Source organism: Bos taurus, chromosome 4 (genome assembly GCF_002263795.3).
Source record: "Bos taurus isolate L1 Dominette 01449 registration number 42190680 breed Hereford chromosome 4, ARS-UCD2.0, whole genome shotgun sequence".
Taxonomy (NCBI): Eukaryota; Metazoa; Chordata; class Mammalia; order Artiodactyla; family Bovidae; genus Bos; species Bos taurus.
This window is the reverse complement of record NC_037331.1, coordinates 7,668,099-7,812,277: the sequence shown is the minus strand read 5'-3', so window position 1 is coordinate 7,812,277 and position 144,179 is coordinate 7,668,099. Positions and strand designations below refer to the sequence as shown.

Genomic DNA, 144,179 nt, shown 5'->3' with positions numbered 1-144,179 from the left:
AAACTTTGTCCTAACTCTACTTCTTTTATTAGGTATCACCTCATTTCTCAGGAGGAGCCTATACTTAGTGACTTCAATTTTCATCCATTATTGTCTCATGTTGTTGTTATTGTTCAGTCACCAACTCATGTTTGTGACCCCACGGACTGCAGCACGTCAGGCCTCCCTGTCCCTCACCATCTCCTGGAGTTTGCCCAAGTTCATGTCCATTGAATCGGTGATGCCATTCAACCATCTCATCCTCTGTCACCCTCTTATCCTTCCACCTTCAATCTTCCCCAGCATCAGGGTCTTTTCCCAGAAAAGTCCAAATTGTCTCTTAAACTCTCTCTAATCATACTCCCCAACCCAACTCCACCAAAAATCTTCTTGTCAAGGACACTAATGATCTCCATGTACTAAATCCAATGATCAGATCTCAACCTTCCTTTTCCTTGACTGATGGCCAACAACTGGCATTGTTGCTCGCACCATCTTCCTTGATACCCGCTCTCACTTCGTTTCTAGGTCACCAAGCTCTCTTGAATGTTATACCCCTCAGGTTATTCCTGCTTAGTTTTTTTTTTTTTTTTTTGATGCTACTTTTCTCCAAGACCTGTTCATATTTGCGTAGTCTAGAGCGAATCCTTGGTTTTCTTTTCTAAATACATTTATTCATCTAGTGATACGGTTTTAAATATCATGGCCAATATCATCCAATGTGCTGCTGACTCCTAAATTTCTATTTTCAACTTGGACCTCTCTCCTAAACTCCAGACAAATATATCAAAATGCCTACTCAACAGCTTCAAACAACATCTTATCTCTAGACAGTCAAACTTTATGATCTTCCATCCATGTTCCTATCCTTCTAATTTTTCAGTCCCCAAACCTTAAAGTCATCCTTGTTGTTTTATTTTCTGACACTCTGCACCCAAATTCATTGGCAGATCACCTTTTGTCTTCAGATGAATAAACCTCTCCCTCCTCTTCTGTTATTCTTTGCTCACAACCTTGTCCTGCCCTACTCTCCCAGCCTGTCAGTAACACAGCAGCTTTGGAAGGACTGATGCTAAAGCTGAAACTCCAGTACTTTGGCCACCTCATGTGAAGAGTTGACTCATTGGAAAAGACTCTGATGCTGGGAGGGATTGGGGGCAGGAGGAGAAGGGGACGACAGAGGATGAGATGGCTGGATGGCATCACTGACTCGATGGACGTGAGTCTGGGTGAACTCCGGGAGTTGGTGATGGACTGGGAGGCCTGACGTGCTGCGATTCATGGGGTCACAAAGAGTCGGACATGACTGAGCGACTGAACTGAACTGAACTGAACTGAGTAACTCTGTTAAGAGTCAGACCAGGTAACATCTCTACCTGGAAACTTCCATCTGAGAGTAGTACTCGAGCTCCTTACAGAAAGCTGATGACTGTGTGGTCTGACACTTCCCTGCCTGGCCCCTCTGGCATCAGCTACTCTCTTTCTCTCCTCGTGTGATTAGGCTCCTGCCATGCTGGCATCTCTGCTGTTTCTCACATATACTCACTATGCTGTCAGCACAGGGTTTTACAATGGGTGTTCCCTCTGCCTGGAGCGCACTTCCTTTAGATAGCCCCTTGGTTAACTCCCTCAGTTCCTTCAAGTCTCTGATTAAATGGCATCTGCTCAGCGAGGCTTCACCTGAACCCCCTTGGAGAATATTGCAAGCCACACCCCCTTATAGCAGTCCTCCCAATCCCCTTAGCATGCTCTATTGTCTTTAGGCTTTGTATTAACTTCTAAAATACTATAAAATTTGCTTCTTATGTTACTGCTTTTTCCTTTCTCCTGTCCACTGGAAATATAAACTCCACAGAGTGAGGATTTCCGTCTCTTTTGTTTACCCATACAACGCAAACATTAGAAGAATGCCTAGCACATAGTACATGCTCAATTTTTCAAATTGAATCTATATCCCCAAGCATTCATCACCTTGGCTCTGGTCTTATACTCCAAGAAATCTCTACTTGAACATCCTTCAGATGTCTCAAACCCAGTATGCCCAAGGTCAGTCTCATTTTTTCCCATCAAATTTGTTCTTCCTGCTGTCTTCCCAGTTTGATTTACAGCACCAATATCCATCCAGTCACTTAAGAGGGAAGCCTCAGAGTCATTCTTCAGTTTTAATTTTGGAACAAATGCCTAACCCTTTCCAAAGGCTAACAGTCATTTGATATTAATCACAGTCCTTTAGCCACATACACAAACAGTTTTTAATTGTTTTAGTCACTTGTCCTGGTCTCTTGTGGATTATTTTCCATTGGTTAGTGGGTAAGTCTGCTTGGGCTGCCATAACAATATACCAGACTGGTGGCTTAAACAGTTAATTTCTCCCAGTTCCAGAGGCTGGAAGTCCAAGTTCAAGGTGCCAGAAGCATTTGTTTCTCCCGAGGCCTTCATCCCGTGTTCTCATGTGGCCTTTCCTCTGGGTGTGCGTAGGCTTCCCCGGTGGCTCAGTGGTAGAGAATCCACCTGCCAATGCATGTTCAACCCCTGGGTCGGGAAGATCCCCAGAAGAGGGCATGGCAACCTGCTCCAGTATTCTTGCTTGAGAAACCCCATAGACATAAATTTGAGGGGCATATTCTGCCCCTAAGAGTCAGACATAGCACTTTCCCCTTATCCTGAGATTCACTCTTTGTCCTTCAGAATTATTCCTGTCAAAAAAATTCATTCCTTGTGCACATGCAAACTTTGTTTTCCCTCGTTTGCATTTTTTCCAGCTCATCTGTATTCTTGCCTTTATCAAAAGCAAATGTGCACCTACGAAAATGGTTTTCAGTACTTTCCCTGCTTTCGTGTTTATCGGGTAGAGAGAATTGTTTGTAAAATATGGGGAAAAAAACACAACTCTTTTAGGTTTGGGGCACCAATTTCAACATGTTGGGGGATATTCCCCCCACAGTGCTCTGGACAACAGCTGGGTGCCCTACAATTCAACTAAATTCCAATGCTGTCTACCCAGAGGTGGCATCAGATTCTTCAGGGAAGGGTTCAGTAACACAAGACTGCACCCCTACCCCAACACACTTTAGACACAAGTCAGAGCAAGTCTATGTTATCGCCTGTGCTTTCGAGGTTGCCACAACATCCTGCTCTGGTTCAGTTAATTTATTAGAGTGGCTCACAGAGCACCGAGAAACGCTGTGCTTAAAAATCATCAGTTTATTATAAAGGGACATGATTCTGGGGCAGCCAGATGGAAGAGATACGTAAGACAAGGTATGGGGAAAGGCTGAATGGCTTCCACATGCTCTCCAGCCCCACCACTCTCCCATTTCCCCATGTCACCAACTGGGAAGCTCTTCACTCCCACTCCTCTGTGGTTTTTATGGAGGCTTCATTACAGAGGTGTGTTTGATTAAGTCACTGACCATAGGCAACTGATTCAACCTCTAGCCTCTCTTGAGTGGAGGGGAGTGGCAGGGGTGGAAAAGGAGGGAAGAGGGGATGATTGGCAATCAGCTCCCATACTTAGGTGAGGCTCCAAAAGTCACCTCATTTACATTAAAAAGGCACCTTTATCAGGGTCCTGGGTCTTCCCTGGTGGCTCAGCAGTAAGGAACCATCTCCAGTATTCTTGCCTGGAGAATCTCCTGGACAGAGCAGCCTGGCAGGGTACATTCCACAGGGTTGCAAAGGGCGGACACAACTGAAGTCACTGAGCATTCACGCACGCAGCCATCGTGGTCCTTACTTAGAAATTCCAAGGGACTGTTTGGTTGAAGTATAGTCGATTTATAATAGTATACTAGTTTCAGGAGTACAGCATAGTGAGTCAATATTTTTACAGATTGTACTCCATTGACACTTATCACAAATAATGGCTGAAGGAAATTCCAAGAGTTTTAGGAGCTCTATGCCAGAAATAGGATGAAGACCAAATATGTATATATGTATCTTATATATCACAAGCTGGAATCAAGATTGCCAGGAGAAATATCAATAACCTCAGATATACAGAATGACACCACCCTTATGGCAGAAAGTGAAGACGAACTAAAGAGCCTCTTGATGAAAGCGAAAGAGGAGAGTGAAAAAGTTCCCTTAAAGCTCAACATTCAGAAAACTAAGATCATGGCATCTGTTCCTATCACTTCATGGCAAATAGATGGGGAAACAGTGGGAACAGTGGGAGACTTTATTTTTGAAGGCTCCAAAATCACTGCAGATGGTGACTGCAGATGAAATTAAAAGACGCTTACTCCTTGGAAGGAAAGTTGTGACTAACCTAGACAGCATATTAAAAAGCAGAGACATTACTTGGCCAACAAAAGTCCATCTAGTCAAGGCTGTGGTTTCTCCAGTAGTCATGTATGGATGTGAGAGTTAGACTATAAAGAAAGCTGAGCACCAAAGAATTGATGCTTTTGAACTGTGGTGTTGGAGAAGAATCTCGAGAGTCCCTTGGACTGCAGGAGATCCAACCAGTCCATCCTAAAGGAGATCAGTCCTGGGTGTTCATTGGAAGGACTGATGTTGAAGCTGAAACTCCAATACTTTGGCCACCTGATGCGAAGAACTGACTCATTTGAAAAGACCCTCATGCTGGGGAAGCTTGAAGGCAGGAGGAGAAGGGGACAACAGAGGATGAGATGGTTGGATGGCATCATCAACTCAATGGACGTGAGTTTGAGCAAACTCCAGGAGATGGCGAAGGACAGGAAAGCCTGGCATGCTGCAGTCCATGGGGTCACAAAGAGTAGGACATGACTGAGCGACTGAACAACAATAAACCTCCCAAAGCCAAAGAGGCAAAGAAACTCAGGTAATAATGCAATCCAATCGATAGATGTCAGGGCAGTGCAGAGGAGGGTGGAGAATGGGTTTGAAAGTTTAGCTGGTGAATAATCTATACCTTTACTTCACAAAACAAATAGCCCTCTCCTGTGATATATACTTATACACAAATATGTATTTGTATATAAAATCATGTTGTATTATGAATTTTCATTTTATGTGTTTGGCTCCCTTTACTAAATCAAGACTCAGTTCTTACATGCCTCATTCATGGTGTTAAGTATGCCATTACCCATTATAGGAGGAATTAATAAATAAATAATTTTTGAATAGCTAAATGAATGAATACTTATTGTCTGTCTCCATGGCTTAAAATTTTGCTGGGGGAATAAGGGAAAATGTACACTAATTTTGTGTTACATTTTAATGACCAATGAATTCCATCTGGCTCCTAAGTATAATAAAGATGTCAATAACAAAAACAGGATAATTGTTCCTGATTGCTGGCTATATGCAGACATGAGAAACACACAGCAGAATCTAAGAATTTATAGCACAATTTGCCTTTTAAAAATTAATTTTCCATTATTTAAATAATACTAGCTCATTTATCTTTGGTTTGGGGTTTGAAAGTCCACATTTTTGTTTCTTATTTTGAATTTAATTTTTTAATTTTTTCTGGAGAAAAGTTGATTTATAATGCTGTGTTAGTTTCAGATGTACAGCAAAGTGATTCAGTTATACATATATTTTCTTTTTCAGATTTTTTTCCAATATAGGTTATTAATGGAAGTGAAAAATTGAGTTTATCACCAAAAGAAGCACTAAAGTGAAAATTTAAAGCACTCAAATGTTGTCTAACAGCCGAACCTTGATAACTAAACTGCTTATCGAAGGCAAGCAGATGAAAAGTCTCCAGGATACTACTGGAATAACTAGTGAATACTGTTAAAGTTGGTATCGATGCCCCTTTCCCCCCAAAGTATAGAGAAATTGTGTTTTGGTGACTGACATTCCTTTTTCACCTGTGGGTCACTGAGCTTTGAAAGTTGCCTGAGATGACGCTTAAGGCAAACGTGCAACTGGGCCCATCACTTACTGTCTAGTACTGCTGCTGGCTCAGTGACAGGGCTGCACCAGTTTTTAAGCAGTACCTCGGTAATACAGTAGACACTTCTCTAGACTTCACATTCTTTTTACATTCCCAACCAGTGGAAAGAAAGCATAGTGGGGATTGTTTTCTTGGTATTTTGTTGTTACAGAAAAAAGGAATGTTTATGATTAGTTGGACATTTCTGAGGGCACGTATAACATGAAAAGGACATTTCAGTAGAGAATGTACATTCTGGCTGGACACTGTTGTTAAGTGCATTGTTCATCAAATGTTCTGTGATACTGAGTTTCAGGCATCAGTTGGATTATATTATGGTGAAATTTGTGATTAAGGTAAGCTAACTCAAAATGACAAGCCAAGGGCTTTTAAAACCCACATTTCAATGAAACCTGGCAGCACAAAAACAGCTGCTCTAAGTCTGCTCCTCTAATATTTCAAAGGAAGACTAGCAATGGATTTCTGATACCATATGTGCCAACTGCAGAAATTCTAGAACAGTCTGAGAGACCTTGGGTGAAAGGTCACACTCTGCCTTATACAGATGGCATGTTTAATTATTAAAGAGCAATTTGAATCATCTAATCATTTTAAGCCCTGAAATGAAAGGTTTTCTCAGATACCTTGAAGCTTGTTGCAACCTAAACTCTACTGTCAAACTTCTATGGAGTGTGGAATAGCATATGTGATTTCATATCCTAACTTGATTTACATTCTCATGTGAGCTGAATTTGTTTTGCAGGCTCTGAAAGACATTGTTTTGGGGGGGTGGGAAACTGAAGGTCATGTCTTTGGCAGAGAATTTACCTATTCCTAACAGGAAAATTAAATCTAAATCCTTGCTTCAGTCTTAAATGAGGCTCAAATTTCTCAGGAGGATGGCTGAATTGCCCCTTCTTTCAGCAGAGTGTTTGCAGTTCTGAGAGAAATGTTTGCATCTAGCTTTGAAAATCTTTTTCAGAAAAATCTTAGCTTTTGTTTGTTACCCCCCAAAAATAAATAAATAAATAAATAAACCTAGCAAAGTATCTGACGTGCAACATTCAGTAAATATTAGACCCTCCTCATTCTCTCATTCAATGTGTGCACAAACTTTTACACGCTCATAGATTGGAATTCAAAGTTATGTGATCTGGCAAGCACCATGGAATAAAATCAAGGATAACTGCACGAATCTATAAAGGCAAAGTTAGTTCCTATTGTTTTCATCCAAAGAATTCTAATTGACACATAGAGTTTATTTGATAATGTCATGCTTTTATCTTCTTTCGAAACTTTATGTATTTTACTTCTGGCTCCTCTTTGTCGGTGCACATGGGCTTTCTCTAGCTTTGTGCCTGGCTTCTCTTGTTGTGATGCACAGGCTTAGTTGACCCTCTGCATGTAGCATCTTCCCGGATCAGGGGTCGAACCCATGTCCTCTGCATTGGCAGGCAGATGCCTAACCACTGGGCCACCAGGGAGGTCCAATAATGTTTTCTACTGAGCAGAATCTGGGGGAAACGGCCCTTAACAATGTCAGTTGAAAATAATAAGAAAGGACATGCAGTAAATCTGTGGCTTCAAGTTCACATGGAAACCAGACTATGCTCTCCCAGGAGACTCTTGCTTTATTAAGACTACTGATCATTTTGCCTAGCACTGACAGGTGGTCAGAATAAATGGCCACAAAGATAATGGGTCTTTGACCTTGACTTTCATTATATGACATTATGTTACTTCTCAAAGGGAACAGATGATGCTGACTTCACATCTCTCCTCCAACTTGTTTTTTACCAATCAACAAAGAGAGAACTGCTTTGTATCATTCTGTTTACAGAGAACTGTGATTAGGAGCTACATAAATCTAAAGACTATTTCTCCCCGAAGATTTCTGTTCTTTAAAAAATCACAGGTATTGGATTTCCCTGGTGGTCCAGTGGCCAAGACTCCACAGTCCCAATGCAGGGGGTCCAAGTTCCATCCCTGGTCAGGGAACAAGATCCCATATGTCTCAGTTAAAAGGTTTCACATGCCACAACAAAGATCAAAGATCTTGAGTATCATAGCTAAGACCTAGCGCAGTCAAATAAATAGTTTTTTTTTTTTTTTTTTAAATCACAGATATTAAGTGGGATACTATGCTCTTCTAAGTATCACCCATTTGCTTCCAATTCTTTGGTTTTGTGCTGGTCCATTTGAAGTCACACCAAGGAACAGAGGCTTTGAGCAACAGAGCAAGAAAAGAACATGATTATAACTATTCATATGTGTGTGCTGTGCATGGTCACTCAGTTGTGTCCGACTCATTGTGACCCCATGGACGGTAATCCCCAGGATATTCTGTCCATGGGGATTCTCCAGGCAAGAATACTGGAGTGGGTTGCCATGCCCTCCTCCAGGGGATCTTCCCAACCCAGGGATTGCACCCAGGTCTCCTGCATTGCAGGTGGCTTATTTCCCATCAGAGCCACCAGGGAAGCCCTTAATATACTTCTAGAAACATTTGGGATATCCTGAATATCGCTGGAACATATGCTTGTAGATACTGGATACTGATTTTATTTCAGAAATCGGATAACCTTCAGTTCAGTTCAGTTCAGTTCAGTCGCTCAGTCGTGTCCGACTCTTTGCGACCCCATGAATTGCAGCACGCCAGGCCTCCCTGTCCATCACCAACTCCCGGAGTTCACTCAAACTCATGTTCATCGAGTTGGTGATGCCATCCAGCCATCTCATCCTCTGTCGTCCCCTTCTCCTCCTGCCCCCAATCCCTTCCAGCATCAGGGTCTTTTCCAATGAGTCAACTCTTCGCATGAGGTGGCCAAAGTATTGGAGTTTCAGCTTTAGCTTGCTATTCTGTAAAACAGCAGGTCACACTGAGAAATATGATCCTTCTAAAAGTGCTTGCCTCTTCTTGTTTTCAGATGATTGCTCACATGGAAAATCCAAGAGAATCTATAAGTTATAAGAATTAATGAGTTCAAAAAGTTTTCTTGATTTCAAATCAATGTTCTCATATGCTAGTCAAAACCAACTGGAAAATGTAATTGAAACAAAGTTCCCATCTACAATATCATAAAAGCTAAAGATATAAATATATTAGCTTTAAATATCAACATAATTTCAGAAACAACATTGAATGTAGAAAACGAAGTACAGCATGGTAGATACAGGATAGATATTCATATAAATTTGATAAATTTATCTTTTTATATAAGTACAAAACTGGTATTAAAAATTTACATGCTAAAGTACTATATAAACATTTATGGGTTAATATAAAAATTTTAGGTTGCTGGTTACTTCTGGGAGGTGCAGGTAAAGAATGGAATTGGAGAAACATTCACTGGTACTTTATTACTTAAAAAAAAATCTGAAGCAAACATATGGTAAAATGATCATGTGTATTGTAGCTGTGTGGTGAGTATCATTGTTTTCTTCAAGGGATCATCATTATTTTCTATAACTACTTATATTTCATAAAAATGTGCTTAAATGCCATTGTAATTGTAAGGAATGGCACAAAAAGATTTTTTTTTTATTGTTCTCTTATACCAAGTGGAGGATCTGAGAGTGAAATAAGAATCAGTCTGAATGAGTGAACAGTTCTATTTTTCTTAGGCACTTCGCCAACAAGTTAGCCAGAGATGAAACATGCAATAAGTTGGAACCTACATGACCAGAGTTGATGCTTTAGAAAAACAACCTCCTACAGTTCCCCTAATGGAGAAAATTACCCCTCCAGCTTTTATGAAACAGATGTGGTTTTAGTGGCCCTGGACTAGGGAGGAAAATGTCCTGAGTCAGGAGGTCAGCTGTGCCACTACTTGGTGACTTCGGAGAAGCTCCTTTCTCCTGACCTCAGTCTCTTTCATTTGTAACACGTGGGTATTCCCTGCTTCCCCTTCGCACAGCTTGCTGTGCAGAGTAAATGGAGTGATGCAAATTTGACAGAGGATCCTATGTACATGATTTTCACTGATTTTTCAGGCTGAACATTATAAAAAGCCAAGTGTAGTTAAGATAGCAGGGGAGTGCAAAGACAATCACTTTGGGGGGAAAAAGAATAAACTCTGCCTGATATCAAAGGCGCAATATCAGGGGAATGATCATGCATGAACAGAATTTAACCCCGAGGATTATCTTTAGAATAACATGTACAGAGATGTTAATTTTCGTGCTTTTTTCCCCCTACATTACTAGAGGACATTATTTGAAGAATTTCCTTCTTCTCTTATCAGGCTGAGTTGTTTGGTACAAATTAAGATGCCTAAGAAAATGCACTGGTCATAACAAACACCCTCTTCCAACAACACAAGAGAAGACTCTATACACGGACATCACCAGATGGTCAACACCAAAATCAGATTGATTATATTCTTTGCAGCCAAAATGGAGAAGCTATATACAGTCAGCAAAAACAAGACCAGGAGCTGACTGTGGCTCAGACCATGAACTCCTTATTGCCAAATTCAGACTTAAATTGAAGAAAGTAGGGAAAACCACTAGACCATTCAGGTATGACCTAAATCAAATCCCTTATGATTATACAGTGGAAGTGAGAAATAGATTTAAGGGCCTAGATCTGATAGATACAGTGCCTGATGAACTATGGAATGAGGTTCATGACATTGTACAGGAGACAGGGATCAAGACCATTTCCATAGAAAAGAAATGCAAAAAAGCAAAATGGCTGTCTGGGGAGGCCTTACAAATAGCTGTGAAAAGAAGAGAAGCAAAAAGCAAAGGAGAAAGGAAAGATATAAACATCTGAACGCAGAGTTCCAAAGAATAGCAAGAAAAGATAAGAAAGCCTTCTTTAGCGATCAATGCAAAGAAATAGAGGAAAACAACGGAATGGGAAAAACTAGGGATCTCTTCAAGAAAATCAGAGATACCAAAGGAACATTTCATGCAAAGATAAGCTCGATAAAGGACAGAAATGGTATGGACCTAACAGAAGCAGAAGATATTAAGAAGAGATGGCAAGAATATACAGAAGAACTGTACAAAAAAGATTTTCACAACCCAGATAATCACGATGGTGTGATCACTGACCTAGAGCCAGACATCCTGGAATGTGAAGTCAAGTGGGCCTTAGAAAGCATCACTACAAACAAAGCTAGTGGAGGTGATGGAATTCCAGTTGAGCTATTTCAAATCCTGAAAGATGATGCTGTGAAAGTGCTGCACTCAATATGCCAGCAAATTTGGAAAACTCAGCAGTGGCCACAGGACTGGAAAAGGTCCGTTTTCATTCCAATCCCAAAGAAAGGAAATGCCAAAGAATGCTCAAACTACTGCACAATTGCACTCATCTCACACGCTAGTAAAGTCATGCTCAAAATTCTCCAAGCCAGGCTTCAGCAATATGTGAACCGTGAACTTCCTGATGTTCCATCTGGTTTTAGAAAAGGCAGAGGAACCAGAGATCAAATTGCCAACATCCGCTGGATCATGGAAAAAGCAAGAGAGTTCCAGAAAAACATCTATTTCTGCTTTATTGACTATGCCAAAGCCTTTGACTGTGTGGATCACAATAAACTGTGGAAAATTCTGAAAGAGATGGGAATACCAGACCACCTGATTTGCCCTTGAGAAATTTGTATGCAGGTCAGGAAGCAACAGTTAGAACTGGACATGGAACAACAGACTGGTTCCAAATAGGAAAAGGAGTTCATCAAGGCTGTATATTGTTGCCCTGTTTATTTAACTTATATGCAGAGTACATCATGAGAAACGCTGGACTAGAAGAAGCACAAGCTGGAATCAAGACTGCTGGGAGAAATATCAATAACCTCAGATATGCAGATGATACCACCCTTATGGCAGAAAGGGAAGAGGAACTCAAAAGCCTCTTGATGAAAGTGAAAGTGGAGAGTGAAAAAGTTGGCTTAAAGCTCAACATTCAGAAAACGAAGATCATGGCATCCGGTCCCACGACTTCATGGGAAATAGATGGGGAAACAGTGGAAACAGTGTCAGACTTTATTTTGGGGGGCTCCAAAATCACTACAGATGGTGACTGCAGCCATGAAATTAAAAGACGCTTACTCCTTGGAAGGAAAGTTATGACCAACCTAGACAGCATATTCAAAAGCAGAGACATTACTTTGCTAACAAAGGTTCGTCTAGTCAAGGCTATGGTTTTTCCTGTGGTCATGTATGGATGTGACAGTTGGACTGTGAAGAAGGCTGAGCGCTGAAGAATTGATGCTTTTGAACTGTGGTGTTGGAGAAGACTCTTGAGAGTCCCTTGGACTGCAAGGAGATCCAACCAGTCCATTCTGAAGGAGATCAGCCCTGGGATTTCTTTGGAAGGACTGATGCTAAAGCTGAAACTCCAGTACTTTGGCCACCTCATGCGAAGAGTTGATTCATTGGAAAAAACCCTGATGCTGGGAGGGATTGGGGGCAGGAGGAGAAGGGGACGACAGAGGATGAGATGGCTGGATGGCATCACTGACTCGATGGACATGAGTCTGAGTGAACTCTGGGAGTTGGTGATGGACAGGGAGGCCTGGCGTGCTGCGATTCATGGGGTTGCAAAGAGTTGGACACGACTGAGCAACTGATCTGATCTGAGGTTATTTTTGTGGGGTAAGGGCTATCCTCCAGGATTTACTTTAACTGAAAAGAGACTGTCAACTATTTTATTTTTATCCACAGATGTAGAAAGTCAGTGGTTAAAAGCACAGACTCATTAGCTCCACTGACCTAGTTTGACTCCATACTCTGCCACTTATAATTGATGCCAACTTATTAACCTCTTTGTCTCTGTCCCTTCCTAAGAAAAATGAGGATGATGTTGGTACCTAACTTTAGGCTATTGGGTTTTAGAGAAGGCAACCATAGCTCTCCCCAGGGTGGCCCTAGGTTTTATGGGGTCTGAAGCTTGTATTTTTTAGGGATCTCTTTAAGAGAAAGAATATAAACCAATACAATAATGTAAAGTAATGAGCCTCCAATTAAAATAAATCAATTTAAATTAAAAAAAGAAACGTCATGTATGAAACGAGATGCCAGTCCAGGTTCAATGCACGATGCTGGATGCTTGGGGCTGGTGCACTGGGACGACCCAGAGGGATGGTGTGGGGAGGGAGGAGGGAGGAGGGTTCAGGATGGGGAACCATGTATACTTTAAAAAATTAAAAAAAAAAAAAGAAAAAATACAGTTAACAAAAAATATATTTCTTTTTTGCATATGCTACTGTTAAGTCTTGTCAAATCTATCATGAATGGATGGTGTTGTTTTTCTACCTAATACAAGGTCTGCCATTTGTCTCTATTAAATTATACCTAATGTAAAAAAAAAAATGCATCCTTTATTGTATACTATGTTATTAAATACAGTCTATTTCTAGAAAAAAAAAATTAAAAAAAGAGAAAGAATATAAAATTATAAATACAAAGTTATAAGGCCAGTGAAGGGTTCAGTCATATCTGACTCTTCGCGATCCTATGGGCCATAGCCTGCCAGTTTCCTCTACCTATGGGATCTCCAGGCAAGAATACAGGAGTGGTTTGCCATGCCCTCCTCCAGGGGATCTTCCCAACCCAAGGATTGAACCTACATCTCTTATGTCTCCTACATTGGCAGGTGGGTTCTTTATCATTAATGGTACCTGGGAAAAGGAAAGATATTCCCATCTGAATGCAGAGTTCCAAAGAATAGCAGGGAGAGATAAGAAAGCCTTCCTCAGTGATCAATGCAAAGAAATAGAGGAAAACAACAGAATGGGAAAGACTAGAGATCTCTTTAAGATTATTAGAGATACCAAGGGAACATTTCATGCAAAGACAGGCTCGATAAAGAACAGAAATGGTACGGACCTAACAGAAGCAGAAGATATTTAGAAGAGGTGGCAAGAATACACAGAACTGTACTAAAAAGATCTTCACGACCAAGATAATCATGATCATGTGATAACTTACCTAGAGCCAGACGTCCTGGAATGTGAAGTCAAGTGGGCCTTAGGAAGCATCACTACAAACAAAGCTAGTGGAGGTGATGGAATTCCAGTTGAGCTATTTCAAATCCTGAAAGATGATGCTGTGAAAATGCTGCACTCAATATGCCAGCAAATTTGGAAAACTCAGCAGTGGCCACAGGACTGGAAAAGACCAGTTTTCATTCCAATCCCAAGAAAGGCAATGCCAAAGAATGCTCAAACTACCACACAATTGCACTCATCTCACACTCCAGTACTCTTGCCTGGAAAATCCCATGGACGGAGGAGCCTGGTGGGCTACAGTCCATGGGGTCGTGAAGAGTCGGACACGACTGAGCGACTTCACTTTCACTTTTCACTTTCATGCATTGGAGAAAGAAATGGCAACCCACTCCAGTGTTCTTGCCTGGAGAATCCCAGGGATGGGGGAGCCTGGTGGGCTGCTGTCTATGGGGTCACACAGAGTCGGACATGACTGAAGTGACTTAGCAGCAGCAGCACATGCTAGTAAAGTAATGTTCAAAATTCTCCAAGCCAGGCTTCAGCAATACGTGAACCGTGAACTTCCAGATGTTCAAGCTAGTTTTAGAAAAGGCAAAGGAACCAGAGATCAAGTGGCCAACATCTGCTGGATCATGGAAAAAGCAAGAGAGTTCCAGAAAAACATCTATTTCTGCTTTACTGACTATGTCAAAGCCTTTGACTGTGTGGATCACAATAAACTGGAAAATTCTGAAAGAAATGGGAATACCAGACCACCTGACCCGCCTCTTGAGAGACCTGTATGCAGGTCAGGAAGCAAGAGTTAGAATTGGACATGAACAACAGACTGGTTCCAAATAGGAAAAGGCTGTATATTGTCCCCCTGCTTATTTAACTTATATGCAGAGTACATCATGAGAAACACTGGGCTGGAAGAAGCACAAGCTGGAATCAAGATTGCCGGGAGAAATATCAGTAACTTCAGATATGCAGATGACACCACCGCCGTGGCAGAAAGTGAAGAGGAACTCAAAAGCCTCTTGATGAAAGTGAAAGAGGAGAGTGAAAAAGTTGGCTTAAGGCTCAACATTCAGAAAACAAAGATCATGGCATCTGGTCCCATCACTTCATGGGAAATAGATGGGGAAACAGTGGAAACAGTGTCAGACTTTATTTTGGGGGGCTCCAAAATCACTACAGATGGTGATTGCAGCCATGAAATTAAAAGACACTTACTCCTTGGAAGGAAAGTTATGACCAACCTAGACAGCATATGCAAAAGCAGAGACGTTACTTTGCCAGCAAAGGTCCGTCTAGTCAAGGCTATGGTTTTTCCAGTAGTCATGTATGGATGTGAAAATTGGACTATGAAGAAAGCTGAGTGCTGAAGAATTGATGCTTTTGAAGTGTGGTGTTGGAGAAGACTCTTGAGAGTCCCTTGGACTGAAAGGAGATCCAACCAGTCCATTCTAAAGGAGATCAGTCCTGGCTGTTCTTTGGAAGGAATGATGCTAAAGCTGAAACTCTAGTACTTTGGCCACCTCATCCAAAGAGTTGAGCTAGTGGAAAAGACTCTGATGCTGGGAGGGATTGGGGGCAGGAGGAGAAGGGGACGACAGAGAATGAGATGGCTGGATGGCATCACCGACTCAATGGACATGAGTTTGAGTGAAGTCCGGGAGTTGGTGATGGACAGGGAGGCCTGGCGTGCTGTGATTCATGGGGTCGCAAAGAGTCAGACACGACTGAACGACTAAACTGAATGGTACCTGGGAAGCCCTTATCTACCTCTACATTTCTGTATTTTCCAAACCAGGAACCAACTGAGAAAGTAGACACAGTTGGAGATCAAAATACAGCCAAACAATCCTTTATCTACAATTCGAAATCCAAAAAGTTTTAAAACCCAAAAGAGTTTTTGTAATTCATTTGGCAGCAGAATCCAACATCTTTGAACTCATTTGACAATAAAATCTGGTCTGACTTAATGAGACATAGTCTTAATTTATCCAACATTGCATGAACATTCATACCTTTTATTGCATAAATAACAAAGTGATAATGGGGAGTTGTCGCAGAACCTGTAAGTAAGACATAGAACCTTTCTGAAGTCTTAAAATTTCTCAAATTTGAAACCCACCAGGTCCCAGGAACTTCAGATAAGGAATTGTGTAATGTCAGGTACATTACAAAGAAAGCTGAATTGGGGAACACATCAGAACCCCAGAAGTACAGGGGCAGGGTTCTGAGCGTGTACAGAGGGACTGAGAATCCCCTAGGCTGGGGCACAGCCTCCCCAGGGAATAAGCTGCAGCTGCTTTCCCTTCTCTTAAACCACCAACTCTCCCAAGTTCATCCTGAGGAGGAAGGAGTTACACAGGAGAAGATTACGTAGCCCAACAAGTCACTCCCAAAGTGACCCGGGGAATGGAGAAGAAACACAGTAAAGAGGAAAAAAAAGTCCCCCACTAAGAATGGTTTTATTGTAAAGATGAAGCAGAACCATGACTTGCAGAATGGAGCTGGAGGAATCAACCTTCCTGACTTCAGACAATACTACAAAGCTACAGTCATCAAAACAGTATGGTACTGGCATAAAAACAGAAATACAGGCCAATGGAACAAGATAGAAAGCCCAGAGATAAACCCACACACCTACGGTCATCTTACCTTCGACAAAAGAGGCAAGACTATACAATGGAGAAAAAGATAGTCTGTTCAATAAGTGGTGCTGGGAAAATGGGACAGCTACGTGTAAAAGAATCAAACGAGAACACTTCCTAACGCCATATACAAAGATAAAACTTGAAATGGATTAAAGATCTAAACGTAAGACCACAAACTATAGAAGTCTTAGAAAAAAACAAACAAACAAACATAGGCAGAACACTTTTGTCATAAATCACAGCAAGATCCTCTATGACCCACTGATTAATGGAAATAAAAACGAAAATAAACAAGTGGGCCCTAATTAAACTTAAAAGCTTTTGCACAGCTAAGGAAACCATAAACAAGATGAAAAGACAACCTTCAGAATGGGAGAAAATAACTGCAAATGAAGCAACTGACAAAAGATTAATCTCCAAAATATACAAGCAGCTCAACATTAGAAAAACAAACCACCCAATCAAACCATGGGCAGAAGACCGAAACAGACATTGCTCCAAAGAAGACACACAGATAGCTAACAAGCACATGAAAAAATTCTCAACGTCACTTACTATTAGAGAAATGTAAGCCAAAACTACAGTGAGGTATCACCTCACAACAGTGAGAACGACCATCATCAAAAAATCTACAAAAAATAAATGCTGGAAAGGGTGTGGAGAAAAAGGAACCCTCTTGTACTGTTAGTGGGAATGTAAATTGATAGAGCCACTATGGAGAACAGTACAGACATTTCTTTAAAAACTGGAAATAAAACTGCCCACGACCCAGCAATCCCACTACTGGGCATATACCCCTAAGGGACAGACTGAGAAAGTAGCATCAAAATATACACATAACCATGTGTACAAGAGAAAGCTAATGGGAAGTGCTGTATAGCACAGAGGCTCACCCTGGTGCTCTGTGATAACCTAGAGGGGTGGGATGGGGTGGGAGATGGGAAGGAGGTTCAAGAGGGAGGGGACACGTGTTTACCTGTGGCTGATTTGTGTTGATGTATGGCACAAACCAACACATCAATTAAAAAAAAAAGTTACAGAGCTTAGCCTGGTTTCTGACCCACAGGGAGCCTGAGTAGAAGCTGTGGCCACTGTTACTGTCCTATATCAACCTCCTGCACTGACTCATTTCCCTTTGGCCTCAATCTCAGAACAGTCTGAGCCTCCCCAACTCTGATCTCTTTCTTTTAGGGTGAGGGAGCTATTTAGAAGAGTCAAATCACCCTCAAAAAAAAATGGCTCTTAAGGGATAGATTTCATCTTGTGATTTCATTTTCTCTTTCTTTCTGTCCTGTTTTATCTTGATTTCTCCACCCGCTTATTTCACATTTTCCTTTCTCTGGTTACACTTCACTTATTTTTAAAACTTGTGTATTTTTTTAGTAAGGACTTTAAATCCTTTCTGGAACGAGACTGAGTAAAATTATATAAATAATTTTAAAAGAATTCGAAGAATGTCAAAAGTATTTGCTACTTACTCCACATAAAATATAGATGAAATCAGTCAAGTGTGGAGGAGAAACCCTAGGATTAAGCAGTCTTGCATGACTGAAATTTCGTGGAAGAAATAACCTTCATGTCAGATATTTTTGTATTCAATTATCTTCTGGCTCCATGAACCAGAAACTTATCCCTTTAAAAGTATCAAAGGGCATATCATCTTATTTTATAAGAAATGTCTAATCAAACATCAAATCAAACTTCTTAACGATAAAATAGGTTACTGGAAGTGGGGAAGAAGGAGCGGACAGTGCTAGGGCTTTAGGTGAGTAAATCATGTGCTGTGTGCTCAGTCACTCGGTTGCGTCAGACGTTTCATGACCCCGTGGACTGTAGCCCGCCAGGCTCCTCTGTCCATGGGATTCTCCAGGCAAGAATACTGCAGTGGGTTGCCATTTCCTTCTCCAGGGAATCTTCCGGACTCAGGTATCAAACCTACATCTCTTGCATTGGCAGGTGGGCTCTTTACCACTATTGCCACTTGGGAAGTCCAAGTAAACCAGAAGCTATGTGAAACTACAGTTCATGTATCTCACAAGAATTAATCAATTCTAGTATATACATACGTGTGTGTGTATATAAATATATATTTACTTTTTATAATCACAGTGAAATGTGTGTCCACTGTAAAGTATTTGGGAAATAGAAGTTAGTACAAAAGAAAGCAATACACATGACCCGAATCTGTGATCAACTCTGAGATCATGGTTAACATTTTGGTGCATATCCATGCAGTCTTTTCTCTTGACATGGACAGTCTTCTGTTTTCTAAAATGGGATCATATTTTACTTATTGTTTATAACTTGCTTTTTCAGTTAACTATAGATCCTAAATATCTTCCCACATTATTAACTATTACTTTAAAATAATTTTTGTAACATACATAATACATGTTCCTGGTAATATATTCAAATAGTAGAGCGCCATATGGAGACAAAAGTCAAATCCCACTTATCCCACCAGCGTCTCACAGGCACTCCCTAGAAGTGCCCACTGCAATAGTTCAATGTGTGTATGCGTAAAGGAGGTTGGTAAATGGAACTATAGCTCTTAAGGAGATTGAGGTAGGTCTCTATACTGATGAGAAAAGATGTCAAAAATATGTAAAGGGTAGAGTAATATTGATAATATGATTCCTTTTATGTAGAAAAACAATTTCCCTGCAAAGGCCCAGAAAATATCTGAAAGGATGTATACACACATACACACGCATGCACACATTGAACTACTGCAGCGGGCACTTCTAGGGAGTGCCCGTGAGATGCTGGTGGGATAAGTGGGATTTGACTTGTGTCTCCATACGGCGCTCTACTATTTGAATATATTACCAAGAACATGTATTATGTATGTTACAAAAATTATTTTATTTATTTAGTAAAAATACCAAAACACTATAAATGTAACATATATATATAACATATATATTTACTAAATAAATAACACTATAAATTTAAATTATAAATTATGTAACATTTATAGTGTTAAATAAAATAATTTAAATTTATAGTGTTAAGTAAAATAATTTTTGTAACATACATAATACATGTTCTTGGTAATATATGTTATATATATAGTGTTATTTATAGTAATATATTTATGTAACATAATCATGTAAATTTAAACACTATAAATGTTACATAAATAAAGATATATAACTTTTAATTTTTATCCCCTGGGAGACAGCCTTTTGAAATATGACATAAAATTAAAATTATAAAGGAAAAATCTGATATCCCTGACTACATAAATCTCAAACATTTGCAAAGTGAAACAAACAAACAAAAATCACTAGGTATAAATAATAAATGAAAAACTGAGAAAGATATTTTCAGTGCAAGTTATAGATAAATTATAGACTAATTTCCTCAGTGTGTGTTGGCATTTCAGGGATAAAGAAAAACAAGTAGCCGAACAAAATAAAAACAAAAGAAAGAAAAAGGAAAAACAGCCATAGAAAGGTGAAATGCCCATTCATAAAGAAATGAAAATCAAATGAAGATGAATGCATTTGGTAACTGTCATCATTGGTTAGATGTGAAGAACTCTGTACTTGCAGTTGCAGAAGTATAAACTGGTGCAATCTTCTTTGGAGGGTGAATTGACAATACCAACATTCTAAATACATCTTTTAACTCAGAAATTCCACTCCTCAGTTTTGTTGTTGTAATTTGTCTCTAAGTGATGTCAAACTCTTTGTGATCCCATGGACTGTAGCATACCAGGCTTCCCTGTCCTTCACTATCTCCCCGAGTTTGCTCAAACCCATGTCCATTGAGTCGGTGATATCATCCAACCCTCTCATCCTCTGTCACCCACTTCTCCGCTTGCCCTCAATCTTTCCCAGCATCAGGGTCTTTTCCAATCAGTCAACCCTTCCCATCAGGTGGCCAAAGTATTGGAGCTTCAGTTTCAGTACCAGACCTTCCAGTGAGTATTTAGGGTTGATTTCCTTTAGAATTGACTGGTTTGATGGTCTTGCAGTTCAAGGGACTCTAAGCGTCTTCTGCAACACCACAGTTCGAAAGCATCTACTCTTTGGTACTCAGCCTTCTTTATGGTCCAACTCTCACATCCATATGTGATTACTGGAAAAACCATAACTTTGACTATATGGACCTTTGTCGGCAAAGTGATATCTCTGGTTTTAAATGTATTGTCTAGCTGTTATAGCTTTTCTTCCAAGGAGCAAGCATCTTTCACTTTCATGGCTGCAGTCAGCATCGTTGGTGATTTTGGAGCCCAAGAAAATAAAATCTGCCACTGCTTCTGCTTTTTCTCCTATTTGCCATGAAGTGATCGAACCAGATGCCATGACCTTAGTTTTATGAATGTTGAGTTTTAAGCCAGCTTTTTTTGTCTCCTCTTTCACCCTCATCTGGAGGCTCTTTACTTTCTGACCTTAGAGTGGTATCATCTGCATATCTGAGGTTATTGATATTTCTCCTGGCAATCTTGATTACAGTTTGTGAGTCATGCAGCCTGGCATTTTGCATGATGTACTCTGTATATAAGTTAAAGAAGCAGAATGACAATATACAGCCTTGACATACTCCTTTCCCTATTTGGAATTAGCCTGTTGTTCCACATACGGTTCCAACTGTGGCTTCTTGATCTACGCACAGGTTTCTCAGGAGACAAGTAAGGTGGTCTGGTATTCTCATCTCTTTAATAATTTTCCACAGTTTGTTGTCATCCACACAGTCAAAGGTTTTAGCACAGTCAATGAAGCACAAGTAGATGTTTTCCTGGAACTCCTTTGCTTTCTCCATGATCTAATGAATGTTGGCGACTTGATCTCTGGTTCCTCTGCTTTTCCTTAACCCAGCCTGTACATCTGAAGTTCTCGGTTCGTGTACTGTCAAAGCCTAGCTTGAAGGATTTTGAGCATAACTTAGTTAGCATGTGAGGTGATCACAACTGTATGGCAGTTTGAACCTTCTTTGGTATTGCCCTTCTTTAGGATTGTAATGAAAACTGACCTTTTCCAGTCCTGTGGCCACTTCTGAGTTTTCCCAAATTTGCTGGCATATTGAGTGCAGCACTTTAACAGCTCCATCTTTTAGGATTTTAAATAACTCAACTGGAATTTCATCACCTCCACTAGGCTTCCCTCATAGCTCAGTTGGTAAAGAATCTGCCTGCAATGCAGGAGACCCATGTTTGATTCCTGGTCTGGAGATCCTCTGGAGAAGGAAATGGCAACCCCCTCCAGTATTCTTGCTTGGAGCATGCCATGGACAGAGGAGCCTGGCAGGCTACAGTCCGTGGGATCATAAGAGTCAGACACGACTTAGAGACTAAACCACCACCACCACTAGCTTGTTCCTTGGTCTTTATCCCATATAATTAAGTATGTAAAAGGGTGTCTATAAGGATATTTGTTATAGTGTTATTTAAATAGCAAGTTCTCATATTTGAATGCATTTAATGAAAACACATGAAATCATTCCTTAGAAGTACTTAGAATAACCACTAGATGTCACAATTGTTGCACAAAAATAAAGCTATAGCCAAAGTCAATCAAATTTGAAGGTAATAAAGAACTTTGTATATATAGTCCTTTATGTGTGCATGCTCAGTCATGTCAGATTCTGCAACACCATGGACTGTAGCCTGTCAGGCTCCTCTGTCCATGTTATTTTCCAGGCGAGAATACTGGAGTAGGTTGCCGTTTCCTCCTCCAGGGGAATTTTCCCAACCCAGGGATGGCACCAGCGTCTCCTGTGCTTCCTGCATTATCAGGTGGATTCTTTACCACTGAGCCACCTGGGAAACCCCCATATAGGCTTTCACTTCAAGATAATTGGTGCTTATCCAGGCCACCCAACTCTTCAACAAGGACAATGTACCTCACAAAGTACTTTGTAAAACAGTATTTCACAAAGTGATCTTCAAATTCTCTTTTTAAAAAATGTTTTTCTCATATCAAGGAACTCAAACCAGGGCTCTGCGGCAATCTAGAGGGGTGGGATGGGGAGGGAGGTGAGAGGGATGCTCTAGAGGGAGGGGACATATGTATACATAACTACGACTGATCCATGATGATGTGTGGCAGAAACCAACACTACATTGTAATTATCCTTCAATTAAAAATAAGAAAAAAAAATTTATCACAAAGAAGTCTCAGTGGGTTTTTATATGCTTTTATAAAACTTTATTCTAAAATGCACTAAAATGGAGTAGGCTTTTGTGGTGTGATTTGGGAGCTTCCAGGAGGAACTCAGGCTTCAAGGAATCTCACCACAAACATGTATAATTCCTAAAATTTCACTATGAGAGATTAATGTTGAGGAGTTTAAGAGTTTCCAATCTTTAGAAGTGTTAACTGTAAAATATCTCTGAATGAGGTGACCCTTTGAGCACTGTTACTGAATAGTTGTGAAGATTTATTGAGCTTTAAACAAGAACAAAGCCCACTGCAAAAGAAAGGTAAGATGAGCGCCCAGGAAACGAGGTGGGGCGGGGTGACAGCGTGCTGGGAAGCACGGCTCAGGCTGGGCTGTGCACGTCTACCTGATCCTCCTTTAAGCTAGACATGACACAATCCAGTGAGATCTACTTCTGAGAAATGTGAATACTTCGGGGACCCTAAGACCCTGGATCACATGTGGCTTATCAAAACCTGCATCTCACAACGCTTTCCTAACGCCACCCTTATTTCCCTTATATCAAGTGCATATTTGATGCTGATCTAAAGTAAATACACACAAATATATTAGGAAATACATATCACTTATTTGTTTCTGTACTCAGAAACTAATAGTCAAAGCAAATGTTGAAACCAAGCCCATATTTAGCGTTTGATTAAGAAGTTCCAAATAAAAGCAACTGCACACAGAGGGCTAAATAAACGTTTGGCTTTAAAACCAGGATTTCTTCATCAAATACAGAAGCAGGAGGTGCCAACTGAACAGGAAAGCAGATCAACAGTGTTAGGTGATAACTTTGACAAATAGTTGCTCACTAGTTTTATGTCAGATATAAAATACAATCGGTAATGAAAGGGCTGAGAAGGTCTCACTTTGGCAAAGCAAAACAGAATATCAAACCTGAAGATTCAGGTGCTTTTTGAAAGATTTTCATTTGTAATGAATTACAACATTTGTTATAATATTAACAAAGTGATATATGTAAGTATATTTAGTGTTAGATATTAGTCATCTCCATATTAATACCTTTAGTCCATGGTACTGTCTACAATTTTCAAAGCAGATTTTCATACTTTCTTTTTCTCCTATAGAATGACTTTTTTGGATTGATATAAAAAGTACTATCAGCCTGTAATTAATTTTCCCCATGCAACCTATAGGTCCAACTGAATTAAATATCTTTAACCTTAGGCATTTCAGAAAGAGGAGAATAAGTCTGCCTATTGCTTGGGCCATCTCATGTGAAGAGCTGACTTGTTGGAAAAGACTCTGATGCCGGGAGGGATCGGGGGCAGGAGGAGAAGGGGACGACAGAGGATGAGATGGCTGGATGGCATCACTGACTCGATGGACGTGAGTCTGGGTGAACTCCGGGAGTTGGTGATGGACAGGGAGGCCTGGCGTGCTGCGATTCACGGGGTCGCAAAGAGTCGGACATGACTGAGCGACTGAACTGAACTGAACTGATTGCTTGTGGACAAAATTTTTTAAAGCTAGAGATGACATCAGGACCCAGTCCCCTAGCCACCTCCCCTGGCCTCACAGCTCTAGCTCATTCATGTCTTTTTCAAATGGACATGGTTTATGATGTCAGTTGTTCAGTCGTGTCCAACTCTACGACCCATGGACTGTAGCCTGCCAGACTCCTCTGTCCATGGAATTCTCCAGGCAAGAATACTGGAGGGGGTTTCCATTCCCTTCTCCATGGTTTGTAACTGAATAAATAGTAATACCTTTTCCTGCACCATGCCATCATCCATTTTTTCTTATGCTTGAACTAAATGGTAAGGGTTACATCTTTATCCTAACATGATGGAAGAGCAGTGTGGTAGCTCTAAACTGGTTAAGGGCTGGGTCTTTTCCCCCACCCAGTTTATCTTAGGTCATATTATTGGAGAACTGTGCAAACACACAGTTTTGTAGACCAGGGGTCTTCTAAGCATGGATGCAACCATGATGATCCATCAGGGCAGTGATCTGCAAAATCCAACCCAGCCACACCCAGCCCACCACTTGTTTATCTTTTCTTAAAAATGTTTTTATTGAGATAAAATACACATAACATAAAATTTACTCTCTAAATCACGTTTAAGTGTGCAGTGGTATTAAATACATTCCGAATGTTGTGTAACCAGCACCAATGACTGTTTCCTTTATAGTGTCTCCTCCACCCACTCAACACCCACTCAAACTCCTGTCCGTAATAGCAGCATCAACTTTCCACTGGGCCCTTCCCCGAGCTAATTACTTACTCATTCCTGTATTCCCCCCTAAAAATCATAGTAAAAGGGGAGAGGTAGGTCTCATAACTCTTGGCTCAATTACTTTGTCTTATTTAAGAAGGCTAGTTTAAGGAGAAAATACTTAAGCGTGATACTGTGTTTCTTTAAACTTGTAATGCATTTTGGGTTTTTTAAATTTTGTTTTGAGGTTATTTTAAAAATTCTGTTTATTTATTTACGGCTGCGCTGGGACTTCGTTGCTGCACGTGGGCAATCCCTAGTTGTGGTGAGCGGGGCTATTCTCTGCTTGTGGTGCCCAGGCTTCACTGTGGTGGCTTCTCTTCTTGCAGAGCACAGGCTCTAGGCACAGGGGCTCAGTAGTTGTGGCACAAGGGCTTCATTGCCCAGTGGCAAGAGGAATCTTCCCAGACCAGGGATCAAACCCATGTTCCCTGCAAGGTAGATTCTTAACCATTGGACCAGTGGGGAAGTCCTTGTAATGCATTTTGAATAGGGTCATACTCATCTGGGCTTCCCTCATGGCTCATGGTAAAGGCTCACCTACAATGCAGAAGACACGGGTTCAATCTCTGGGTCAGGAAGAGCCCCTGGAGTAGGAAATAGTTACCCACTCCAGCATTCTTGCTGGGAAACTCCCATGGACAGAGGGGCCTGGGGGGCTGTGGGGTCATAAAGAGTTGGACATGACTGAAGTGACTGAACATGCACGAAACTCATCATCCAAATTCAAATATCATCATGGAGCGCGCTACCGTTCTTTCTGGACAAGCATCTATAAAGGAAGATTCTGATATGCAACATGCTACCTTGCATCACCTTTTTCATTCTCAGCTCCAATATTAGGTGTGGTCACTCACCTAGAGCCAGACATCCTAGAGTGTGGAGTCAAGTGAGCTTTAGGAAGCGTTGCTACAAACAAAGCTAGTGGAGGTGATGGAATTCCAGCTGAGCTATTTAAAATTCTAAAAGATGATGCCACTAAAAGTTCTGCACTTAATATGTCAGCAAACCTGGAAAACTCAGTGCTGGCCACAGGACTGGGAATGGTCAATTTTCATTCCAATCCCAAAGAAGGACAATGCCAAAGAATGTTCAAACTACTGTACAACTGCACTCATTTTAGATGCTAGCAAAGTTATGATCAAAGTCCTTCTAGTTAGGCCTCAACAGTACATGAACTGAGAACTTCTAAATGTACTACCTGGGTTTAGAAAAGGTAGAAGAACCAGAGATCAAATTGACAACATTCGTTGGAGCATAGAAAAAGCAAGGGAATTCCAGAAAAACATCTGCTTCACCGACTACACTAACATCTTTGATTGTGTGCATCACAACAAACTGTGGACAATTCTTAAAGAGATGGGAATACCAGACCACATTACCTTTCTGAGAAACCTGTATATGGATCAGGAAGCAACAGTTAGAATCAGATATGGAACAACAGACTGGTTCAAAATTGGGAAAGGAGTAAGTCAAGGCTGTATATTGTTATCCTGTTTATTTAACTTCTATGCAGAGTACACCATGCGAAATGCTGGGCTGGATGAATCTGGAAACAAGCTGGAAACAAGATTACCAAGACAAGTATCAACAACCTCAGATAAGCAGATGATACCACTCACTGGCAGAAAGTGAAGAGGAACTAAAGAGCCTCTTAATGAGGGTAAAAGAGGAGAGTGAAAAGAGCTGGCTTAAAACTCAATATTTAAAAAACTAGGATTGTGGTATCTGGTCCCATCACTTCATGGCAAATAGAAGGGGGAAAAGTGGAAGTAGTGACAGATTTTCTTGGGCTCCAAAATAACTGAAGACACTGACTACAGCTATGAAATTAAAAGATGCTTGCTCCTTGGAAGGAAAGCTATGGCAAACCTAGACAGCACATTAAAAAAACAGAGACATCACTTTGTCGACAAAGATCCATATAGTCAAGGCTATGGTTTTTCCAGTAGTCATGTACAGACAGATGTGAGAGTTGGACCATAAAGAAGGCTGAGTGCCAAGGAATGGATGCTTTCGAATTGTGGTGCTGGAGAAGACTCTTGAGAGTCCCTTGGACAACATGGAGATCAAACCAGTCAATCCTAAAGGAAATCAACCCGAATATTCATTGGAAGGACTGATGCTGAAGCTGAAGCTCCAATACTTTGGCCCCCTTATGCAAAGAGCCGACTCATCGGAAAAGACCCTGAAGCTGGGAAAGATTGAGGGCAAAAGCAGAGGAGGCCAGCAGAGGAAGGGATGGTTGGATTAGTTGGATGTGACTTAGTGACCGAACACACACACACAAACAGAACTTAAGAAAAGTCCGTTGCAGCCTCATAACCATCTTTGAAAAGAAGTGTGGTGGCTTCTTTGGTGGCTAGGACAATAAAGAATCTGCCTGCAATGCAGGGGACCGGGGTTTGAGCCCTGGGTCAGGAAGATTCCCTGGAGAAGGGAATGGCTACTGACTCCAGTATTCTTCTGGAGAATTCCATGAACAGAGGAGCCTGGTGGGCTATCGTCCATGGGGTTGCAAAGAGTAGTACACGATTGAATGACTAAGACTACTACTAAAGTGGTTAATACTGTGTCAAGGTACAGATGTAGAAACTGAGAAACAGGAGCTGGGATTCTCAGACACCTGCCCATAGCCTACTTAGTGAGAGGAGACCCGGAACTACAGGGATCTCAGTGCTCTTGACTCCACACGCAGGGCTCCTCTGCTGCCTCCCACTGAAACAAATTACGAATTTCAAGGCAGGGTTTCCCCGGTGGTCCAGTGGTTAAGAATCTGCCTTGGCAACGCAGAGGATACGGGTTCCATCCCTGGTCTGGAAAAATTCCACATGCTGCGGGGCAACTCCGCCCATGTGCCCCAGCAGCTGAGCCCCTGAGCTGCAGCCACTGAAGCCTGCACATCCTAGAGCCAGTGCTCGGCCACAAGAGAAGCCACGGCCATGAGAAGCATGAACACGGTGGCTGGGGAGTGTCCCCTGCTTCCCACAACAAGAGGGAAGCCCGCGCAGCAATGAAGAGCCAGCACAGCTAGAAAAGAATATAAAAAGAAAGAATTTCCAGACGGCGTCCAGACTATTAAACCAATGGCAGAGCCCTTCTGAACCCAGGACCTCATGTGCCTGCACAGGTCCCACAAAGCCCTGCTCCCATGACACAGTACCTTCCCAGAGCACAGATCCAGCTGGGTCTCGGGGAACCAGGGAGTGCTTCTTATGTGTCCATGGTACAGCTTGTGCGTGTGCCACAGTAAAAGAGTTGCTAATGTATCTTGGCAGGGAGAATGACTTTACTTCTAACAAAAAATTCAGAGGCATCTGTAGAAACAAAAACAAATACATAAACACAGGAAAAAAGGCTGCCAGTCCCTTGAGGGGCGACTGTCGATAGCAGGGCTCCCAAGTAAAACATCAGGGTAAGATGATTTTCTTTTTTTTTTGCCATTTTTTCTCATTGGAGCATCCTAAATTTTGATTCCTTTACTTCCTTAACAATCATACTTTTGTCCTTTGAATAAACTGAATTTCTAGTCATCATCCTTTCATGGTACCACTTCTAAAAGCAAGAATTTCACTGGAGTTGAACTTTAGAACTTTAGATAATTTCCACTTTCCAGTGTTAGGTCTTCCTTAATTTTTGCTCTGTTCCCGGTCATGGTGGTTCTGCTTTAGGGGAAATGTATCAGTCTCTCCCTAACTCCAGGCTTCCCAGTAGTAAAGAATCTGCCTGCCAGTGCAGAAGATGCAAGAGACAGGGTTCCATTCCTGGGTCCGGAAGATCCCCTGAAGTAGGCGATGGCAAACTCACTCCAGTATTCTTGCCTGGAGAATTCCATGGACAGAGGAGCCTGGCGGGCTCCAGTCCATGGGGTTGAGTCAGACACAACTGAACAACTGAACACACACACACACACACACACACACAGCCTAACTCCATGTTATTAGCATTAATGGCTTTTTCTCCCTCTGTGCCTGCCAAAGTTGTACCGGCTGGTGGAGAGAGAAGCAGTCTAAGAAGGGTAGGGACAGTTGGCTTTTGATGTTTTCCGTTCCGTGGCTGAGCCATTCTCCCCACCCCCACCCCACACCACCCCCACCTCCCAGGTCACTTTTTCTTTCAGTCTCTTTTATTCCCCAACTGAGGAATTCAGTGTCGTTAGGCTCCCCGCTCTGGGAGTCCTAAGCTACCTAGCTTGTGCCCTTTTCAGGCCAAGTATTAGGAAAGCAATCAGATTAACTTCACTGTACTGAAATACCAATACAATTCAGCTTCCTGCTCCTAATGCTGATCTCACAATTGCTGTCATCAAGTTTTTAATTTTTCTTTTGGCTGCACGGCATATGGATCTTAGTTCCCCAGCCAGGGATCAAACCCCCACTCCCTGCACTGGAAGTGCGGAGTCTTAACCACTGGACTGTCAGGGAAGTCTCTGCCACAGGATTTTATCTTGCCGTTTGTTCTACCAAAGGAAGGTTTTGCTTGTCACTCCACTGCCTGGTGAATCTTAGAATCAGTTATTTCCTCCTCTACCTAGGAAACTATCAGCTTTATTTTTCTTCCTGAAAGGCTGACCCCAGAAATAATTGACCATTAGATAAAAACAAACGATATATTTTTTAAGGGATGGTTTATTCGTTCCTGATAACCACAGACCAACATAACACTGTGTATGTGTGCTGTGCTAAGTCGCTTCAGTCACGTCCATGTCTTTGCAACACTATGCACTGTAGCCCACCAGGCTCCTCTGTCCATGGATTCTCCAGGGAAGAATACTGGAGTGGGTTGCCATATCCTCCTCCAGGGGATCTTCCTGAAGGACAGAACCGGAGTCTCTTACTTCTCCAGTATCGGCAGGTGGTTCTTTACTACTACTGTGACCTGGGAAGCCCCAACCACTATATATATGTGGACTTAAATTCACAGCCTAAAAGCTGAGAGTTACATTTTATTCAGTGGCGATTTTTAGGACTTCAAACCCAGGAGACAGTATCTCAAGTGACCCTAAGAGAACTGTTCACAAGAGGCGAGGGGAGGAGCCAGATTATATAGAAGTTTTGCAGAAAAAGTTCAGGTAAGCTGAACAGCAAGAGATTATTGTTAATTAGAGAAAACCAGATAACCCAAGTTAAGGAATTTAGGGCTTTTCTATTTATGGGAGGGCTTCCCTGGTAGCTCAGTCAGTAAAGAATCCTCCTGCAATGCAGGAGAACAGGATTCTATCCCTGGGGCAGGAAGACCCCTGGAGAAGGAAATAGCAACCCACTCCAGTATTCTTGTCTGGGAAATGCCATGGGCAGAGGGGCCTGGTGATCTACAGTCCACTGGGTTGCACAGAGTCAGACACAGCTTAGCAACTAAACCACCCCCACCACTGACTGCTGGGCGGAGAATCAATGATACAGGAAAAGGGTGGAATCCTGGAGACCACTGACAAGCTATTGCACCACCAGTGAGCCATGGTGGTGGTTTGCACTGGATGGCTGTATGGGTAGATGCAGGAGTCCGGGCTCACTGAAATCATTCCTTTGGTATGCACCTCAGAGTCTGGGGCCTGTATCCTGTGTTTCCACATCCTGAGTTTCCTCAGGGCTCACCGCAGGAGGTGACTGTAGTCTGATGGCTGCTGTGATTGAGGGCAGGTATTCCTTCCTTCCTGAGTTCCCTCAGGGCTCACCAGCTCTCCACTGTGATGGCTGCGATTGCTGACAACTGTGACCTCCCTTGTTTACTGATATGGCAGGAAATATTCCACTTCTTATATATCATAGTGCTGCTGCTGCTAAGTCGCTTCAGTCCTGTCTGACTCTGTGCGACCCTATAGACGGCAGCCCACCAGGCTCCCCCGTCCCTGGGATTCTCCAGGCAAGAACACTGGAGTGGGTTGCCATTGCCTTCTCCTATATATCATAGTAGTTTGACTGTAAATGCATGATTTAACATCTATTCCAAACCCCATGAGTGTTTATTCTTCAGTTTATTTCCCTGGTAACAGAGGCAGTCACTTATAACCTAACCAGAATTAGAAAGGACTCTGCTCCCAACCTAAACCCAGGTATTTCTCACCTCCCACCCAGATTAGGCTGTTTTACCACATTTTGGTAATAAATATTTAGCATTTTCTAAGGGAATCTGGGATAATGAGAGAGATTTTTTTCTGACACGGAGCCAGGAAAGCTCACAATACCTCTTCATAGCGTAAAGACAAATATTCCTCAAGGTTACCCCCGAGTTTGCTTTATGCTCTTTGTAGGTCATCTACTGCCATATAACAAACTGCCCCTGAGAAACGGAGTATTTCCTGCCATATCAGTGAACAAGGACGTCACAGTCATCAGTGATTCTGGCTCTCCAAACGTGAACTCCTGAGCCCTAGAGGCAGTCAGGAGGCAGAACGACGCCTGTATCACTGGCAGCCACCAGGTCGCAGCCACTCCCTACAGTGATCAATGAGAACTAAGCATGTGAAAAAAGCAGGATACTGGCCCCAGATAGCTGAGGTGCATGTCAAAGGAATGATGCCAGTGAGCTCAGACTCTCGAATCTTCCCATATACAGAAAAGCACTAAATTCCCTAACCTGACATGCCTGGTTTTCTTTAATTCACCACATACCTATGATGTTCAGACTACCTGCCCTTGTTGCAAACTTCTATATAAGGCTGCCTCCTCCCCGCGCCTCCTCGGAGCAGTTCTCTCAGGATTACTTGAGATGCTGCCTCCTGGGCTTGAAGTCCTGAAAATTCCCACTGAATAAAACACAACCCTCAACTTTTAAGTTGTGATTATTTTTTTAAGTTGACAGATTCACACATACCATCTTGAAAACAACAGTAAGCACTATTTCACATAGGATGTGTGGGTCAGGAACTTGAGGCAGCTTAGCCAGGAATTCTGGCTTGGGACTTTCAGTCAGGTTGCAATTGAGACGTTGGCCAAAGGCTGCAGTAATCTGATACCTGTTTCCAACATGGCTGGCAAAATTGGTAGGGGGCCTCAGTTCTTCCTAAATTAACTGTACGGGCTGTGGATGGTCCTTACAACATGGAAGCTGGCTTCAATCCAGCGGAAGTGAGTCCACAGAGAGAGAGCAGAAGCTACATCTTTTATGACCTATAACCTCAGAAGTCACAAGCTATCATTTCTGCAAAGGCCTTACTGGTAACACATGTCAGCCCTGCTGCAGGGAAGAGCCAATTGTGATTCCTAGTTGGATCTGTTTCTTTGGTTTGCTTTTCGTTACTTTATTTATTATAATCATACGTAATGGCCTACCTTGGGGACCCTGCCCCTCTGCCTGACTATAAGTGCCTTTGTTCAGCTTACAGAGAGACAACTTGAATGGAATGCACAAGTGGGCATTCCAGCCCACCTATGAATGGCTGCAGGAAAGAAATTAACACATCCCCTCCTATGTTGCAGGATAAATGGCCTTTTTACTTTATTTCCTCACCCCCTAACATCTACATCCAGATAAGATGGTTATTTTGAGATATTAGTCTGCCACCTTCTCTGTCAGTTGGTTTTCTGAATGAAATTGTATTCGTTGTTTCAACACCTCATCTCCAAGTTTATTGGCCTGTCATGCTGCGAGCAGACAGAGCTTGGACTCTAATGTATTCAGTATGGGAGCAGGACTGCATAAGGATGTGAATCCCAGGAGGCAAGGATCACTGCAGACCATCTTAAAGGCTAGCTATCACATTCATTATGCCACTCTTTCCATCATATAGGAAACAGAAATTCCTTGTTTCCAACGTGGCTTTCCTACATGGTTGGAAAACTGGTAGGGGCCTCAGTTCTTCCTAAATTAGCTATAGGGCTGTGTACATCCTTACAACATGGAAGCTGGCTTCGCCCCAGAGGACATGATCCAAGAGAGGGTGAGGCCTCTCTCTCTTGTGACCAATTTGGATTGGTATGTGACCAATCCAAAGGTCCTCAAGAAGGGATAGTTGCTATTATTTATTATTGAATTTGCATTCAATAACTAACCCTAACTTTTAAGATATTGTTAGTGTCAATAATTGCTAAAAGTCTGATCAATGATGGGCACAATGAAAAGAAAAATCTCTCCAGGTAATTTGTGTGGCTGTGCTATGCCAGGCAGTGTGCTTTTCCTGGCTCCATGTTCTTTGATGTACTCCTTTGTTTACTGCTGCACAAGACCTACCACTCAGTCTCAGAGCAAGAATGTAGATTCTGTTCTGAGAGGTAACTAACTGCTGAATAAAGCTGAGGAGAGACAAGGTCATGTTTGGATTTTATTAGGTTCCTTCTGTTGTCAGTATACGGGATGGGTTGGTGGTGGGAGGAAGAAAGAGCAATACTGGAAATAGGCCCATTAAAAGTCTGTTTCAGAGAGTCCCTTTATCAAAGATAAAGTTTTACACTTGTTATAATTCCAGCTCCTTCATTAACTAATTTGAAGCTCAGCAAATTAATCTCCCTGAGCAATGGTATGTGCTTATTTAGTGTTTAATAACAGCTGAGGAGGGTGGGGAATGAGAAGAAGGAAAAGAAGGAAGGAAGGCAAGGAGGGAGGGAGGAGAGGAAAGAAGACAAAAAGGGAAAAGATAAAACTCTGTAGTATCTGCTAATTTCTGTGGCATCAATACTTTCACCATGGCCAATTGCAAACTACAAACATGATCTCACTGGACAAGGAGCTGGGAAGAGATGTGTACACCTGGCTGACACCACCAGGCTCCAGCACCCACTGCTACCTTCAAGCTCTTTAAGCAGAAGCAGCCAGGAGCAGGTCAGTAGGTCAGAACATGACCCAAAGTCCTTACTCACATGGCCAGCAAGGGGGAAGACAGACTTCTTAGGCACCTGCTCACCCCAGAGGGGATCAGTCAGGAGCCAGGGTCCTCACCCTCCACAGAACATCCTGGTACTCAACTCCCAACCTGGACTATCCAGACCACAGAATTAGCCTAAGAGTAAGGACAAGAAAAAGGACATGGGCATAGGGACAACAAGTATTTTTAAATTTAAGTGAATTATCTGTATTCATTTACTGGTAGCTCAACTGGTAAAGAATCTGCCTGCAATGCAGGAGACCCCAGTTTGATTCCTGGGTCAGGAAGATCCCCTGCAGAAGGGATAGTCTACCCACTCTAGTATTCATGGTCTTCCCTGGTGGCTCAAATGGGAAAGAATCCACCTGCAATGAAGGAGACCTGGGTTCAATCCCTAGGTTGGGAAGATCCCCTGGAGGAGGGCATGGTAACCCACTCCAGTATCTTGCCTGGAGAATCCCCACGAACAAATTGAGCCTGGCAGACTACAGTCCATGTGGTCGCAAAGAGTCAGACATGACTGAGCAACTAAGCACAGCACACACAGCCTTTCAAACTATTAAGAATGAATTGTGGAGCAACGCCACTAGATATATAATGCAGTTAAAGTATTACTATGCCTTTTCTCTTAATGAGAAGCTGTTACCTTTTTCTATAAAGCATAACCCTGGAGACATGAATCTACATATATATTTTTTTCTATAGAGGATTTAAGTGAACAAGGACCACTCGAAACCATGATTACTACATTATTACTAATAGGACCCAGTCACACTGGGTTTTTCACAATGTGAAAATAAAAAATTTCTTTCCTCATCCACCATCTCATTGTCTTCATCAAAATTTGCTGAAGCATTTGTTTCACAGAACAGCGTGGAAAGCTGGCCCATTTCCAAACAAAGTGGAAAAACCCTAAATTCTCTGTTAATCGCAGATTTGCATAAGAATATTAGGCAGGCCATAGTTGGGCTTTTTCTTGCAGAGTTCCAGTCCTACCGTGAGGTTTTAAAGGGCTCTGGCACGCTATGGCACTGACACAGAACCTTCCTGGCTGGAGGGTGGTGAGACACTCAGCAGGGACAGGGAGAATGGACTCTCTCCTAGAAAAGTTCTCCAGTGTGGGGGAGGGGAAGGGAAGGGGACAGCCCTTAGGCTAACCTGTCAGTATGCTTCAGGATTGCAGTTATTGATAATCAGTGAAATGGGACAGCTAATTCAGATCCTTGAGTCCTGTGGTTCTGTCACTTTGATTTATATCTCTTTTGCAAGGACCTTTTTATTTTTTCCAGAGAAACCTGACGCAAGCTCTTCAAATTCTCTCCTAAACATGAAATATTTTAGAGATAATTTTGACTGTTAAGTTTTTTCTGCTTTTTTATAAAAATGAAGAGGTGTGAGATCAGGAGAGGTAGAGAAGGAAGCAAAAAGCAAAAGCAGAACTGGACAAGCTACATGTTTCCTCAAGATGAGTCTTAAGCGATGGTCTTAGTGGAACTATCACAAAAGCCATGATTTGACCGTCTCATTGCATCATATCTAGAGGTGCATGGTGTTGGTTTAACATTGGTGATAAATTTATTCACCTGGTTTAAAGCTGCGACTGCCAAGTTGATCCATTGTTACTATTTTCCCTCAGAAACTAGTAATTTGTGGAGCAGTATTTTGAGATTATGTAAATATCCTGTTTTTTGTCAAACTTTCACCAATCAGTTTTAATTCCATTGATGTTTTCCCAACTCCATCTATTTTTCTATACTGATCATTTGGTAGTTTTACTGAAGAAGCAACTTTTCTTTTTTCCTGTTTCTATCGGTAGGGGATGCATGGCTTTTTTGCTTTATTCAATAGATTCCATGTTATTTTGATGCTTAGATTGTCCCAGATTGAACCAGTGGGAACCTCTTTAAGCCGGCTCCTGTGTAATTTGTTAAGTCCCATCCTTCTTCGAGTGTTTCTTTTTGCAGAAGACAATGTGCTGGGCTCATCTTGCACTTTTCCTACCCCGGGACTGGAATCAGTCTTTTTCTCCAAAGAGCTCTGTGTAGGGGATATTTTTAAAAATTGGTCTTGGATAGTGATTGCAAGCCATCTATATTTTCACTTCTGGTTGGTAATCACTTGTGAATTTGGTTAGCATGAAGATTTCTCCAGCATTTTGGCCACCCTCAGGGAGCTTGTGCAACTTGGGGGCAGACTCCAGACTGTAGTGTGTTAGTATAATCAGCTATGGCGATGGCCAGCCTGAAATGGCTTCACACTTCTAGTGCAACAGCTCTGGCATCCAATGTCCCATCAGAGCCATGGGTTCAGTGAGGGGTGCTTGTGAATGCTATCACTGGGAGGCCAAAAACTAAAAGCTCATTCCAGGTCCTGGAAATTTTGAGGTGCTTACCTATTAGGACCACTTTTCCTGGCAACCTTGAGTTCTGAAGAATGAAGAAGGGTCCTCCCACTTAACCATTTGAGAACCCGCAATCACCAAGAGCACAGGTGGCTGGAAAACTAGACTGATGAGGCAAGTCTGGCCCATTTGACTTTATTTGTTGTTTTTCTGTGGAATGTTGAAATAATCCAGTGAACTCCTAAGACCATTCTTAGAAATGAAGGGTCTTGATGCTTCTGAAACAATAATGCCAAGTTTTCTGATTCCAACTGCTATTCTACAGGGGTTTAAAAGGGGTTGTGTCTTTTACAATTTGCACATATTTGATAAACATTTCTCAAAATATTTCGCCTTAAAGCACTGATGAAAATGAGGACAGAAACGGAAACTTGTAAAAATACATCTTTTAATAAACATCAAGAAGTACAGTGCAGTTTTATCGAAGTTTTACACTGCAGTTTACAGCAAACATATTATCTATTATAGTGTATACTTATTTACAAGTAAACTCAGGCGTTTTTTCCTCCCGTGGTTGGATAAACCAAAGCCGGTCCATTAGACTACATTTAAGGTCTTCCAAACTGTTTCCCAAGCTTCTGTAAAAGGCCTTTAACATGAAGAGACTTGCAACAACAAAAGAAAGATATCACCCATCACAATGATAGCCTGATGAATGCTCAAAAGTTATTTAAAAAATTATAAATATATGGATTCCTTTGATGGCTTTGAAGAATAAGAATAGTTTCTGACAGCAAATCTGAAATATTAATGACAATAAGGGAAACACCTGTTTCTATTGCCATGTGAATCCATAATAAACACTAATTTGAGGCTATAGTTTATGAAAAGAATCCAAAAAATGCTTGTAGTAAAAGTTCAACATTTTATATGTATTTATATATATTGGTCCCATGGACTAAAAACTGTCTAGAATATTAATGGCTTGGTCTGCTTTTAACATTACTTATACAAAGAATGGTGGAATTCTTGACACTTCTGGACAAAGTGAGTGAAAATGGGAACAGAAATTAATTAGTAAAAGGAAAATTAATATTAATCTTAAAATTTTACCTGCTGTTGTCTTGGAGTGATCAAAACTCAGCTACATCCAAGAAGAGTAAAAAAACTGAAGGAAATCAGAAGCTATTGCTTAAAAACCAGAGTTTTGCATGCTTTCAACTGAAGGCATTTAAAAATTATACAACTGGATGTACTTGCTATTTACATAAACCAGTGTTTGGAATTAGAAACGAAAGTACTGCTTATGCACAGAAGTTCCAGAAGCATACTCAGATTTGCAAAAGAGGCACAATAACGTGTCAATCATGCAACTAGTTGTACGTGAGATTTGTAACGGGTAATAGAACAAATTCCGCATGAACACAGCACTGATGTGGAGCAAATGACATCAAATAAGTACGCAGCTCAAATTCCGAAGGGTAAAGACCCAATATCCCTGAATCTGTAAGCATTCATCTCGGTGTTAACATGGTTTCCTCTAAGCATTATCTCATTAGAAGAGAGATTTAAATACTTCTCCCTCTTTGATATGCCATCATATTTTTAGAGGTGAAAAGGGAACAATTGGTGGGTTTTGTTTTGTTTGTTTTTTACCACTGTGGCCCATCCAGTTCTCAATGAATCTGATACCCTGTTATCACAGCATCAAGACTAAGGTAGGTGCTCTACAGGATCCAACAAACTGAGTTTCTGGATCCAAATATTGCTGGTATTTACAATAAGCCTGGCTGCCAGAAAGCCATGCTTTGGGTGAAATGTACTCCAGGCACAATGACTGAGTGAAGATCAGCTGCCACTGAGGTCATTAACTGTATGATCTTCTATCTTGAAGTAAAATTTCTTAGTAGATGGGACGAGATCTCATACTTTCCATGTATTCTCAACTGCACCTAGTAACGTGCTGGGCAAAGATATACACTCACAGAAATAGTCGGTGATGGGGCGGGAACTGAATCAAGAGGGAACCTGGTCATGGGGAGGCCATGCCTCACTCCACCCATCACCCAAAAGGCAGTCACCCCGATGATCCTCTGCAGCTGTCACCGAAGAGCAGATGCTTGTCCCCTGCACTATTTGAAGAACTAACCACTCGGGCCTCTTTCTTTCTCTTGTCATAAGAGATTACATGTGGGCCTGAGTGCACTGGTTGATGATATCTGGAAAAAAATAGGTGTTTTTTTTTTGCCTCAAAGGAAGCACCAACCCATCACATGGCACAGTTTAACCTCTTAATAATACAACTTATAGAACCATTAACTTTTATAATTAGGTTAAACGTTATCCATACTAATAGATATTTTAAACGTTAGGCTTATTCTGACATCACTTAAGATACATTTTATTTTTAAACATAGGCATGAGGTAGAAGATAAGAACTCACAAAAGAAAGTCATCTTCAAAATACCAAACTCTATTCAATACAACTAGCCCCGAGAAAGAAGTAAGAAAAGTTACAGCCTAAGCTGGTAGACTGGCTACTGATAAACTATTACCCTTACCTGAAAAAAAAAAAATCTTAATTTGGAAATTGTCCATTTTTCCACCAATTTAAGGTATTATAGAAAAAGGGCGATACACATTCTGACATTCTGAAATATTTCTAAGGATCGCATATAACAGCTCCTCTTAATAACCATTTTTTACCATGTGGCTCTAAATCACCTCAATTGAGACACAGGTCCTTTCTACCTAAATAACTGATCAGATATCAATATGGAGGTTAAAAATGCTTTGAGCACAAGAAGCAAGATAAAAGGAATGATTCACATTTAAAATATTGTACTTTTCATAAAAACTAGCAGCACTTCATCCTACCAAGACATACAGATTTGGCTTCACTGACTGATCAGGAACCGAGGAAAATGGATATAGGTCCAAAACGGCTTCTTCACGAGGGAAATGTGAGGCTAGAAGGTTTCTTGAACAACGACTTCCCCATTAGTGGTGTGGGAAACTACTGGAATGTCGATTTCAATGGCAGAGAGGCGGGAACGGGCTGAATAGGGGCTGTGAGTACGTGTGCATACCGGGAGGGTGGGAGTACAGCGGCTGCCAGAAAGGAGAGGGCAAGGACTTGCATGCACAGTACCAAATAAATAGTAGCAGGGCCGTCATAAACAAGCCCCCAGCACTAGCCACAGTGACGTACACAGCATAGTCAAACGCAAAGACTGGCTCGAACTTCTGTTCAGGTGGATGTTGTAAAAGATGACCCAGATGGACGGGGGAGAGGCTCACAGTACCCGCCAGGAAAAACAGCAGCCCGGCCACCAGATGGCAGCCCGCACTATTGACCAGGCACTTAGCCAGCTTGATGTTGGGCACGGAGGACCTGAAGGCCGTGTTACACATTCCGATCAGGCAGAGCAGCAGGGCGCCATCGCGATCAGGATGCTGAGTGGCAGGGCAAACTGGAGGACCCGCAGGTCCAGCTGGTCCACAGAGGAGTACCAGGCAGCGTCGTACATCAGGCAGTCATTGCCCCCGTCATAGCGGGCGCACTTCACCCACAGGCCTGTGTAGACGGTCAGGTTCTTCTCGTTTCTGTTGAACGTGATCAGTCGTAACTTCCTCCAGTTGGGAAGCAGTGTGCCTGCAAAGAGGCCCGCTACGGAGGCGATTCCACACAGGAAGGACAGCACGGTGGCCGCGTGGACATCCCGACAGCCCATGGCAGGCAGGCAGGTGTGTGCAGTACTGCCAGTCAGACTGGGGGACACAGAAGAGAAGAGATCATGAGGGGACCCCGGGAGAGCAGAGCAGGAAGGGTGGGGCTGTCTGGAAACACACCAGGGACATGGAATCAGACAGAATTCTGTCCCTTGTCTCCATATGCAGTAGGAACGGGTATGAGCACACGTGCCATGACCGCAGAGCACAGGCGTACATGCACACCCCTGCTCATCAATGACTGCTCACACAGCAACCAGAGTCTTCACACATGAGCATTTTTCTATCCGGTGAATCAGACGAACAACCAACATAATTCCAAATTCACTTAACATCACATCTGAAATTCTCTCAGTTTTCAAAAAATCACTCATTCGACACCCACGTTATCAAGCACTTAGGTGTGTCAGATACTCAAATATGCAGGGTCACAGCACCATCCACAAACACACCACCCATCAACTCCAAACACAAATTCGGCCTCCGATGCTCACGCAGATGTAAAAGGAGACTAGCAAAAAGGCAAAGGTGTGAGGAGACAGGGCAGCGGAGTAGCTGAAGGCAGACGCTGAGCTAGACGGCTCGAATTCGAATCCCTGCTTCCTCAGTTACTAGCCAAGTGACCCAAGTGCCTTTTGATCAGCAACACTACTTCTGTGCGCCTCACTTTCCTCATCTGCAAGATGGGGAAAGTAACAGTGCTAACTCACAGCTTTTCTAGGTATTCAATGAATTAATATGACATCAAGTGCTTAAATTATACCTGGTGCCTTGGAAGTGCGATCTGAGTGTCAACTATTCTAAGCACTCAGTGATCAGCTCAGTGCTTGGCATCATGGAGCAGTTCAAAGAACATTTGTGGAGTAACGTTAAATAAGAAAAAGCAGACGGCTCATTCCTATGTACTAGGCATACCAGAAAAACACAAAATGTAAATAGACTCCTCTCCAATGAGTTAGTCAAGCAAAAAGACAGAAAAAAGGTCCCTGACATTATTCTGCGTCATCACTTCCTCACTGATTCACTATGGCTGGCATGCTTTCAGATTAAACTATTGGTTATTGGTATAATACTGACATACTACTATTGGTTAGTCTACTATGACTGCTCATATAAGATGAATGTAAAGATTTCTGAAATGACAACCTATCTGCATTAATGCTAGCAAGACCCTTCATCTCAAATTAAAAGGCTGGACTCTTATCTGTATATGACATATTATAAAAAAAAAAAAAACCCCAGCTTATTATTCAGCTTTATTTCTTCAGGAGTTTGAAACTCACTCTCCAAACACCACTCAAATGTTATTTTTTCTACTTTCTATCATGTCTCCTGCAAGGCAACAGAACAGACTGCTTTAATTTACTATATATTTAGTCCCAATCACAAAAAACTGGAATAATTTTTAGTCAGGCTGTGGTTTTTCCAGTAGTCATGTATGGATGTTGAAGTGGACTGTGAAGAAGCTGAGTGCTGAAGAATTGAAGCTTTTGAATTGTGGTATTGGAGAAGACTCTTGAGAGTCCCTTGGACTGCAAGGAGATCCAACCAGTCCATCCTAAAGGAGATCGGTCCTGGGTGTTCCATGGAAGGACTATGCTGAGCTGAAACTCCAATACTTTGACCACCTCATGTGAAGAGTTGACTTATTGGAAAAGACCCTGATGCTGGAGGGATTGGGGGCAGGAGGGAAGGGACGACAGAGGATGAGATGGCTGGATGGCATCACTGATCGATGGACGTGAGTCTGAGTGAATTCCAGGAGTTGGTGATGGACAGGGAGGCCTGGCGTGCTGTGATTCATGGGGTCGCAAAGAGTCGGACACGACTGAGCGACTGAACTGAACTGAACATACTTATACACACACACATACGTAGTGTACAAAATAAAAAATCAGTTTAAGTGATTTTTATATTGTAAATCATAAAGTGACCATTTTTTAAAATCCTCAAGAATAACTAGTTGTAAGTTTTTCTGTTCTTAGTTTACTATTTGTTTATCATGTTGTCTTCTGTCACATATAACTAAAAGTAGTAATTGTTTTAAAAAAAAATGTTATGGATGAAAATACTTGGAAGGAATTATGTTCATAATTTATTTTTTTTTCCTGCAAATTTTAAATGCCTGATTTTAGCACCAACCAACCACCTGAGTCCCCTAACGATGGAAACTTGGGTGGCAGGTTTGAGGAATGTTTACACTGGAAAACGCCACTAGTTTTGTCAGGCTCCAGAACCCCAGCTTCTGTTGGTTTCTGCTCATGTATTTCTCCCCAGTATACTGACAGCAACTTGCACACAAGTCATTTTAGGAATATTTGAATAAATAAATACTAGGCTCTGACCCAAGACCACAGGAGCTTAAAAAGGTAGGCCTCTTAATGATATAGAACTGGACAAGGAAGTAGCCATTACTAAGCAATCATTCATTCAGCAGGGATTTACTATTCAGCACACGCAGAACACTCTGTTTAGGTCCTTGAGGCCATGAAGATCTGGACTTTGCCCCCAATATGTTAACCATCAGACTGAGGGAAAGAATATGCTGTTTTATCAAAACTCAAAGTGCTGATAATGAAAAAGGCATCTGATTACTACATATTAAGTGATCATTGTTAGGTATCAACCAAATAAGATATGCTATGCTATGCTATGCTAAGTCGCTTCAGTCATGTCCGACTCTGTGTGACCCATAGACGGCAGCCCACCAGGCTCCCCCGTCCCTGGGATTCTCCAGGAAAGAACACTGGAGTGGGCTGCATTTCCTTCTCCAATGCATGAAAGTGAAAGAGAAAATAAAGTCGCTCAGTCGTGTCCGACTCTTAGCGACCCCCATGGACTGCAGCCCCACCAGGCTCCTCCGTCCATGGGATTTTCCCATACAAGTTCATAAAAATGAATAATTCAGGCTTAGACGAAAAACTGGGCAATGAAAAGAAAGAAGACTTAATCAACATTGTGAAGATGTAAAAAAAAGTTTCCCTCAATTCCTTTCAAAAGCTTCAGAAAGCCTTCATATCACCAACTGCTAATCCTAACCCAATCACAATTCCTTCCTGTTTTCAGAGGCAGGGGACAAATACTTGGAGTATTCAGTATAAATTGAGTTTTTTTCATTCAAGCTCCCTGTACCCCTGATTCTACAAACGAAATGAGAAATAAGATCAGAATGAATTTTATTACTAATAAATTTCTGTAGTTTCTTAGCCTATAGATTATCAAATGACACTAATAAACAGAGCCAGATCAAATACTTAACATCTATTTCAGTTTTAAGTGTGTTCAAATTTATCAAACATCATATCAATCCAGATGTTGGATCAGTCCCCCTGAATTGGCTTCTGCTCAATTATACTTGGCTCAGATCAAGAAACTGACTAAGTCATATTTTTAGAGAGCCAACAAGTATACCTGGAGCAAAGTGGCTGCACGGCAAGCAGCGGAGAGGACCTACCCCACATCCAAGGTCAGGAGTGGCGGCTGCATTTTGCTGGCGTAGCCGTGAAGACATACCCCATGTCCAAAGTAAGAGAAAGCCCAGTAAGACGGTAGCGCTGAGAGAGGGCATCAGAGGGCAGACAGACTGAAACCACAATCAGAGAAAACTAACCAACCTGATCACATGGACCACATCATCGGATCAACGCCTGGTCTAACTCAATGAAACTAAGCCATGCGTGTAGGGCCACCCAAGACAGAGAGGTCATGGTGGAGAGGTCTGACAAAATGTGGTCCACTGGAGGGAATGGCAAACTACTTTAGTACTCTTGCCTTGAGAACCCCCATGAACAGTAATGAAAAGGCAGAAACGATAGGACACTGAAAGATGAATTCCCCCCAGGTCGGTAGGTGCCCAATATGCTACTGGAGATCAAGTGGAGAAATAACTCCAGAAAGAAGGAAGAGATGGAGCCAAGGCAAAAACAACATCCAGTTGTGAATGGGACTGGTGATGGAAGCAAGGTCTGATGCTGTAAAGAGTACTATTGCATAGGAAACCTGGAATGTTACGGTCCAATTGCATAGGAACCTGGAATGTTACGGTCCATGATCAGGCAAATTGGAAGTGGTCAAACAGGAGATGGCAAGAGTGAAGATCAACAATTTTAGGAATCAGTGAACTAAATGGACTGGAAATAGGTGAATTTAACTCAGATGACCATTATATCTTACTACTTGTGGCAAGAATGCCTTAGAAGAAATGGAGTAGCCATCATAGTCAACAAAAGAGTCCAAATGCAGTATTTGGATGCAATCTCAAAAACACAGAATGATCTCTGTTCTTCGTTCCAAGGGCAAACCATTCAATATCATGGTAATCCAAGCCTATGCCGCCTACCAGTAATCGTGAAGAAGCTGAAGTGAAATGCTTCTATTGAAGACCTACACAGACCTTTTAGAACACTAACACCCAAAAAAGATGTCCTTTCATTATGGGGGGACTGGGAATACAAAAGTAGGGAGTCAGAACACCTGGAGAAACACGCAAATTTGGCCTTGGAATACGGAAGAAGCAGGGCAAAAGGCTAATAGAGTTTTCCCAAGAGAATGCACTGGTCATAGCAAAACACCCTCTTCCAACAACACAAGAGCAAGACTCTACACATGGACATCACAGATGGCAACACCGAAATCAGATTGATTATTTTCTTGCAGCCAAAGATGGAGAAGCTCTATACAGTCCAGCAAACAAGACCAGGCGAGCTGACTGTGGCTCAGATCATGAACTCTTATTGCCAAATTCAGACTTAAATTGAAGAAAGTAGGGAAAACCACTGGATCATTCAGAGGTATGACCTAAAATCAAATCCTTTACGATTATAGAGTGGAAGTGAGAAATAGATTTAAGGGACTAATCTGCCTGATGAACTATGGGACAGAGGTTCAAGATATTGTACAGGAGACAGGGATCAAGACCATCCCAAGAAAAGAATGTAAAAATAGCAAAATGGTTTTCTGAGGAGGCTTACAAATAGCTGTGAAAAGATAATCGAAAAAGCAAAGGAGAAAAGGAAAGAATACCCATTAGAATGCAGAGTTCCCAAAGAATAGCAAGGACAGATAAGAAAGCCTTCTTCAGGGATCAATGCAAGAAATAGAGAAAACAATGGAATGGGAAGACCAGCGATTTCTTCGAGAAGATTAGAGATATCAAGGGAATATTTCATGCAAAGATGGGCTCACTGAAGGACAGAAATGGTATGGACCTAACAGAAGCAGAAGATATTAAGAAGAGGTGGCAAGAATACCACAGAAGAACTGTACAAAAAAAGATCTTCACTGACTCAGATAATTACAATGGTGTGATCACTCACCTAGAACCAGACATCCCTGGAATGTGAAGTCAAGTGGGCCTTAGAAAGCATCACTACGAACAAAAGCTAGTGGAGGTGATGGAATTCCAGTTGAGCTATTCCAATTCTAAAGATGATGCTGTGAAAGTGCTGCACTCAATACCGCCAACAAATTTGGACAACTCAGCAAGTGGCCACAGACTGGAAAAGGTGTTTCATTTCCAATCCAAAGAAAGGCAATGCCAAAGAATGTTCAAACTACCACACAATTGCACTCATCTCACAGGCTAAGGCAAAGTAATTCTCAAAATTCTCCAAGCCAGGCTTCTGTGAACTCCAGATTTCAAGTTGGTTTTAGAAAAGGCAGAGGAACCAGAGATCAAAATTGCCAACATCCGCTGGATCACCAAAAAAGCAAGAGAGTTCCAGAAAAACATCTATTTCTGCTTTATTGACTATGCCAGAGCCTTTGACTGTGTGGATCACAATAAACTGTGGAAAATTTCTGAAAGAGATGGGAATACCAGACCACCTGACCTGCCTCTTGAGAAATCTGTATGCAAGTCAAGAAGCAACAGTTAGAACTGGACATGGAACAACAGACTGGTTCCAATAGGAAAGGAGTATGTCAAGGCTGTATATTGTCACCCTGCTTATTTAAGTTACATGCAGAGTACATCATGAGAAACACTGGGCTGTAGGAAGCACAAGCTGGAATCAAGATTGCCAGGAGAAATACCAATAACCTCAGATACGTAGATGATATCACTCTATGGCAGAAAGTGAAGAAGAACTAATGAGCCTCTTGATGAAAGTGAAAGGGGAAAGTGAAAAAGTTGGCTTAAACTCAACATTCAGAAAACTATGATCATGGCATCCCGGTCCCATCACTTCATGAGAAATAGATGGGAAACAGTGGAAACAGTGGCTGACTTACATTGGGGCTCCAAAATCATTGCAGATGGTGACTGCAGCTGTGAAATTAAAAAGACATTTACTCCTTGGAAGGAAAGTTATGATCAACCTAGACAACACATTAAAAGCAGAGATATTTTCTTTGCAACAAAGGTCCATCTAGTCAAGGCTATGGGTTTTCCAGTGGTCATGTATAGATAGTGAGAGTTGGACTATAAAGAAAACTGAGCACCAAAGAATTGATGCTTTTGAACTGTTGGTGCTGGAAGAAGACTCTTGAGAGTCCCTTGGACTGCAAGGACATCCAACCAGTCCATCCTAAAGGAATTCAGTACTGAATGTTCATTGGAAGGACTGATGTTGAAGTGAAACTCCAATACTTGGCCACTGATGCGAAGATCTGACTCATTTTAAAACCCCTGATGCTGGGAAAGATTGAATGCAGGAGGAGAAGGGGACGACAAGAGGAAGAGATTGGTTGGATGGCATCACTGACTCAATGGACCATGAGATTGGGTAAACTAGGGAGTTGATGATGGATAGGAGGCTGGCATGGTGCAGTCCATGGGGTCGCAAAGAGTCAGACACGACTGAGCAACTGAACTGAACTGAACAAGTATATGGCATTTTCAGATGGGAAATATTATGAACCTTAATTTAACTGAATTTCAATCTCGTGCTGGAATTAATGTCCTCACTGTTTGTAAACTTCTTGGCTGCTTTACATTTTATACCCTGCTCATGACTCTACATGTGTATGATTTGATACAAAGCATAGAGTCAGACGCGACTGAAGTGACTTAGCAGCAGCAACAGCACCAGTATATCCCATAGAGGGATAAAGTAACATCTTATAGGGACAGTGAGAGAAGGAATATGTTCATGATTTAAAAACTGAAAGATACGCTGAGTCTTGGAGTTCTACCAATTAATTTGAAACCACGCATTATTTTTTCAATTGCAAATCTGATCATTTCACTACATTTAACCATTCAATAGCTTTCTATTGGGAGAAGGCAGTGGCACCCCACTCCAGTACTCTTGCCTAGAAAATCCCATGGACGGAGGAGCCTGGTGGGCTGCAGTCCATGGGGTCGCGAAGAGTCAGACACAAGTGAGCGACTTCATTTTCACTTTTCACTTTCCAACTGCATTGGGAGAAGGAAATGGCAGGCCCACTCCAGTGTTCTTGCCCTGGAGAATCCCAGGGTCGGGGAGCCTGGTGGGCTGCCATCTATGAGGTAGGCACAAGAGTCGGAACACGAACTGAAGCGACTTATTCAAGGCAGTAGCAGCTTCCTCTAGCTGAATAGTTATCCTCAAGGAATAAAAGTATTCACAAAGTTTCATAATCTTTCACTAATTTCGCAAAGTTTTCCTTCCCACCAATCCTGGTTCCTGCCAGATTCTTAGTCTACCTTAACTGAGGTCAGTTCTACTTACATCATTAGTACCTATTATAGACATAATGCCTTTCTTTTAACGTTTTCAAATGATGTTTTTCATGTGGCTTTTTCTCATGCTGTTGTTTCCTCCTAGAACTTTCTTAATCCCATCCCTATTCTTTGCTTAGCTGACAGGTACTTACCTTTCTAGTTTCCAGGGAGGCTGACCCTAACCATCCCTCTTCTCTCCAACCCTTCCCCTTCCCTTCCCTAGTTACACGCCCTGGTTGCACCTTTGTAATTTTTCTTTGATAGCAGTGAATTTGCTTATATTCTCTGTTCAGTGTTTATCACGTCTTACCAGACTGTAAATTCCAGGAGGACAAAGAGCCTTCTGTTTTATTCACTGTGTCCAACACTGACAACAGAAGGCACTCAATTATTGTTTAATGAATGAACAAAAAAACAAATGGAAGGTTCATATGAGTATGGTGAGGACACAGAGAGTTATCAATTTGCTCCAGGATCAGTTCCACTCATTACATTCTTTCATACTCTGTGTTCTGAAGCCTCCAAACTGCTTCTAGAATGTGCCCCTGCTTTCCACTGTTTACTGGCCAAAGTCTCTCTCATTTTAAAAATGAAGTTCATTTTCTTCCCCCAGAAATTTCCTAAGAAAGATGAAGCCATTCCCAGGTTATTTATATGCAGCCTCTGCTTCTAGAAACACGTATCTAAGTTTAGCAACACTGGTTAATTCCCACCGTGGTTAGATAATATATGACAGTTGATTCTCGTGTTTTCAACTTAATAGGTATGTTACATACAGGATGTGCCTTTAAGAATACTGGTTCATATATTGAATTAATGTTTGCTTATCAAAGTTAGCAATTATTTTATACTTGTATTTCTATTTCCTTTTTAAAATATTTTTCCCAACTGAGGAAAAGAAATAAAATCTTTTGCCATATGAAAGCCTCTTATTAGCGACTGCAGCAGATGTGCAAGGCTAAGAATACACTTTAACAATTGAGGAGCACCCACGAACACTAGCTGGGTGACAGTCTTGAGCTGAGTTGTATATACAGATGTGTGGTTTGCTGTTTCCATCTGGGAGGCAGCATGGGTATTGTAGCCCAGGCGACCCAAGACTCAACGCCAGTCACAAACCACCATTTGCAAACCGGGCCAAGTCCTATGCCCCTCCCTGCATTCAAATTTCTCAAATGTCCCCCAAAGATAGTTGTGAGATCATAAATAGTAAAACCCTTCGTAAAACAGAATAGGGTGGGAAATTTAAGTCTGTGACCATTACTGGTAGGTTTATTGGAGAGCATTCTCTTTGAGAATAGCTACTGACCAAATCAGATAAGGCCTCTGTTCGAAACACCCACTTCACATCTGACTGTTCCACAATGACGTGCAGAGGAGATGGTACACAATTAAAGGTTATCAAAGATATTTCAAATAAAAATATTTTTCAAAAGAATATCTTTCCTGTAGGTCTGAATGAGTTCAAAGAAGTTTGAAGCAGGAATAATGTCGAAAAGCTTTAAGAATTCTCAGATCCATTACTGTATTTTTTTCAGAGACAATTCTAAGGAATAGCTACATGAGAACACATCTGTAATAGCAGCTACATTAATCCTCGGTAGTAACACTAGCAGTCCCTTCTACCTTAGAAGGTACTGTCTCCCTCAGAAGGGTTTTCTTAGAAGATATAGATCATCAACATAGCACTTGGAATGGAGATCTATCCTGTAACTTTATTTTTGTTAAGAGAAAAAGTGTCATATATATGGAAGTAAAAGGAAGAAATAAAATCAGGGCATGTACTTACTCTTTGAGGTACTTGATAGTTCCAAAACAACTTTAATCAACTTAGAAGAAATGTATGCACATCTGAACACAGTCAAGATGCCTGGACCTAAAGAACAGGAAAAGCACTCCAAATTAATATAGTACTTCTTCAAAACTCAATTTGAATTCATATGGAGCTAGGAAAAATAATTACCAATCATCTAAAACCAAAGAAATCTTAAGCAAAAAAAGGTGGGCAGTAAGTTAAAAAAAAAAAAAAAAAGGTAGTTTATTCTTAAATTCACACAATATCTATTTGTGGCTACAGAAGAAAAATTAACTCTCATTTTGTACTTAAGAAGATAGAAAAACAAGGATGAAAATCACTTCACTGTTTTGGAAATCTTTTCATAACTACAGTGAAAGAATAAGGAGGGCTGATGAAGCACTATGTAATTAGTTGTCTTGGCATAAACACATTCCTGAGGTTTCTTTTATTCCTTTTAAAAGGATACTGACAACAAAACTAGTCAAAGTTGCTTGGTTTACCATGCCCCCTAAAACTTGCAACTAGAATTTCTCTTCAGTTTATAGTTCCACCAACAGCTCAACCCACCATTCAAATGTTTTTCATATGTCTTTCTTAAGCATCAACAACTTCCTCTTCAAACACTAATTACCTCAAGTAGAAGGATGAGAAGGAAAACTTGTAACGCCTAAGAACTTCCTGGTTCAAGGTGTGTCTATATACATATATACTGCTAGCCCTACAATGATCATAAGTAGAATGATGTTCCCAACAGTCTGCAAGAAAGGGATTTCAGCCAGATTTTTTTTTTTTTTTTTTCTTTTCTAAATGTATGTCTGTTGGTTTTCAATCACAGTTGCTTACTTACTTACTGATAAGTGTCACAATATAAACACACAATAGGATCTCTGAGCAATCCTTTTAAAGTCAGGTCACCAAGTCTGGCCTTCTAACGTCACGACTGGCCCCTTGCAAAGCCTGTAACACAGAACTTGGGCTTCAGAGAAAAGCAAAGTGGGCTTCCAGAGAAGCCCGCCTCCCCACTACCCTCTCTGCACTCCCTTTGAGCTGTGTCCTCAGGAGCATCAGAGTTGGTAGAAAGACAGAGGAGGTTGAAAAAAGAGACAGAGAGAGAGAGAGAGAGCTTTCCTGGTTAGAGCCAGTGGAAAGAGACCGCAGCAGTGACTGTACGCTCTCAGAACAAGCTTATCCCTGCACCAACTAGGTGGGTTTGAATAGAGAGCAGGTCATCATTACACAACCAGCATGAGCCAGTGATTCAAAAATAGCAACCTGCACCTCCACAGCACACACCTGGCCAGCCAGGCCCTAGCCCTGGCCAGACACGTCGACATTTTCATACTTCTGGGTCCAAAGTAATTTTGAGAGCTTCATCAAACACCTCCTCATTCAGCATTCACGTCCCAAAGGTGGTCAGCACGTTCCAATGCTGAGTGACTCTCCTCGTTTAAGCAATCTTACAAAAATCCTCAACTACTTATGCAAAAGACCCAGAAACCAGAACATTCTTGCCCACACCTACCTGTTTCTCACATCCAGGGCATTTTCCACTCGCCCACACTGAGGAGCCTCTCGGAGCGTCTTCCTCTCGGCGTCCCAGGAAGTGCGTTCCCAGAGAGCCGCTCCAAAGGCTTCTGGGACTCGTAGTCAGGTTCCCTAAACAGGAATGCCCTGGATGACTGGCAGACTACAATTCCCAAATCCACTGAGCTGGCAGTCCCAGGCAATATCCTGCGACCACCTCCCGCCTTCTGCTCTGTTTCCCACCTCCCCCATTCTTTTAACACCTTAACTTACGTTTAGATTTGGTTATAGGTCTACAAAACAGTTAGAGGAAACAGAGCCAAAAATAATTTTGAGTTGGGGTACCCAAATAAATATTTCCCACTAAGTAATTTATTTAACCAACTTTTTATTTACCCCCGCCCCACTGGGGGGCTGGGGGTAGTCAGAGTGTTATTTGCTTTTAAACTTTTTATTTTGGCAATATGTGAACGTGAACTTCCTGATGTTCAAGCTGGTTTTAGAAAAGGCAGAGGAACCAGAGATCAAATTGCCAACATCCGCTGGATCGTGGAAAAAGCAAGAGAGTTCCAGAAAAACATCTATTTCTGCTGTATTGACTATGCCAAAGCCTTTGACTGTGTGGATCACAATAAACTGTGGGAAATTCTGAAAGAGATGGGAATACCAGACCACCCTGATCTGCCTCTTGAGAAATTTGTATGCAGGTCACCGAAAGCCAACCAGGGTATAGTATACTGGACAAATTGGGAACAAGCAGTACTGGTTCCACAATAGGAAAAGGAGTTCGCTCAAGCTCGCGTGTATCTTTGTTACCTTCCTGTTTACTTTAACTTATATGGTCAGAGCACAGTCACATTGAGAAATGCTGGACTGGAAAAGAAACACAAACTGGAATCAAGATTGCCAGGGAAAAATATCTAATACCTCGAGATATGCAGATGACACCACCCTTATGGCAGAAAGTGAAGAGGAGCTGAAAAGCCTCTTGATGAAAGTGAAAGAGGAGACTGAAAAAGTTGGCTTAAAGCTCAACATTCAGAAAACAAAGATCATGGCATCCGGTCCCACCACTTCATGGGAAATAGGTGGGGAAACAGTGGAAACAGTGTCAGACTTTATTTTTCTGGGTTCCCAAAATCACTGCAGATGGTGACTGCAGCCATGAAATTAAAAGACGCTTACTCCTTGGAAGGAAAGTTATGACCAACCTAGATAGCATATCAAAAGCAGAGACATACTTTGCCAACAAAGGTTCGTCTAGTCAAGGCTATGGTTTTTCCTGTGGTCATGGTATGGATGTGAGAGTGGACTGTGAAGAAGGCTGAGCAGCCTGAAGAATTGATGCTTTTGAACTGTGGTGTTGGAGAAGACTCTTGAGAGTCCCTTGGACTGCAAGGAGATCCAACCAGTCCATTCTGAAGGAGATCAGCCCTGGGATTTCTTTGGAAGGAATGATGCTAAAGCTGAAACTCCAGTACTTTGGGCCACCTCATGCGAAGAGTTGACTCATTGGAAAAAGACTCTGATGCTGGGAGGGATTGGGGGCAGGAGGAGAAGGGACGACAGAGGATGAGATGGCTGGATGGCATCATTGACTCGATGGACGTGAGTCTGAGTGAACTCCGGGAGTTGGTGATGGACAGGGAGGCCTGGCGTGCTGCGATTCATGGGGTCGCAAAGAGTCGGACACGACTGACCGAGTGATCTGATCTGATCTGATAGCCCATTATTGGGGCTTCCCTGGTAGCTGAGATGGTAAAGAATCCACCTGTAACGCAGGAGTCTTGGGTGCAATCCCTGGGCTGGAAGATCCCCTGGAGAAGAGAATGGCAACCCACTCCAGTATTCTTGCATGGGAAATCCCATGGACAGAGGATCCTGGCAGGTGGGCCAGGAGTCTACGGGGTCACTGAGAGTCCCACTGGACTGAGCACTAACACTTTCACGTTCATGGCCCATTAACAATGCTGTGATAGTTTCAGGTGAACAGCAAGGGACTCAGCCACACATATATGCCGATCCATTCACCCCAAACTCCCCTCCCATCCAGGCTGCCACATAACATTGAGCAGAGTTCCATGTATTGTAGAGTAGGTTCTTGTTGATTATTCATTTTCATTATAGCAGGGTGTACATGTCCATCCCAAGTATATTATTTTTTCCCCACCTGCTGTTTCTGAAGTAAATTTACTTCAAAACAATGGGTATGCATTGAGCATATTTGGGGGTGACCTGCCCAGGACAGATGTTGAAGTGTCATGATCACACACATAAATGCAGATAGAGTAAGTGTGGCAAATGTTGGTAACTGTTAAATCTAGAGAGAGTTATGTATGCGGGTGTTCATTATACTATTAAAATTCTCTGTACTTTTTGAAATTTTTCAAAATAAAAAGTTTGAGAAAAAGCATCGTAGTTGTAAATAAAAGTAAAGGATGGCATCCATTCCTATCCCACTTTGCCGCTGTATGACCTTGGGCAAAGTAAGGAACCTGTTTGTACCTCAGAATCTCATCTGTAATAAATTATTTATATAAAAAACTGCAGTGAGGATTAAATGAGTTGCTATAACACAGAAAAGTTTGCAATAGTGTCTAACACACAATAAGGACTGGTACGTGTTTGCAATTACCGTTTTTTCTGTTGCTTTAGTAACAACGGGACTATTTACTAGTTATGGAAAAAGCCACTATCTGTGCATCGCTACCACTTTCTCATCTGCCACACTGCTTCAGAGAATGCAAGATAATTAAAAACCAGAAGCGATCTGACCCCAAAGCCAGGCCAAGAGATGTGGCAGTGAGAAAGAGGGCAGCATTAGATAGTAAAGAAACTCTGGGAACAGAAAGTGTCTGGGCTGCAGGCCAGCTCTGGTAATAGCAGACAGGCAAGAACAATACGACACCAGGATTCTTTGCTCTGAACTTCAGTTCTCTAATGTAGAAAATGGAAACTGAATCAGATAACTGTGTACAAAAATCATTATATATATATTTTTTTCCCAATCATTGATGATTAGTTAAATCTGGTTAGCAGACTTTCAGAGAAGGCAATGGCAACCCACTCCAGTACTCTTGCCTGGAAAATCCCATGGACGGAGGAGCCTGGTAGGCTGCAGTCTATGGGGTCTCTAAGAGTCCGACACGACTGAGCGACTTCACTTTCACTTTTCACTTTCATGCATTGGAGAAGGAAATGGCAACCCACTCCAGTGTTCTTGCCTGGAGAATCCCAGGGACGGGGGAGCCTGGTGGGCTGCCATCTATGGGGTCGCACATAGTCGGACACGACTGAAGTGACTTAGCAGCAGCAGCAGCAGACTTTAGCTGGGATGTATATGTAGCTGATAACAGTTTTTTTTAAAGCTACAAACAGAAGGGGAGACAACTCTGTTTCTAGACTTCTTAATCAAGTGCTGGTCTATGGTTAGCTTGCCTTCGGTACAGAAAAGATGAAATACTTACATGCCCGAGTGTTACGGGAACCACACTGACTAGGCTCTGTAGTGAATGTTTGCAAAAGTTATTTACGACAGGAGGTCCTGGTAAGGAATACAGAACCAATAAGCCACCACCAACCAGAAGAATTAGGGAAAGAATGAAAGGAGATGCCACATGTCCTACCACCTCCAGAACCCTCCTTGCTGAAATCCTTGGCTGAGCAATGCATGTAGCACAGGAAGGACCCTGAGTCAGAATCAGTGGGCAGAGACAGCCCAGAAACTCGTCCCCATCACCCACTGTAAAACCCAAGACTGGGAGCCATGTGGCAGAGCAGTTCCTCTGGGTTCCCTTGCCCTGCCACTCTCCGCCCCAGCACCCCTTTCCAATAAAGTCTCTTGCTTTGTCAGCACATGTGCCTCCTCAGACAATTCATTTCCGAGTGTTAGACAAGAACCCACTCTCAGGCCCTGGAAGGGGCCCCCCTTCCTACAACATATTCACATTGTTGCTGGTCTATCTAATACATAGTTTTCTAGTGGAGATGATTAAAGGAGCTGGGGAGCAGTGTGGACGCTACTCATTATGTTTGTTTATTGTACAAGGAAATACCTCATCGGAAATGCAATTAGAGTGAAGCATACAAACATCAGTTTGGGTGTGGAGTTGGAAGTAAGGAACTAACCTTTTCATAATTGCAGAGATGGTAAACTCTACCTGGATAACTATTTATTATGTGCGTGTTTTGCGACTCTTTGCGACCCCCGGACTGTAGCTCACCAGGCTCCTCTGTCCATGGAATTCTCCAGGAAAGAATACTGGAGTGGGTTGTCATCCCCTTCTGCAAGGGATCTTCCCTACTCAGGGATCAAACCTGGGTCTCCTGCATTGAAGGTGGAGTGTTACCATCTGAGCCACCAGGGAAGCCCATGTATTTATTAGCTCTTACCCAAAGCTGTGTCTACCAGTGTCTGTCAGGCGCCTACTTCCTCACTTCAGTCCCCAGTCCCCTGAGGAAGGTCTTTTGCAGACCTGTAGTTACCAGTTAATGTCAGAAAAATTACCCAAGGGGAAAGACTGACATAGGCTAAGAGGTACTGTGGCAATCCTGATGGGCAGCATTTGTCTTTATTTTTCCTATTACATGAGAAAAACTGTAAAATGAGGAAAAGTGTACTGCAGAGGTGGCATGAGTGAACGTCTTTTGAGAATACTACTACTTTCAGTTCAGTTCAGTTGTGTCTGACTCTTTACGACCCCATGGACTGCAGCACGCCAGGCTTCCCTGTCCATCACCAACTCCCAGAGCTCGCTCAAGCTCAAGTCCACCGAGTCGGTGATGCCATGCAAAACAACTCATCCTCTGTCGTCCCCTTTTCCTCCCGCTTTCAATCTTTCCCAGCATCAGGGTCTTTTCCAATGAGTCAGTCGCATCAGGTAGTCAAGTATTGGAGTTTCAGCTTCAACATCAGTCCTTCCAATGAATATTCAGGACTGATTTCCTTAGGATTGACTGGTTTGATCTTGCAGTCCAAGGACTCTCAAGAGTCTTCTCCAACACCACAGTTCAAAAGCATCAATTCTTTGCCACTCAGGTTTCTTTTATGGTCCAACTCTCACATCCATACATGACTACTGGAAAAACAATAGCTTTGGCTAGATGGACCTTTGTTGGCAAGGTAATGTCTCTGCTTTTCAATATGCTGTCTAGGTTGATCATAGCTTTTCTTCCAAGGAGCGAGCATCTTTTAATTCATGGCTTCAGTCACCATCTGCAGTGATTTTGGAGCCCCCAAAATTAAAGTCTGACACTGTTCCACTGCTTCCCCATCTATTTGCCACGAAGTGGTGGGACCGGATGCTATGATCTTCATTTTCTGAATGTTGAGTTTTAAGCCAACTTTTTCACTCTCCTCTTTCACTTTCATCAAGAGGCTCTTTAGTTCTTCGCTTTCTGCCATAAGGGTGGTGTCATCAGTGTATCTGAGGTTATTGATATTTCTCCCGGCAATCTTGATTCCGGCTTGTGCTTCTTCCAGCCCAGCGTTCCTCGTGATGTACTCTGCATATAAGTTAAACAAGCAGGTGTGACAATAGCCTTGACAGACTCCTTTCCCAATTTGGAGCCATCTGTTGTTCCATGTCCAGTTCTAACTGTTGCTTCTTGACCTGCATACAGATTTCCCAGAAGGCAGATAAGGTGGTCTGGTATTCCCATCTCTTGAAGAATTTTCCACAGTCTGTTGTGATTCACACAGTCAAATGCTTTGGCATAGTCAATAAAGCAGAAATAGATGTTTTTCTGGAACTCTCTTGCTTTTTCGATGATCCAGTGGATGTTGGAAATTTGATCTCTGGTTCCTCTGCCTTTTCTAAATCCAGCTTGAACATCTGGAAGTTCATGGTTCATGTACTGTTGAAGCCTGGCTTGGAGAATTTTGAGCATTACTTTGCTAGTGTGTGAGATGAGGGCAATTGTGCAGTAAGTTGAACATTCTTTGGCATTGCCTTTCTTTGGGATTAGAATGAAAACGGACCTTTTCCAGTCCTGTGACCACTGCTGAGTTTCCAAGTTTGCTGGCATATTGTTTACAGCACTTTCACAGCATCATCTTTTAGGATTTGAAAGAGCTCAACTAGAATTCCATCACCTCCACTAGCTTTGTTGTAATGATGCTTCCTAAGCCCACTTGACTTCTCATTCCAGGATGTCTGGCTCTAGGTGAATGATTAAACCATCATGGTTATCTGGGACATGAAGATCCTTTTCTGTATAGTTCTCCTGTGTATTCTTGCCACCTCTTCTTAATATCTTCTGCCTCTTTACTCCTTTACTACTTTAATGATAGGTTTTGCTTAAACAACTCTTCAGAAATTCTTCTTCATCTTTTAGATGTTAAAGGAAATATACATCAATACATTTCATAATTTTTAGAACATTACCATATGTGGGGCCCATTAGAAGTGTTAGGTACAGTGCTGGGGGCTGGGGCTCTGAGGAAGGAGCCCCTCCACCCAGGGAGAACTGATGTCCAGTGTTCGTTGGGTGCCTGTTGCTGTTTTGGTTGGTAAGTTGTGTCTGATTCTTTGCACCCCATGAACTGTAGCCCACCAGGCTCTTCTGTTCATGGGAGTGCCCAGGCAAGAATACTAGAGTGGGTTGACATATCCTTCTCCAGGGGATCTTCCCAATCCAAGGGATCAACCCCCCATCTCCTGTCTTGGGCAGGCAGATTCTCTACCACTAAGTCACCAGGGAAGCCTTGTTGGGTGCCTGCTATGTTTCATTTGATGTATTAGAACTTTTTCCCCCTTTTGTGACTTCTGAAGTCTGAGTCATAGTTACAAAGATCTTCCTCTATCCAATGTCATACAAGAGTTCTTCCAAGTTTTCCTGTTATAATTTTATAGTATGTTTTGATTCTGTTGCACCTGTAAATTTTTTTTACCATATTAGGAATTCAACATGTTACAATGGCTCAGACAGTAAAGACTCTGCCTGCAATTTGGGAGAACTGAGTTCAATCCCTGGATCCGGAAGATCCCCTGGAGAGGAAATGGCAACCCACTCCAGTATTCTTGCCTGGAAAATCCGTGGACAGAGAAGCATGGAGGGCTACAGTCCACAGGATCGAGAAGAGTCAGACATGACTGAGCGACTCCACTTTCATTTTCTTTCTTTTCTTTCACCAACTGAGAAGTATGAATGGAATGCTCTTTTCTTAATGGCAAGGTAATTGTTCCAAGCCATTTGTTTTCCCTATCCTTTTAAAAATGCCACGTTTATCATGTAAGTATTACACTTTGGTGTAGATATCAATCTATTTCTAAATATCAGAAATATAATTTTTTGTTTGTTCCATTGATTTGCCAGCGTTCCAGTGCCACACAACTTAAATTATTTATATCTATGTCACTAATAATTCTGGGAAACCAGTCCAATGTGTGGGGTTTTTTTCCTCCACCAGAAGAAATGCTCCAACACCAGCCGGGTGTCCTATGAATCAAGTCTGACACACCCCACAGGCCCCACAAGACTGCCCCCTCATTCAGCTCCCCGTCACAGTCTATCCTTCTGATCAACGGGCTGTAAACTGGGGTACCCACGACCCCCTCTTTGTATTTGAATATTTTGCCAGAGCCGCTCACAGAACTCAAGAGAAGACATTTTACTTACTTCTTACAAAAGGAAGTAACTCAGAAACAGCCAAATGTAAGAGATGAATAAAGTGAGGTGTGATGAAGGGGCTCACTGCTTCCATTATCCCTCAGAAACTGGCCAGCGTTCCCTAACCTCCAAAGGTTCACCAGTGTGGAAGCTGTCCAAACCTCAACCTTTCGAATGTTTATGAAGGTGCCTTTACATAAGTGTGATTGGTTTGATTTAATCACTGGCATTCCATTCAGCCTCCATCTCCTCTCCAGTCCCCAGACATTGGGGGCTGAGATTGAAGGTCCCAATCTAATCAGTGGTCGCTTCTCCTGGCAACCATCCCCCATCCTTTCCAAAGTTACCTCATTGACACAATAAAAGACACCTTGCTCACTCTTATGGCTTTGGAAATTCCAAGGATTTTCGGAGCTCTGTACCATAGTGAAGTGAAGTCGCTCAGTCATGTCTGACTCTTTGCAACCCGATGGACTGTACAGTCCATGGAATTCTCTAGGCCAGAATACTGGAATGGTGAGCCTTTCCCTTCTTCCAGAGGATCTTCCCAACCCAGGAATTGAACCCAAGTCTCCTGCATTGCAGGTGGATTCTTTACCAACTGAGCCAAAAGAGAAGCCCATAAACTGGGAAGAAAACCAAATGTATATTTCTTACTGTAAATCATAGTATAATAGTCATACAGCTGTTTCCCTTTGTTGTCATTTTTTTCAAGGTTTATTTTTGTTGTTGTTCAGTCATTAAGTCTGCCCAACCGTTCGTGACTCCATGGACTGCAGCATGCCAGGCTCCTCTGTCCTCCACTGTCTCCTAGAGTTTGCTCAAATTCATGTCCATTGAGTCAGTGATGCTACTGATATCTAACGGTTTCATTCTCTGGTGACACCTTCTCCAGCTTCCCACTGAGCTTATATTTCCACTGAAAAGTTTAGAGTCAATTTGGTTGAAAACACATCCCTTTGGTTTTCTATGTATATGTGTTTTAATCTTTTAAAAACTTGCTAAAATGGAAAATGTTAAACATATATAAATGTAGACAGAATAGTATTAACTGAAACCTTGTGAACCAGTACCTAAATTCAGTGATCATTTAATGGCCAATCCTTTTTATTGATCCTCCTGTTACATAGAAGACCCGATTCCATGTTGGATCTGCTTGGTGCTATCAAACATAAAAATAGTAAATACTCCATCTGTCCTGAAGGAGAGCCTTTTGTGGTGTATATCAGATAAATGGGCCAGACAGATCCATGAGCCTATGACTAAGAAAGACAGGATATACTATTATAATGGAATTTGTACACTATGTGTATGAGGATCAGAAGAGGTGATGGCCCCTGATCGGCTCTTTCAGTTATTTTACAATCTCAACAGTTGGAAGTGTTTTGCAAAAGAGCAGGGAAAAGAGATAAGATTTTCGTATGCAGAAGCATTTATGCACTTACATCAGGAGGAAGAGGAATCAGAGGACTGCCACCCTGTGGTACAAACCGCTGAAAGGAAACCAGGGGAAACCACAACCCTGCCTGCCAAGAGGACCCACTCCGTACCACTGAACTCTTCACACTCCGTATTGGCCAGCCACCGACCCACTTGAGAATACCAGACCACCTGACCTGCCTCTTGAGAAATCTGTATGCAGATCAGGAAGCAACGGTTAGAACTGGACATGGAACAAGAGACTGGCTCCAAATAGGGAAAGGAGTACGTCAAGGCTGTATATTGTCACCCTGATTGTTTAACGTATATGCAGAGTACATCATGAGAAACGCTGGGCTAGAGGAAGCACAACTGGAAATCAAGGTTGCTGGGAGAAATATCAATAACCTCAGAATATGCAGATGACACCACCCTTATGGCAGAAAGTGAAGAGGAACTAAAGAGCCTCTTGAAGAAGTGAAAGAGGAGAGTGAAAAAGTTTGGCTTAAAGCTCAACATTCAGAAAACTAAGATCATGGCACTGGGTCCCCACCACTTCATGGCAAATAGATGGGGAAACAGTGGAAATAGTGGCTGACTTTATTTTAGGGGGCTCCAAATTCACTGCAGATGTGACTGCAGTCACGAAATTAAAAGACGCTTACTCCTTGGAAGGAAAAATTATGACCAACCTAGACAGCACATTAAAAAGCAGAGACATTACTTTGCCAACAAAGGTTCGTCTAGTCAAGGCTATGGTTTTCCAGTGGGTCATGTATGGATGTGAGAGTTGGACTGTGAAGAAAGCTGAGCGCTGAAGAATTGATGCTTTTGAACTGTGGTGTTGGAGAAGACTCTTGGAGAGCCCCTTGGACTGCAAGGAGATCCAACCAGTCCATCCTAAAGGAAATCAGTCCTGAATATTCATTGGAAGGACTGATGTTGAAGCTGAAACTCCAATCCTTTGGCCACCTGATGTGAAGAACTGACTCATTTGAAAAGACCCTGATGCTGGGAAAGATGGAAGGCAGGAGGAGATGGGGAGAACAGAAGATGGGACGGTTGGATGGCATCACCGACTCCATGGGCATGAGTTTGAGTAAACTCCGGGAGTTGGTGATGGACAGGGAGGCCTGGGCGAGCTGCAGTCCATGGGGTCTCGAAGAGGTGGACACGACTGAGCGACTGAACTGAACTGACTCCACTTGGGCAGACACTGACCCTTTTAATAAATATAATGCTTACTAGGGATGAAAGGCGGAGAAGGCAATGGCACCCCACTCCAGTACTCTTAACTGAAAAATCCCATGGGCGGGGAGAAGCCTGGTGGGCTTCAGTCCATGGGGTCGCTAAGAGTCGGAAATGACTGAGCCACTTCACTTTCACTTTTAACTTTCATGCATTGGAGAATGCATGAAATGGCATTGGAGAAGGAAATGGCAACCCACTCCAGTGTTCTTGCCTGGAGAATCCCAGGGACGGGGGAGCCTGGTGAGCTGCCGTCTATGGGGTCGCACAGAGTCGGACACGACTGAAGCGACATAGCAGCAGCAGCAGCAGCAGCAGCAGCAGCAGCAGCAGGGATGAAAGGACTATGGTCACTAACAAGGTTGGAGAGAAAGTGCACCAGCACCATCTAGCGGATCCAAATGGAACTCCAGAAGGAAAATCTTGCAGTCCCTATTGTGGAGCCTTGCTGCTACTGCTGCTAAGTCGCTTCAGTCGTGTCCGACTCTGTGCGACCCCAAAGATGGCAAGCCCACCAGGCTCCCCCGTCCCTGGGATTCTCCAGGCAAGAACACTGGAGTGGGTTGCCATTTTCCTTCTTCAATGATGTAAAGTGAAAAGTGAAAGTGAAGTCGCCCAGTCGTTGTCCGACTCTTAGCGCCCCCATGGACTGCAGCCTACCAGCCCTCCTCCACCCACGGATTTTCCAGGCAAGAGGACTGGAGTGGGGTGCCATTGCCTTCTCCGATTGTGGAGCCTTTAATGGGATCCTAATAACGGAGGCATGCCACTTTTTAGAACACTGCAGGAGATTGTATCTTAACGGGTCCTTCAAAAGGGGATGCCAAAATCTCAAAAATGACAGATGATCTCTGTTCGTTTCCAAAGGCAAACCATTCAGTATCACAGTAATCCAGTCTATGCCCCAACCAGTAACACTGAAAAAGCTTGAAGTTGAACTGTTCCTAAGAAAACCTACAAGATCTTTTAGAACTAACACCCAAAAAAGATGTCCCTTTTCATTATAGGGGATTGGAATGCAAAAGTAGGAAGTCAAGAAACACCTGGAGTAACAGGCAAATTTGGCCCTTGGAATACGGAAGGAAGCAGGGCAAAGACTAATAGAGTTTTGCCAAGAAAATGCACTGGTCATAACAAACAGCCCTCTTCCGACAACACAAGAGAAGACTCTATACATGGACATCACCAGATGGTCAACAGCCGAAATCAGATTGATTATATTCTTTGCAGCCAAAGATGGAGAAGCTCTATAGAGTCAGCAAAAACAAGGACCAGGAGCTGACTGTGGCTCAGACCAATGAACTCCTTATTGCCAAATTCAGACTTAAATTGAAGAAAAGTAGGGAAAACCACTAGGACCATTCAGGTATGACCTAAATCAAATCCCTTATACAGTGCAAGTGGAGAAATAGATTTAAGGGCCTAGATCTGATAGATAGAGTGCCTGATGAACTATGGAATGAGGTTCATGACATTGTACAGGAGACAGGGAATCAAGACCATTCCCATAGAAAAGAAATGCAAAAAAAGCAAAATGGCTGTCTGGGGAGGCCTTAACAATAGCTGGGAAAAGAAGAGAAGTGAAAAGCAGAGGAGAAAAGGAAAGATATAAGCATCTGAATGCAGAGTTCCAAAGAATAGGCAAAGAAGAGATAAGAAAAAGCCTTCTTCAGCGATCAATGCAAAGAAAATAGAGGAAAACAACAGAATGGGAAAGACTAGGGATCTCTTCAAAGAAAATCAGAGATACCAAAGGAACATTTCATGCAAAGATGGGCTCGATAAAGGACAGAAATGGTAGGGACCTAACAGAAGCAGAAGATATTAAGAAGAGGTGGCAAGAATACACAGAAGACCTGTACAAAAAAGTCTTCACGACCCAGAATAATTCACGATGGTGTGGATCACTGACCTAGAGCCAGACATCCTGGGAATGTGAAGTCAAGTGGGCCTTAGAAAGCATCACTATGAACAAAGCTAGTGAGGTGATGGAATTCCAGTTGAGCTATTTCCAAATCCTGAAAGATGCTGCTGTGAAAAGTGCTGTACTCAATATGCCAGCAAATTTGGAAAACTCAGCAGAGGCCACAGGACTGGAAAAGGTCAGTTTTCATTCCAATCCCAAATAAAGGCAATGCCAAAGAATGCTCAAACTACCGCACAATTGCACTCATCTCACATGCTAGTAAAGTAATGCTCAAAATTCTGCAACCCAGGCTTCAGCGATATGTGAACCGTGAACTTCCTGATGTTCAAGCTGGTTTTAGAAAAGGCCAGAGGAACCAGAGATCAAATTGCCAACATCCGTTGGATCATCGAAAAAGCAAGAGAGTTCCAGAAAAACATCTATTTCTGCTTTATTGACTATGCCAAAGCCTTTGACTGTGGATCACAATAAACTGTGGGAAATTCTGAAAGAGATGGGAATACCAGACCACCTGATCTGCCTCTTGAGAAATTTGTACACAGGTCAGGAAGCAACAGTTAGAACTGGACATGGAACAACAGACTGGTTCCAAATAGGAAAAGGAGTACATCAAGGCTGTATATTGTCACCCTGTTTATTTAACTTATATGTAGAGTACATCATGAGAAACGCTGGACTAGAAGAAACACAAGCTGGAATCAAGATTGCCGGGAGAAATATCAATAACCTCACATATGCAGATGACACCACCCTTATGGCAGAAAGTGAAGAGGAACTCAAAAGCCTCTTGATGAAAGTGAAAGTGGAGAGTGAAAAAAGTTGGCTTAAAGCTCAACATTCAGAAAATGAAGATCATGGCATCCGGGTCCCATCACTTCATGGGGAAATAGATGGGGAAACAGTGGAAACAGTGTCAGACTTTATTTTTCTGGGCTCCAAATCACTACAGATGGTGACTGCAGCCATGAAATTAAAAGACGCTTACTCCTTGGAAGGAAAGTTATGACCAACCTAGATAGCATATTCCAAAGCAGAGCCATTACTTTGCCAACAAAGGTTCATCTAGTCAAGGCTATGGTTCTTCCTGTGGTCATGTATGGATGTGAGAGTTGACTGTGAGTAAGGCAGAGAGCCGAAGAATTGAATGCTTTTGAACTGTGGTGTTGGAGAAGACTCTTGAGAGTCCCTTGGACTGCAAGGAGATCAGTCCTGGGATTTCTTTGGAAGGAATGATGCTAAAGCTGAAACTCCAGTACTTTGGCCACCTCATGTGAAGAGTTGACTCACTGGAAAGACTCTGATGCTGGGAGGGATTGGGGGCAAGAGGAGAAGGGGACGACAGAGGATGAGATGGCTGGATGGCATCACTGACTCGATGGACGTGAGTCTGAGTGAACTCCGGGAGTTGGTGATGGACAGGGAGGCCTTGCGTGCTGCAATTCATGGGCTCCCAAAGAGTCGGACACGACTGAGCGACTGATCTGATCTGAAAAGGGGATACCTGAACAAAGGAGCTTAAACAAAATCCAGAAGGTAAAACAAAAACCAAATGAAGATCCATCAGAGTTTCTGGAAAGGATTTATCAAACTTATAGGCACTACTGTGTAAATATAAGATCAGGAGAGGTAGAGAAGGAAGCAAAAACAAAAGCACAACTGATAAGCTACACGATTCTTCAAGATGAGTTTCAAGCGATGTTTTTAGTGGAAATAGGACAAAAGCAATGATCTGACCTTCTCATTGCATCATATCAAGAGGTGCATGGTGTTGGATACAGACCCTGAGGCCCCTGAGAATGTAAGGATGATAAATATGACCTTTATTGGGCAAAGTGCCTCAGACATAAGAAGAAAATTACAAAAATTAGATGATGTATTTAGAATGAGCCTTCTCAATTAGTAGATGTTGCTTTTAGAGTATTCAACCATAGGGAACAAGAGGCAGAAGCAAGAAAGATGGAAAACCAGAAGGCAGCTTTTCTGGCAGCAGTACTGGATTCCCAGAAGCCGAATAACCTAAATGAGGTAAGCCACCACCACTGGGGGAGGAAACAGTGTGCTTACTGCAAGGAGGATGGGCACTGGAAAAATGATGGCGCTAAAGTATATCAGGGGGACAGGAGCCTCTCATATGGTAGAAAGAGGGGAATATTCTGATAATGAATGAAAAGTCCCACCGGCTCCCTTAGGCTTGAGGCATCTGATTCTAATTTTGCCACAGGAGCCCCGGGTGACTCTGCCAGTGGGGAATAAATCGATGGGCTTTCTAACAGATACGGGTGCCACATATTCTGCAGTGAACACCACGGTGGCACAGAAAACATCCCAGTGTATCCCAGTCTTGGGAGTTCTGGACAAGTAGTAAACCATTCATTTTAACTACCTCTATAATGCCAACTAGGGGATCTCAGCCTGAAACACAACTTCTTATGTGTCAGAGCGCCCTAGCCCCGCCTTGGGGATGAGATCTCCTTTGTAAATTAAATGCTCAAGTAACTTTTTCCACCAAGAACAGTTTGACACTAGGGTCCCACTGGAGCATGTGCTGAGCCTACAAATGATGCTCATGAAAACCCCAGAGGAGGAGACAGAGTTCTTCCCCACCGAGGTCTGTGAAAAGTTAAGGCCAGAAGTGTGGGCTGACAGCACTGTCTGTGTGTGTGCTTGGTCTCTCAGTTGTTTCTGAGTCTTTGTGACCCTTTTAGACCCCTTTTAGGCTCCTCTCTCCATGGGATTTTCAGGCAAAAATACTGGAGTGGGTTGCCATTTTCTTCTCTAGGAGATCTTCCCAACTCATATATTGAACTTGCATTTCCTGTGTCTCCTGCATTGCACGCAGATTCTTCACCTACTGATAGCACTCTGGGGAAGGCCAAAAAAGCAAGACCAATACAAATCCCATCAAAAAGGGATTCTGGGACACCTAATCTAAAATAATATCCTCTGAGACAAGAAGCCCAAAAGGGAATACAGCCAACTCTAGAAAAGTTTTTGAAAATAGGACTGATTAAACCTTGCAGGTCTGCATATAACAAATGGCAACCCACTCCAGTGTTCTTGCCTGGAGAATCCCAGGGACGGGGGAGCCTGGTGGGCTGCCATCTATGGGGTCGCACAGAGTCGGACACGACTGAAGCGACTTAGCAGCAACAGCAATCCTCCTGGTTAAGAAGCCAGACTCGACAGAGTATCAGTCTGTCCAGGACTTGAGGGCTGTTAATGAAGTCTTATACCCTGTGGGACCTAATCCATGGTGGTCTAGTCACTAAGTCATGTCTGACTCTTGTGACCCCATGGACTGTAGCCTGCCAGGCTCCTCTGTCCATGGGATTCTCCAGGCAAGAATACGGAAGTGGGTTGCCATTTTATTCTTCAGGGGATCTTCCCGACCCAGGAATCGAACCCAGATCTCCTGCACTGCAGACAGATTCTTTACCGAATGAGCTACAAGGGAAGCCCTATGTACCCTGCTTACAACTATTCCAGGAGAATATGGCTGGTTCTCAGTCCTGTACTTAAAAGATGCTTTCTTACACATTCCAATTACAGAAAAATCACAGCCATCTATTTACTTTTGAATAGCAGGACCCAGAAACACAAGTAATCCGACAGTATTGTTGGACAGTCCTGCCTCAAGGATTTAGGAATTCCCCTACCTTGTTTGGGGAGATGCCAGCTACAGTCTTTAGAAATTTAAGATTGGATGAAGGACTCTTACTCCGATATGTGCATGACTTGCTCACAGCGAGTCCTACAGGTGACACATGTGTACAAAATACCATCAGGACTCTGAACTGTTTGGCCAATTGTGGATATAAGGCCTCCCAGAAAAAGGCCCAGATATGCAAAGAGCAAGTATCTAGGCTTTGCTCTCTCTCAAGGACAGCGGGGGTCTTTGGCCTCATAGGAAGTAAGCAATTGCAGAATTGGGAACATCTGTGGGCTCGCAGAGTCAGACTGAAGCGACTTAGCAGCAGCTGCAGCGAGACCCACAGCCAACTGAGAGGGTTTCTGGAAATGGCAGGGTTCTGTCGGATTTAGATCCTAAACTACGGGCTCACAGCGAAAACCCCTCTAGCGGGGCACTGAAGGGACGTGACCTTGAACCCCTGTTTGGGACTAAAGAGTGCCAAACCGGTCTGTGAAACAATAAAAATGTTAATAAAGTTACTCTCAACCCCAGCTTTGGCACTCCCAGACTTTAAAAAGCATTTCAAACTGTATATACATGAGAGATAGGGTATAAGCCTTGGGGCGTTAATTCAAACTCATGTCCTCCTCCAGGGGATCGTTCCAACCCAGGGATCGAACTGTGATCTCCTGCATTGCAGGCTTATTCTTCACCAGCTGAGCTACCAGGGAAGCCCCTGGGTATGCAGTGGCAATACTTAAAGGGATTATTAAAGCAAAAGCCCTGCCCCCAGGGACCTCAGCTCAGAAGGCAGAAATCAGCTCCTGGCTGATATATACTCGGGCTCCCACTATGCATCCTCCGTGGGGCAGGTTCACTGGGCAATCTGGAAAGAAAGGTGGCTTCTAACCTCAAACAATAAAGATATTAAACAGGCCTCTGAAATCTTGTCACTATTTGAGGCAGTCCACAAGCCCTCACATATGGCCAAAATATCAGAATTTTTTTTTTTCTGGGTTTTAATTTACGATTTAACTGAATTTGTAGATCAGTTTAGACAGAATCGACTTCTTGACAGCTAAGTTTTTGTATCCACAGGCAGGATAATCTTTCCATTTTTTTAGGTCTTTTCATTATCCACTGCTGTTTTATTGGGTCTTCATACAGTTTAATTCTTTCATTTGATTTTTTTAAAATTTCCATTGAGGCTTTTGTAAATTATATCCTCTTACTGGTTGTGGTTTATATTTTTTATTTTGATTTATATATGATAATTTTGTATCCATCTTTGTTTATAATGTATTTTTTCATTGATTTTATTGCTTTTGAAGGAATTCATCAAGTCATCTGCAAATGAATTATGGTTGGCCTTCTTAAATTTTACCTCTAATTTCTTTAGCTTCTCTAATTACAGAGTGTGTCCAGATCAGTGTTAAGTAATAGTGGTAACAGCAGATATCCATGCCTGGTGTGGATGAATTAATAAATGAAAGCAAATATGCTATTACGAGAAAGAGTGTTGAGAATTACCATCTTCTTCTAAATGCAAACTCATTTTTCAGTGCTTCAACAACATGATTCATCCTCAGAAGCCACACTAATGCAGAGACTGAATTTATTTTCATATTCTTAATAGTAAAATTCATTCACTTTTTACTGCAGGTAAGAACCACTTTAAGGTTTCTCTCCCACTTCTGATTTTTGATTCCTATGGATGTGATATAATCAAAGGGAATTGAAGTACCTGACTATTTTGGACTTGTGATCATGGCTGCCTGCACCAGTTCTTCTAGCTGTCATCTTTTGGGGTGCCATGAACCCTGAATCTATATAAACAAGTATAGTTTGGGTGTCCCCAATTGCTGAGAATTTTAAGTTTCACACATAACAAGAATTCAGGAACTTCATGCTGAAAAAATAGAAAAGATTAAAATTAATGTCTTATCAAATGAACTATCTCAAAGAATCTCAAGTAATGCTGATATAAATGAAAAAAATTAGAACACTTTCTTTCCTTCTTAACTCAAGTACTTTCAAGCACCAGTCTAACGGATGACATCCTGGTCTACCGTCAGGAAAGAGCTGATAAAAAGGCAGACACGGGGAAGGCAGATAGCACGGTGGTCTGCACACCGGGGCCCTCTCCGCCTTCTCCTGCCTCCACGGTGGTCCTGACTGGCTGCCCCAGGGAGGGGCAGGGAGCGACGTGGATGTACAGTTGACTGTGGAACTCGGTAAGGGCATTCATTTCTGACACATACATTGCTTTCCGCTTAGATTTTCTCGCCACTGGCCAAGAGGCGTAACACACTTGTGTTTACACAGCTTGAGGTGCCTTTTACATCTTTTCACTAGTTCCTGTGACTAATGAGAACTAGTGAATTACATTTCTTATGCCTTACTGACTTTTAGGGATTTATAAGTTACCAACTGGTATTCCTTCCCCTTTGAGTTAGGCTAAGAAGTTTTTCTTATCTGGTATGAAATATCTATTCTCTCTAAGTTCCTCTCTGCCTCCAATCATCTTCTTTTGTACCATCATCCCCACCCCCTCTATCCAAGGAAGAAGACAGTGACTGTCAGATTAAATATTATCAAGGGAATCTGACAAATAAGGACTGAGGAAGAGTATGTGTGTATGTGTGTGTGTGTGTGTATAAAAGTAATAGCAAATAATAAAAAAAATTTGTCTCGGAAACAACTTTTGTATTATATTTGCCTGTTTTTTTGCTTTAAAACTTATGAACATGATTGGAGCTAAGAACTGGAATTCAGACAAGGCTTGCTTATCTCACACTTCTGTCACAGTCATTCTCACACACCACTTTACATCAAGCAACCCCACAAATCCCTCCTGGGGATGGAGCCATGGATACCGCACCTTCTCCCAAGGCTCTCATTACCTGGAGTGCAAATGTTTGGACGGTGGTCCCTGTTTTGTTATATACAAACTGACCTAGAAAAATTTCTTCTCCTTCACATTGTTTCAAGACGCCCTATAAAGAAAGCAACAGACAGGGAGGTTGTAATGAATGTGTGTTCTGTTAAAATAAACGGAGTCAATTGTCTGTTTAAGTAACAATTCCCCAGACATCTTTGGTGTCCACCAGGGACACACTGCTGCGCTGCATGTCAGCACTGGGTATGGAAGGGGGGAGGATTGTGAGGCAAGAACCAGCCTAATCAAAGGGCTGAACAGACTAAGATGGAGAGAGACAGACAGACGGGATGAAGAGACAGATGACAGCACATGTCAGCATTGACTTTGACCTCCTAACTGTATTTACTACGCTTTGGGTAAAATAAACCAAAAAATGAGCCCCAACATCGACCCAAAACGCGTTAAACTTCACCAGTTTGCTGAACTTTGATCACACAGATAGCTCCATCCAAAAAGTAAGCTTTTGTTGATATGTGTGTGCAATTTCCCTTGTGCTTTTGACCTTTCTTCTCTACCCTTTAAAGCTGAAGATTTATGAGGAGAGAGAGAGCACACTGGTGGACATTATCTTGCAAATCTAAAGTTTATGGTTAGAGTCTTTGAATTGCAGCACCTCAACAAAAAATAAAGTTTCATGAGTTCAATCATTTTGTAATGAAAATCATAATATTTAAAATATGAGTCAATTTTGTAAAAGAATTGGGACTTCCCTGGTTATCCAGTGGTTAAGAATCTCTGCCTGCCAATGCAGGGGATGCAGGTTGGACTCCTGATCCGAGAAGACCCCACACACCACAGGGCAACGAAGCCTGTGGGCCACAAGTACTGGGCCCTCGCTCCGGAGCTCACGAGCTGCAGCTACTAAGCCTGTGCGCACAGCTACTGAAGCCCAGAGCCCAGACCCCACTGTCCGCAACAGAGTAGCTCCTGCTTATTGCAACTACAGAAAGCCCACACGCAGCAGGGAAGACCCAGCGCAGCCAGAAATAAATGGATAACTAAAAGAACTGGATACATCATGATTAAATAATGCCCCACAATTATATATACTTTTCATCTATACAATGACATATATAAACATACATATTTCATATTTGACATATATATAATCATCTCATATAGTTCCTTTAGCCTGTTCAGAGAGATATGCTAGTTTTATTTCAAACCTTCTTTATGATCCTGTTTTAATTTCACTTGGTTCATAAATGTGCTAATATTGAGAAAAACAGTGAGAAGTATTTTGTCTTACTAAAAGGATTTTTTTTTCACTCTTTAAATATGGTCAATTCCTTAAAGGATTCTTGCCTGAAGGATTCACTCATAATTCCTCTCTAATGAGCAACTGTGTGCACTTTTCTGAGACAGGTTTGACCTGCTCCAATCCAGTATAACTCAACTACAAGTGTCTGTAGACACCGACTGTGAGTGCCAGCAGGCTCGCATCAAAGGATGGCAATCTGTTTTACAACTCGAGAGCCACAGCATCTAAAGGTGTTCCAACGACACACAAGGCAGGTAAGCGCCGTGTTTAACGCTGAGCCCCCTTCAGAGAGGGACCCTGAGGGGACGGAGTAAGGCATAAACCTCTGAGGGAAACACGGGCGCAGACCCGAAGAGAAAAGCGTCTGGAGACGGCCAAATGGCGCACTGGCCTAGAGGAAACTCAAGTCGTGCTGGCTGCAGGGGGCAACCAGCAGCACGCTGGAGCTGGTGCTGACTCCGAGTTTAGGGCCAGAGGTGGGGCCACGGTGTGAAGGCCAAGCATGAAGCTGGGAGTCCCCTCATTTGAGGGTGGGCTGATGATCTTCTTAAAAAGCGATTAAGTTTTCATCGCACCGGGTCTTCGCTGTGTGCGAGCTTTCTCTAGTTGCGGTGAGCGGGACCCACTCTTTAGTTTCTGCGCATGGGCTTCTCACAGCGGTGGCGCCTCTTGTTGCAGGGCACAGGCTCCAGGCACACAGGCTTCAGTAGTTGCAGTGCGCAGGCTCAGTACCTGTGGTGTGTGGGCTTTAGTTGCCCTTGGCAAGTGGAATCTTCCCAGACCAGGGATTGAACCCGTGTCCCCTGCATTGGCAGGCAGACTCCCATCTGCTATACTACCAGGGAAGTTCCTCTGATGGACTTTTTAAGGAGCATTTAGAGCCTAGCCATCACTCCTGTCCTGGTGCAGAAAAGAACTGTCGTTTTCTTCCCACCTCCAGGACAACTGACCTCAAGGGCATCCTGCAGAAATAACAGGGGAAGGTAGATCCTATCATGAATGATGGGCTGTGCACTGCCACACCCAGGGTGTGGGCGGAGCTGAAAACCCCTGGGCACAAGGTTGTAGGATTCCTGGGGTCAACCTTCTAGAAACCACACTCTGGGGTCTCCAACCAGACCATCGAGCTGTGAAGCTTGCTGTCAGCTTGCCCATAATGTGTGCAGAAAAAGCCAGCTTTTGACTGTTCAGCTCTTAAATGAGACAGACAAGCATCACCAAACACACGAGGAAAGCACTTAGCAAGGAAGATGGAGCCCATATTATAAATAGCAAGGGAGGTACTTGGGAGTATGTGAAGGAGCTGAAAACATGGAACAAATCTACATCTGCTCATATCTTCAGACGTTGGAGGGAAGTATTGCAACCATGAAGGAAGATATTTAGATTCTAGAAAAGGGAGCATTTGCAAAAAAAAAAAAAAATCAGAATAATCATAACAGCAGAATTTAAATATTCAAAATTAGGTTTAAAATATAAATAGATTAGATATTCCAAACAGTAAAACAGAAAACCAAAGAAGAAACATTAAAAACATTTTTAAAACAACAGATTTAAAACAAGTCAAATCCTCAGAGAGTGGAGCTGAAATCCCCTGATAACAGCTGTGCAGCAGGCCTGACCAGGCACCAGGTGGGAAGAGATGTGAGCAGACTGCTCCCGAGGGATATCTTTAAAAAATAAAGGAACTTCCCTGGTGGTCTAGTGGTGAAGAGTCTGCGTTGCAATGCAGGGGACATGGGTGCGATCCCTGGGAAGGATGCAGGGAAGGGATAGTTATGGAGTTTGGGATGGCTACGTACACACTGATACATTTAAAGTGGATAACCAACAAGGATCTGCTGTAGAGCACAGAGAAAGAACTCTGCTCAGTGATGTGGCAGCCTGGTTGGGAGGGGAGTTTCGGGAGAATGGATATGTGTATATGTACAGCTGAGTCCCTTTGCTGGTCACTTGAAACTATCACATTATTAATAGGCTATACCCCAATACAAAATTAAAAGGTTTTAAAAAAAGAAAATGTATTCAAGGGCATTGTATGACTCAGCTAAGAACAATACTGTTCACAGACTCACAATGAACACATTGGATGTGTACTGAAGCTGAGATATACCATCTGCCAGTGTCTCACACATGAAACACAGATTTATCATGTGATCTAGAAACTCTGCTCCGAGGCACAAACCCAAGAGAAATGAAAACTCAGGTCCACAGAAAGCTTTGTACCCAGCGCCTCACAGCAGCATTGTTCATTGTTCATAACAGTTAAAAGAGTGGGATCCACTAAGATGTCCAGCAACTGCTGAATGGATAAATAAAAATGGATATTTTACTATCCATATAGTAAAATATCATTCAGCAATTAAAAATGAAATATTGACACATTTTAGCCTACATAGACCTTGAAAACATTATGCTGAGTGAAACAAGCCATTCACAAAAACCATTCACATACAATATGATTCCATTTTATAGGAACTATCCAAAATAGGGCTTCCCAAGTGGCTCAGTGGTAAAGAATCCGCCTGCTAAGCAGACGACATGGGATCTATCCCTGGATTGGGAAGATCCTCTGGAGAAGGAAATGGCAACCCGTACTTGAGCAGTATTCTTGCCAGGAAAATCCCATGGATAGAGAAGCCTGGCAGGCTGTAGTCCAAAGGGCTGCAAATGGTCAGACATGACTTCGTGACTAAACAACAATGACAACATTTGAAAGAGTCAAATCTATAGATACAAGAGAGACTAGTGGTTGTCAGTGGCTGGGGCAGTGAGGTGGGGGATGAGAAGTGACAGCTAAGGGGTGCAGGGTTTCTCTGGAGAATAGTAAAAACACTCTAAAATTGATCATGATCATGGTTATGCAACTCTGTGAATATACCAAAAGTTACCAAGTGTACACTTTACCTGACTGAATTGCTGATGTCTGAATTATATCTCAATAAACTTGTTTTTTTTTTTTTCTTTTAAGTTAAGACATAAACATTTTGGGAGAATTGGGAGAGGCATGGAAGAGAACTAATCTCCATTTTCCATTCAAGGAAGTCAATTGTAACAATCAAAACTGAAAAATCAAGGAATAACAGTAATAGCAAATATGAAGGGAGTAACCACACAAGCAGCCCAAACTCTGGCAAGTGAAAGCTTCCAGGGAGTAAAAATTGGTGGGAGAAGTGAGACAAGGGAAAATCTTGTTTCATTTTCATCTATGGGAATTGTACACATATAACTTGGATCTATTTCTGCTTTATTGACTATGTCAAAGCCTTTGACTGTGTGGATCACAATAAACTGTATAAATTCTGAAAGAGATGGGAATACCAGACCACCTGATCTGCCTCTTGAGAAATCTGTATGCAGGTCAGGAAGCAACAGTTAGAACTGGACATGGAACAACAGACTGGTTCCAAATAGGAAAAGGAGTTCATCAAGGCTGTATATTATCACCCTGATTATTTAACTTCTATGCAGAGTACATCATGAGAAACGCTGGACTAGAAGAAACACAAGCTGGAATCAAGATTGCCGGGAGAAATATCAATAACCTCAGATATGCAGATGACACCACCCTTATGGCAGAAAGTGAAGAGGAACTCAAAAGCCTCTTGATGAAAGTGAAAGAGGAGAGTGAAAAAGTTGGCTTAAAGCTCAACATTCGGAAAATGAAGATCATGGCATCCAGTCCCATCACTTCATGGGAAATAGATGGCGAAACAGTGGAAACAGTGTCAGACTTTATTTTTCTGGGCTCCAAAATCACTGCAGATGGTGACTGCAGCCATGTAATTAAAAGACGCTTACTCCTTGGAAGGAAAGTTATGACCAACTTAGATAGCATATTCAAAAGCAGAGACATTACTTTGCCAACAAAGGTCCGTCTAGTCAAGGCTATGATTTTTCCTGTGGTCATGTATGGATGTGAGAGTTGGACTGTGAAGCGGGCTGAGTGCCAAAGAATTGATGCTTTTGAACTGTGGTGTTGGAGAAGACTCTTGAGAGTCCTTGGACTGCAAGGACATCCAACCAGTCCATTCTGAAAGAGATCAGCCCTGGGATTTCTTTGGAAGGAATGATGCTAAAGCTGAAACTCCAGTACTTTGGCCACCTCATGCGAAGAGTTGACTCATTGGAAAAGACTCTGATGCTGGGAGGGATTGGGGGCAAGAGGAGAAGGGGATGACAGAGGATGAGATGGCTGGATGGCATCACTAACTCAATGGATGTGAGTCTGAGTGAACTCCGGGAGTTGGTGATGGACAGGGAGGCCTGGCATGCTGCGATTCATGGGGTCGCAAAGAGTCGGACATGACTGAGCAACTGAACTGACTGACTGAACTTGGATAAAATTTTTTAAAATAGCATTAAGTAGTAGTAATCATCTGGTCCAACCCTCTCACTTTGCAGATGACAAAGCTGAGATACTGGAAGTAATACACAGAAATGTTTAGCTGCACAGCTCAGATGAGACCCCAGCTCCCAGTTCCTAGCTGATCACCTCCTATAACCCCTTCTGAAGGAAGATTTAGACAGCTTCTCACATAGACAGAAAATTCCTTGGGTGCGCTGGAGATGTTTCCTGAGGGGGACACCTTCTCTGAGATGTGCTCCATGGTAACAGCAGTTGGTATGATCTTCCTGGCAAGCTTGATTAGGGCATGACCCTGGGAGCCTGGAAAGGCCCAGCACTTCCCAGGGTGGACGTCCGGCTGGAAAGAAAGCACTGCATCAATCCCTGACTTGCTTATATATTTCCACTCCTACAAGGTTGGCCAGCTAATCACTACTGACTATAGATCTTGCTTATGCCTATAATATGAAGGCACTGTGTGAGACATATCAAACAGCAAAGCTGCCAGAGTCCCACAGGTGTGCTGATGTCAATCAGAACCTTTATTTCATGTGTGTCTTCTTTTGTTGCTCTAATTAAGACTGTAAGCTGCTAGATGCAGCCGGTTGGTATGAGTGGTGATAGCACTGGAGAAGATAGTGCTGGTTGTGGTAACGAAGAGAGAGGTGACAGTGACGGCAGGTGACGGTGATGATGGTTAATGTGATGGTGGTGGTGGTGGTGCTGGTGATGGTGGTGATGGTAGGTGATAGTGGTGATAATAGTGGTGATGGTGGTGGTGATGGGTGAGGATGATGATGGGGTTGTGATGATGGTGGTGGTGATGGTGGTGGTGGTTGGTGATGATGGTGGTGATGGTGATGATGGTGGTTGTGATGGTGGTGCTGGTGGTGCTGGTGCTGGTGGTGATGGTAGGTGATGGGTGATGATGATGATGGTGGTGGTTGGTGATGATGGTGGCGATGGTGGTTGTGATGGTGGTGATGATGATAATAGAGATAATAGAGATGATAATGGTGGTGACAGTGATCCTGGCACTGGTACTAAGGAAGAAAAATGATGTCCACCATTTTCTAGATCTAGACTGTACTCTGGACTGAGATTTATAGGTTTGCTCCTGAAGGTATTTCTAAATTAGAAATAAATTCAGGTGTGTAATTATGGTTAAACACTCTCCTGTCAGTTGGTATCAAGGGCCTTTTGAATTGAACTGAAATGTTAATGAAAATATTACTTGGAAATTTCTGCTGTTAAAATTGGGCTTTATAAAAATGTGGTGACCTGAACAGCACAAAGCACAGTACTTGCACTCAGGGGTCACTCACCTTCAACAAATATTTGTCAAGTGACTGAAGTTTTTGGTGCAAAAGGAAGACTACAGAATCAGCTTTAAGAGAAGATATGGAATGTATATGTCCTATTTGAGAAGTACATAGTCTAGTTCACTGATCTTAAAATAGTAATCAAGTAGCTAATCATAGTTTTCTGCCCATAAAATAAGAAATAATGTATTTTGATGAGTATAAAAATGCATTTTCTGCCCATGTATTTTGATAACTATAAAAATACAAGGAGATGGTTTCAGGTTCTCTGACAAGTTCAGAGCTGCATCTCTTTCAGACATTAATATTTTCATGATAAATAATAGGAACAAGATCCTAAAATATAAACAGGTTATTTTTAATTTAACTCTTACCTGGAGAATGATGTCTGGAGGCATTTCATAATTTAAGAAGCCGATCCCATGCCAGTACAGTTTTGCTTTATTATTTTTGTAACTTTCTGAGGTCCCAGCTTCAACAACAGAGGCTCCTGATAAGATAAAATAATTTTTTAAATTAAAAAAAATCACACAATTCAAAACACCATTTAGATTTTAATGTTGCTGGAAAACTATTACTGGGCAACTCACAAATGAGGTAAAACTCATACCAGGAAATTGGTGGTAGAAGTATGATTTTCAGCTTTAATTACCACTGAAATCTTGTCACTTTGAGAAAATCATGTTTGTTCTGTGGTTTCACAAAATTTCTGGAACTGACATTATGATAAAAAAATGAAATCTGGAGCCACTGATTTAGACATGGAACTATTAGGTGGATTGTGTTTATTACCAAAAGAAACATGGATCCCCACATTTTAACAGCTTTTGTGATAAATAAACCTGATTCACTCAAAAACAAAAGCAGAAAAACCAACTGTGTCATAAATATACTAACAAGTTGTATTTATAATGGCCTTTCTTCAGATTCATTGAGCTTTAATTTTAATCAAAGAAATAAAAAATATACTCATCAAATATTATCCCTTCAAATTACTTCACTTTAGAAATAAAAGGTGTTTTAAGAAATAAAATGCAAATCACTTCCTTAAATTCCATCTGGGTATCAAAACACAGCATTAAAAAAACACAAGTATGAATGACTGTCAAATCACCAGTGCTTTTTCTGAGAAGGCAGGCTTTGCAATAGTGAAGTTTGAGAGTGTTTACAAATTCTGGATGAAAGGCCTTTGTCAACAATTTGGTTTGTAATACTGCCTCCCAGCCCATGACTTGTCTTTTCATTCTTTTCAATATCTTCTCGCCAAGCAGAAGTTTTAAATTTGGATGAAGCCCAAATTACCCATTCTTTTCCTTTTGGAACTATATGTCCAACTCTTTGAGCACCATCAACTTGCTTTTTCCCTACTGTCAAAAGTTAATTAGTGTGGGATTATTTCTGGACTTCCTATTATGTTCCATTGATTTCAAACTCTCATTACCGCAGCTTTATAATATTGTAGCTTAACATCAGGGAGTCCTCCAAATTTGTTCTTCTTTCAAAACTGCTTCAGCTATTTTAGAGACAGTTCGTAGACGTCTACAAACAGTCATGCTGGGATTTTGATCAGGATTGTATTGAATCACCAAACTAGTCAGAGAATTGCCATCTTAAAAATATTGAAACTTTTAATCGACAAACATGGAAGATCTGTCCAGCATTTAGGTCTTCTGTTATTTCTTCTATTTGTGGGTTTTGTTTGTTCGTCTGTCCAGTTTTTAGCACACAGATCCTATGAAAATTTTATTAAATTTACACCCAAGAATTACGTGTCTTGCACTGTCATTGTGAATAGGACTGTTTTTAAATTTTCTTTTCCCAATTTCTGATCATGAGCATTTAAAAATGAAATATACACAGTTGAACTTACTAATGTCACTTATTCTAATAGAGTTTTGATGATTCTCTATGTAAATCTCTATGTAAGTAATAATTATTTGGCAGAGTCTTGATGGCTATACATGGTATCGTGTCATCTGCAAATTGACACGATAGTTTTACTATCATGATAGTTTTACTATCATGATAGTTTTACTTCTTTTTCTCCCATTTGGATGCCTTTTACTTCTTTTCCTCTCTGATTGCTATGTCCTGGATTTCCAATACGATGCTGAACAAAAGTACAAAAGTGGTGAGAGCAGGCATCGTGTCCAGATTCCGATCTTAGAGGAAAAGCGTTCAGCTTTTCACACTGAGGACGCTGTTAGCTGTGGACTTGTCATAGACGCCTTTACTACGTTGAGGTAGGTTCCCTCTACATACTTTGTGTTCTTTTTAGTGATTGCTCTGGCAATATTAATACACATAACTAACTTTTCAAAGTCAGTTTACAGTTAATATCTTACCAATATGTGTAAAATTCAAAATTTTATAACCATAGAGTTTAACCTCACCCATTGACCTTCCCTCAAGACTTGTCACATCTACATGTATTAAAACCCCATCAGGGACTTCCCTGACAGTCCAGCGGCTAAGACTCTGCACTTCAAAGGCAGGGGGTCCAGGTTCGCAAGTCACGGAGCAGCTAAGCCTGTGCACCGCAACTACGAGCCCACGTGCTGCAATTCCGAAGCGCACGTGCTCCTACTACGGAAGCCCGCAGGCCTGTGCTCAACAAGATAAGCCAACGGAATGAGAAGCCCGTGCACCACAACAGAGAGTAGTCCCCACCCACTGCAACTGGAGAAAACTTGGCACAGCAGCAAAGACCCAGGGCAGACCAGTATTTAAAAAAAAATTTTTTTTTTAAAAAGGACATTACATAGAGTTGAGACACTATCACTTAATCACTAATGGTGCATTGAGACCAGTCATTAGCAGTCATTTTTGTATGTAGAAGACAAAATGCAATGAAGTTTGTGATGCTTACGCAAACTTGCTGTGGCAGGCAGGCTTTCTCTGTGGTCCTCTTCACAGACGCTAGTGAACGGAGATCGTTCTGAAGTCCTGACTTTTTACACCGAGCTTAACGTTTCTTTACTCACCTGCTGACTTAAGGGCATAATCAGCCATCTGGACTTGATCTTCTCTCAGCTTTTTCAGTATGTAATTCACCAAGTTGGACATTTCCTATACAAATTGTAAAAAGAGTTTCCTGTTAAGAATCTCCATCACCTTCTTGAGTCTTGACAATTTACTCTATTGATTCGGACCTACGTTTGCTAATCGGCCAAACACACACAGGTTCTTCCTCTCCCCTCTGCAGATCAGTGGGATCCGTGTTTCACAGGCAGCTGAGGTATCGGGGAGCTGAGAGTTGCTGGGCCACTCCCCAAGGTCATGGAAGAAGGCTGGATGTCAGTCCCCTGAGGAGCACCCCAAAATGCTCGCACAGTGGAACAGCCCAGTGAGGTTGTGTGTACGACCTGCTGGGCCCCCCTGCTTAGCAATGAAGACTGGAGTGTTCTGTAGCTGTTTGGGAATCGAAGGCAGTTTACACAGAGCACATGATTGCTTGTGTTAGAAATTATTCCTCTTTTAAATCAATATTGGGTTATAAGGATGTTCTCAGTCTTAAGAAACCAAGCATCCTGAGAGAAAGTAACGGTCTGAGTTCTAAATGACAAAGCACTTTGTCCCAGGGCCGTGAGGATGGGGGCTTGGAGGCAGTGGTGGTCAGCGTCAGCAGAATGTGTACTTCAAAAAACAGAATCTCAGGAAAAAGAAACGAAGCCAGTGCTAACAGAAGGAGAAGAAGTAAAACCAAGCTCTTGGTCTTCATCATCATGTTGCCTGATCTGGTGCTCATCCGGTCAGATACACTAGCGTTAGGTCCCTGAATAAAAATATTTTACTATTTAAGTATTTGTGTATAAACGTTCAGAGACTGCCATTTGTGAATAAGCAGTCTTTTTTTTTTTTTAACTGCAAAATAAAACAGTCAGTTACTTATTTGGGTGGAAAGTCAGTCTTACTGCAATACAAAATCTTCCCTGTGACACAGCCATTATGAAAAAGTGTGCTTCTAGGGGTGAGCCTTAGTAAAAGTAAAGTAGGGGCTTCCCTGGTGGCTCAGATGGTAAAGAGTTTGCCTGCAATGTAGGAGACCCAGGTTTGATCCCTGGGGTGGGAAGATCCTGTGGCGAAGGGAATGGCTAGCCACTCCAGTATTCTTGCCTGGAGAATTCCAAGGACAGAGGAGTCTGGCGGGTTGCAGTCCAAGGGGTTGCAAGAGTCGGACATGACTGAACAACTAACACTTCACTTTACAAGCTAATGTAGAAAAGGAATTTTCAAGAAGAAAGAAGACAGACCACACATCCCAGCCATCACATAAGTTGTCCACTTTCTGAAAGCGGACACGTCCCTGCCTCCCTCCCACGCTCACTTACCTCGTCGATGACCTCGGTGTGGTTCCAGCCTTCAGCGGGGTCTATGTCGGCATTCCAGCTGTAATTGTGCAGACCATCCTGCATGTCTCTAAGCAATGCCTTCAGAACATCTATTTGTTCAATTAAAAAGAGAATTTCCCGGAAGTTGTTTTCCAAAGTCTGGCTCTCCTTCCTGTGAATGGAGACCTTCACTGTGAAAGGAGGAAGCAGTGGGCTCCCTGCCAGCCCCATGCTGGGCTTCAGGGCCAGCAAAACCAAGCAGCGCTTTACCTTGCAGAAGAGAGAACCCTGAGTGAGGGGTGCCCCCTTTTCTAGAGAACGGCCCTGCGCTGTGCATGAGGAGCAAAGACATTTCAGGAAGCACTCCTGAGGGCATCACAGGCATGGGCTATGCTCTGTGCAGGGAAGGGGGGCTCAAAGGCCTTCACTCATCCCATTCCTCCCTCGGGGATTGAGGCCACGCTGACTTGAGCTGGGCAACTCCACAGTGCCCCAAACCCCCCTCTCACCACCTTAGGGGCAGGGCACCTTGCACTTTGAGTACAGTACGGAGCAGGGGGATGCCAACCAAGCCCTGAAATTCTGTGAATCAGCCTTTAGAGACGAGTGACTGAAAGATTCAGGGGCCCAGGTGTGGGGGCTTAGAGGAGTGGGGTGGGGGTGGGGCAGCTGCCTTTCACCAGCTCAAGGGTGCAAGATTTTACTTCCCAAGAATCGGCTCTGCTACTTGTACAGTTTGAGAGTTACTGGTAGAGAGAATAAGAAAATGTTAAACCAATGGGTATTTCTTTATGTTGAAAAAATGTAAGTACTGTCAATACTTATTGTGTGTGTGTGTGTGTGTGTGTGTGTGTGTTTAGTCACTAAGTTGTGCCTCTTTGTGACTCCCATGGACTGTAGCCCGCCAGGCTCCTCTTTCCATGGGAGTTTCCGGGCAAGAACACTGGAGTGGGTTGTCCTTTCCTTCTCCAGGGGATCTTCTCCATCCAGGGACTGAACTCATGTCTCCTGCATTAGCAGGCAGATTCTTTACTGCTGGCTTTCCCTTTACCAAGGAAGCCACTTCTTTCCCCCCAGTTTATAAAATGGGCTTCCCTCATGGCTCAGTGGTAAAGAATCTTCCTGCCAATGCAGGGGATGCAGGTTCAATCCTTAGGTCGGGAAGATCCCCTGGAGAAGGAAGAGACAACTCGTTCTAGCATTTTTGCCTGGGAAATCCCATGGACAGAGGAGCCTGGTGGGCTACAATCCATGGGGTTGCAAAGAGTCAGACATGACTTAGTAACTAAAAACAACAAGCAAACAAAAACTTATGAATCAATATATGTTCACAATTTGGAAAATGTAAAACTGCTGAAGAAATAGAAACTGTTAATAGTTTTTGTAAAAGTTTTTATCTCATGCAAAAAAGTTGTATTAAATAACAAAATAATTTTGTGTCCCACTACACTTCTCAGATAACCAAATATATTTTTAAATTATTTTAATGGCTTCATAATTCTCTATTCCAGGTATTTAAACCTTGGCTTATTTTTCTAATTTTATCCCATTAAAAAAATAATAAATAATACTGAAAGCACTTCCCAGTGTATGTTCCCTTCAAGAAGGATCCACAGAAGTAGAAATTAGCTTTATAATTTTACAAAAGCATTTCAGTGTTTGGACACACGCCAGAAAGTCACACACACGAGAACATCTCACTCACTTTAAAAGTTCCAGTTGCTCTTTTGGCATTCGAAGCCTGGCCTGAAAAATAAAACAGAGCAAAGCCGTATCATTCCAAATCCTGCCTACTCGGGTGGAGTTATTTTTCCCATTTGTGGAGGGGGAAGGAAATCACCCAACCACCCTTGATAGACACACCTAGCCAGCAGGACCCACAGTCTCTAAGACACCTACATCTTCCTGCAAAGAGTGATATTTAGAGGAGACGCAGAGACATCCAGCCCTGAGGCTTGTCCCTGTAAACAGTGAGGAGCATCCCCTTTCTACATGAGGAAGCTGGCTGCTGGAGTCCATTAGCCATGACATCAGGAGGATCACAGACGCTTATCTAACACCGACAGGGTGTCTCAGAAGGACCGTCTTGTGTGTGAACAGGTGGTGCCCCAGCCAGGCTGACGATGCTACTGATGTCGAGGATGTGCACGGCCTCGGTGGAGGCGGTCCACACAGGGACAGCGGACCGAGGGTCTGCTCAGGCTGCCGTGCCCCGACCCTGGTACCCCCACCAGCTCCTCTGTGTGGGAGGCTCCACATGCCACTCAGGATCCCCCAGAAATGGCTGAAAAGCTAGCAGTTTAAACTGACAGAGGTGAATTCTCTCATGGGCCTGAAGGCCGAAAGTCCAAAGGCAGGCTGTGGGCAGGGCCGTACTTTGCTCTGAGGTTCCAAAGAGAGTCTGTTTCTTGCCTCTTCCACCTTCTGGCGGCCCTGGGCTTCCTGGCTGGTGCAGCACCATCCAGGCCTCTGCCTCGTCCCCACGGGCCCTTCGCCCCCGGGTGTTTCTCCTCTGTGTCTCTCTTCTGAGGACACATCTCAGTGCGCTTGAGAGACCATCTGGGAGAGGCAGGACGACTTCATCTCAGGATCCCCAATTACGTCTACAGACTCTTTCTTCAAATAAAGGTCCCGTGGGCAGGTTCTGGGGGTTGGGCCATGAAATAGCTTCTCGGGGCTCACTTTCACCACAGGGACCATCCATGTGTTCTCTGACAAACGAGGCCCATCCTCTCAGCCGACAAGTCTGCTTCCATGTTTCAAAGACTCTGGCTTCCCATCAGTTTGCTGCCAAAATGGTTCAAGGCACGAGGGACATTTTATCCACACCACTGTACACTGCACAGAAAACAATTACCTCCCTTTTTTTTTCCTGCTGAGCATTTTAATTTCATTTTTAAAATTTTTATTGGAGTATCGTTGCTTTATGTCGTTGTGTTAGTTTCTGCCGTACAGCAAAGTGAATCAGCTACCCGTATACATGTATCTCCTCTTTTTTGGATTTCCTTCCCATTTAGGTCCCCACAGAGCATTGAGTAGACTTCCCTGTTCTATACAGTAGGTTCTCATTAGCGAGCAATTTAACTTATTACAGGCTCTCCTCGATATTTTTCTTTGTACAGAGATGTGGAGTTGGGAGCTGAAGTTGGGAGCTGATTTTTGGTAGGGATAAATTCTTATTTCCAGTGTTTCAGTTGCTGATTGAATAGGTTTCCTTTTGCTAGGGGCAGTGTTTTGCATTTCTGTTACTTTTTTCTGTTTTACCCTTAAAAGAACATATAGAAAGTATGCCTCCACTAATTTGCTGATAAATTTCAGAGTTCTTTGAAAGCTAACATTTTCCTAATTTTTATAAGCATTTGCCTCATTCCCAAAAGGACTTCAGGTGGCTTCCACTTTACGAACAAACATAGAATAAAAAGTCATTGAACAAAAAGATGAGGCAATGAAAGTGAATAGAAAACAAGGACTGGAAAAGGACGAAAACGTGTGAAAGATGAGTGTGACTTAAATTCCTGGAGTTCTCAGCTGTGGCCCTACATCTGTTCCTAACATTGTAACAGCGGAATTGGGTGCGGGTGGGAGGGAATGGGGAAGACAAGAGTTGACAGCAGTCCACAGGGAAAAAAGAAAACCTCAAAGATGTGGCAGAGGCTGCTTTGCCTATGGCTGGTAATCCATCCCTTCCATGAGGCTCCTGTGATAAGAACGTGCTGGGTGTCTCCTAAGAACTTTCCCAGGGCTTCCTTCCTGGCAGGTGGGCAGAGCCCCATGGAAGGTTAGGACAGCCATCCAAAGCCTTCATTAAGACTCTGCAGCAACTCCAACAAAGCACCTGCTGGCCAACCCTAAACATGCCCATTAAAGGAGGACCAGTGGGCATCTGCAGTCAGTTGAATGGGTGTAGAATTGGCAGCCTCCTGAGAAATGACAAAGTGAAGGAGAGAACGCAAAGGAACAGCTGTGGGCAGGGCCACAGCCTTGCTTCTTCTTGTTGTTTCATTGTTTTACCCTTAAAAATATGGAAGACTTATCAATTAAAAATAAATAAATATTTTTAAAAATATGGAAGCCTTCACAAATCTGCAAGTCGTCCTTGTATGGGGGCTGTGCTGATCTCTGCATTGTTCCAGTTTTTGTATATGAGCTGCCAAGCTGAGCGCTGTTTTGTTTTTTCAGGTAAGGTTGACTGAGATCCAAAACTTTATGTCTTAGAATGTGGCTCCGATACTTAGAGCTGGGACAGATTGGATGCAAGAGCTCACAAATGCCTCACATGGCCAGTACTTCTTTCTTTTTTTAGACAAAACTGTCACAGGTTAGGGCTTCCCAGATGGCGCTAGTGGTAAAGAATCTGCCTGCCAATGCAGACGACAGAAGAGATGAGGATTGGCTACCTGGATCGGGAAGATCCCCTGGAGGAGGACATGGCAACCCACTCTTATATTCTTCCCTGGAGAATCCCATGGACAGAGGAGCCTGGCGGGCTACAGTCCTTACGTCGCAGAGTCAGACAGAACCGAACAACTGAGCATGCATGCAAGTTATCTAATTTTAAACCCTGTAACTTCCAGGTGAATCCTGGAAGCTATCGGATTGGCCAAAAGTTCGTTCAGTTTTTTTCCTGTAAAATGGCTCTAGTAGTGTTTAGCTGTCTTTAACTTTGTCTTAAACAATTTTGTTAGGTTGTATTGTGACTGCTGACATATCAGTGTGCATTTTTAAAAAAATTATCAAATTAGTGAATTTTTGTGTGGCCATTTTAATATTGAAGACAGAAGAAAAAAGGAACAATTCTGGCATATTATGTTTGGCATAATATGCATATACCATTTTGGACATATTTAATATATCAAGAAAGATAAAAATGCAACTGAAACACAAATATTTGCGGAGAAGCTGCTGTGAGTGATCGAACACGTCAAAAGTGGTTTGTGAAGTTTTGTGCTGGAGATTTCTGGCTGAACGATGCTCCATGTTCGGGTAGACCAGTTGACAGGGATTAAATCGCGACATGAAGTGAGATTACTCAATGTTATATCATGTGGGAGATAGCCACCATACTCAAAATATCCGAATCAAGTGTTGAAAATCATTTGCACCAAGTTGGTTATGTTAATCGCTTTGATGTTAGGGTTCCACATAAAGCCTTCTTGACCATACTTCCACCTGTGATTCTCTATTGAAACATAATGAAAATGGTCTGTTTTTAAAACAAATTGTGATGAACAATGAAAAGCTGAAGAGACTGTGGGGCAAGTGAAATGAACCACCACCAGCCACACCAAATGAATATGTACTGCTCTCAACTAGACCAACTGAAGTTAGTACTCAATAAATAGTGTCTAGAATCAGTCAACAGAAAGCCCATAATCTTCCATCATGATAATGCAAGACAGCATGTTTCTTTGATAACCAGGCAAAAACTACTGCAGCTTCACTGGGAAGTTCTGATTCATCTGCTCTATTCACCAAACACTGCATCTTTGGATTTCCATTTATTTCAGTCTTTATAAAATTCTCTTAATGGAAAAAGTTTCAAAAACATTTTGGGAAAATGGAATTATGAAGTTGCCTGAAAAATGGCAAAAGATAGTGGAACAAAATGATGAATACATTCAATAAAGTTCTTGGTGGAAATGAAAAACGTGTCTTTTATTCTTACCTAAAAAATCAAAGGAATTTTTTGGCTAACCCAATACAATGATTGCAGATTGCACCTGCAGTTAGATCATTAAGCTTGCTGCTTTACATAGAGTTTTAGATCTAAACCAATTAAATATTTGGAGCAAGTAATTTGCAATCACTGGTCTTAAGCCCTTCATTGTGATGGTGAGTATATGGTCCACTGAGACTGTACCGTGTGTGACAGCTGAACTGTGTCCTTAGCGTAAGTAAACAGGACAGACCAATGGCCACGCACAGCAAAGCTGGAGTTTGTCTTTCATCTCTGGAATTTAGAGCTGTGTTGCTTTAGGCACACACAGAAATTCCCTCAATTGTTCTGATCCAGCATCCTGATCTATAAATAGATTCGCTCCCATTGGAGGATAAAGTGATACCTGTATTTAATGTACTTACAAATAACTTCTGGCGCATTATCCTCCCGTTCTCCATGGTGGGAGACTAGGGGGTGGGGCACAGCTAACTTTCTGAAAAGCAATATTGGGACTTCCGTGGTGGTTCAGTGGTTAGGACTCCATGCTTCCACTGCAGGGGGCATGCGTTCGATCCCTTGTCAGGGAACTAAAATACTATATGCCTTGTGGCAAAAAAAAAAAAAAAAGTGGTATTGATTAATTAAGATTCACTATTAAAAGGTCACCTAAAAATTGTGAATATCCTTCCTGTATCCTTCTTTTAGTTTATCCTAAGTAAAAAATCAAGAATGAGTGAAAAGATTCAGCAACAATGACATTTATATTGAAAAGTTGAAAACAATTCGATTGTTGAGAAATAAGTATTTGTTGAATATATTATTTATTCATTGGAATATTAGTTAGCAATCAAATGCTGTTAAAAATAATATCTAAGGACTCCCCTGGTGGCTCAGTAGCCAAGACTCCATGCTCCCAGTGAGGGGGCCCTGGTTCTATCTCTGGTCAGGGAACTAGATCTTGCATGCTGCAACTGAGACCCAGCACAGCCAAATAAATAAATATTTTTTAAAACAATAATGTCTAAAGACAGGGGAACATCTTCAAATCTATTGTTAGTTGAATTTTAAAAAAGGCTGAGAAACAGCTTCTATTGCATGTAGCTTGGGATCTATAAAGAAGTCACATGGAAATGAGTCACAGATTCATATGGTTTCTAACAGAACTCTCTTCTGAGTGAAAAACAGGTTAACCATTGGTTATTGATCATAGTAAAACGCTGATGCTGTTGTTTAGTTGCTAAGTTGAGTCTGCCTGTTTTGAGACCCCAAGCCTGCCAGATATCCTCTGTCCACAGGATTTTCCAGGTAATACTGGAGTGGGTTGCCATTTCCTTCTCCAGGGGATCTTCCCCAGCAGGGGACAGAACCTGTGTGTCCTGTATTGGAAGGTGGATTCTATACCATTGAGCCACCAGGGAGACCCAGTAAAATGCTACCCGCGTGAAAAATACCGGCTTTATACACTCAGCCTTAGAAATTAAGGAGAAGGCACTGTCGAGTGTGCTGATCCACCTAAACCCATGAAGTGGAGAGGAAGGTGGCCTTTCAAAATGACAGCACTCTCATTCATTCCTTCGTTCACTCATGCCAGTGTCTGTGGAGCCTCTGTGTTCCGGGAACGGTGTCAGGCTTGCACAAGCTCTCTGCTCATTTCAACAAGTCCACGGTGAAGTAAAGGCAACACTTGATGTATGGGGACTGTCACCAGTAGGTGGCTGGCCACAGAAGCCTCTCCCAGGTGACACATGAGCTGGGCTGAAATGCCAGAGAGGAGTTACTCCTGCAAAGATCTGGGGCAGAATATCATAGGCAGAGGGAGTATATTAGTCAGGGTTCTTCAGAAAAACAGAGCAGGATGTGTGTATTTACACAGAGAGACTTACTTTAAGGAACTGATGTGATTGTGGAGGCTGGGAGTCTAACATCCGTGGGGCAGCCCAGCAGGTCCATGACTCAGAGGAGAGCTGATGTTGCAGCTCAGGTCTGAAGGCATCTGGAGGTGGAATGTCTTCCTTTTTAGGAGAACTTGGTCTTTTTCTCCTAAAACCTTCGACTGATTAGACGAGGCCCACCCACCATATGGAGGATAATCTGTTTTACTCAAAGTCTACCAATTTAAATGTTAAACTTACTTTAAATATACCTTTGGAGTAACATCTATACTAGTGTTTGACCAAACATCTGAGCACCATAGCCTAGCAAAAGTGGCCCATAAAATTAGGCATCACAATACAGTTGATCACGATTTGGCAATTATTGGAGGTCGCCGTTGACCATGTCTCATCTGTTTTTCTGGTGATGAGCTTTCTCTGGCTCCTCCTGTGAGCCCAGGGCCTTGGGCTTTGATGTGGGGACCTCGTGGTGTAGGAGTTATCTTGGGTTTCCACAGACCCACAAGGAGATGCCCTTCCATCTGGGACCTGATTCTCACAGATTCTCAGTGTGGGCAAAATGAGCAGCATCCTTGAACCTTTGGGTGCTTCCCGTGTGACCTGTGAACTCCCCAGGGAACAATCCTCACTAGGCTGGAAAGCTGCAGGGACCACACGAGCTCCATCTTCCCCTTTAGGGGCTCCTCATGACAAGCACCCTGAGATTCAGAAATTGCTGGATGAACCAGGAAACAGAGAATTTCAAAAGCCCCAAGGGAACTCAGGTCAAGTTTGCTGACAGGGTGAATTCATTGATCTGTCCCTTCTTCCGACAGAGCAGTGGTTGACTTGATTGAAGCTCCTGTCTTTCTTCCCCTCTCTTGTCTTCAGAGGCCAAAGTGTAGGATGGACAAGGCTCCTCCTGGCGCACTGGAGAGCCAGGGCATGCACCAGAGAGCAAACACCAGTGTCTGGTCCATTCTCCTCTAGCTAGCTCCAGGACCAACACGAAGCCATTCCGTCCAGAGCTCCAGGCAGGGGTTAACTGAAGTTCTATCTGCCGGAGCTTCCCTTGGGGTGCCAGCTTAGTTTGTCTGGGTTGCACCAGAACACCAGAGACTGGTCAGCTTGTGAAGAACAGTTGATTTCTCACAGTTCTGGAGCTGCAATTTCATGATCAAGACACCAGCAGAGCTGGTGTCTGATGAGAACCACTTCTGGTCCACAGACAATGTCTCCTCACTGTGTCCTCACATGGCAGAGAGATACCCTCTGGGGTCTCTCTTTTACGTTGTATTGATTCATTCATTCATTTGACTACACAGGGTCTTCACTGCTGTGCACAGGTCTTTAGCTGCGGCAAACGGGAGCTACTCTGCACGGTGGTGGGTGGGCTTCTCATGGCGCTGGCTCCTCTTGTTACGGAGCACAGGCTCTAGGCTCACGGGCTTCAGTAGTTGTGGGGCACAGGCTTAGTTGCTCCTTGGCATGTGGAATCCTCCCAGACCAGGGATCAAACCCCTGTGCCCTGCATTGGCAGGTGGATTTTTAACCACTGGACCACCAGGGAAGTCCTGGGTTCTCTTTCTTTATAGTTCTAATCCCAGTCAGGGGGCTCCGCCCTTATGACCTAATAACTTCCCAAAGGACCCACCTCCTAATACCTGGGGTTTGTTGTTGTTGGTTAGCTGCTAAGTCATGCCCAACTCTTTTTTGATCCTCATGGACTGTAGGTCGCCAGCTCCTCTGTCCACACAATTCTCCAAGCAAGAATACTAGAGTGGGTTGCCACTTCCTTTTCAGGGGATCTTCCTGACCCAGAGATCGAACCTGAGTCTCCTGCATTGGCAGGTGAACTCTTTACCACTAAGCCAATAGGGAAGCCTTAATACTTGGGTTGCTGCTGCTACTGCTGCTAAGTCACTTCAGTCATGTCTGACTCTATGTGACCCCATAGACGGCAGCCCACCAGGCTCCCCCATCCCTGGGATTCTCCAGGCAAGAACACTGGAGTGGGTTGCCATTTCCTTCTCCAGTGCCTTGGATTAGGTTTCAACATATGAATTGTGGAGGTGACACAGCAATCAGTCTATGACATTCTAACTCTCGCCCCCCAAATTAATGTTCCTATATGCAAAATACATCCTTTTATCCCAACAGACCCCAAGGCATTCATTCATTCCAGCATCAACTTATGTCTAAAGTTCAATGCCTCAACTAAATATCATCCAAGTCAGATACGGATGAGACCCCGCATACAATCCATCCAAAGCAACCTCCCCTCCAGCTAAGATGCTGTGAAATCAAACAAACTGTGTACTTTCAAAATACAGTAGTGGGATCAGCATACTATAGACATTCCCATCGCAAAAGGGAGAAACTGGAAAGCAGAAAAATTGATGAATCAGGAACATCCAATCTGTGGCAGGAGTTTACAGGGATTGGAGACTGTGGAGGATTTTTAGAGTCTCTTAGTCACAAAACTGGAGAAGGAAATGGCAACCCACTCCAGTACTCTTGCCTGGAAAATCCCATGGGTGGAGGGGCCTGGTAGGCTTCAGTCCATGGGGTCATAAAGAGTTGGACACGACTGAGCGACTTCACTTTCACTTTTCACTTTCATGCATTGGAGAAGGAAATGGCAACCCACTCCAGTGTTCTTGCCTGGAGAATCCCAGGGACGGGGGAGCCTGGTGGGCTGCCGTCTATGGGGTTGCACAGAGTCGGACATGACTGAAGCGACTTAGCAGCAGCAGCAGTCATAAAACCACTTAGTAGGTCTCCAGTCCCAACATTATTTATTTATTTTTTTAAAATTATTGGAGTACAGACGATTTACAATGCTATGTTAGTTTCTGGAGTACAGCAAAGTGAAGCAGTTATACATATCCATGCATGCTAAGTCACTTTAGTTGAGACCCTATGGACTGTAGCCCGCCAGCCTCTTCTGTCTACGGGATTCTCCAGGCAAGAATACTGGAGTGGGTTGCCATGTCCTCCTCAAGGGGATTGTTCTGACCCAGGGATCGAACCAGCGTCTCTTACACCTCCTGCATTGGCAGGTGGATTCTTTACGACTCAGTCAGTTCAGTCGCTCAGTTGTGTACGACTCTTTGCAACCCCATGGACTGCAGCACGCCAGGCTTCACTGTCCATTAGCAACTCACAGAGCTTGTTCAAACTCATGTCCATCAAGTTGGTGATACCATCCAACAAGCTCATCCTGTCGTCCCCTTCTCCTCCTGTCTTCAATCTTTCCCAGCATCAGGGTCTTTAAATCAGTCAGTTCTTCGTATCAGGTGGCCAAAGTATTGGAGTTTTAGCTTCAGCATCAGTCCTTCCAATGAATATTCAGGACTGATTCTTTTAGGATGGACTGGTTGGATCTCCTTGCAGTCCAAGGGACTCTCAAGAGTCTTCTCCAACACCATGGTTCAAAAGCATCAGTTCTTTGGTGCTCAGCTTTCTTTATAGTTCAACTCTCACATCGATACATGACTACTAGAAAAACCATGGGCTTGACTAGGTGGAACTTCATTGGCAAAGCAATGTCTCTGTTTTTTAAAATGCTGTCTAGGTTGGTCATAACTTTCTTCCAAGGAGCAACCGTCTTTTAATTTCATGGCTGCAACCACCATCTGCAGTGATTTTGGAGCCCAGAAAAATTAAGTCTCTCACTGTTTCCATTGTTTCTCCATCTACTTGCCATGAAGAGGTGGAACCAGATGCATGATCTCAGTTTTCTGAATGTTGAGTTTTAACCCAGCTTTTTCACTCTCCTCTTTCACTTTCATCAAGAGGCTCCTTAGTTCTTCTTTGCTTTCTGCCATAAGGGTGGTGTCATCTGCATATCTGAGGTTACTGATATTTCTCCAGGCAATCTTGATTTCAGCTCGTGCTTCTTCCATCCCAGCATTTCTCATGATGTACTCTGCATATAAGTTAAATAAGCAGGGTGACAATACACAGCCTTGATGTACTCGTTTCCTGATTTGGAACCAGTTTGTTGTTCCAAGTCCAGTTCTAACTGTTGCTTCTTGACCCGCATACAGGTTTCTCAGGAAGCAGGTCAGGTGGTCTGGTATTCCTATCAATTGAAGAATTTTCCAGTTTGTTGTGATCTACAGAGTCAAAGGCTTTGGTATAGTCAATAAAGCAGAAGTAGATGTTTTTCTGGAACTCTCTTGCTTTTTCAATGATCCAGTGGACGCTGACAATTTGATCTCTGGTTCCTGTGCCTTTTCTAAATCCAGCTTGAACACCTATTAGATGTTCTATTAGATAGTCACATGCAAAACCAATATAACACATGTCTAGTTGGACTCTCTTTTGTAGCACATTAGATTTTAAATGAGTAACAGACAAAATGATTTAAGGAAACATCACCTGGTAATTGTAAAGCCGTGAACCATATTCTGCAATTACAGCATAAATTTGTCTAGATTTCTGAGGAAACGCTTTCTCTTTAAGCTTCATGTGATTTATAAATCCTGTTAAAGAAAAGATCAACTTCGGTTAAAGAGTTTATCTTGAAATACTTATATTTTACATTGATGAAACAATTTATATTTTCAGGCAGCACAAGAAAAAAATAAAAGTTCCTTCTCTGTGTCCATTCAGGCCTCCTCCCTCCCTCCTTGATGTATGGTGTGCATGCACATTACACGTTAATCAGAGTGCCTCAAAATGGGGATGAACTTTATATAAATATCAGTGTGTCATTTTAACATATGAGCCTTTGTCTCAAAAATGTGTATGACTGTGCCTTCAACTTCTAACACATGGAACAGGTCTCAGAGCTTCTAAGAGTCTGTCTCGTGGGATACAATCCTCAGTTTAGCTTGGATAAAATTCCTCTTTTTTCTTAACTTGATTGTTAGTTGAATTGTTGTTGACAACATATATTAATATAAATTTCTCTAAGGAGGGAAGCTATAGCAAGTTACTTTTTTTTTTTTCTTTTTTCATTGTGTTGGGTCTTCAGTGCTGTGGGGAATTTTCTCTAGTTGAGACCAAGGGGGCTCCTGTCCATTTGCAGTGCTCAGGCTTCTCGCCGCAGTGACTCCTGTTGTTGTAGAGCACAGGCTCTACGGTGCACACGCTTCAGTAGTTGAGGCTCACAGGCTTAGCTGCTCCTCGGCATGTGGGATCTTCCCGGACCAGGGATCAAACCCTTGTCCCCTGCATTGGCAGGCAGATTGTTTATCACTGGACCATCAGGGAAGTCCTATGTCAGGATCTTGAGGGACAATAATTTTCAATGGCAGCAAAAGGTGCTCAAAAAATTGTTTCTCCATTGAAACAATCATCAGCTGGCAAAGACTATCAAGATCAACTTTATTGGAATTCCAAAACCTAATCACAAGCTTGCATCAACCAGAGGACTGAAGGAAAGGGCAGATTATTTTTGGCAAGAGAGCAGTGTGGCATTATCACTCACTTGCATACTATCTCCCAGAATGGTGGCAGTGGCTTTGTGGGTGGCAGCCAATATTTCTGATGCAGCTTGCTTGTGCCAGGGATCTAACACAGACCTTATTCTTCAACTACTTTGACTCTATGTGCTTATCTGCCTGGCGTTGCCCTGATTGTCTAGTGCAGAGGCCAATCTTTGTTTCCATCCACTCCCATGCACTAGAAAAATCTTCTGGGAGGGTATAATGACTGTTGAAAGAATTAAAGACATAAACTGGCCATGACCATCTGAGCAAGGGACTGTGAATGGAGAAAGTGGCAGACAGATCCAACATCAAGGGAGAGAGAAGGCAGAGGATGAAGGCTCATGTGGGAACAAGGGCTTGGAAGGGAAGGGAGAGTGCGGTGTGAGTGTCCAGGACTGGACACATGCTCAAGAAAGATCCCAGAGAAGACCCCAGGCTTGCACCTTAGGTGGATCTGTGGGCTGCATGCAAACAGGAGGTGAAGTTTATGACAGAGTTGTGGGTGGCCCAGTTTGGCCTTGAAATAGTGTCCCAGCTTAGAGCCAAACAGCCCGGACTGGGAGAGCGGTTCTCACATCCTTGCTCTCTCTTTCTTATTCATTGATCCTAGGAAACCTGTCAGGACATTGGTTGACCACTGTGATATCAGAAAAGTGACCATCACTAAACAAACAAATGACTACAGCCCTCAACAAGTAATAAAGCAACCTTTGGAAAAGGGGAAATGCCAATTCCTAGAGTTACTGCATTATGAAACTGAAATGTCTGGTTTACAACACAAAATTACAAAGCATACAAAGAAAAGTACAGCTCATTAAAGGGAAAAAAATTTGACTGACATCTCTGAGGAAGCTCAAACTTTGAACTCACTGAACAAAAACTTTACAAATCAACTGTCTTAAATATGCTCAAAAACTAAAGGAAACCATAGAAAAGAAGTAAAGAAAACCAAAGAAATGAAGTATGAATGAAATGAGAATATCAATTGAAAAATTACAAAAGGAAACAAGTACAAGTTCTGGAGATGTAAAGTACAGTAGCTGAAATGAAAAAATTCATGAAATAGGCTCAACAGCAGATGTTAGCAGGCAACAGAGAGATTCAGTGAACTCAAAAATAGAACAACTGAGATTATCAAGTGTGATGAGAAAGAAGAGAATTGCAAATCCAGAGCTAGGCCTATACATCTAGGGCTGACTGAATTTTTTGACAAGGGTAACAAGACCATTCAATGGGGAAAAATATCTTTCCAACAAATGATGCTGAGACAACAAGATATCCATTTGCTAAAAAATGAATTTGGTTCATTTTTAATTCATTTGCTAAAAAATGAAAATGAAATTTAAAAATTCATATTATATATAAAAAGTAACTCAAAATGGATCGATTAGCTAAACATAACAGTAAAAATCATAAAGTTCTCAGAAAAAACATGGGGGTAAGCTGTCATGACCTAGAATTTAGTAATGGATTCTTAGATATGACATCATTAAAACTGAAACCTTTTATGCATCAAAGGACATTACTTAAAAAGTAAAAGGACAATCTATTGAATGAAGGGAAATATTATGTGTCTGAGAAGAGTCTAGTATCCAGAATATATTTTTAAAAAACTCTTACAAGTCAACAACAAAAAGACAAAACCCCAATTAAATGGGCAAAAGATTAGAAGAAATTTTCTCCAAAGAAGAGGTATAAATGGCAAACAAGTACGTAAAAAGTTGCTCAATATTAGTTTATATCATTCATTGGTGGTGGTGGTGATTTAGTCACTAACTCATGTCCGACTCTTGCAACCCCATGGACTGTAGCCTGCCAGGCTCCTCTGTCCACAGAATTTCCCTGGCAAGAATACTGGAGTGGGTTGCTATGTCCTTCTCGAGATAGCAGTCATTAGGGAAATATAAAGTACAGAATAAAAAATACAAAATCCCAGTGAGACAGCACTTCACATCTACCAGGATGGCTACAGTTGTGAAAAAAGAATGGCAAGTGTTGGTGAGGATGTGGGAAAACTGGGACCACCACACACTGCTAGTGGGAAAGTAACATGGTGCAGTTTTTCCAAAAAACAGTGGCAATTCCTCCCTAGCAATTTACTAGTAGGTGCATAACCCATAGAATTGAAAACAGGTATTCAAACAAAGGAGCAGTGGCTGTGATAGCGCAGGAGCGGCCAAGAGGAACTACTCTGCGTCCAAGGTCAGGGGCGGCAGCTGCGCTTTGCTGGAGCAGCCGTGAAGAGATACTCCACACTCAAGGTAAGAGAAACCCAAGTAAGACGGTAGGTACTGAGAGAGGACATCAGAGGGAAGACAGACTGAAACCATAATCACAGACAACTAGCCAATCTGATCACACAGACCACAGCCTTGTCTAACTCATTGAAACTAAGCCATGCTGTGTGGGGCCACCCAAGACAGATGGGTCATGGTAGAGAGGTCTGACAGAATGTGGTCCACTGGAGAAGGGAATGGCAAACCACTTCAGTATTCTTGCCTTGAGAACCCCATGAACAGTATGAAAAGGCAAAAAGATACGACACTGAAAGATGAACTTCCCAGGTCAGTAGGTGCCCAATATGCTACTGGAGATCAGTAGAGAAATAACTCCAGAAAGAATGAAGGGATGGAGACAAAGCAAAAACAATACCCAGCTGTGGATGCAACTGGTGATGGAAGCAAGGTCCAATGCTGTAAAGAGCAATATTGCATAGGAACCTGGAATGTCAGGTCCATGAATCAAGGCAAATTGGAAGTGATCAAACAGGAGATGGCAGGAGTGAACACTGACATTCTAGAAATCAGTGAACTAAAATGGACCGGAATGGGTGAATTTAACTCAGATGACCATTATATCTACTACTGTGGGCAGGAACCCCTTAGAAGAAATGGAGTAGACATCATAGTCAACAAAAGAGTCTGAAATGCAGTACTTGGATGCAATCTCATAAATGACAGAATGATCTCTGTTCGTTTCCAAGGCAAACCATTCAATATCACGGTAATCCAAGTCTATGCCCCAACCAGTAATGCTGAAGAAGCTGAAGTTGAATGGTTCTATGAAGACCTACAAGCCTTTCTAAAATAACAACCCCAAAAGATGTCCTTCTCATTATAGGGGACTGGAATACAAAAGTAGGAAGTCAAGAAACACCTGGAGTAACAGGCAAATTTGGCCTTGGAGTACAGAATGAAGCAGGGCAAAGGTTAATAGAGTTCAGCCAAGAGAATGCACTGGTCATAGCAAACACCATCTTCCAACAACACGAGAGAAGACTCTACACATGGGCATCACCAGATGGTCAACACTGAAATCAGATTGATTATATTCTTTGCAGCCAAAGATGGAGAAGCTCTATACAGCCAGCAAAAATAAGACTGGGAGCTGACTGTGGCTCAGATCACGAACTCCTTATTGCCAAATTCAGACTAATATTGAAGAAAGTGGGGAAAACCACTAGACTATTCAGGTATGACCTAAATCAAATCCTTTATGACTATACAGTGGAAGTGAGAAATAGATTTAAGGAACTAGACCTGATAGAGTGACTGATGAACTGTGGAGTGAGGTTCGTGACATTGTACAGGAGACAGGGGTCAAGAACATCCCCAAGAAAAAGAAATGCAAAAAAGCAAAATGGCTGTCTGAGGAGGCCTTACAAATAGCTGTGAAAAGAAGGGAAGTGCAAAGCAAAGGAAAAAAGGAAAGATATATCCATTTGAATGCAGAGTTCCAAAGAATAGCAAGAAGAAATAAGAAAGCCTCCCTCAGCGATCAATGCAAAGAAATAGAGGAAAACAATAGAATGGGAAAGACTAGAGATCTTGTCAAGAAAATTAAGAGATACCAAGGGAACATTTCATGCAAAGATAGGCTCAATAAAGGACAGAAATGGTATGGACCTTACAGAAGCAGAAGATATTAAGAAGAGGTGGCAAGAATACACAGAACTGTACAAAAAGATCTTCACAACTCAGATAATCACGATGCTGTGATCACTCACCTAGAGCCAGACATCCTAGAATGTGAAGTCTAGTGGGCCTTAGGAAGCATCACTACGAACAAAGCTAGTGCAGGTGATGGAATTCCAGTTGAGCTATTCCAAATCCTGAAAGATGATGCTGTGAAAGTGCTGCACTCAATATCCCAGCAAATTTGGACAACTCAGTAGTGGCCACAGGACTGGAAAAGATCAGTTTTCATTCCAATCCCAAAGAAAGGCAATGCCAAAGAATGCTCAAACTACCGCACAATTGCACTCATCTCACACGCTAGTAAAGCAATGCTCAAAATTCTCCAACATAGGCTTCAGCAATACGTAAATGGTGAACTTCCAGATGTTCAAGCTGGATTTAGAAAAGGCAGAGGAACAAGAGATCAAATTGCCAACATCTGTTCAATCATCAAAAAAGCAAGAGAGTTCCAGAAAAACATTTACTTCTGCTTTATTGACTATGCCAAAGTCTTTGATTGTGTGGATCACAATAAACTGTGGGAAATTCTGAAAGAGATGGGAATACCAGACCACCTGACCTGCCTCTTGAGAAGCCTGTATGCAAGTCAGGAAGCAACGATTAGAACTGGACACGGAACAACAGACATGTTCCAAATAGGAAAAGGAGTACATCTAGGCTGTATATTGTCACCCTGCTTATTTAACTCATATGCAGAGCACATCATGAGAAACACTGGGCTGGATGAAGCACAAGCTGGAATCAAGATTGCCAGGAGAAATATCAATAACCTCAGATATGGAGATGACACCATCCTTATGGCAGAAAGTGAAGAAGAACTAAAGAGCCTCTGGATGAAAGTGAAAGAGGAGAGTGAAAAAGTTGGCTTAAAGCTCAACATTCAGAAAACGAAGATCATGGCATCTGGTCCCGTCACTTCATGGCAAATAGATGGGGAAACCATAGAAACAGTGGCTGACTTTATTTTTGGAGGCTCCAAAATCACTGCAGATGGTGGCTGCAGCCATGAAATTAAAAGACGCTTACTCCTTGGAAGGAAAGTTATGACCAACCTAGACAGCATATTAAAAAAGCAGAGACATCACTTTGCCAACAAAGGTCCGTCTCGTCAAGGCTATGGTTTTTCCAGTGGTCATGTATAGATGTGAGAGTTGTACTATAAAGAAAGCTGAGCACTGAAGAATTGATGCTTTTGAACTGTAGTGTTGGAGAAGACTCTTGAGAGTCCCTTGGTCTGCAAGGAGATCCAACCAGTCCATCCTAAAGGAGATCAGTCCTGAATATTCATTGGAAGGACTGATGCTGAGGCTGAAACTCCAATACTTTGGCCACATGATGCGAAGAGCTGACTCATTTGTAAAGACCCTAATGCTGGGAAATATTGAGGGCAGGAGGAGATTGTTGGATGGCATCACTGCCTTGATGGACATGAGTTTGGGTGGATTCTGGCAGTTGGTGATTGACAGGGAGGCCTGGCGTGCTGTGGTTCATGGGGTTGCAAAGAGTCGCATACAACAGAGCGACTAAACTGACTGAAACAAATACGTGTACACACATGTTCTATACACAACACCCAAAGGGTGGACACACTGGATGTTCATCCATAGCTGAATGGATAAACAAACTGTGGTCTATCCATACATTGCAATGTTATTCAGCTACAAAAAGGAATGATCCGTCTACAACAGGGATGAGCCTCAAGAACATGAGCTTAGTGAAAGAAGCCCAACAAAAATGGCCATACATTGTATGATTCCATTTATATGACACATTCAGAACACGTGTGTCCTTAGAAACAGAAAGCATATTGGTGGTTGTTGCCAGAGGGTGGGGGTGGGGTGGGGCTGGGGATTGACTAAGAGTGTGGGATTTCTTTTGGCATCGATGAAAATATTTTGGAAATAGAAGTAGTACTTGCACAACATTGTGAATGCACTAAATTCCACTGAGTTGTTCATGTCAAAATGGTTCGTTTTATATTATGTGGATTTCACCCTAGCAAATAAAAATGGATGCAAGTTCAGTTTAATTCCATTGAAATCATTAACACGTCAGTGGTGGCTAAAAAGGATCTGGCACTTTTGTGGGCAAATGAGTAACCTTACAGTGAAAGTGAAGTCGCTCAGTCGTGTCCGACTCTTTGTGATCCCATGGACTGTAGCCTACCAGGCTCCTCCGTCCATGGGATTCTCCAGGCAAGAGTACTGGAGTGGGGTGCCATTGCCGTCTCCAGGGGATCTTCCCAACCCAGGGATCAAACCTGAGTGGGGAAAGACAAAGAAGCAGTTTGTACGCACTAAGAAGATGTATATATTTCAATCTTAAAAGATGTCAAAGCAGAGACTTTGCTGGCAGGCCGGTGGTTAAAACTTCCCCTTCCAATGAAGGGATTGCAGATTCAGTCCCTGGTTGGAAAATAAGATCCCACATGCCTCTCAACCAAAAAAAAAAAAGTAAAACAGAAGCAATATTGTAACAAATTCAATAAAGACTTTAAAAATGGTCCACATCAACAAAAATCATCAAAAAAAATGTCTAAGGGATATAGGGCATTCGTTTCCAAAATAAGGAAAATTCTGAGCACAAACAATTCTACTGTTCACAGGGCGTGTTCCTGACACAGGCAGGGCGGTGGAGCCTCAGAAGAGCAGGCGTGCGTCACTGGACACAGGGCTGGGGTAGGGCTGTGGGAAGTCTCAAGGGCAGAGGGCTCGTGAGTCGGGGCAGAGGGCTCGTGAGTCAGGAGCCGGCAACAGCCACGGGGTCGGGGGAGGGCTGCTGAAGCTCACAGGCTGAAATCAGCAGAGGTGAAGACCAGACAGATGGAAGCAACAGAGCCAGACAGTGTGCAGTTCTCAGTAGAACTGGAAACTTCAAGATGAAGTTTAGAGGTCTGCTGAGATGGGATGGGTGCTCAGGGCACTAAGATGCAGCTGACGGAAGGCTGGCACAGACTTCAGAGAGCCCTCAGTCCAGGTATCCACGTGCAAGCCCAACTGAACAGCCCCCGTTGCTGCGTAAAATGGCATTTTGTGGCGATAGCTGGGTGAAACTCTGACTTCCCTGGACACTCTGCAATTCAAGGTGTCCACGTACCACAGAACAATTCCTCATTGTACTAGGATTCATGGTGTGTGATATTTACAGCCAGAAAATGGCAAAGCATGTGTTCTAGCATTTCTTCAAGAACCCCATGATGAGTCAGTCTCTGGTTGTCAAAATCCTTCAAGATGAGTCGCCCAGATTTAGAAAAGATCAATTCTATGTGTTTGCAATAGAAATATCAAGGATTCCTAACTTCAAAGCAATTTCTCTTATTTGGAACCATGATTATGTAACAGGGAAGAAAAAAATCTGACTCCATATTGGATCTGTTTCTTTTACTTTAATCATTGCTTCCCACGGCTTTTGTCCATTAAAAAGATATTGTCTATACATAATGGCTTGCCTTGGGGAACCCTTCCCTACTGCATGAATGTTAAACTAAAGTGTCTTTGTTCAGCTCACTGGGAGACATTCTGACCCTGCCCACTTGTGAATGACAGCAGGAAAAAGAAATGAATGCATCCCTTCCCTGAGGATGGCCAAACCAGGAGGTATTTTGCAACACTTATGGCCTTTTGATTTCCCAGATGGCTCAGATGGTAAAGAATTTGCCTGCAAAGCAGGAGTAATGGTAGTGTTAGTCGCTCAGTAGTGTTAGTCGCTCAGTTGTGTTTGACTCTTTGTGACCCCGTGGACTGTGGCCTGTGGGTCTCCTCTGTCCATGGGATTCTCCAGGCACGAATACTGGAGTAGACTGCAAAGCAGGAGACCTGGATTCAATCCCTGGGTTGGGAAGATCCCCTGGAGAAAGAAGGGATTGGCAACCCATCCAGTATTCTTGCCCGGAGAATTCTATGGACAGAGGAACCTGGTGGGCTACAGTCCATGGGGTCTCAGAGTCGGACACGACTGAGTGACTAACACTACCACTACGACTACTACTCGGCACTGCAGGACTGAGTGACTTACACTTTCGCTTCATGGCCTTTTTACTTTACTTCCTTTCCTCCTCCTCCTCCTCTGTTCTGTAAAAGAAACTGGCATCCAGACCCCATAACATAGTACTCTAGGACTCTCATCCACCATCTTCTCGGATGCCCAGCTTTCTGAATAAAGTCTCTATTTCTTGCCTTGATACCCTGCCTCCCGATTTATCGACCTGTTCTTGTCAAACAGAACGAGCTTAGATCTGGTAACAACTCTAAGAGAAATAAAGTTCTCACTAAGTTTTCAACAAAGAAACCCAGATCACTTTTACAAGAGAACCTGAGTGCTGCAACCACTGAGCCTACAAGCCACAAGGAAGACCCTGCATGACGCAATGAAGACTCTTCATGCCGCAACTAAGATCTGATGCTGCCAAACAGATTCATAAATAAATATTGAGCGGGGGGAAGGAATGGTTCAAGAGCATTCAGTCACTTCCAGGTTTCTGGGGCATTTATTGCAAATGTGAGTCATTCCCCTGCCAGCTCTCTCATCACACACACACCCTGTGAAATGGCTTCAAGGATCGTTGCTTAGTAAGACTCACCTAGAAGAAGTAAGGTCAGTATAAACACCATACCCATGACAGCCTTCCATGATCGAGTTAACCTAAAAAGAAGAAAAATAACAGCAAAAAGAATTTAGCAATACACCACTCTTAACCTTTAATTTGAACTTTAACCTCTACAACCAAGTCAACAGACATGACTAGGCTGAGCATGTGAGTTAATTTAGTTCCTAATCCACTGTGAAACTGAGGGAAAACAGTACTCAGAGTGGTATATATACATATTCACACATATATACACCATACACAGCCCTCTCTTTCACACATATTACTGTCCTGTTGTTGCAGGTTTTTATGCCTACAAATGCTTATGAAGAAGAAAGCAAAGGAGGTTATCCTAGAGGTCTGCAATGTATCATCAGTCCAGAAGAAAAAAGAAAAAAAGAGTCTGGACTGAGCCCACGAGGCTCCTCTGTCTATGGAATTCTCCAGGCAAGAATACTGAAATGGGTTGCCATTTCCTACTCCAGGGGATCTTCCCCGCCCAGGGATCGAAACTGTGTCTCCTGCTCTGGCAGGCTGATTATTTACTGCTGAGCCAGCTGGGAAGTCCAAAGAACTATGTCAATGAACACAAAATTCTGATAAAATTCTCTAAAGCAATCCTAACCCTTTCCCTCACTTTTTATTGAAATATAACATACATAAAGAAAAAAGCACAGATCATGGCACAGCTCAGTGGATCCAAAGGCCAACTCCACCCTCCCACTGGCAACCAGTGGGACAAGGGCTTTTGTAGACAGGAGGCGGCTCCATGCAGAAACAGCACAGTCAGCTCCCACAGCTGTCTTCAGATTGGTCACGGGTGGTCTGACCAGCACCATCCTGATTGTTTTAGGTACAGTTAATCTTCAATTTCAGGGTCCAATTTTTCCCCATGTGTTTGAGGTCAGTTCTCAGAATTTCAGCAGTTTAAGTTGTGGGTTCACCTTGGAAAGTCTGGTCATTATGCAGTTAACTCCTTCTATCTGAGGTTTCAATATCTATAAGACAGCTCACAGGATATGGCTCAGAATATTAGGAACTAAAAGGTCCTTGACTATGCTTAATGACTACATTATTATTATCTGGTCTCCTTCGTTTTCCTTTGTTTCTGTATTTCTCATTTCCCTGATTAAACTTATTCTTTGACTCAAGTTTTCCACAGACAAAAGGCAGGCGGAGGACAAGGGGCGTTGGGACAAGCACCATGGGGTCCTGCTCTGTTGGGCCAGAAATTGCTGGGTTAGTGCATATCCGGTCTCAGCAGATCTTTCCAAAGAGTTTCACAAAGTGATTTCAGTGACCTTTCCACATCCAACTTTAAAGATTTTTTTTTTAAAGGAGAAAAAAAAAAAAAGAAAATGGCTAAAATAGACTAATCTCACTGAAACAGAAGGCTAGGAGCTTTGGGACAAAGTACTCTAAGACAGCAAATTGAAATTTCTATTTAAAACATATAAAAACCAGTTGATGATGAGTCATTCATTAATTACAGAAGGCACCTTGATGTAGCAGGAGAAGCACTGAGTCACAGCTCAGAAAAGGGGGTGAAGCTGTCACCGACTGTGCCGGTCACACAGTGAGGCCAGACCATACAGAAAGGTGGAGTTTGGAGCAGAGAAAGTTTTATTGCATGGTGGGGGGCGAATTTTGTTAGGAAGCATCATTACGAACAAAGCTAGTGGAGGTGATGGAATTCCAGTTGAGCTATTTCATATCCTGAAAGATGATGCTGTGAAAGTGCTGTACTCAATATGCCAGCAAATTTGAACAACTCAGCAGTGGCCACAGGACTGGAAAAGGTCAGTTTTCATTCCAATCCCAAAGAAAGGCAATGCCAAAGAATTCTCAAACTTCCGCACAACTGCACTCATCTCACATGCTAGTAAAGTGATGCTTAAAATTCTCCAAGCTGGGCTTCAGCAATACGTGAACTTTGAACTTCCAGATGTTCAAGCTGGTTTTAGAAAAGGCAGAGGAACCAGAGATCAAATTGCCAACATCCACTGGATCAATGAAAAAAGCAAGAGAGTTCCAGAAAAACATCTATTTCTGCTTTACTGACTATGCCAAAGCCTTTGATTGTATGGATCACAATAAACTGTAGAAAATTCTGAAAGAGATGGGAATACCAGACCACATGATCTGCCTCTTGAGAAATTTGTATGCAGGTCAGGAAGCAACAGTTAGAACTGGACATGGAACAACAGACTGGTTCCAAATAGGAAAAGGAGTTCGTCAAGGCTGTATATTGTCACCCTGTTTATTTAACTTATATGCAGAGTACATCATGAGAAATTCTGGGCTGGAGGAAGCACAAGCTGGAATCAAGATTGCCAGGAGAACTATCAATAACCTCAGATATGGAGATGATATCACCCTTATGGCAGAAAGTGAAGAGGAACTAAAGAGCCTCTTGATGAAGGTGAAAGAGGAGTGAAAAAGTTGGCTTAAAGCTCAACATTCAGAAAACAAAGATCATGGCATCTGGTCCCATCACTTCATGGCAAATGGATGGGGAAACAGTGGAAACAGTGACAGACTTTCTTTTTAGGGGCTCCAAAATCACTGCAGATGGTGATTGCAACCATGAAATTAAGAGACACTTACTCCTTGGAAGGAAAGTTATGACCAACCTAGATTGCATTTTAAAAAGCAGAGACATTACTTTGTCAACAAAGGTCCATCTAGTCAAGGCTATGGTTTTTCCAGTGGTCATGTATGGATGTTAGAGTTGGACTGTGAAGAAAGCTGAGCGCTGAAGAATTGAAGCTTTTGAATTGTGGTGTTGGAGAAGACTCTTGAGAGTCCCTTGGACTGCAAGGAGATCCAACCAGTCCATCCTAAAGGAGATCAGTCATGGATGTTCATTAGAAGGACTGATGTTGAAGCTAAAACTCCAATACTTTGGCCACCTGATGCGAAGAGCTGACTCATTTGAAAAGACCCTGATCCTGGGAAAGATTGAGGGTAGGAGGAGAAGGGGACGACAGAGGATAAGATGGTTGGATGGCATCACCAACTCAATGGACATGGGTTTGGGTGGACTCCAGGAGTTGGTGATGGACAGGGAGGCCTGGTGTGCTGTGGTTCATGGGGTCACAAAGAGTCGGACATGACTGAGTGACTGAACTGAAGCACAAGCCACCTAATTTCACCCAGTACAGAATCTCTAAGTAGCTCATCCACTTACAGAAAGCAATAGTGCCCATTGTCTGTCCAATGTGTTATTGTTATTGTTGTTCAGTTGCTAAGTCGTGTCTAACTCTGTGACTCCATGAACTGCAGCACGCCAGGATTTCCTGTACTTCTTCATCTCCCAGAATTTGCTCAAACTCATGTCCATTGAGTCAGTGATGCCATCCAACCATCTCATCCTCTGTTGTTCCCTTCTTCTCCTGCCTTCAATCTTTCCCAGCACCAGGGTCTTTTCCAATGAGTTGGCTCCTCACATCACATCAGGTGGGCAAAGTATTGGAGCTTCAGCTTCAGCATCAGTCCCTCCAATGAATATTCAGGGTTGATTTCTTTTAGGATTGAGTAGCCTGATCTTGCAGTCCAAGGGGCTCTCAAGAGACTTCTCCAGCACCACAGTTCGAAAACACCAATTCTTCAGCACTTGGCCTTCTCTGTGGTCCAACACTCACATCTGTACATGACTAGTGGAAAAATCATAGTGTTGAGTCCTGTCCCCCAGGCCATAGGTGGGAGGCTTTGCACCAAAACCACAGAAGCAGAGCCCAGAATCAAGGTCACCTCTGAAGCTGAACCTAAGCCCCTTTGTAACCGTTGCCAAAAGCCCCCTAATAATCACTAACAAGCTTCCTGATTCCCAGTTAGGCAAAGATGCCCAACCAATCAACTAGTGTCAGCTTTCCTGTAGGAATTTTCTTTGCCTTGAGGCTATAAAAATTGGCTATTAACCCACAAAAACTGTCAACCCTCCCTGGTCTGTCAGGAGGTTGACCCGCTGCACTTGCAGTGCCCACATTATCTCTGTTCTTTGTTCTTAATAAACTCTCCTTTCTGCAATACTCTGGAAATCTTTTTCCAATCCCAGCTTGGACTGCTTCAACACATAGCTTTGACTATATGGGCTTTGTCGGTAAAGTGATATCTCTGCTTTTTAATACACTGTCTTGGTTTGTTGTAGACATGTGCTAAAAGCAACAGAGAAGAAGGTCGTCCCAAAAGTCTCCTCTGAAAGGACACGAAATCTTGAAACCACCATCCTTCACATCTCACTGGTCACATGAGGGATCCACTGTCTAAAGAGAGTTACTCAAAGGTCATAAGACCCTCCCAAGGGACTGGCTTAAATGAACATTAACCAAAGGTTCACTAAGCTTTTTCATTAAACCTTAGCTGTTATCCGTGGGGTGGTTATTTCATTACTCTCTGTTTTGTTTTACCAGCAGGCAGTGCCTTCAAGGGCAAAGTTGATGAGGCTTGGGTTTTGGAGCCATCCAAGTGGTCCAAGATTTCCTGCTGTTTCCCCTTCTTCCAGTTAGAGGAAGCACAGTTGTTAGCTCAAAACGTACACCCACTAACAGCCCGTGTAGTCAGTTCTCACCCAGGGATGTAACAAGCGCCCTCCATGTAAAGACTTGCAAAGCATGGTGCTGGACCTTGCACCTGGCAGAGACTGAGCAGGAGGCCACTGACAAATGATCGACCCATGAGGCTGCAGGTTGCAGTCATAACTTCACACTGCCGGTGAGACTCATTCCTTTAAAAAGAATGTCTTCTCTTCCACAAACTTCGTCCCCCACTTGCTGTGTGTGCTGTGCCTAGTCGCTCAGTCATGTCCGACTCTTTGTGTTCCCGTGGACTGTAGCCCACCAGGCTCCTCTGTCCATGGGGATTCCCCAGGCAAGAATACTAGAGTGGGTTGCCATGCCCTCCTCCGGGAGATCTTCCCTCCCACTTGCTGTAATTAACCTCTACCACAGAAGGAGACAATAGGTCAGAAAGTACTGGGATCCAGAGAAATCTTCAGAGGTTCTCTCTATAAAGGAAGGTTATTTTCCAGGGGGACGAGCACACGTGATACATGACATGTACACTATTAAATCTTAAGGAGATCACCCTGCAGTTACGTACCCACTGGCGTTGGGGTTTTCCTGCTGTGGGAGCACAGCGCTCCCACTAGAGCCGCTGCTGGCGTCCTCAGAGGGAGCCCTGAAGAGCCTGGAGCTCCCCCTCGAGTTGGGTCTCCCACTCATCTCCCCCAGCCGAGTAGCTGATTGCTGGCAGCCTCTTTGCTACTTGATGGAAAACATGAGGTGATACAAAATGGTTTGGGATTGGCTTGGGGTTTTGCCTTCTTCCTTCTCGGCTGTTTCTCCTTCGAGGGGGAAACTGTGAGTGAACTAACCCTGGAGGAGGCACCCCGGCTCTTCTGTTGCATCACCTTCTGTGACACATCACAATGGCTGGACGCCCAGGCAGGGGGCACGCGGCCTCCCCACCAGCCAGCACCCAGCCCGAGCGCGTATCACAAGGTTTCACGGCAGCGGCTCCCAGACACACCGCGAAACGCCAGGGTCCTCCAGGCCCGATGCTTCTGCCACAAGAAATCTCTGTTTCACTGTGCTTGCTTCAATACTTTTTCAAAAAATTAAATATCACAAACATAATATCATGTTCTGGGAAGACCCCAGAACACCACTCTGTTCCTTTCTTTCCTGCAGAAAAATGAAAATTGATATACAAAACGTTTTTGATATTTTACCACATAAATATGTATCCATAAATGTTTTCACGCTGTGAATTCAAATAATAAGCTACTCTCAGATTTCTTAGATTACTGGTCTTGAGAAATACTCACTTCAGATTACTCATTTTAACTGCTGTATAGTATTTTATCACATATACATCTGTCGATGACAGACAAATTCACAATCTGAAAGTTAAGTTTTTTTCAGTGGCCTTATTAAGGGCTGGGCTTTCCCAGTGGCTCAGTGGTAAAGAATCAGCCTGAAATGCTGGAGACACAGGAGAAATGGGTTTGATCTCTGGGTCTGGAAGATCCCCTGGAGGAGGGCATGGCAACATGCTCCAGTATTCTTGCCTGGAGAATGCCATGGACAGAGGAGAGTGGCAGGCTACAGTCCACAGGGTTGCAAAGAATCATCCATGACTGAAGTGACTGAGCTCAAATGCCCTGAGGACTAGACCAACACAAAATTTCTCAGGTAGCTCTGAGGAACTGTCCTGAAGAGGTAAGGAAGGAGCTAAGATATATAGGGGATTTTGCTGAAAATCAAACAGACTAACATGTAGTAGAATATCAAAAGATGACTGCTAATCACACATCTGAACTAATGGATTAATGCTTCTCCATTAATGGGAAGATGCAAGAGTCTGGGCTCATTGAAATCATGCCTTTGACATAGACCTTAACTCTACAGGGCTAGCATCCTGCTTTTCTCCACTGTGAGTCCTGTCGGCAGTGACCGATGGCCTGATGGTCGGGCAGCATTCCTTCTTTACTGCAATGGCAGGCAACACATCACAATTCACTTTCCCAGTCTTTTATCAGTTGCTTTTGGTTTTTTAGCAACACAATCAAAGTTCAATGCCTGCCTTTGTCCCGTGCACACCACAAGGGCTTCCCTGGGTGAACCTCCGGAATGGAATTGCTGGAATGATGAGCATGCTTACTTGGGGCATAAAACTGCAGGCTGACAGTTATTTTCCTCTGAGTCCTTTGAAGATGCTATTCCATAGTCTTGGACTTGGCTGTTGGGGATAAAAATCCTGCCTAATCCTCATCTCTCCTTATTCCTTTTTTGTGTGACAGACTGTGTGGCAACTTGGTTTTTCTTTTCCCTTTGGTCGTTTTCAAGGTTTTCTGTTCATCTTTGATGTTCTTCAGTTTCACCACTGTACCACATTGTGATCATGGTTTTTAATCTTTTCTCCTTTTTGGAGGAAAAAAAGCATACGATATTTCATGCTCGTGTATTTCTTCAATTCTGGGATTTTTATTTTGGCCATCAGTGCTTTAAATGCTGCTTCTCCACCACCGTCATCCTTTTCTCATGATGGCCCACCTGTTGACATTTGTACGATGGCGCTAAACTGCCCCTTTAAATTTGTTTTTGATGTTTTTCTTTCTTTCTTTTTTTAATGCTGATTTCAAGGTAAATTTGTAGGAGCTATTTTTCTAATACACTAATTTTCTTTTTAACTTGACAAAGTCTAGACCTATCCAAGAAGTCCCGAGATTTCTGAATTTTTACCTAATGATCCAAAATTCAAAAGATGCAAAATGATACATAGCAAAGTACTTAACTACTTCTGCCTGGTAGCTATCACTTCTCTACTCTCCTTGCATCCATGGTGCCATTTTCATTTTCTTTCAAAGATATGATCTGTTGTTTAGTCACTAAGTCGTGTCTGACTCTTTGGACTGCAGGCTTCCCTGTCCTTCACTGTCTCCTAGAGTGTGCTCAAACTGAAGTTCATTAAGTGGATGATGTCATCCAACCATCTCATCCTCTGTTACCCCCTTCTCTTGCTCTCAATCTTTTCCTACATCAGGGTCTTTTCCAATGAGTCCCATGAATCGCAGCACGCCAGGGCTCCCTGTCCATCACCAACTCCCGGAGTTCACCCAAACTCATGTCCATCGAGTCAGTGATGCCATCCAGCCATCTCATCCTCTGTCGTCCCCCTCTCCTCCTGCCCCCAATCCCTCCCAGCATATATTTATGTAAAATACATATACTTATGTACAAATTTATGTGTGCATCTGTCTATCTCTATATATCCATCTCTTCACTTTGTTGAAAGTAAAAGGAAACTTGTTAGAAACCATGTTCTACACTTTGCTGTTTTCAGGTAAAAATATATCTTGGTGACCAAGATGGTGGTGGTGGTGGTGATGAAAAAAGAAATTTTAAATAATTTGATTATCAAAGCTGTTTGATCAAATAGCTTTGATTTTATGGTAGTAACTTTTCTCTCTCAGTAAATGTTTTATGAAAGTTCCAAAGAGTTTTTAATCTTTTAAAAACATATTGTAAAATCTGCCAAGCATAATAAATTAATTCATACTAGGAAAAATATATCTTGGGTTTTGTTTTGCTTTGTCTGGCCATAATAGGTCTTTGCTGTGGCATAGACACAGATCTTCAGTTTCAGCAAGTGGAATCTAGTTCCCTGACCAAGGATTGAACCTGGGTCCCTGCATTGGAAGCATGGAGCCCTAGCCACTGGACCCCCAAAGAAGGTCCTTGGAAGTTTTTCTGACTCACTCTGAGTTGATCTTTTTCTTTCACGGCTCCCTAGGGTTTCGGTGTACGAATGTGCACCAATCTGTTTACCCTGATGAGCATTTTTCTATTGCAAACAGTGTGCAATACTGACCACATGCTGCGGTTATTCTGCGCGTCTGAGTGCATCTGCAAGAACGCACAGCCAGAGGAAGAACCGCTGAGTCCACGTCTCTCCCTGTCTCTCATTTTGATAAATGTTGCCTTTGTCCTCTCCAGAGGCTCTGCCAGCTAAGTTTCCACTGGAATTTATGATATTTTCCTCTTATTCACCAACATGGTGTATTATCAACCTTTTAATCTTTGCCAATTGAATACCTTTGTAAAAACGGTACCTTAGGAGAGTTTCTTTTTGCATTCTGATGAGTGAGTTTGAGCTTTTTTCCCCACGTGGTTAAGACCCTCCTGGATTCTGCTTTTCTTGTTTACCTGTTTTTGCTTTGTTTCTTTTGCTTGGAAACGTATTTTTAAATTCATTATCATTCTTTCACTTAGGTCTTTGTTTTTTAAATTTTTATTTATTTTTGGCCGTGTGGGGTCTTCGTTGCGGTGCGTGGGCTTTCTCTCGTTGCCAGGAGCCGGGGTGGGGGGTGGCCACTCTTCAGCTGCAGTGTGTGGGCCTCTCATTGCAGTGGCTTCTCCTGCTGTACAGCATGGGCTCCAAGGCCCATGGACCCCAGCAGCTGTGCCACTTGCGCTCAGCAGTTGGGGCGCACAAGCTTAGTTGCTTCGCTTGCATGTGGGATACTCCCAGACCAGGGGTCAAACCAGTGTCCCCTGCATTGGTAGGTGGTCTCCCAACCACTGAACCACAAGGGAAGCCCTCATTTATGTCTTGAAGTGTATAGTTATTTCTTTAAGTATGTACTTATTTTAAAAGCCCTTTTCAAGCAACTGAATTAAAGATAAAATCTGTCTGGAGATTACTCATTTTCTGATGAGTCACCATCTTTCCATGGCTTGTTTCTACAGTGACTTAGGGTTGTGCACGGCAGACTTATTTTGAGTGAAGAGTTTCCTATTTTCACTCTTGTTCGTCTCTGATCCTCTGTGTTTATTGGCCTCCCATGACTTCCAGAGTTGTAAATTATTTTCTATTTGCATTTCATCTACTGCCATTATAAGTTTGGAAATAGGAGGTACTTGAGACCTTGGAAGGAAAGTTATGACCAGCCTAGATAGCATATTCAAAAGCAGAGACATTACTTTGCCAACAAAGGTCCATCTAGTCAAGGCTATAGTTTTTCCAGTGGTCATATATGGATGTGAGAGATGGACTGTGAAGAAAGCTGAACACTGAAGAATTGATGCTTTTGAACTGTGGTGTTGGAGAAGACTCTTGAGAGTCCCTTGGACTGCAAGGAGATCCAACCATTCCATCCTGAAGGAGATCAGTCCTGGGTGTTCATTGGAAGGACTGATGCTAAAGCTGAAATTCCAATACTTTGGCCACCTTATGCGAAGAGTTGACTCATTGGAAAAGACTCTGATGCTGGGAGGGATTGGGGGCAGGAGGAGAAGGGGACAAAAGAGGATGAGATGGCTGGATGATGTCACCGACTCGATGGACATGAGTTTGGGAGTTGGTGATGGACAGGGAGGCCTGGTGTGTTGTAATTCATGGGGTCGCAAAGAGTTGGACACGACTGAGCGACTAAACTGAACTGAACTGAGACCACAACCCCAAAGCTTGTATTTGGCAGAAGACCCCAACCTATTTGTAACTGTTTATTTTAAAAAATATTTATTTATCTATTTGGCTGGTCTTGGTCACAGCATGCAGGACCTTCATCACACCGTGCAGGTCTACAGGTCAGCAGTTGCAGCATGCAGGCTCAGTTGCTCCACTTGTGATCTTAGTTCTCCCACCAGTGATCAAACCCATTGTAACTGGCAGAAAAAACTGGGAGTTGTCTCATACAGTAGGGCTGGCAGTGAATGCAGGCAGCACATGGAGACAGATGTCCAGGACATCCCTAACGTTCCAGTGACTAAGGCTGCACTACCAATGCAGGGGCTGTGGGTTCCACCCCTGGTCCAGGGAGTTTCTCCTGAAAGCCAAGTGGCATGGCCAAAAAAATTTAAAAAACATTGGTTTCTGATAGCCTGTAACAACTTAGCTTTTTCAATAATAAATCATACATGATAAATGGCCTTACTATTTTTCAAATATGAAGTATTTCTTCAAAACTAATACAATTACCTTAGCATTATATATAAATTGTTGCATTCAGTTCAGTTCAGTTCAGTCACTCAGTCGTGTCCGACTCTTTGCGACCCCATGAATCGCAGCACGCCAGGCCTCCCTGTCCATCACCAACTCCTGCATTATAGGAATTTAAATTAAAACGATTTAAACTGTTCTGTTACTTTCATATATTTTTTTACTCTGTCACTTTTCCAAAACATTTTACTGTTACATCTTAAGAAAGGTAATCTGTTGAAATTTATTGTAAAATGTGAAGTTTTTCTACCAAAGAGAAAGATCATTATCACTTTAACACATAATGGAGGGGAGATGCTGATAAGGACACAAAGAAATCCTGTCTCATTCTGTGCCAACTACAGATGATAATCTTGTTTCCACAGATGATAATCTCAGTTTTCAACTGGACTGAAAACCCAAAATGCTGCCTAATACTGAAATACATAAATGTGTCGAAAAGGAAGCATTTGTCTTGAAATGATTAGATTATCATCAAACAGAAAACACCAAATTTGGAAATCCCCCCCATTTTATGAAACTGTAGTCTAAGGAATATGCTGCATATTATGGAGGATTGAGTCTCCTGGGAATGATGTTTAGGGAAAGGAATTTATCTACTGGGTTGGAAGATGAAACAAGGATGGGCTTGAGCCTGAAGATGTGTCTTAGGAGTTTAGAAATATTAGCTTCAGTCAACAACATGAGCAAACCAAGAGCAGGCAAGAAGGAAGGGTCCGAGGGCTGTTAAAAAATCGGAATTTATACTCAAATACATGTTTTCCTCTTCCCCCAAAACTCATAAACAGTTTATAATCATATACAATATCTATGTAAGATACAAATCTCTAAGAATTTATCCATATATAAAATAGAGATAATACTTTAAACAAACATCTACAAATAATTGAATATTTTTTCTCCGTAAACTGCTGACTAAATCTGTACATGAAGTGAGATTGTATATGAGGAAAGGCTGGATCCTTCTAAAAACTCTGGGCTATTGTATGAAAGAAAGATCATATGTGTTAAAGTATAGCAAATAAACAGAGAAATCTTCACAATAGATTTTTCTTGTGCCATGTTTTCATTTGTATAGCAGCTCACTTACGTTCTTATTTAATTTGGCACCTGCAAATACTTGTGATTTCAGTCACATTCCAAAAGTCAGAACTTTATTCTGAGGAATGATCATTCTTCATTATAGCTCAAATCATGATTTTAACTAGTAAAAAGGGCTGTCAACTTGAGTAAGTTTCCTTCTCTTCTGTTAACCAAGCTCAGGAAGAGAGAAAGATATTCTTTAGGCAGGATGGCTTCAATCAGTAGGATACACTATTTTAAAAAACCACCTTCTCTTGGCGCACAGTTCCCTGGGTAAACAATGCCCTGACTTATGCAACAGGAAACCCTGTTATACTTAGTGAGAGTCTACATGTCTACCTGCAATGGGACAAACATTTGACATTGAAAAGTGACGTCTTGCTTACTTTCAAAACTGGGTCAGCTGAGGATCCTGAAAATATTATATGAGAGCTGGATAACCCACAGTGAGAGTCAATTCCTGTCACAAGAATTCTCTTCTCCCTACCAAATGGTTACATCACCTCTCTTCTGCTAGATTTCTAATGCTTAACTTGTGTAGTAGCAAAAGCAGCGCCTTGTTTAAAGTTGCCAAATGACCACCGTTAAGACATCGTGATTTTTCTATTTTAGCAAAAGACAACCTTAGCTCCAACTGCTGCCTGGGCTGGTGGAATCACAGAAGGACTACAAACCAAGTTTCCAAACCAGAAATACTGAAAAAAATAACGTATGAGGAAAGACGTGTGCATAGTAATTTTCCTACTAATACACAACTGGCAGAAATGGCTGTCTTTTGAGTTTCCCCAGGTACTTACTCGTCCTCTTTTTAACAATGTATTAAATAAACCGGAGATGGACAAGAAAACCGCTGTTGGGTTTTCCAGGACGTCAGGTGGGCGGAGGTCTCACCAGGAGAACTCTGAGGCTGGCACGCCCCAGCAGCCACGCTGCCAAGCCGGCGCCACCACCTCGACAACCCCCAAGCCCCAGGCAGTTGACTGTAGGCGCCCAAGCCACGCCCCTGACGCGATTGGCCTGCCCTCACACTGCGCCAATTGGCTGCCTGTGCTCCGTCCGCGGCCGCCGGTTGGCCCAGGCCGTTGCCCTGGCGACGCGGGTTGCTGTAGTTCCGCGCCTCTCTGGGAGTTTGGGATTGGTCTCAGCCGCCAGCGGGAACAGACTGGTATCAGACTTTGCAGGTGGCACCCATCCAGACCCTAGGTCGGCAGGTGAGCGGGGTCAGACGGCCAGTGGGGTCGGGACCGGGAGGGACCCCTGTCTCCTGAAATGGGGGAGCACCGGGCCGGGGCGGGACTTCGGTACCTGCTGTCTCCTGCTGGCTACTCTGCATGTGTGCCCATGATGCATATACCCTGGCTGAACGCGCTCCTGTTGATGGCTTGCCTGGGCATGCGCGCACTACCTGAATGGTGAGACTCCTGCATACCTGTCAGGTGGAGGAGGACGGACCGAGTAGGGGTGCGGACCCAGCCTCTGCAGCTCAGCCCCGGCAACGGTTCCTGGCTCACCCGTGAACACCCGGCCCAGCGTGTCTCAGGGCATGAGGAATACCAGCAAGGAGCTGCATGGGGCCGCGAGCCGCTACGCTCCCTGCGGTGAGTGACCAGAGGAGAGGAGATCTGCCTTTGTTCTGCTACTGGACAGGCTCACCTGTATTCTGCATGCGTGTGTGGAGAAGGCGGTGGGGAGGGGACAGGACTAACACGGGGTACCATCAAAGAAAGCTACACACTGCCCCTGTGCCCCTGGGTGGAAGTAAGGCTTAAAAGCAAGGTGGGGATCTAGGGGTAGAGGGGAACTTGACTTCTGGGGTTTTTTCGTTTGTTTCCCTATTTTCAACAAAAGAAAGCCAGGGTACCGGCCCACTGCTGTTAGAGCTACTCAGTTCTTGGAGCAATAGCATCTCTGAAAATTTCTCTGTATCGGTAACCGTGTGCTGACTTGGACACTTTCATTTTCAGCTGCATCCTTATGTATTTCATTGATCACCTATCTCTTGCTCCTAATTTAGACTCCAACCAGGGTAACTGTCTCCTGCTTTAAGCGGATTAACACAGGAATTAAGCCTCCGGTGGTGGTTGGCACTGCAGTGGGCTTCTCATTGTGAAGTTGGAAGAAGGGAAAGAAGACCTAGCTGCTGTGGTCTGATTTTGACTTTGTTGTTATTCTTCCACATCTCATGAAGGGCTGGAGTAGGAGGATGGAGAAGAGGGCCCTGAAGCTCTGTTGGAAGAGGCGGGGTAGGGGTTGGACTGCAGGCAGCGGGGCCCGAGTGTGGCCTTCACAGTGTCCCCGTGCTTCTTGCCCAGAGCTCTACTGTGGCCGCTACTGATGAGGCTGTGGCTGTGCTGGAATGGAGGGGAAGGGGCACAGGAGGCCTGAGTCCCAGTCTCCACTGTGGGCTCTCAGCCTGGTTTTCTGGTGTCTCAGCGCCCTACTGCGTAGCCTCCCCTGTGTGCTAAACACTGTCACACTGACATTGAACTTCAGGACAATCTGCTGAGGGGTTGTTAGCTCTGGTCTGCAGATGAGAAACCTGAGGCTTAGAGTTTCAAAAAGCTGCCCTGTTCTCCAAGGCTGAGGCTGGTTGCCAGGATCCTGCCTTTGGGTTGCCTCTCATGGCTCAAAGACCAGAGAACTGCAGGACTGAGTCACCCTATGGTCATCTCTGAGCCGGGCTCCTTGGGACAGGGGAGCCAGTAAAGAAATCTACACGGTCGTGAGTGATCTGGTGCCAGACAAGTACTAATCGTGTGTGTGTGTGTGTGTGTGCACACGTGTGTGCACACGTGTGTGTGTGTGTGTGTGTGAGACAGTTGGTTCACAGTGACTCATGTGCTGACTCTCTGCAGGGCACGCCATCATAAACTGCCAACCAAATCAGAGCTCAGTTCCTGCCCGAAGCTTCCAGTAATGAGATGTAGAAACTGTTCTCTGTGGATTAATTAGTAATCAAAATACAGAGAGGAAAAATAAAGCAAGAACTGAATGCTTTCCCTCTGAAAGAAAATATTTGAGCTGAAGACGATCAGATATGATGCTCCTAAGCCCTTCCTCCTGGATCTAAAACTAACTCTTTGAGGTCAGGCAAACTTCTTGAAAGCTTTCCTGTTGGGTTCCCCCCACCCTTTCTCTTTCCTCCTTCTCCTTCTATTGTGTTTTCACTACAGTTTTCATCTCATTATTGTTGTTCAGATATTTTAAAGATTTTTCCATTTTTTACGCAGTGAACTCAGCTTTAGTTCTAAGTAGAAATTGTGTGGCTAACTTTTAGCTGTGGAGGAAGGCGACTTCTTGTTCTTGGAATCCGTGTGTGCTTGTGTAAAGCCGTCTTATTCAGCCTGTTTTCCTGTGATCCTGCTGTATCACTCGGAATTCTCCAGAGCCCAACAACATCTGTGCCTGTGTGTATGTGTGTGTGTGTGTGTGTGTGTGTGTAGAAAGAGAAAGGGAGATTGACTGAGACATCGATTTATTTTAAGGAACTGGCTCACACAGTTGTGGAGCAGGCCGAGAAGGAGCTGATGCTACAGTCCTGGGTTGGAAGGCTGTCTGGGGGCAGAATTCCTTCCTTCTCAGGAGACCTCAGTCTGGGAACTGTGGCCTAGCCAAGTGAACGCAGGAAATCACCCATTGCACCTGCCAGGAGCTGGTCCTGTGTTAGACCCTGACTGTCATGCATTTTGGACAGCTGGTTCCAGTAAGCTCTTAAATTCTAGAGACACTTGTGCCATGGTAGTGGCGTCTTTTTAATTTCACATCCCTTCTAGATTTTGTTCCCCTAGTTCTCAGTCAGCTGTGATGTCTGTTCTTATATTTGGACACGTGGGTTCATCAGTTTCGGATGCAAAGTGTCACCAGAACGCCAACAGCCCGAGTGTCTTCTCTCTGTGGGGTTATGAGTGGACCTGATAACTGCAGGTCCCTGGGCCCCTGCTGACACCTCTTGCTCCTGGCAGGGACCCTCATAGGTGGTCACCAAAGCCACCTGCAGGGTTCTGTCCTGGGTGCCCACTGAGGGGCCTCAGGGCTCTGCCAAGGCCCGTTCTGCTCACCACCCATGACCACTCTCTGGGGGAGGTAGGGGTCAACAGATCAATGGGGAGGGAGGTGAGAGAGTAAGCTGGCCTTCTCTTATCCCCCTTTGTCCTCCCACCCTCGTCTTTATCCGATCTCAGATCCTAGAAATCTCATACACTGTTTAAAATGGATTTGTTTATTTTGCCTGCACTGTCTCTTCCCTGCTTGCATGGACCTTCCCCAGTTGTGGCAAGCAGGTGTCTCGCTGCAGTGGCTTCTCTTGTTGGCAGAGTGCAGACTCTAGGGCACACAGGCTTCAGGAGTTGCAGTACGTGGCCTCAGTAGTGTGGTGCACGGTCTTAGTTGCTCCAAGATTGCACAAGGGATCTTTCCAGACCAGGGATGGAACTCACATCCCCTGCACTGGCAGACGGATTTTTAACCACTGGACACACGCTTTATCTGTACTCATCGCACGTCAGTTTTGCGGGACCCAGCTGGATGTTTCCCCGGGAACCACACTCAGCCCCCGATCAGTCTGCAGCCTGAGAGGGTTCCCACAGCATGAGGTTGCCCAGGGCAAAGCCCCTGCCTCTCTGTTCAGCAACCCTTCAGGGTGCTTCTCCCTTTTCCCGTCTGACCTCTCAGGATGTCCTGCTTCCCGCCTCGAGCAAAAGGAAAGCTGAGGGGCTTGTGTGGAGAGGGTGCGGCCAGCGTCTGGGAGGAGGGCCTGCCAGGATGCCCCCCTGGGGAGTGGGTGTCAGGTCAGGTTGCTCACCATCTAGCCTTCCTGAGGTGGCACTCGGTCCTGCTCCTGTCAAACTAGCAAACATGTTCACTAAAGCTGTGACTTCTGTCTCAGTATGTTTGTTTTAATTGAAGTATATAGCTGATTTGCAATGTGGTTTGTGCTAGTTTCAGATGTACAGCAAAGTTATTCAGTTACACACACACACACATATATATACATTCTTTTTCAAATTCTTTCCATTATAGGTTATTAAAAGATACTGAGTATAATCCCCTGTGCTATACAGTGGGTCCTTATTGATTATGTATTTTATATATAGCAGTGTGTACATGAACATCCCATGGATGGAGGAGCCTGGTAGGCTGCAGTCCATGGGGTCTCGAAGAGTCGGACACGACTGAGCGACTTCATTTTCACTTTTCACTTTCACGCATTGGAGAAGGAAATGGCAACCCAGTCCAGTGTTCTTGCCTGGAGAATCCCAGGGATGGGAAAGCCTGGTGGGTTTCCGTCTATGGGGTTGCACAGAGTCGGACACGACTGAAGCGACTTAGCAGCAGCAGCAGCAACATGTGAATCACAACCTTCTAATTTATGCCTCCCCTCATCTTTCCCCTTTGGTAATCATTAAGTCTGTTTTCTATGTCTGTGAGTCTGTTTCTGTTTTATAATTGAGTTTATTTGTATCATTTTTTAAGATTCCATTTATAAGTGATACATGGTATTTGTCTTTCTATGTCTGATTACTTCACCTAGTGTGATAGGCTCTAGGTCCATCCATGCTGCTGCAATGTCATTAGTTCATTCTTTTTTATGGCTACGTAGTATTCCATTACATGCACCACATCTTCTTTATCCATTCATCTGTTGATGGACATTTGGGTTGTCTTCATATCCTGACTATTGTAAATAGTGCTGCTAAGAACATTGGGGTGCATGTATCTTTTTGAATTAGAGTTTTCTTCTTTTCTAGATATATGCCCAAGAGTGGGATTGTAGGATTGTATGGAAGTTCTATTTTAGTTTCATAAGAAAGCACCATAGTATTCTCCATAATGGCTGCGCCAATTTACATTCCCACCAGTAGTGTAGGAGGGTTCCCTTTCCTCCCCACCCACAGCATTTTTTGTTTGTAGACTTTTTGATGATGACCATTCTACAAAACTACAATGACCTCATTGTAGTTTTGATGTGCGTCTGTCTGCTGCACTCAATATGCCAGCAAATTTGGAAAACTCAGCAGTGGCCACAAAACTGGAAAAGGCCAATTTTCATTCCAGTCCCAAAGAAAGGCAATGCCAAAGATTACTCAAACTGCAGTACAGTTGTGCTCATTTTACCTGCTAGAAAGGCTATGCTGAAAATCCTTCAAGCTAGGCTTCAGCAATACATGAACTGAGAACCTCCAGATGTACAAGCTGGATTTAGAAAAGGCAAAAGATCAGAGATCAGATGATTCGTTGGATCATAGAAAAAGCAAGAGAATTTAAAAAAACATCTACTTCTGTTTCATTGATGACGCTAACGCCTTTGACTGTGTGGATCACAACAAACTGTGGAAAATTCTTAAAGAGATGGGAATACCAGACCACCTGACTTGCCTCCTGAGAAACCTGTATGCAGGTCAAAAAGCAACAGTTAGAACTGGACAGGGAACAGCCCACTGGTTCAAAATTGAGAAAGGAGTACGTCAGGCTGTATATTGTCACTCTGTTTATTTTATTTATATGCAGAGTACATCATGCTAAATGCCAGGCTGGATGAAGCACAAGCTGGAATCAAGATTGCCAGGAGAAATATCAATAACCTCAGATAACACCACTGTAATGGCAGAAAGTGAAGAGGAACTAAAGAGCCTCTTGATGAAGGTGAAAAAACCGGCTTAAAACTCAACATTCAAAAAACTAAAATAATGGGATCCAGTCCCATCACTTCATGGCAAATAGAAGGAGAAAAAGTGGAAGTAGTGACAGGTTTTATTTTCTTGGGCTCCAAAATCACTGCAGACGGTGACTGCAGCCATGAAATTCAAAGACACTTGATCCTTGGAAAGAAAGCTATGACAGACCTAGACAGCATATTCAAAAACAGAGATATTACTTTGCTGACAAAGGCCAAAATAGTCAAAGCTATGGTGTTTCCAAGAGTCAGGTACAGATGTGAGAGTTGGACCATAAAGAAGGCTGAGCACCAAAGAACTGATGCTTTCAAACTGTGATGCTGGAGGAGACTCTTGAGAGTTCCCTTGGACAGCAAGGAGATCAAAGCAGTCAGTCCCAAAGGAAATCAACCCTGAATATTCATTGGAAGGACTGGTGCTAAAGCTAAAGCTTCAATACTTTGGCTATTTGAAGAATAGAGCTGACTCATTGGAAAAGACGCTGATGCTGGGAAAGATTGAAGGCAGGAGGAGAAGGGTGTGACAGAGGATGAGGTGGTTGGATGGCATCACCAATTCAATGAACGTGAACTTGAGCAAACTCTGGAAGACAGTGAAGGACAGGGGAGTGTGACATGCTGCAGTCCATGGGGTCACAGAGTCGGACATGGCTTAGCGACTGAACAACAGCAATAATTGATGATGTTGAGCGTGTTTTCATGTGCCTGTTGGCCACCTGTATGTCTCCTTTGGAGGAATGTCTAGCTTTTCTGACCATTTTTTGATTGGTTTTTTGGGGGGCTTTTTGTTGTTGTTATTGCATTGTATGAGCTGTTTGTGTATTTTGGACATAAGCCTTTGTCCCTCACATAGTTTGCAAGTATTTTCTCCCAGTCCATAGTTTGTCTTTTCATGTTGCTTAAGTTTCCTTTGCTGTGCAAAAGCTTGTAAGTTTGATTAGTCCCCTTTGTTTCTTTTTATTCTATTGCCTTTGGAAACTGACCTAAGAAAACAGTGTTATGATTTATGTCAGAGAATGTTTTGCCTGTGCTGTCTTCTAGGAGCTTTATGGTGTCATGTCATATTTTTCTCTCAGCCATTCTGAGTTTATCTTTGTGTGTGGTGAGAAAGTGTGTTCTAGCTTCATTGATTTAAATGTGACTGTCCAGCTTTCCCAATACCACTTGCTGAAGAGACTGTCTTTCCCCCCTTGTATAGTCTTGCCTCCTTTGTCAAAGGTTAGTTGACCACAGGTGTGTGGGTTTATTTCGGGGCTCTTTATTCTAGCCCATTGATTGGTTTGTCTGTTTTTGTGTCAGTACCACATTGTTTTAATTACTGTAGGTTTGTAGTATTGTCTGAAGTCTGGGAGAATTATATCTCCAACTTTTTCTTTTTCCTCAAGATTGGTTGAAAATTCTGGATCTTTTAATATTTTCCATATAAATTTTAGGATTATTTGTTCTAGTTCTGTGAAAAATGTCATGGGTAATTTGATAGGGATCACGTTACAGCTGTAAATTGCTTTGGGTAGTATGGTCTTTTTAACAGTATTAATTCTTCCAACCTAGGAGCATGGGATATCTTTCCACTTCTTTAAATCATCTTCAATTTCCCTTACAATTAGCAGCATATGTGTCTTCTGCCTCCTTGATCAGGTTTATTCCTAAGTATTTTATTTTATTTATTTATTTTTTATGCTATTTTAAAAGGGATTTTTTTTTTTTTACTTTGTGATATTTCATTATTAGTATAAAGAAATGCAACAGGTTTCTGTATGCTAATCTTGTATCTTGCTATGTGGTTAAATTCATTTATCATTTTTGGTAGTTTTTGTTTGGAGTCTTTAGGGTTTTCTGTATATAGTATCATGTCACCTGTGTATAATAACAATTTTACCTCTTTCTGACCAGTTTGAATACTTTTATTTATTTTTCTTTGTTGACTGCTCTGCCTAGGATTCCAGTACTATGTTGAATAGAAGTGGTAAGAATGGGCATCACTGTCTTGTTCCAGAGTTTAGTGGGGAGGTTTTCAGCTTTTTACCATTGAGTATTATGCTGGCTGTGTGTTTGTCATAGTAGCTTTTTATTATGTTGAAATAGGTCCCTCTATGCCCACTTTGGTGAGAGTTTTTATCATGAAATCTCAGTGTTTTAAAAGTCTAAGTTGATCAAATCTTGGCCAACTTTTGGCCCCATAGTCCAGAGACTTGCCCATGTTTAAGTGATTTTGGATCTTTCAGGAATGTGTGGGTGCATGATGCATGCTCAGTCGTGTCTGACTCTTTGCGACCCCATAGACTATATAGCCCATCTGGGTCCATGGGATTTACAGGCAAGAATACTGAAGTGGGTTGCCATTTCTCGCTCCATCAGGAATGCGTACTTCCTGACATATCCAGAAATGCAGTCAAGTCCCAATTCAGGGAAGATTGAAGGAGAAGAGAGAGAGACAATTAGGGAATTTGGAAACCTCACTGGGAGGCTAAGACCCCCAGGGAAGGGCTCTGGTCTCACTGCTTTGGGACAGCGGGGCAGCTGGGCGCAGAGGCCAGCCGGCCCCCTCGAGGGTGTTCTCCTGCTGGGCACTGTGGCTGCTGCTGGTGGCCTTTAGGATCTGCCGACTCCATGACCACAGGGAGACGCATCAGGTAACAGGTGTTCAGAAGAGGGCAATTTCTCCTTTGCCGGTGTCCTGGGGAGGGTGAGACAGCCTCCTTGATGTCTCCTGGGCAGGGGGCCAAGCCAGCTTGGGCTCCGTGAGTAACATCCCGACCCTGGGCCTCCTCTTCCCTAGACTGGTATTACCACCTTCCTGTGAAGCAGTCAGAGAAGGCTGTGGACGCCCCGCCAGCATCGCAGATTCCTGGCCTCAGCGACCCGAGGGAAGCCCCCAGCGGGCACACGCTCGGGCTGCGGAGGTACTGGGTGAAGGAGACAGACTCGGAGTACGTGAAGCTGGCCAAGCAAGGTGGCCGCCCTGGTGAGTGCTTCTGTGTGTGTGGGGGGCGGTGGGCCAAGCAAGGTGGCCGCCCTGGTGAGTGCTTCTGTGTGTGTGGGGGGCGGTGGGCCAAGCAAGGTGGCCGCCCTGGTGAGTGCTTCTGTGTGTGTGGGGGGCGGTGGGCCAAGCAAGGTGGCTGCCCTGGTGAGTGCTTCTGTGTGTGTGGGGGCGGTGGGCAGGTGGTGTGACCTTGTCGTCTGGACATCCAGATGCCATCTGTGATCTGGACACTTGTTACTGTCAAGTGTAGGAATTTTGCCCAAGGTCATAGGACATCCAGGTCACCTGAAACAGCCCAGGGTGCAGACTCTTCAGGGACATGCTGCCGTTTATGGGAAAGACCTACTGGACTGTGCATTCACCAGACTGGGATTTTCTTTGGATTTCTCCTGAGCACCACCCTGGGGTGACTCCCACGCCAGCCTCACTGTCTAACTGCAGAGTCGCTGTCTCTGCACTGACTGCGGTCACCCTTCTGGGGGGTAAGAAGGGTTGCCCCTTCTGCACTTGCCCGTGAAGCATCTTTGCTTCCTGTTGCTCGGTCTCCTCATCCCTCAGGGGTATATTAATATCTTCTGCATGGTAGAGGCTGATGAGTGTCAGCGGTGATGCTGACAAACATCCGGCCTTTATCCATGATTTCGCTGAGCAAGTCTTGCTCAGTTGTCCTAACTCAGGTTGCTGCTCAGGTTAGGAGTCACGTCTGGAACACCTTCTGCCGGGCCTTTGTGGACAGCGACCCTGAGAAACGCTGACCTTTCTCTTTCTGGCCGCTGTTCCTTCCATGAAGGTTGTCGCGGAGAAGATGGGCTACGTGGCAGATGGTGGCATCTGGGCTGTGATGCTACAAAGCCCAGAACAGACTGTGTGACTCATTGCGTGTGAAGCACAGAAGCAGGGTCCCCTCCTCACTCTGAGCCTTAGGCTAAAAGAACATCAGTGGGACAGCTGGCAAAATCTGAATAAGATCTGTAATTGGATAAAAGGATTGCATCACACTGACTTCCTGATTTTGATCACTGCGCTGTGATTATGTCATAACTGTCACTGGAAACACCCCACGTGGTCCCCTAATGAGCAACAGACAGTGACAATACTAATGGGGGAGAGAGAGAAAGAACGAGCAAATGGGAAACGAAGCATGGTGTTTGGGGAATCTGGGTGACGGGTATAGCGGAATTCATACCATATGAGGGAACTTTTGTCTACATTTGAAATATTTAAACAATGAAAGTTCACGTATTAAAAAAGTTTCAAATGTCTACTAATAGTATTGGCCACTGCCCCCCCCCCTCCCCCCATAGCAGGCAAAACCTGCTTAGCAGGCAAACCAGTCACTCCCAGCTGGGGCCCATCGACCTCCTGCCTGAGCTGCCCCTGTGAAAAGCCTCCAGCCTGGGGGAGGGGGACGAAGACCTGGCAGCAAGTGGGTGGGTTGGGAGCTGGAGTGAGTCTCTGTGCCTCTCAGCCTGGCTCTGAAGGGGACACCAGTTAATAGGACCCCTACTCTCGTGATTTAGAGGGGCTGGTGCCCGCTTCCCACCAGAAACCTGGAGGCTTACCCCAGAAATGCCCCGGGTGTGAAGGAGTAGGGACAGAGAACAGACCCTCCTGGGCTGAGAAAGGAGACAGCAAGCGACCCCCCGGCCCCCTAGCCCGATGAGTTTTGTCTCCACAGTCACTGGCATGGAGCAACGACACCCCCCACCTCCTCCAGGGACGCTTGGATGGGAGGAGGAGGTGGTGGGGCAGAGGGAGGGGCTGTTCTCTGGGCAGGCAGCGCTGGCAGGTGAGAACCAGGGACACCCTGAAGTCCGCCCCCCGCCCCCCGCCCCCCCCACACAACCCCGACCCCAGTTAGAGAAGCTCAGGAGGAAGCCCAGTTCCCTTGTCAGCAGCGGGGACGTGCTGGCTGGTGATGCTCAGGCTCGGATCGGGGCGGTGATGGTCACCGCCACGTCTTTTTGCCTTCGAGATCTGTTGAAGCACTTTGCCCCCGGGACCACGAAGGGCTCGCCGGTGGCCTACTCCTTGCCAGACTGGTACATCCACCACAGCAAGCCGCCGACGGCAGACCAGAGACAGTGAGTGTCCTGACCCCCGCGTTGCAGCCACCGCCCAGCCCGGCACCCCCAGCCTCTGACTTCGCTCCCGGCCACTCCGCCTGCAGCCTCCTTGCCGCTGCAGCCCTTTTCTCTCTCATCCTTCCTGGCGCTCTGCTGGCTGCCTAGCTTCTCCTGGGCCCTGCATCCCGGAGGCTTCCCCGCTTCCCTGCTGTCTTTTCCCTCCCTTCTTCCCTCCCTTCCCTCCCCCTCTCAACTCTTCCCCTTCCCTTCCCCCTTTCCCCCAGCTAAGAGTTGGAAGTTTATCCTAGCTGAATGAGGAGCCAAGAAAATGAGGGGTGGGGGGAGGTGGGCGGGGCCTGGAGAAGGTCAGTACCGGGTGCTGGAGATGGGGGAGCAGGGGAGGGGGAATCCGGAGGTGGTCCTAAGCAGCTGGCCGGGGCCCTTTCCTTTGTTTCTGCAGGGTCCCTGCTGTGTCCATACCTGACTACATGGTTTATGAAGAGTTTAACCCAGATCAGGCCACTGGCAACTTCGAGTCCAGAATGGGCCCCTTTGACTTTGACATGAAGACGATTTGGCAAAGAGAGGCCGAGGAACTTGAAAAGGAGAAAAAAAAGGTGACAGGAGCACCAGATAGATAGCATGGCGTTGCTTGTCAGCTGTGTGTGTCTCGTGGCCCCGGAATCTGCCTTTTAAGTTTGATTTTTTCAAAGGCCAGTTGTTGTTCAGTCACTCAGTCATGTCCCACTCTTTGCAACCCCATGGACTGCAGCACGCTAATCTTCCCTGTCCGTTACCAACTCCCAGAGTTTGCTCAAACTCATGTCCATTGAGTCGGTGATGCCATCCAACCATCTGATCCTCTGTCATCCCCTTCTCCTCCTGCCTTCAAACTTTCCCAGCATCAGAGTCTTTTCCAGTGAGTTGGCTCTTCTCATCAGATGGCCAAAGTACTGGAAAATACAAAGGTCAGAGGCCAAAATAAATTAACTTCCTTTTCTCCTCTTTTTTTATAATAACATTTTAAAAATATAGATTTATTTATTTTAATTGGAGGCTAATTAATTTACAATATTGTATTGGTTTTGCCATACATCAACATGAATCTGCCATGGGTATACACGTGTTCCCAATCTTGAACCCCCCTCCCACCTCCCTCCCTGTACCATCCCTCTGGGTCATCCCAAGCATCCTGTATCATGCATCAAACCTGGACTGGTGATTCATTTCATATATGATATTATACATATTTCAATGACATTCTCCCAAATCATCCCACCCTTTCCCTCTCCCACAGAGTCCAAAAGACTGTTCTATACATCTGTGTCTCTTTTGCTGTCTCGCATACAGGGTTATCATTACCATCTTTCTAAATTCCATATATATGCGTTAGTATACTGTATTGGTGTTTTTCTTTCTGGCTTATTTCACTCTGTATAATAAGCTCCAGTTTCATCCACCTCATTAGAACTGATTCAAATGTATTCTTTTTAATGGTTGAGTAATACTCCATTGTGTATATGTACCACAGCTTTCTTATCCATTCATCTGCTGGTGGACATCTAGGTTGCTTCCACGTCCTGGCTATTATAAACTGTGCTATGATGAACATTGTGGGTACGCATGTCTCTTTCAATTCTGGTTTCCTCGGTGTGTATGCCCAGCAGTGGGATTGTTGGGTCATAAGGCAGTTCTATTTCTAGTTTTTTAAGGAATCTCCACACTGTTCTCCATAGTGGCTGTACTAGTTTGCATTCCCACCAACAGTGTAAGAGGGTTCCCTTTTCTCCACATCCTCTCCAGCATTTATTGTTTGTAGACTTTTGGATCGCAGCCATTCTGACTGGCGTGAAATGGTACCTCATAGTGGTTTTGATTTGCATTTCTCTGATAATGAGTGATGTTGAGCATCTTTTCATGTGTTTGTTAGCCATCTGTATGTCTTCTTTGGAGAAATGTCTGTTTAGTTCCTTGACCCATTTTTTGATTGGGTCGTTTATTTTTCTGGAATTGAGCTGTAGGAGTTGCTTGTATATTTTTGAGATTAGTTGTTTGTCAGTTGCTTCATTTGCTATTATTTTCTCCCATTCTGAAGGTTGTCTTTTCACCTTGCTTATAGTTTCCTTTGTTGTGCAGAAGCTTTTAATTTTAATTAGGTCCCATTTGTTTATTTTTGCTTCTATTTCCAATATTCTGGGAGGTGGGTCATAGAGGATCCTGCTGTGATTTATGTCAGAGAGTGATTTGCCTATTTTCTCCTCTAGGAGTTTTATAGATTCTGGTCTTATGTTTAGATCTTTAATCCATTTTGAGTTTATTTTTGTATATGGTGTTAGAAAGTGTTCTAGTTTCATTCTTTTACAAGTGGTTGACCAGTTTTCCCAGCACCACTTGTTAAAGAGATTGTCTTTTCTCCATTGCATATTCTTGCCTCCTTTGTCAAAGATAGGGTGTCCATATGTGCATGGATTTATCTCTGGGCTTTCTATTTTGTTCCATTGATCTATATTTCTGTCTTTGTGCCAGTACTATACTGTCTTGATGACTGTGGCTTTGTAGTAGAGCCTGAAGTCAGGCAGGTTGATTCCTCCAGTTCCATTCTTCTTTCTCAAGATTGCTTTGGCTATTTGAGGTTTTTTGTATTTCCATACAAATTGTGAAATAATTTGTTCTAGCTCTGTGAAAAATACCATTGGTATTTTGATAGGGATTGCATTGAATCTATAGATTGCTTTGTGTAGTATACTCATTTTCACTATATTGATTCTTCCAATCCATGAACACGGTATATTTCTCCATCTATTAGTGTCCTCTTTGATTTCTTTCACCAGTGTTTTATAGTTTTCTATATATAGGTCTTTTGTTTCTTTAGGTAGATATATTCCTAAGTATTTTATTCTTTTCATTGCAGTGGTGAATGGAATTGTTTCCTTAAATTTCTCTTTCTATTTTCTCATTATTAGTGTATAGGAATGCAAGGGATTTCTGTGTGTTGATTTTATATCCTGCAACTTTACTATATTCATTGATTATTTCTAGTAATTTTCTGGAGTCTTTAGGGTTTTCTATGTAGAGGATCATGTCATCTGCAAATAGTGAGAGTTTAACTTCTTTTCCAATTTGGATTCCTTTTATTTCTTTTTCTGCTCTGATTGCTGTGGCCAAAACTTCCAAAACTATGTTGAATAGTAGTGGTGAGAGTGGGCACCCTTGTCTTGTTCCTGACTTTAGGGGAAATGTTTTCAGTTTTTCACCATTGAGGATAATGTTTGCTTTGGGTTTGTCATATATAGCTTTTATTATGTTGAGGTATGTTCCTTTTATTCCTGCTTTCTGGAGCGTTTTTATCATAAATGGATGTTGAATTTTGTCAAAGGCTTTCTCTGCATCTATTGAGATAATCATATGGCTTTTATTTTTCAACTAGTTAATGTGGTGTATTACATTGATTGATTTGCGGATATTGAAGAATCCTTGCATCCCTGGGATAAAGCCCACTTGGTCATGGTGTATGATCTTTTTAATGTGTTGTTGGATTCTGATTGCTAGAATTTTATTAAGGATTTTTGCATCTATGTTCATCAGTGATATTGGCCTGTAGTTTTCTTTTTTTGTGGCATCTTTGTCAGGTTTTGGTATTAGGGTGATGGCCTCATAGAATGAGTTTGGAAGTTTACCCTCCTCTGCAATTTTCTGGAAGAGTTTGAGTAGGATAGGTGTTAGCTCTTCTCTAAATTTTTGGTAGAATTCAGCTGTGAAGCCATCTGGACCTGGGCTTTTGTTTGCTGGAAGATTTCTGATTACAGTTTCAATTTCTGTGATTGTGATGGGTCTGTTAAGATTTTCTATTCCTTCCTGGTTCAGTTTTGGAAAGTTGCACGTTTCTAAGAATTTGTCCATTTCTTCCACGTTGTCCATTTTATTGGCATATAACTGCTGGTAGTAGTCTCTTACGATCCTTTGTATTTCTGTGTTGTCTGTTGTGATCTCTCCATTTTCATTTCTAATTTTATTGATTTGCCTTTTCTCCCTTTGTTTCTTGATGAGTCTGGCTAATGGTTTGTCAGTTTTATTTATCTTCTCAAAGAACCAGCTTTTGGCTTTGTTGATTTTTGCTATGGTCTCTTTTGTTTCTTCTGCATTTATTTCTGCCCTATGTTTTAAGATTTCTTTCCTTCTACTAACCCTGGGGTTCTTCATTTCTTCCTTTTCTAGTTGCTTTAGGTGTAGAGTTAGGTTATTTATTTGACTTTTTTCTTGTTTCTTGAGGTATGCCTATATTGCTATGAACCTTCCCCTTAGCACTGCTTTTACAGTGTCCCACAGGTTTTGGGTTGTTGTGTTTTCATTTTTGTTCATTTCTATGCATATTTTGATTTCTTTTTTGATTTCTTCTGTGATTTGTTGGTTATTCAGCAGCATGTTGTTCAGCCTCCATATATTGGGATTTTTAATAGTTTTTGTCCTGTAATTGACATCTAATCTTACTGCATTGTGATCGGAAAAGATGCTTGGAATGATTTCAATTTTTTTTGAATTTACCAAGGCTAGATTTATGGCCCAGGATGTAATCTATCTTTGAGATGGTTCCATGTGCATTTGAGAAAAAGATGAAATTCATTGTTTTGGGGTGAAATGTCTTATAGATATCAATTAGGTCTAACTGGTCTATTGTATCATTTAAAGTTTGTGTTTCCTTGTTGATTTTCTGTTTAGTTGATCTATCCATAGGTGTGAGTGGGGTATTAAAGTCTCCCACTATTATTGTGTTATTGTTAATTTCCCCTTTCATACTTGTTAGCATTTATCTTACATATTGTGGTGCTCCTATGTTGGGTGCATATATATTTATAATTGTTATATCTTCTTCTTGGATTGATCTTTTGATCATTATGTAGTGTCCTTCTTTGTCTCCTTTCATAGCCTTTGTTTTAAAGTCTATTTTGCTGATATGAGTATTGCTACTCCTGCTTTCTTTTGGTCTCTATTTGCATGGAATATCTTTTTCCAGCCCTTCACTTTCAGTCTGTATGTGTCCCCCGTTTTGAGGTGGGTCTCTTGTAGACAACATATATAGGTGTCTTGTTTTTGTATCCATTCAGCCAGTCTTTGTCTTTTGGTTGGGGCATTCAACCCATTTACATTTAAGGTAATTATTAATAAGTATGATCCTGTTGCCATTTACTTTATTGTTTTGGGTTCGAGTTTATACACCTTTTTTGTGTTTCCTGTCTAGAGAAGATCCTTTAGCATTTGTTGGAGAACTGGTTTGGTGGTGCTGACTTCTCTCAGCTTTTGCTTGTCTGTTAAGCTTTTGACTTCTCCTTCATATTTGAATGAGATCCTTGCTGGGTACAGTAATCTGGGCTGTAGGTTATTTTCTTTCATCACTTTAAGTATGTCCTGCCATTCCATTCTGGCCTGAAGAGTTTCTATTGAAAGATTAGCTGTTATCCTTATGGGAATCCTCTTGTGTGTTATTTGTTGTTTTTCCCTTGCTGCTTTTAATATTTGTTCTTTGTGCTTGATCTTTGTTAAGTTGATTAACATGTGTCTTGGGGTGTTTTGCCTTGAGTTTATCCTGTTTGGGACTCTCTGGGTTTCTTGGACTTGGGTGATTATTTCCTTCCCCATTTTAGGGAAGTTTTCAACTATTATCTCCTCAAGTATTTTCTAATGGTCTTTCTTTTGTCTTCTTCTTCTGGGACTCCTATGATTCGAATGTTGGGGTGTTTAACATTGTCCTGGAGGTCTCTGAGATTGTCCTCATTTCTTTTAATTCATTTTTCTTTCTTCCTCTCTGATTCATTTATTTCTACCATTCTGTCTTCTATTTCACTAATCCTGTCTTCTGCCTCTGTTATTCTACTATTTGTTCCCTCCAGAGTGTTTTTGATCTCATTTATTGTATTATTCATTATATACTGACTCTTTTTTATTTCTTCTAGGTCCTTGTTAAGCCTTTCTTGCATCTTCTCAATCCTTGTCTCCAGGCTATTTATCTGTGATTCCATTTTGATTTCAAGATTTTGGATCATTTTCACTATCATTATTCGGAATTCTTTATCAGGTAGATTCCCTATCTCTTCCTCTTTTGTTTGGTTTGGTGGGCATTTATCCTGTTCCTTTACCTGCTGGGTATTCCTCTGTCTCTTCATCCTGTTTATATTGCTGTGTTTGGGTGGCCTTTCTCTATTCTGGCAGTTTGTAGAGTTCTCTTTATTATGGAGTTTCCTCACCGTGGGTGGGGTTGTACATGTGACTTGTCAAAGTTTCCTGGTTAGGGAAGCTTGTGTCGGTGTTCTGGTGGGTGGAGCTGGATTTCTTCTCTCTGGAGTGCAATAAAGTGTCCAGTAATGAGTTATGAGATGTCAGTGGGTTTGGAGTGACTTTGGGCAGCCTGTATATTGAAGCTCAGGGCTGTGATCCTGTGTTTCTGGAGAAATTGCGTGATATGTCTTGCTCTGGAACTTGTTGGCCCTTTGGTGGTGCTTGGTTTCAGTGTCGGTATGGAGGCGTTTGATGAGCTCCTGTTGATTAATGTTCCCTGGAGTCAGGAAGTTCTCTGGTGTTCTCAGGATTTGGACTTAAGCCTCCTGCTTCTGGTTTTCAGTCTTATTTTTACAGTAGCCTCAAGACTTCTTCATCTATACAGCACCATTGATAAAACATCTAGGTTAAAGATGAAAAGTTTCTCCACAGTGAGGGACGCCCAGAGAGGTTCACAGAGTTACATGGAGAAGAGAAGTGGGAGGAGGGAGTTAGAGGTGACCCGAATGAGATGAGGTGGAATCAAAAGAAGAGAGAGCAAGCTAGTCAGTAATCACTTCCTTATGTGCGTTCCACAGTCTGGACCACTCAGAGATGTTCATGGAGTTATACAGAGAAGAGAAGAGGGAGGAAGGAGACAGAGGTGGCCAGGAGGAAAAAGGGGGGAATCAAAAGGAGAGAGACAGATCCAGCCAGTAATCAGTTCCCTAAGTTTTCTCCACCATCTGGAACACACAAAGAGATTCACAGAGTTGGGTAGAGAAGAGAAGGGGGAGGGAGGAGATAGAGGCGACCTGGTGGAGAAAAAGGAGAGTCCAAAGGGGGAGAGAGCAGTCAAGCCAGTAATCTTGCTCCCAAGTAAAAATGGGTACTGAAGATTAGGTTCTTAAAAGTACAAAATTGATAACAAATACCAAAAATCAAAGATTAAAAATCTAGACGAGAGGTTGGATTTTCAAAAATACAATATTAAAGGAAAAAAGTCACAAAAATTAATATATATATATATGTGTATGTATATATATATATATGAAGTTTGCTTTAAAAAATAGGGTCTCTTTTTTTTTTGCAAAGTAATAGTAGGTTATAAAAATGAAAATTAAAGGAGTAATAGAGGACTTAACATTTTTTTTAATTTTTAAAAATGATAGTAAAAATATATCTAGGACTTTCTCTGGTGTTGTTGTGGACAGTTTGGGGTCAGTTCATTTTCGGATAATTCCTTGGTCCGGCTTATATTTCTCAAGATCTATAGGCCCCTTCCTAAGTAGTCAGTACTAACTACAGGGTTTTAATCTTTTGCACCTGTCACTTCCAAGGCGGTTCCCTCTGTTTCAGCTTCTGTTTGCTGGTCTCTTCAGTGTCTGATTTCCGCCCTGACACAAGGGGGCGGTGGTGGACACTTTTTTACGCTCACTTGTTCAGTTGCGCTGTGGGGAGGGAGGGACACTGCAAACAACACTGGCATGTGCTCGCATGTCTCAGCCACACTGGGCCTGCCCCAGCTCACCGTGCATGTGCCCTCCCTGCCCACACTGCTCAGGCTCTAGGTTGCCCTGCTGGGAACTGTCTGAGGCCGGCCCCGGGTTGTATGCACCTCCCAGGTCTAAGCTGCTTAGGTTCAGGCACTTGGGTAGTCCTCAGAGGTGCAGACTCGGTTGGGCCTGCATCTTGTGCCCTTCCCAGGTCTGAGCAGCTCAGGTGACCAGGTGTTTGGCGAGCGTGGTCGCTGTGACTTATCACCTCCCCCATCCCTGCCGCTCGGTTTTCTGGGTGTACAACCAGCACACCTTCTCAGGTGGATGTTGACTGTCCAGAATCCCAAGAAGTCTTAGTTAGTGAAGAAGCCTGCTTGCAGTTTGGTAGATAATGCCACTCTGGGGCCGCGATTGCCCCCTTCCAGCTCTGGCTGCCTGTCACCGGAGGGGGATGGTCTGCAGCCCACTAGCCCTGTTCAGTCTTTTGTTCTATGAGCGGGTCTGACGGGGTCTTAGGTTAGGGCTTTTCTCGTAGCTCTAGTCAGTCCTTTGTTCTGTGAGTGGGCCTGGTGGTGTCTTAGGTTAGGGCTTTGGGTGTGGTAGCTATCCTGCAGTCTGGTTTGCTAGCACAAGTTAGTTCCCTCAGATTGCCCTTGGGGCATTCAGGCCTGGTCCTTACTCTAAGCAATGCAGCCCGCGCCTCCCTGCCCAGCCCCTGCCTGCTAGTGGCGGGTGCAGGCGTCTGTGCTGCTTCTCCGCTGGGGAAGTTACCGCTGGACATGTAATCTGTGGGTTTTAATTACTTATTTATTTTTCCTCCCAGTTATGTTGCCCTCTGCGGTTCCAAGGCTTGCCACAGACTCGGCAGTGAGAGTGTTTCCTGGTGTTTGGAAACTTCTCTCTTTTTAAGACTCCCTTCCCGGGACAGAGCTCCGTCCCTACCTCTTTTGTCTCTCTTTTTGCCTTTTATATTTTTTCCTACCTCCTTTCAAAGACAATGGGCTGCTTTTCTGGGTGCCTGATGTCCTCTGCTGGCATTCAGAAGTTGTTCTGTGGAATTTACTCAGCGTTTAAATGTTCTTTTGATGAGTTTGTGGGGAAGAAAGTGGTCTACCCATCCTATTCCTCTGCCATCCCAGGACCGCCCTATCCTTTTCTCTTTATGAACATCAAATCTGTGATGTGAGACTGCCTTTTGTTTAAGGAGCTGACATGGGGAAAGTTAGCCATCACTTCTCATCTGCCCAGATAGGAAGGACGTTATCCAGTTCCTGAATGAGCCCATTCTGTTTGAGGGTTTAAGGTAAAATTCCCCAGAATACTGTGTGGACAGGAAGGGAAGAGGAGACAGTGCTTTGCAGCTGCACAAACCCCACAAGTGTATTTGACCTTGAAGGAATGCTGGCTCCAGGGTGACACACTTTTAAGGCATTTCTGTTTCAAGGGAGCCATGGAAGGCCATCCCTGGTTGGTGGCTTTATGGTGGTGTCTCAGTTCAGAGGCCATTGGTCACAGCTCCCGGGCCGTGGGGATCTATGGGTGAGCTGGTGATGTTCATGTTAAAACTAGCAGCCGTGTCCTGGCAATGAGCCAGCCTTGCCACCCTCACACTCACACACACACACACACACACACACACACACACATACACACACACACAACAACCCTGCCTTGCCAGGGAGTAGCCTTGAAGCCCACTTCCCAGTGTCTAGTTGGAGGAGAACCCTTGGAAGTTTATTTTGGGGCTTGGAAAATTGAGCCCCATGTGCAGGGTCAGCTGCCTATATTTAGCTGGCTGTTTGCCCCCAAGACACCCAGTCCCAGCCCTGAACCTCGGTCTTGGCGTTTGCACAATCACTGAATGAGCTGCTCTCAGGAACATGCATGTTTCTGGCAACACCTCCCAGCAATACCCAGAGCCTTCAGATAGATGGTAAACAGGGTTGGTGCACATGCCCTGTTAAAGGCTGCAATGCTGCATTGCCCCCAAACCATGGACAGAGTTATCCAGGGGCTGAGAAAGTGCAGGGCTGAGAAAGTGTGGGGAGCAAGCCCGTTCTATCCTGTGTTTCTCTGCACAGGTGAGGCTCAGTTCAGTTCAGTTGCTCACTCATGTCCGACTCTTTGCGATCCCATGTACTACAGCACCCCAGGCTTCCCTGTCCATCACCAACTCCTGGAGCTTGCTCAAACTCATGTCCATCGATGATGTCATCCAACCATCTCATCTTCTGTCGTCCCCTTCTCCTCCTGCCTTCAATCTTTCCCAGCATCAGGCTCTTTTCCAATGAGTCAGTTCTTCACATCAAGTGGCCAAAGTATTGGAGTTTCAGCTTCAGCATCAGTCCTTCCAAAGAATATTCAGGACTGATTTTCTTTAGGACTGACTGGTTTGATCTCCTTGCAGTCCATGGGACTAATCAAGAGTCTTCTCCAACACCATAGTTCAAAATCATCAGTTGTTTGGCACTCAGCTTTCTTTATAGTCCAACTCTCACATCCATACATGACTACTGGAAAAATGATGGCTTTAACTAGGTGGGCCTTTGTTGGCAAAGTAATGTCTCTGCTTTTTAATATGCTGTCTAGGTTGGTCATAGCTTTTCTTCCGAGGAGCAAGCGTCTTTTAATTTCATGGCTGCAGTCACCATCTGTAGTGATTTTGGAGCCCAAGAAAATAAAGTCTCTCACTGTTTCCATTGATTCTCCTTCTATTTGCCATGGAGTGATGGGACTGGATCCCATGATCTTAGTTTTCTGAATGTTGAGTTAAAGTCAGATTTTTCACTCCTCTTTCACTTTCATCAAGAGGCTCTTTTGTTCCTCTTCACTTTCTGCCATAAGGGTGGTGTCATCTGCATATCTGAGGTTATTGATATTTCTCCCGGCAATCTTGATTCCAGCTTGTACTTCATCCAGCCCAGCATTTCATATGATGTACTCTGCGTATAAGCTAAATAAGCAGGGTGACAATATACAGCATTGATGTACTCATTTCCCAATTTGGAACTAGTCTGTTGTTCCATGTTTGGTTCTAGCTGTTGCTTCTTCACCTGAATACAGGTTTCTCAAGAGGCAGATCAGGTGGTCTGGTATTCCCATCTCTTTCCATGGTTTTTTCTATGCTTTTTCTGTTTCTTTGCTTTTTCTATGATTCAGCAGATGTTGGCAATTTGATCTCTGTTTCCTGTGCTTTTTCTAAATCCAGCTCAAACATCTGGAAGTTCACGGTTCACGTACTGTTGAAGCCTGGCTTGGAGAATTTTGAGCATTACTTTACTAGTGTGTGAAATGAGTACAATCATGTTGTAGTTTGAGCATTCTTTGGCATTGCCCTTCATTGGTATTGGAATGAAAACTGACCTTCCAGTCCTGTGGCCAGTGCTAAGTTCTCCAGATTTGCTGGCATAATGAGTGCAGCACTTTCACAGCATCATGTTTTAGGATTTAAAATAGCTCAACTGGAATTCCATCACTTCCACTAGCTTTGTTCATAGTGATGCTTTCTAAGGCCCACTTGACTTTGCATTCCAGGATGTGTGGCTCTAGATGAGTGATCATACCATTGTGATTATCTGGGTTGTGAAGATATTTTTTGTATAGTTCTTTTGTGTATTCTTGCCACCTCTTCTTAATATCTTCTTCTTTTGTTAGGTCCATACCATTCCTGTCCTCTATTGTGCCTGTCTTTGCATAAAATGTTCCCTTGGTATCTCTAATTTTCTGGAAAAGATCTCTAGTCTTTACCATTCTATTGTTTTCCTCTGTTTTTTTTTTTTTTTTTTTTGTTGTTGTTGTTGCATGGATCACTGAGGAAGGCTTTCTTATCTCTCCTTGCTTTACTTTGGAACTCTGCATTCAAATAGGCATATCTTTCCTTTTCTCCTTTGCCTTTCACTTGTCTTCTTTTCTCAGCTGTTTGTAAGGCCTCCTCAGACAACCTTTTTGCCCTTTTCCATTTCTTTTTTCTTGGGAATGGTCTTGATCCCTGCCTCCCGTACAATGTCACAAACCTCTGTCCATAGTTCATCAGGCACTCTGTCTATCAGATCTAATCCCTTGAACCAATTTGTCACTTCCACTGTATAATCATGAAGGATTTGATTTAGGTCATACCTGAGTAGTCTAGTGGTTTTCCCTACTTTCTTCAATTTAAGTCTGAATTTGGCCATAAGGAGTTCATGGCCTGAGCCACAGTCACTTCCCAGTCTTGGTTTTGCTGACTGTATAGAGCTTCTCCATCTTTGGCTGCAAAGAATGTAATCAATCTGATTTCAATATTGACCATCTGGTGAACGTCCATGTGTAGAGTCATGTCCTGTCTTGTTGGAAGAGGGTGTTTGCTATGACCAGTGCATTCTCTAGGGAAAACTCTGTTAGCCTTTGTCCTGCTTCATTTTGTACTCCAAGGCCAAATTTGCCTGTTACTCCAGGTATCTCTTGACTTCCTACTTTTGCATTCCAGTACCCTTATGATGAAAAGGACATTATTGGGGGTTTTTTTGGGTGTCAGTTCTAGAATGTCTTGTAGGTCTCCTTAGAATCGTTCAACTTCAGCTTCCTCAGCATTACTGTTTGGGGCATAGACTTGGATTACTGTGATATTGGTTTGCCTTGGAAACAAACAGAGATCATTCTGTCATTTTTGAGAATGCACCCAAATACTGCATTTCAGACTGTTTTGTTGACTATGATGGCTACTCCATTTCTTCTAAGGGATTCTTGCCCACAGTAGTAGATATAATGGTCATCTGAATTAAATTCACCCATTCCAGTCCATTTTAGTTCACTGATTCCTAAAATGTCAGTGTTCACTCTTGCCATCTCTTGTTTGGCCACTTCTCATTCACCAGTCACATCCTCAACTGGGCGTTGTTTTTGCTTTGGCACCGTCTCTTCATTCCTTTTTTTTTTTTAAGTTTTATTTATTTATTTATTTAACTTTACAATATTGTATTGGTTTTGCCATTCATTGACTTGAATCTGCCATGGGTGTACATGTGTTCCTCATCCTGAACCCCCCTCCCGCCTCCCTCTCCATCCCATCCCTTTGGATTATCCCAGTGCTCCAGCCCCAAGCACCCTGTATCGTGCGTCAAACCTGAACTGGCAATTTCTTTCACATACGATATTTTACATGTTTCAATGCCATTCTCCCATATCATCCTGCTCTCGTCCTCTCCCACAGAGTCCAAAAGACTGTTCTTTACATCTGTGTCTCTTTTGCTGTCTTGGATACAGGGTTATTGTTACCATCTTTCTAAATTCCATATATATGTGTTAGTATACTGTATTGGTGTTTTTCTTTCTGACTTACTTCACTCTGTATAATTAGCTCCAGTTTCATCCACCTCCGTCTCTTCATTCTTTTGGGAGTTATTTCTCCACTCTTCTCCTGTAGCATATTGGGCACCTACCGACCTGGGGAGTTCATCTTTCAGTGTCCTATCTTTTTGCCTTTTCATACTGTTCATGGGATTCTCAAGGCAAGAATACTGAAGTGGTTTGCCATTCCCTTCTCCACAGGTGAGGCTGCCAGCCATCAAGTCCAAGTATCCAAGCAAAGTGGGGACCCCTCTTGGCCACAGAGAGCCTGCAGGAAGCAAACTGTCCTTTCCACCCATGTAAGTGCATGGGCTGGGCAGCGCAGTCTGGATTCGGTGTGGGTTTGGTCTTTGGTCCAGGTGGCAGGCACCCTCCCACACCACAGGTGGATGCCGCCTAAGGCTACTCACCTCCCAGCAGCAGGCTTCAGGGGTGTCCCTGCAATTGCACAACCTCCCGCGGCCCGGCCTGTCCACTGGCCTCTTCTCCCGTCTCCCCTTCCCTCCTGACGCCCCTGGACCCTATGGCCCCCTTTGTCCCCTTGTTGTCTCATGCGCCTGTGAGCGCGGGCTGAGTTGTCTCCTCCATCAGCCCGAGTGCTGCCTTCCCCCTCTCAGGAACCCCCTCACCCAGGCTCACCCTGTCAACCTGGGACCACTCGGCCTAATACGTGTGTGCTGCTCAGTCCTGCCGCCTTCTGTCCCTGGGGCCTGGCCCCCAGTGTCCATACTAAGTGAGCCCCCGACTCTGCGTTCCGCTGGAGCATCCATCAGGTGCCCTGACATGTGGGTAGTTGCCTGGCTGGAGAGAGGGCCCCTGATGCCTTCTATTTCTCTTCACTTTCCCAGAATCCCATTTTAGTGCCAGAACCAATGCCGTTAATTGTCCGACTAATTCTTCAAATGGCTTCTCCGCTAGTGGGTGGAGGGGAAGGGGAGTGATCAATCAGTCACATTATGTGTGACAAATGTCATGAGAGCGCCGCACTCAGACTATGAGGGCAAAAAAATTCTATCATCTACCTAACTTTCCATCTCTCTGTCTATCCATTCGTCCTTCTATCTATTCCCCTAATCATCTATCATCTGTGCAGAGAAGCAGAAGATAATCTGTAATGTGAACTGGGCAGAACTCATTAAGAAAATAATAATTTGTTGCAAAGTGGTAGAGTCAGAGTCACTCATCCCTCCCCAGGGACAGGGCAGTGCTTTCTCCGGAGAGCTCTCCAGAGAATGCTGGAATTCTGCTTCTTCTCATTGTCTGTTCTGAAGAAAGGCTTTTGGAAGCTGAACTAAGTGTGAGCTGAACTAAGTATAAGTGTCCAGGGCGTGCTTGCTGGTCACTTCTTTATGTTTAAAAGTGGAGAGAGATTGAGAAAGAGGTGGAGAGAGGCAGGGAGAGAAGAGAACCATCTCTATTATGTCTTTAGGAACAATAACACATGTAATTTACCATGAAATTGATTGCTTCTGGGTTTTCATTCACCTTTGTTCTTAAGTACTTAATTTTTCTCTTTTTGAGACCTGGTCAAAGACCCAGTTCACCTACAAACTTTTCCAAACTGATTAGCAATGGATATAAGGATGAGTGGTTACAGCAGCAAGCGGACTCAGACAAGAGGGCCCCGCAGACCCCTCAGTCCTCTGTCTCATCTCCGTCCCCACTGGACGCTGAGCTGCCCGCAGACCCAGAGGCTCCTGGAGACACCACGGAAGCCGCAGGTGAGGAGCATGGCCACCGAGGCCCCTTGTCTCATTCACTGTATCATAATGAGTGATCCAAAAGCCACATAAAAAACCTACAGAAGTATTGAGGTTACAGGAACACATGAGGATAATATGTATTTTATTTTTTTCCCTGTTTATTCGGATGAATAGCAAAAGTCATTATTTCTGTAGCTTTACGTTTTCTTTTAGTTGTTGAAAATTCCGACGCTTCTTGTGTTGTACCACACACATAATATCGATTTTAGTCTCCTGGATCCAAAAGGTTCTGACCCACGCAATGACTGGTCTTCTCTGGGGCAGCTTCAGAAAAAGCCATGGTTTCTGAAAAGCACTAGCAGTTCACGTTGGAGTCGTGCCATTGTCAGCACTTCTTACACTTTGTCATTAAACTTTACGTATCAACAGTTTAGTCCTTTCCCTGAAATTTGCTACCCAGAAACTCTATTTGATTTTTAACAATCGCAGTCACAGGGACAGTTGGTCTTATTTTTTGGCCACGTCCGTCTTCAAATCCATCGAGCACTATGCTTAGTTTCTGTGGTTCAGTCGCCAAGTCACGTCCAGCTCTGCGACTCCATGGACTGCAGTAGGCGAGGCTTGCCTGTCCTTCACAATCTCCCAGAGTAGGTAGCTCTAGGAATTATTGACCGTTTACCTCTAGGAAACTTATTTTCACCCTGAGGCTTCAGTTCTCCGATTAAGGAGGCAGGAACTGTGTTATGTCCCTTCAAGCATCTCAAATGTTTTATATATAAGTGTGATCTCTGTGCACCTTCCTGTCCAGTGGGCACCTCACTGCCCCAGCCACTGTCTTAATGACACACTCCCTCCACTGTCACCATGATGCCATCTTAAGTCATACAACTTTTTACTAATTTTTAAGTAATTATTAAAAGTAATTCTTTTAAAATTAGCCTGTTTTATTGAATTAAAAAACTAATGTACTTGTTCTTTATTCCAGAGTCTTCTCCTCTGAGTGAGTATTTTTAGAGAAACTGACCTGCGTCCAAATATAAAACGTGTCTTAGACGCACAGAACAGTCGATGGACATAGTTCTTGAACCTGAAGCTGACGTGTCTCAGAAGCCTATGAGATCCCTCTCTAAACTGCTGGTGTCCTAACTACGAAAGCTGGTGCCATCTACCCCTTTAAAAAGTCGAGTTCTAGCAACACAGTCTGGGGACAGCAAAAGAAGGAGCACTTACATTATTACAATAAGACTAGTCTTTTATGCAGATCACACAAGATAAAGCATAGTATAGTTCACTTTGCTGCTGCTGCTGCTGCTAAGTCGCATCAGTCGCGTCCGACTCTGTGCGACCCCATAGACGGCAGCCCACCAGGCTCTGCCGTCCCTGGGATTCTCCAAGCAAGAACACTGGAGTGGGTTGCCATTTCCTTCTCCATTGCATGAAAGGGAAAAGTGAAAGTGAAGTCGCTCAGTCATGTCCGACTCTTCACGACCCCATGGACTGCAGCCTACCAGGCTCCTCCGTCCATGGGATTTTCCAGGCAAGAGTACTGGAGTGAGGTGCCAGAGACCTACATTTTATTAAGCACCGTGTGAGAGATGTGGGTTTAAATAATGGTAAAGAAGTGAAAGGGGCTTCCAAGATGACTCAGCGGTAAAGAATCCGCCTGCCAGTCGGGAGACACAAATTCATCCTCTGGGTCAGGTCTTCTCCCTGGAGAAGGGACTGGCAACCCACTCCAGTATTCTTGTCTGGAGAATCCCATGGACAGACAAGCCTGGCAGGCTACAGTCCATGGGGTCACAAAAGAGTCAGATATGACTTAGCAACTGAGCACAAAGAATGAAAGGCCACGAGAGGACCCCAATTTAAATACAGATGTGGCAGGCACCAAGGCCCACCTACGGAGGGTCTCCAAGGGGTTTTATTGTCATTTTTCTGCATCGTCTTAAGTAGGTAGAATTTACTTCACCACCACCAAAATATGTTATCTGGTTAAAGAACATTAGTCTAAGGTTATATACTTCCTACTGGGAAATAAATCATTGCACGTGTTGTATAATATCTCAGCACACGTGGGACTGACTCAGGGACCACCAGCTGCCTGCGAGTTGGAAGCCGGTGTTTCTGACACGTGATTAGTCCTTGTGGGTAGGACAGTACACTAGAATTTTATGTAGACTACAGTTAGAATCCGGTAAATAGGATTACTACTTTAGTAAATCAGTACAGAGACATTTCTTTTCTTTTATTTAAAATAGATTAATAAGTTAGGGACTTCCCTGACAGTCCAGGGGTGGACTTCCCCTTCCTATGCAGGGGTTGCAACTTTGATCTCTGATCAGGAAGCTAAGATGCTACCTGCCTCCTGGCCAAAAAAAACACAAAACATGAAACAGAAACAATATTGTAACAAATTCAGTAAAGACTAAAAAATGGTACACATGAGCCTCTCAGCCTTCTGAGATGGCCCACACTCTGTCTGGGGACCCTGTTTCTCTCTAAATAAACCCACTTCTTACCTATCAAAAAAAAAGATGGTACACATTAAAAAAAATTAGCTTGCAAAAAAAATACAATTAATAGGTTAGATTTTTAAATTTATGAAACAGGCCATCTTAATATCTTTACTTGTCAACTCTTTGTTTTATATTGCAGGTTCAGCAGCACCTCCACCTGACTCAACACCCGTGGAGCTCAAATAATCCCAGACATAAAGGGCATCCTGGATCTATGTTACAGCTATAGTCACAAGTCCCCTGTTATAGTTTATTAACACAGATTTTACAGAGTGACCCGTCTTAGAACAGATGTGAACTCCCTGCTGCGTGGCGGTGCTGGTGTTGGGTTTTGTTTCTTGCGTCTCTCTGGGATGGCAGGCAAGTGGCCTCTGCCCCGCTGCGCCTTGCCAGCCTGGGATGTCCCAGAGCTGCTTCCTCCCCATCCTCAGCAGATAGCACGTCACCTCCTGCCGTGTGAGCCTCTGTGGGTCCTACCTCTTTTGAAATCCGTGGTTTAGATGCTTAACTGGAAAAAACTCACCAAAACTTTTTCACTGTTTTGGTCTTGAAATTTTTGTAGAAATAATTTTTCTGTTACAAAACAGCATTTAATTCCAGAATATTGTGATATAGTTTATATTAAGAAAAAGATTGATTTGTTATACCTTGAAGTTTTAAACATTTAATATAAAAACATTGCTGCATTTTCTAGTTTTAAATGTTTGATAATATTTTTTGCATCAACTGAAATTCATAGTAGCGAACATTTATTGTTTTGCATTAAGTAAAAATGTTTAAATACTTAATTTAGTAATCTTAACAAAAATGTTTTAATACAGAGACAGTTCTCTCATTTTATAAATTTCATTGCCATTTAAATGTAAGTAATTAGCATAAAATGTAATTTTATATTTTGTACATTTAATTCATTAATAAAATAATAATTTTCTGCTGGAAGATTTCAGACAGCCAAGCAAAGTCAGAGATATTTTAGCTTCTTTCCCAGAATAAACTTATCATGTACTTGCTCACCTCAAATTGAAGTTTTCAATTAATTCTTCATTTAAGGACACTGAGTTGAGCACATGGATCTGTATCCTTGAATCAGCCATAGGGAGATTGTGAGTGGTGTGTGTGCTGAACAGAGAGAGTTCGCTTTAGGGGAAGGTGCCAACTTTCTTTCCTTTGTGACCTTTTCCTTCCTCTTCTTTAAAACCTACCCCATCCTCACCCTTCCCTCCCCAAGAAAAAACCATCAGGAACAGATACAGTAGCTTAGTGTTAGTTGCTCTGTCATGTCCAACTCTTTGTGACCCTATGGACTGTTGCCCACCAGGCTCC

The 144,179-nt window shown here is 43.1% G+C and overlaps 2 protein-coding genes, 1 non-coding gene and 1 pseudogene across 7 annotated transcripts; 1 reads left to right on the top strand and 3 right to left on the bottom strand.

The window, feature by feature from the left end:
* Positions 36,417–50,700, bottom strand: LOC112446354 (claudin 12; annotated as a pseudogene).
* Positions 50,716–114,798, bottom strand: SUN3 (Sad1 and UNC84 domain containing 3). Of its 5 annotated transcripts, XM_059885670.1 has the most exons (11): positions 107,357–107,659; positions 102,251–102,312; positions 92,640–92,743; positions 82,429–82,469; positions 80,724–80,895; positions 79,377–79,461; positions 76,767–76,882; positions 75,261–75,428; positions 69,424–69,516; positions 68,265–68,429; positions 50,717–50,816 (listed from the first exon to the last, which is right to left on the bottom strand). In XM_059885670.1, exons 1-10 carry the CDS (start codon positions 107,476–107,478, stop codon positions 68,310–68,312), a joined length of 1,083 nt encoding a protein of 360 aa, XP_059741653.1. In that variant the 5' UTR covers positions 107,479–107,659; the 3' UTR covers positions 50,717–50,816; positions 68,265–68,309.
* On the bottom strand, positions 84,783–84,886 carry LOC112446541 (U6 spliceosomal RNA). Its single transcript, XR_003034544.1, has one exon. It is a non-coding gene; the product is annotated as a U6 spliceosomal RNA (small nuclear RNA).
* A 193-nt stretch (positions 114,799–114,991) lies between the features above and the next one.
* On the top strand, positions 114,992–143,876 carry C4H7orf57 (chromosome 4 C7orf57 homolog). The gene is made up of 9 exons (NM_001079785.1): positions 114,992–115,053; positions 115,279–115,440; positions 123,295–123,480; positions 125,474–125,582; positions 126,025–126,181; positions 138,839–138,936; positions 140,159–140,358; positions 141,326–141,340; positions 142,996–143,876. The coding sequence occupies exons 2-9, from the start codon at positions 115,386–115,388 to the stop codon at positions 143,040–143,042; spliced, it is 867 nt and encodes a 288-aa protein (NP_001073253.1). The 5' UTR covers positions 114,992–115,053; positions 115,279–115,385; the 3' UTR covers positions 143,043–143,876.
* The last annotated feature ends 303 nt before the right edge of the window (positions 143,877–144,179 follow it).

Excerpts from the sequence above, each read along its gene's own strand:
- SUN3 (XM_059885670.1), bottom strand. The coding sequence starts at position 107,478 with ATGAGTGGGAGACCCAACTCGAGGGGGAGCTCCAGGCTCTTCAGGGCT. Across the intron at positions 79,462-80,723 it reads ACACCGAGGTCATCGACGAG|GAAATGTCCAACTTGGTGAA; the intron begins GTAAGTGAGCGT and ends CAATTTGTATAG. Across the intron at positions 75,429-76,766 it reads CTCCAGACATCATTCTCCAG|CCGGACGTCCACCCTGGGAA; the intron begins GTAAGAGTTAAA and ends CTTTCTTTCCAG.
- C4H7orf57 (NM_001079785.1), top strand. The coding sequence starts at position 115,386 with ATGAGGAATACCAGCAAGGAGCTGCATGGGGCCGCGAGCCGCTACGCT. Across the intron at positions 115,441-123,294 it reads GAGCCGCTACGCTCCCTGCG|ACTGGTATTACCACCTTCCT; the intron begins GTGAGTGACCAG and ends CCTCTTCCCTAG. Across the intron at positions 123,481-125,473 it reads CAAGCAAGGTGGCCGCCCTG|ATCTGTTGAAGCACTTTGCC; the intron begins GTGAGTGCTTCT and ends TTTGCCTTCGAG.